The 126,605-nt window shown below is 39.4% G+C and overlaps 3 protein-coding genes and 1 long non-coding RNA gene across 9 annotated transcripts; 2 read left to right on the top strand and 2 right to left on the bottom strand.

The window, feature by feature from the left end:
* Window positions 1–9,126: 9,126 nt before the first annotated feature.
* Window positions 9,127–44,916, bottom strand: CNOT10 (CCR4-NOT transcription complex subunit 10). Of its 2 annotated transcripts, XM_075053220.1 has the most exons (19): window positions 44,616–44,915; window positions 39,060–39,151; window positions 36,116–36,277; window positions 35,439–35,589; window positions 34,293–34,438; window positions 33,304–33,390; window positions 32,501–32,584; window positions 31,364–31,481; window positions 29,430–29,579; window positions 28,062–28,264; window positions 23,866–23,987; window positions 23,039–23,215; window positions 20,349–20,429; window positions 15,210–15,323; window positions 13,248–13,378; window positions 12,450–12,485; window positions 12,239–12,366; window positions 10,880–10,955; window positions 9,127–9,443 (listed from the first exon to the last, which is right to left on the bottom strand). In XM_075053220.1, the coding sequence occupies exons 1-19, from the start codon at window positions 44,635–44,637 to the stop codon at window positions 9,289–9,291; spliced, it is 2,235 nt and encodes a 744-aa protein (XP_074909321.1). In that variant the 5' UTR covers window positions 44,638–44,915; the 3' UTR covers window positions 9,127–9,288. The 2 variants fall into 2 exon arrangements, with proteins under 2 accessions (XP_074909321.1, XP_074909332.1); XM_075053231.1 differs by lacking the exon at window positions 29,430–29,579 and having other exon boundaries at window positions 44,616–44,916.
* Window positions 44,917–46,334: 1,418 nt separating this feature from the next.
* On the bottom strand, window positions 46,335–71,806 carry LOC142042829 (uncharacterized). 2 transcript variants are annotated; one of them, XR_012653872.1, is made up of 4 exons: window positions 71,425–71,806; window positions 57,125–57,205; window positions 50,194–50,330; window positions 46,335–46,450 (listed from the first exon to the last, which is right to left on the bottom strand). It is a non-coding gene; the product is annotated as an uncharacterized LOC142042829 (long non-coding RNA). The 2 variants fall into 2 exon arrangements; XR_012653873.1 differs by lacking the exon at window positions 57,125–57,205.
* Window positions 71,807–71,851: 45 nt separating this feature from the next.
* Window positions 71,852–99,791, top strand: DYNC1LI1 (dynein cytoplasmic 1 light intermediate chain 1). Of its 3 annotated transcripts, XR_012653868.1 has the most exons (14): window positions 71,852–72,095; window positions 72,405–72,478; window positions 84,098–84,214; window positions 86,365–86,595; window positions 89,930–90,099; window positions 91,271–91,364; window positions 92,999–93,134; window positions 93,513–93,624; window positions 94,968–95,027; window positions 95,153–95,197; window positions 96,186–96,306; window positions 96,477–96,635; window positions 97,210–97,277; window positions 98,849–99,791. XR_012653868.1 is itself a non-coding variant. In XM_075053162.1 (13 exons), exons 1-13 carry the CDS (start codon window positions 71,932–71,934, stop codon window positions 98,959–98,961), a joined length of 1,596 nt encoding a protein of 531 aa, XP_074909263.1. In that variant the 5' UTR covers window positions 71,852–71,931; the 3' UTR covers window positions 98,962–99,791. The 3 variants fall into 3 exon arrangements, 2 of the variants coding, with proteins under 2 accessions (XP_074909263.1, XP_074909273.1); XM_075053162.1 differs by lacking the exon at window positions 97,210–97,277; XM_075053172.1 differs by lacking the exons at window positions 71,852–72,095; window positions 72,405–72,478; window positions 97,210–97,277 and adding an exon at window positions 75,078–76,321.
* A 5,720-nt stretch (window positions 99,792–105,511) lies between these two features.
* Window positions 105,512–118,959, top strand: CMTM6 (CKLF like MARVEL transmembrane domain containing 6). 2 transcript variants are annotated; one of them, XR_012653871.1, is made up of 5 exons: window positions 105,512–105,817; window positions 111,680–111,856; window positions 112,759–112,857; window positions 114,334–114,544; window positions 115,443–118,959. XR_012653871.1 is itself a non-coding variant. In XM_075053185.1 (4 exons), exons 1-4 carry the CDS (start codon window positions 105,701–105,703, stop codon window positions 114,481–114,483), a joined length of 543 nt encoding a protein of 180 aa, XP_074909286.1. In that variant the 5' UTR covers window positions 105,513–105,700; the 3' UTR covers window positions 114,484–118,959. The 2 variants fall into 2 exon arrangements, 1 of the variants encoding a protein (XP_074909286.1); XM_075053185.1 differs by having other exon boundaries at window positions 105,513–105,817; window positions 114,334–118,959.
* The last annotated feature ends 7,646 nt before the right edge of the window (window positions 118,960–126,605 follow it).

Below are 126,605 nucleotides of genomic sequence, written 5' to 3'. Positions count from 1 at the left end.
TTTGCATCTTTTTGGCATTTCTGTGTATTTTTTTCTGAAACACAGTAATCCAACAGCACAAAGTGAAGCTGATGAAAATGCACAAAAATTGTTTAAGTTTAAACCAAATTGTTCATTTTAGTGGCTTAGTGCAGTTGTTGTAAAGTTTAGGTAGAAAGCAAGGCTTCCTTTAATGTATCCTGTCATTGAGTATTTCTTTTTACCCTTTTTACCTGAAAGCTAAATTAGTTTTAAAAAGTTACTGTTTCTTTTATCAATGCACCTCATCTGGATAACAGAAGAGATTACAAGGAGCATTGAAACAGGGAAAATCAAACCCTTTTGATTTACTTTCTTGCGAAATGACTAGCTTTTTTTGCCCCTCCCCATAGAGAGACTTTAAGGGAATAATGATTGATGGATTTGTTAGACCAGAAGTGGTACCTTTTTCCAAAAGTAAGAAATAAGCACAGCTTTGGAGATTCAGGGTGTGTTTTGGAGAAGTCAACAGTTTTTTTGTGTTTAAAGAGGATTGCAATAACTCTATCGGTAACAAAAATATATTTTTTTCATCTTCTGGCTTCCCCAAAGAGCTGGACTGAAAAATTCAGGAAGGTCTACTCTAGTTTTTAGGGTGGGGTGGGCCTGTAGCTCTATGTATCTCTTGCTACAGATCCAAGTGAAAAGTTACCAATACCAGCATAAGGCAAACTGCATCAAGATGAAACTTTGCTGCTTTTTTCCAGGGCAGTACCAAAGAATTCTGTGTAAAATAAATGTATATGATCCTTAAAAGCTTGGAGTCAGGGGGAAGTTAGCCCTTTCAGGGATAAAAATAAACAGCTTTTCTGAGAAGCAGAAACTCGTTGGGAGAATAGGTGTGCTATCTCTTTAGCAAAATGTGACTTTGAGTCGCTGGAAGTATTTGGTCTTATTCTTCAATTTCTTGCATTCCAGTTTAGCTGTTAATGCAGATATGGTCTCTACAGAGCTGTTTCTTCACCCTTTGGATAGGGCCTTTGGTGGCAAATAGGAATGGTTAAAGTAGGGAACGGAGTGCTTCTCTGCCTCTCTGCAATGGAAAAATTAATGTATCAGTCCTCTTAGGCTTGGAAATGCCATGGTATTTACCTTACTGTTTGCAAGAGAAGATCTCTGAAACATAAACATGGTCGTTATCAGAAAGTCTGAAGAGCCTTAACCATCCTCCAAGGAAAGGGTTCATCTCTCTGCCAGCCACCATGCACAAAAGTGACCTGAGATTGAAAGGCTCTTCACAAGTTTGTGATAAATCACAAGGTGCACTTTCCTTCTTGCTGCTTTTCCCCCTCCAAGGTGTGTTAACTTTCTGGGTTTTGTAGACATCCTGATGATGTGTGCAGACAGATAGCTGCCACTTTCGAGGAGGCTTAAACTGAAGGACCAGAAAGAGACAGACAGATTCATGAGATGGCAACACCTTTCGAAAGAAGGGTGAGAAAAAACACCTAAATTAAATGGGATAAAATAACTGTGCTGCCTTTCAGCCAAAGCCTCAATGAAGCAAACTCTTCAAAGCAGTGTGTTTCAGTCAGGCTTAATCTTAGGATAGCATGGTTTAAAAATAGTCTTTAAAGGATAATCTTTTATACAGATGTCTGTCATTAAATTTCTGTGGCCACTCAAAATATAGGTATGAGAGAAAGCTAGTTTACCTTCAACTTTTTCAAGTTCTTGTGTACATGCCTCCCTTCATGGGGGTGGCCTACAGTTGTGACAGATGTCCATGTTTGTCTTGTATTATTCAGTCCAAGAATTATTTGCAACTTGGGCTGTGAAAACTAATAGCCTGCAAGATCTAGATACCAAAGAAAACTGGTTTAAAAAGCTTTAATGTTTGGTTTGCAGTGTCCTTGCATTTATCCTATCATGTCTTAATAAAAATGCCAGGTCTCTTACTACCTTGACCAGAGTGGCTGCTGACAGTATTGGAGTATGCTAGAAATGCTCTTGTGCTTTAATGCCTGTTGGGTTCCCCCATTCTCTGGGACTAGAAGGGAGTTGTTTTTCAGGCATTAAAAAAAAGTTAAGCATGCATTCAGGATTGTGTTGAACTGCAGAAACCTTTTTGTCCCTCTCCAGCCTGCACCGCATAGAAGGTGACAGACACTGAAGTTGCCCTTTGCTATTTTGTGTGGAGCCATTGCACAAACCCCCAGTTCAGCTCTGTCAGAAAGAGGAATGACTTTAACTCTTTCTAAGTTGTTGTCTATTTAATTCGGTGGGATTTGCTTACAAACCAAACCTCAAGTGTTTGACCTCATGTGTTGGGGAGCTTTTTTCGTTTTAAAAACACTGCTATTTAGCTACCCAAAATAATTCCTTATCTTTGTCATAGTGCTAAGCACACTTGGTCTCATTGAGAAGTCGTAGTGTAGCTTATAAAATGGAGTGGTTTATATGCAATGAAAGTAAGTAGTGGTAATATACGATGCCAACGTCAGATACCCCATAGGGGCTTTTAAAAAATTAATACTTAAATGAGATTCAAACCTTGCTCTGTTTTCTCCATGCGTATTCTCAGGCTATGTGTGTTCTCAGGTTAGTGCCCCAGTATCATAATATACATAGTGCAGAGAGAAAAAGCAAGGCTTTGAAGTTGGATTGCAAACTGAACAAGCATTCAGAGTAATCTTCTGAACTAGTGGAAATGGCCTGGAGAAGGGTGAGGTGAGCTTGTGCCTCTTTCTCTTAGCTCTGACATTGGGGAACAACAAATATGGGTGACAGACCTGTCTACTAGAACTCCCAAAGGAATTTCACTATGTCAGGTTAAACAAGTGGCTCTCGGTAAACTTTTTGCTTGACAAAATGTTATCAGCAGTCAGTATGGCTGTTTTGTCTTCAGCCTCTGAAGCAATCTTGTCCTTTCTCAGAACTATTTAAGCAGGAACTTCAGTAGCAAACTGAAGCAGACTCAGTACTTGATAATGCAGGTCCTCCAGATAATTCACTCCTTTTTATTTAGTACCTTTTGAATATAATTTATTTAAAGAAGCCCATAAACCTTAAACTTGTAAAGAAAGCAAGGGAAGGATGGCAACACCTGAAAACTAATGCATATTGGGGCCAGATGTAAGCAAGTTTGGGAGAAAGAAGAACAAGGCACTTGGATGTGGCATTGCCTTGGAATTGCAGTAAAATGGGCCCAGTTTGTTATGTTGCAGTTAAACCAAAATTAATTTCTGAAGAGAGCAGATTTATAGGCTTATCTTGCCATAACTTTGATAATAAGATTTCTTTGTTCATTTCTGGTTTAAAAAAAAAAATGTGCCAAAGTGTTTTGTTGGGGTTTTGTTTGTTTGTTTTTTTGCAGTTTGTGGGGTTTCTTGTTTTTTTGTTTTTTTTTTAAAGGAGTGTAAGCCAAATGGTGCCAAAAGGTAATAGGGTATTTAAAGATAGAGATATTTAGACAAACAGTTTGGAGCTGTATAAAAAATGAACACTGGTACTTGCGTTAGGCAAATGTTGTACCTTTGGTCTTTGAGTCCTTGGGAGTTTGAAACCCAGTTTGCTGTGGTACAAAATGCACAACTAGAGATGCCACTATCTTTTTCTTCAAGTTCTACCTCACTTTGCAGAAGTAAATCATCTACCTCTATTTAGCATCAGACATGTTTGAGAAATATTTGAGAATCTGCCTGGGGGAAGGATTCATCCTGCCTGTTGGACAAGCATTTTAATTGAAACAGAGATACTAAGTGTGTACAATGTGGTGACTTCTTGCTTTTGTTTGCTTTTGGTATTTTGCTGTCTGCCCATGGAAATATTAAGCTGCCCTTGCTAGAGGATCTGTAAATAAAACCAAATGTTCAGGCAAACTGGACTGAGATACCTGAAATGCTTTTGAGTTTGTTCTGTTTTCACTACGAAGTATGGAAATGTAAACTTTTTTCAGTATTATGACACTACTAGCTGACATGACATACTTCATGTTCATTTGCAGTGTTCTTATGTCCGTAAGACCCTTAGGTCTTCTCTCTACAAGAGAAAAACTTTTATGCATGCCTACAAATATGTCCTGTTGGAAAGACTAATGTTACGATTGCTGTAAACACAACGTTATACCAAATGCTTGAAGGGAATAAGATCCTGATTTTTTTTTGACTTGGTGATTGTATTAGTAGCTTTCTTGACTCAATGGGATTTTTTCCACCATGACAAAGCAACCAAGTTCCTATTCCTGGAGGGCAGTTTTGGTTCTGACATTCTTGGGAGAGGCAGTTTAAAATCAGTATGTTGGGGTTTTATGCAACTTTAATAGTGACATGCAACATGCCCCTTGTTTTACCTGTGGAGTAAAGTTGCAGAAGCACATTTTCAGATTACTATATTGAAAAATTCTTTTTTTGTCCCCTGCTCATATTGGGGGGTGACAGAAGTGGGTACAGGAGACCCCTAATAACGATAGGCTGTGTTGGGTTTGGTAAATGTTATGGTGGAAAATGTACATTGATGTCTCTAAGTGATCTTACGGGTTAACAAGCCAGACTGGCATCTTTTTCCATCATTGTTTAACCAATAATGGTTCTAAAACTGCTTTGTGTACCTGCATGGTCTTAGACCTTCTATTAATGATTGTATCAACTTACAAACTCAGGTAGATAATTTTTTAAGCTCTTTTCATAGAGCCTTACTGACTGAATGTTAAGTGTCTGTGTAGCGACGTAGTTAAGTAACTTCCTTTTGAACTACCAGACTAGTTTAAAAAAAAAAATTCCTTTTATAGGTTTGTAGAGTACTTTTCAGACAATGTAGTAGTTTTTCCTTCAGAGGGAGAGATGTCTGTTTCTGGGTTTTGTTTTTAGTTTCTTTTCTAAAATGACTAAAAAGTTTTTAACTAGTTTGTAAGGTGTGCTTAGTCACCTGAGTTGGTGGGGGTTTCTTATTGTATGTGACTCTTGTTTGTACTGTGCATTACCTGTCATGTGCTCCTTGGTTCGTGCACAATTCATTGGAGTAGTGAGGGTGTTGAACACATGCCTGCAATTTAAGTCAAGTAGAAATTGAAGCCTTGAACAAAATGGAGGTCATCCACGTGAAACCAATGTCACAAACGTGCATTTTTCTCCCCTCATCTAATTGACTGTAGTTGTATTGCCCATCTTACAAAATTTCATTACCAGTGTGTAAGTAGAGTTGCCTTGGTGCAGGTTTGCATTGGGTTCCAGAATGATTTTGTCAGTCCTTGGATGTTGGGCATCTTGAGTTGATTTGGTTTTGTAGTTTCCTCTTCTGTTGCAGTTGTTTCTTTTCTACTTTAGTGGTTAATCATGCTGCTTTCCTAATAATAATACAAATGTCTCAGCAGGACAGACAGTGCTCTGCTTTTAATGAGCTGCTCCAAGCTTTTATATCTTATTATATCTATTATATCTTTTATATCTAATTGATAATGAGACAGGCTGTGACAAGAACTTCTATGCTCCAAAAAAGGGCATCACATTTCTACTTGGACAAAATGTGACATAATTTTTAGATGTCAGATGAGTACTGCAGAGAAGAAAGCATGACAGGTTATGTGCAAACTTTTATGTAGAATAAGTGAGCAAAAAAGTGTAGAACCCTTGTGTTAATGGAGGCTTCTGAATGTATCTTTGTGGTCCATAGGGAAGGCTGAAGGATGTAGCAAGGAGATGATGTATCAGCTACTGGCAGCCTTAAAACAAAGTCAGTGTCTCTCTGGACTTTAAAATGTTCCTATGCAGTTTATTTTATTTTTGTTTAATCAAATAAATGTGAGGAGTTTTTTTTTCATGGCAAATCTGTGTATGTGTGTTTCTGTATTACTCAGCCAAAGCTGCCTTTTCTGTCAGGATGGAGGGAAAAAAAAAAAAAAAAGCTCTTGCCTGAATTTGAACCTGGCTGCTTCCAGGTGATGACTACTGAAAACTTTAACCAGAGGCACCTGTTTTGAAAGGAGAGAGGAGAAATGTGTGTTTAAAACAAAAACAACAAACGAAAAACTTTGATGCAGTGTCAAACTCTTAGTTGTCTGGTCTATTTAAAAACAACAGCCTCACTCGTTTTGATACTGGACTCACCACCTGTACTCCTTGCAGTTTTTCCAGTGTTTTGCCAGAAAGTTCCTGGTTTAACCTTGTTAGGTCCATTTCTAGGTTTCCATTTCTTCACCTTTGCAACTGTGAAGTAATGCATTTTCTGAGTGGTAGTGTAAAGCAAAGCCACCAGAACATTTAATAATGTATCTGGCATCTTGCAGAGCAGACTGCCAACAAAGTGCAGAAAAGGTGCTCTTTTTCCTTACTATTTTGTAAAAGGTTTGAAAAGAAATGGTGAGCATGGGAAGATGCTCTTCAAGGAGGGTTTGAGAATTAAGACCACTGACAGAATTCCCAGCATGAGTAGCAGTGGAGGTGGACTGCAGTCTCTGAAAGTGCTGACTGCAGTAGCTCTTAAAAGCTGAGATGCTTTCTAGCCCCAGCTGTGTACAATGGTAGGACAGCTCAGCACCATGCTGTGCTCTATCCATCAAAATCCTTGACCAGACCATTGCTTGCTCTTCCTGCTGGAGCAGCTGGTGACATAGCAGTACAGAGATCACTTCAAGTTGAAAGAAGGGAGGGAGAAGACCCTGTCAAGGAGGGGGAAAAGGCTGCTCAGGTGCGTTTCAAGACTACCACCTTGGCCAGCTTGGTGTGGTACTGCCTGTATTCCCTTGACATCTTTGTGCTCTCTCTCTGAAGACAACTGGAACCTGGAAGCTCACTGAGCACCATGAGGTGGCTCTGGATGCTGCTGAACAAGCTCTGCACAGTTCTTGTGCCATGGCCATGGCACGTGTTGTCCACTTCGTTGCCAAAACCTTTAGCTCTAAGCCTGTGCCAGCATGTGGGCAAGGGGGCTGAGATGATGGCAACAGGGGTTATGGTGCTTGGAGGGGGGAAAGGGAGTGCAAGCCCTTTCTCTTGCTGTGGGGATGAGTCCGTGCATGGCTGCAAGGCTGAGATTGTGGAGGCAAGGGGAGGGCAGGAGGAGAGAGGGACAGGCAGGCTTTCCTTCGGGAAGTGGCCCAAACGAAAATAATAAACATTATTGACTTTACTAACTTAACACACAGCCCCTCTCTTCAAGTAGCAATGCTACAGCCGGGAGGGGGGGGAATCCCAGAGCTGCTCTGGTCAATGCAGCTGCCTTAGGGCAGAAGAGCAGTCATTGTTAGGGGAAAGCTGGGGTTGAATGCTTCTGCTCACATGCAAATGCAGCTGTGATAAGATGCGTGGTATCTGGGGAACTACAACTGCATCCTTCTTCGAGGAGAGCGTTGGGTGCCTCCGGGTGGAGCTGGGCACTGCTGAAGCCAGGCATTAGCATCTTTTGCATGTGAATGCCCCGCATTCCTCGGGGGGGGGGCAGGGAAGGGCAGAGAAGAATCTTCTCTATTCAGGGCCAGGGACCACACAGGGAGCATCTTTCTTGAACATTTTTGTCTTTAATAGTCAAACTACTTCGACTTGAGGGATGTATCAGCTCCCTTTCTCCCTTCTTTCAGAAATGTGATCTCTACCCACTTTTTCCCACTTGTAAACTGCTTGGCCCTACCTGAGGATGGAACCGGTACCACCTCCTACAGCGCTGGAAAAGTTATTGAAAGAGTCAGCTACTTGGCCATTGGTCTGAAAGCCCTGAAAAGTAGCAAAGAAGCCAGTTAGATAACGGAGGAGGGACAGTAGCAGGTTTCAAGCTTTCTGCTGTGCTGCTTCATGATGGCTAGCTTCCTGCTGAAGGGACACACACTTGTGCTTGTTCTACAACTTGCACATGCTTTAATAAACTTACTAGTCGCCTTCTGTCAGTTGTGCCTTGTTTGTTCAAGATCTTGGCAAACCCACGACTGTCCTGCTGGCTCCCTCTTCTATGCATATCTGTATTGCCTAATCCTCAAGTTACTGAGAGCAGAACTTGCAGGCCCTGCACCCCAGGTGGCCACTTGGAAAAGTGACCTTCCTGGTGGTAGCTGGAGGCAAAGTACAATGCCAGCAGCACAGGGAGATAAGGTGTTATCCCAGCTCTACTCTGGAGATTATCTGGGCAAAGTCTTGGAATAGCTGAAATATGGCACAAAACAGCCAGGGAGGGGAAGTGAGGAGAGATGCTACACTCTGTGCTGGGCTCTGATTATCTTATTGCCTGGATTAAGTCCCAAGGCAGGATGGCTCATCTCTTCTATGTTCACAATAAGTAACCAGGGGGGTCCTTGCTTATGCTGCTATCTTACAGCCTCTTGATTTCTGCCTTTTGTTCAAAGTTTTTTGCAACACAGAGGTAATACTCTAAAGTGGAAATTGCATTTAAAAAAAAAAAAAACAAACCACCCACAGCACAGACTGGCTTTTTGCAAGGGCTTGTACTGACTAATGACAGTTAAAGTCACTACTGCTTAGGAGCAGTGCAACGTTGAGGGCTGTCAACAGTGTTCATATACCACAACCTCTTTGATTCCTGTGACCTGCTAATGCTTTCAGGCCAGCAGCACAGCTGCTAGTTTTAAGAACAATAGACAGAAAGATTATTTGAAAGACACTGCTAACACAGGGTGCTAGAGCCTTGCATCGTTAATACTGGAGCTGTGCTATTTGCACTTAAAATAATGAGGTAACCATAGGAATCTTGGGGGGGGGTGGGGGGGGGTGGAACAGAGGTGGCACAAACCTCTTCCACCCTTGGCTATGACCTGCAGAAAAAAGCTCCTTTCCTTGCCACTAAGGCTATTTACCTGCATATACCCATGCACAGACACACAGGCACCTGTCCCCATGCCTGAAGGGGCAGCTTCAACTACAGCAAGGCACAAACTCCCAGCTGCTGCAGAGTAGTGGACTGTAGTTATATCAACCTAGCAAAGTGGGGCAAAAGCCTCTTCTTCGAGGAATACAAAACCATACCTCATTGCACAGTAGCCAACACAACAGCTCAGCTGCTATTTCAGCAGGACTTTAGTTCAGATAAATGATACTTTCCTTCCCATATACTCTCTTCAAAAAAAGAGCAGAATTACACATTTGATGATTAACCATTTCTTTTCTGTAAACTGCCACTCACATTTGAAGCATATACCAACCTCTCTTCCTTTATGAAATAACCTTTACAAACACCTCCAAGCATGCCTTTTTGTTTACATGTTTTATTAAAAATTTACATAAATGAACACACTCCAGCAACTGGGGTATGCAGTTGTCCTAGGTTAAAAAACAATATACAAAATCCCAAGCCCTTATGGGCAGGGCAGCAGCAGGTTGAAGCAGGACATCACTTCCTTTGAACAGTGGTGAAAGCTGGCATCTGAATGGGCTGGATTGAGTGGACTGGCTGAAACACAGGCTTCTTCCGCATGTCGGAGAGTGTTTTGACAGAAGGGAGAAGCTGGTTTCTCTTGATGATCTGCAGGGCCAGCTGCGTGTTACCTACAAGACAACTTTCAATTAAAAAAAAAGTACCTTTGTATGACTGACTTACAAATGTTCTCAGAACACAGCTGACAAGCCAGCCTTGGGCCCAGGCCACAGACAGGAGCGATCTTCCTATTCAGTGAAATGCTGACATGGACATGAAAAGTATTAGACAAAAGTAAATGTGAAACAACATTATTGCTTGATTCTACCTGTTGTTAGCTGAAGACATCAAGCTTTAAGCTCAGATCTTGAAGATGTCAGAGCACCTGAAGGACAGCTCTTCTCTGTCCCATCCACATAGTGAGACTCTAGATCTCACATGAAACACCCTCACAATGTGACATTACAGACAGTAATGCAAATGTCAAGGGTGTATATAAAACATGTTTTTAAAACAAGAAATCTGATTTTCAACTGTATGCATGACTCCACCAAATAAATACCAATATAAATGGAAAAATTATTCTTTGTTAAAAATTAAACCTATAAAATTGTAGGAGAAAACCTGCTAAGTTCTGAAAAGAACATTGCTCCTTCTTATCAAATACTTTTCTTCCACTAAAGTTTTAGTTTCAGAAGACATGTATCATTTTGCCACTTACAGAACAAAAAATGTCTTCAGCTCCTTTTGGTTATATACTTAGAAGGGGATGAGATATGTAAATCCCACTTTCTACTCTCTTCTGCTCTGTACTTTGTTGCAGAAAGAAAGGTTTCCAAAATTCCAACTTGGAAACATCTTTATAAGAAAAACTTTGTAGCTCAATTCTGAACAAAAAATGCTCAAGTCCTCTGCCTGCCTGCAATGCAAGACAACTGAAGGGGAACAAGCACACTGAACATTTCACAACACTAGGATATTAAGCCCCAAGGGGCACAGGTCTGCAACCACAACAGCTTCAATGATGCAGCTGCACCAGTCTGTTCACACTGCAGAATTCAAGTGCAATCTTTCCAGTTTCCCATTATGTGCAGTTTTCTTCCCATGCAAAAAACAGTGAACCTTCAAAAGGAAGGATTTTGGAAGAGTCATCAATATTACAAGCTTTGTTGCAGTACTTGCTACATAGGCCTTGACATGGCTTCTTTGGGAAACTTGGATTGCAGTTGTCTTTTAATGAAAAGTCTTTCAAGCCCTCCTTATAGTATAAACCTCATCAAGGGTTTTACTGAGCCTATCCAAGACTCCTGATTTCTGCACAAAGTACAGAAGATTTCAGCTCAGAAGATGAATGTTTAGGAAGTCTAGAGTGTGTAAGAACAGGATGGCAATAAACTATGCAAATGAAGGTGTGGATACATGGATCCATAGCAGTGTAAAATGGAGACAAGGCCTAAAGAATATCATTCAAAATACTGGCACAACTCTATAAAGACTAGGAATGACGACTACCGCCCTCCTCCCCTTGTATCCCAAATCTACATCAACAGAACATTTCAAAACCTACCGTTCTGTAATTCAAGATATACAGCCAGCAGAATAGCCTCTGGAGGGATCTCTTTGGGGTGGATCAGTGAAGCAGCCTTGTTGAAAAAGAAGAGGGTGGGGAGAAAAAAGTGCTTAAGAGAAACATTCAGCTCAGAGAAAGTGCCCCTTGACAAGATTGTTACCACCATCTTAGCTAACAAAAACAAATAACAATTCATAAACTATGATAAGATTTTTTTCAAACTAATACACTCCATCAGGTTTATGCATGCAAGGAGAGACTGAAAGATTATCTGCATTGCAAGATTGTTTCACACTAATTAGGAGGACCATCTGCTGTATGCTTATGTTAATATGAATCTGTAATTCTTGGGCCAATCTACTGTGGTTTCCTCATGAGAAGACAGGTGAAGAAGGTAACCTTCACTGCTCCAAAGTTCAGAATACAAAGTTAACAAGGATCGTTCATTAGCTTTCCATAAACAAATATTTTTCAGCTATGAAGTCAATGAATTTATTGTAGATGCAGAGACCTACTATACTTTACATCCACAGATGGCCCTACACATGTGCTACAGAGCCCAAGCACACACACCTGCCCAATCCTAAGAAGCCTCGGGAGGAAAAAGAGCAAGACAACTGCCTTAAGTGTTGAGAATCTCACAGAATTTGAAGCTGTTCACCTACACAACTACTATGAATTATTTTGGAAGACTGCTGTTTCAGTTTGCAGCTCAACAATGCAGACAGGAATGGCTGCAAAAAGAGACAAACATCATCACTGAAAGAGATGAGTCCCAGCCATAAGAAAGACCAAATGACACAGGCTAAGTGAGGACAGAGTTTCAAAAGCAGTACTTGAGAATTCTTGGGAAAAGAGGCAGGCATAGAACATACCTCTAGCAGAACTGCAGTTTGTTCTCACAGCCCTAAAGTTAATAGCTTAGATGGTGAGTTATTAACTGATTAGAAAGAAGAAAACCCAAGGCCCTCAAGAACTTTCTCCTCTGAAATACAACAATTACTATTGGACCATTAAAAAAACCAAACCAAAACAAAACCAAAAAACCCAAAACAAACTTGGTGAAAAAAAAAGTGAAAAGGCTTCCTACTCACATTCCACTGTTTTGATACGATCTAGAAAAAACCCGTGCTTCCCATAGTGTTAATGAACTATTTACACATGAAAGAAATTTGGAATACTTCATTTTATGTTACTAATAGAGATTTGTTCATAAAGACAGAAGAAAGCCACCATATCAGCAAAGTCCACAAATAAACCTGGGCTGTGAAGTCACCAGGATTTGCTGTGATCTAAATGTCACTTTGAAGGAAGTGCATTTGTCCCTAAAGCTGTCTTGAGATTTGTTTTTCATACCTGATGAAGACACTTTCGAGCTTTGTCATATTCACTCCTCAAACAGTAAGCACTTCCGAGGTTAAACAACATCATTGTTCGCGCAGATGTGACCGAACTGGGGTAACACTGTGGGGTCTGCTTGCCAGCTGCAATTAAAAAAAAAAAAATTTTTTTTTTCTTAAACTTCTATTCCAAACTGGCCAAGTAAGTTCCTGTGGCTGGTACTTACAAGATTCCATTGCCTCATTCTCTCCTTTGTCAGACCCTGCAAAGAAAAAAAACCCACAAAAACCATCATGTTCCACGAGCTTTTTTAAAGCTTATTACAAAAATAATACAAAGATACAAATTTGCTTCTTTCTTCAAGAGGGAAAACATATCAGTTTGCTCAAAAGTTTACGTCACTTAAGACTTCCTATCTTTAATGGTTTGCTTTTAAATTTGCAGATGAGTACAGTGAAGTTCAAACTGCAGACATGTCACTGAAATCAGAGCTGCTGTAGACTTAACTATACAGATGGGCTCTGAAGTATTTTTGTTACAGAATAACACACTCCTAACTGGAAGCACTGCAAGAAGATTAAAGATGCAGATTAACTACATTCTCTCCACTCCTATCTCTCACTGAACAGTGGTCTTCACTGGTAGTCCAAAGCCTGGTTTAGAGACTAAAAGCTGAAAGAGAAGGTATGAAGCCCAAACTTAACCATAATTGCACATTTAACAAAAGCAGCTTTCAAAAGTTACTTTAAACAAGGCAGAACATTACAATATACATTTCTGTTTATGTTACAGAATTAGCCACTTCAAAGGAATGACAAACATGCAAAAGACAAACCAAACACAAAGTAGGAACTAAAGCCAGGAAAACAAAAACACAACAACAAAAACACAAACAAAACACCCCCAAACAACCTACAGTCTTAAAACAAGATGTCTTAATCATCATTATATTTGTGTATAGAAAGTTACAGCAGGAAGCCAGCTGAAAGCATAACCAGTTCTAATGAAGTGTGGATTCATTAACCTTGGTCCTGCTCATTTGAAGAGATCCCGAGGGAAACATCAGTGACGTTCTCGGGGTTCAAGTGAGTGATGGCATCAGATATTCTGTCTAGAGAGATGAGAGCTTCTGCTGCATACAAATGCCCAAGAAACCTACAATAGCAAATGGTTAGGTACAAATGTCAGTGTAACAACCCCCACAATTTGTTATGTAAGACAAACTGAATGCAGTTTTTAACGTGAGCACATGAAAACTATTAATTGAAACACTTGCATGGAAGTTAGCTTGCTTTTAAAGTATTAACATGATACCCAGTTCTGCCATTTGTGAAAAAATCTGCTCCTGAGTAATGACAATTCATTCATGCACAGGAATAGCCATTCCAGAAAGACAGTACCTTGGCATGGCTTTATCTCAGAGAATTAAAAAACAGAAACCTTACAAAAATACCCCAGGTTATAGATACATCTATAATTTGAGGTGTTAAGTGACTTTACATTCAGTAAATATCAAACTAATTCTGTAAGATAGCTGCATTTCTAAGGACAGCAACTATACAGGCCTGTCCATGGGGCACAAACACCTTTCCAACTGCAGGTTTTGCATAAAAATTAAGCAAGTCTGACGTTTGACACTTGTAGTTCAGCTCAGCTAATCAGCAGCTTTCCTTTACAACTTTGGAACAGAAGGAAACCTGTCGATCAAGAGCACAGTTAGTTTGCAAATATTTAATCTGAAACACAAGTTGAGCAAAAGAGTTCACACTTGTTCTATGCAGCTGTACACTTCAAACTGGCTGTACAGTGGGTTGTAATGAATTACAAAACATCAGGTAAAGTATCAGTCAATCATCCAAAATAAATTCTGCAATTTAGATCTGATACAGCAAACGTAACTTTCTACATGCAATTTATTTCACTTAAGAAAACAGGAACAGTTCAATATTCCCAATCTGCACAAAAGCCTCGTTTCCTGGAACCAAGATACATGGCTCTCTGTCTTTCCAAAAAACTGTCATCTAGCATTTCTTGCATTACATAATGGTAACACTGCCTTCACAAAATTATGTGTTACCTTGCAAACTCTAAAATCTTGCTTATACAATGACTGTGCAAAAAGATGAGCTTCTGCAGTACTCTGAAGCATGGGAGCCAAAGAATTTAATTGGCATGGACCATTTTAGAGTATGCTGCTAGCATATAAAAATAAGCACAAGTTACCTTGCTTTCCGCAAGTACACTACCAGTTTTGAAAAATATTACTACCATAAAAACCTCTGCTATATTTTATCTGTGTATGACAGAGGAATTAAATGCACAAATAAGGTCAGAAGGATAGAGCTAAAGCTGCCTTTTTTTGAATTTGCAGAAATGTATGAGAACTGGTGGGTAGAAACAGAATGAGCTTTGAATATCACTCCAAAAAAATACAGTGCCAGATGAGAACTGAAAAAGAGAAACTAAAGAATGGAACCTATATAAGCAACAGTAGCAGGTGAAGTGACAGTCTTGCACACCCAAGATCTGGTACCCTGCTGACTGAGCAAACCTTCCCCTCCAAGGCTGTAGTTTCATAAGTGAACTTTCAGCAGCATGCTGGTTTGGGCTGATGTTTTCTACCCCCAGCTGCTCATTCCTGCCCCTTGTGCTGTGCCAACAGGAGCACATGCCGCCACACAGTGAATCAGGACAGAAATCTGACGGTCCTGCCACTGCATGGGACCCATAGCTGGAGACTAACAAATTGCAACAAAAGCAGCGATAGATTCTGAATTACATGGAATTCGTACACAAAGGAGGGGACTCACGTTCCTGCGTGTCAATGAACATTTAGTCAGGGCTTCAACAAGAACAGGAGCGGGCCAAGCAATTCTTTGCATCAGATACAGAATAGGAAAGCAGCTACAGACATTGGAAGCTTCAACTCAGAACTCTCCAGCAAAAAGCAGGGCTGAGAAAGAAGAAACGATCACATCAGACTTACTTAAGAGACCCTGACAGCTTTGGTTGCTGAAGAAGTTTATCTGCATGATTCAATGCCATAAGGTTATCACCCAAAGCCAGAGCCACGTAAGCACTACACGCAAGTATTGAGCACCTGGAGGGAGAAAAGAAAAAAAAAAAAAAAAAAAAAAAAGAGGGGGGGGAAAGCCAATATGTTAAATGAAGAATTCTGTGATTCCAAATGTAGCTGTTAAGTTTCTTTCTTGTTAAGTACTGAAGAAATAAATCATAAACTTTCAATATATGTCTTTGCGTGAAACTATGAAGTAAAGGAGCTAGTGTTCCGTTATCTGTGGCCTCAATTGCATTCTCTGAATTAGGAGACATATACATTGTGTTCTACCAGTATAAACCAAGGACCATCATGGTATGCTCAGAATGATTTTGCAATTTTGACCATAAATAACAGATTAAAAAAAAAAAAAAAAATGGATCTCATCACATGTCATTTTTCTTATGGACAGTTTCACTTTTGCACCCTCTTTTTAGTCATTTTGCCTTGGACTCTCATCTGTACTTCCCTGCCATCCCTTTCTGCTGCAGCAAAGGGTAGCAGATTTGTAGATTTCTATAATATACAATCTACAGACACATAGTAGCAATCAAGTAAGTTGTACCATATTTCTCTCTTGTGAAATATGTGTTTGCACACAGGGAGACAATAAACGCTGGAGAATTTGGCATTTCCAGTTTTGTCTTCAATTGAGAGCTGAAACCCGCTGGCAAGACTGACTGAATCTGTGGGATTTTGTTGCTGTCACAGACTTTCTTATCTTTCCAAAACCACAAGATCTCTGACAGTTCCTGTAACGAAATCTGAACTACTCGCATTTTCCATCTTCAAACAATAACCCACATCAGGATGCCATCATTAGGCCAAGCTTCACACTTTGTAATAAGACCCCCCCCTTCCCTAAACACAGCACTTGGGGATATTTTCCACTTCATAAGACATCATTCAGTGCAAGCTGCCTTGTCCTCTGGGCACAAGCCTCTGCCCGTGACGCCTTGCTGTGAGCACGGACTCTGTCCTTCTCCAGGGTGGAAGAGTGGATCCTCTTAGTGGGGTCTCACATTGGGAGCAATGGGAGAAGAGCCTTCGACTCTGCAGCCAGTAGGTGGGCTATTACCGCATCAACCTTCTGGCAACTGTCAAGCCCACTTTCGGTCCAGCAGTAAGTCATGTAATTCGTGGCAGGACCTGGGGTGCCTTTATTCCCCTTTCCCAGGAGGCATGCTCCTTAATTATGCACAAGCTGGATAAGAAACTTCTCCAGTGTTTCTCCCTACCCCCCACTTCCTCTCCACCATGCCCAGATGTCACATCAAATCTGAACACATACAAAAGCTTGAGAGAGGGAGAGGAAAGCTTCACCAGCTCAAGTCCCAAACCTAAAATATTTCTGAAAGGTTGCGACTGGGGAGGGGGAGAAAATGGGGGGGTGGAATCTCTGTAATAACAGCCTGCTTCTAACTAGCCTCTTTTCATCTCTGCCTCAAGGAAGCACAGCTTTTAAACAAGCAGAGGTACTAAGCATCACCAGCTAAATACCCTTAGACACAAGTCAAGGCATGCAGAGGTGGTTGCTACTGCCCTTCACAGCAATGCGTCTTCTATTTCCCTCAGCTTTTTTAAAGCCTACTTTTATTTCTGAAAGCGTAAGTTCAAATACAGGACGCACTCCAATCACAATAGGTAAGTCCAGCAAAACTGAAACCTACTCCTCTGCTCTAAGGACTCGTCACTGTTTAAGCTATGTAAGAGCTGGCAAGATTTTTTTAGCAACAGCTATCTAAAGAACAGGAAAATATTCAGGTTTTCTTCCCTGCAGTACTGTTCTTGCACACTTGGATCCATTGTTGAGCCGGCTAAACCAAACACTCAGGAGACCTGACAGCTAACCGGAGCAGAAGAATTGCACCACAAGGGAAAAGACAAACTAGTTTTTCACCCCGGTCAGGATTCTGACAAAACTCCACAGGTTGCCTTTGAGCACGGCAGACTTCCAGCATCACTGAGCCCCTGCATGCCCTAAAAAAACCTGCCTTTGCACTAGGAAAAAGAAAAATGTTTTTTTAAACTGCCAGATTATGTCAAACAGCCTCTTGGGTAGGTCTAGGCAACAAGATTTGTCAGCCCACACTGACTGCAAGTTTACAGAACCCAAACTCCACATCTGACTTGGCTTATTTCTCAGGCAAAGGGTGAGCCAGAGCAAATCCAGTTCTTCAAAACTTACTACGAAGGCACCAAAAATAGCACTTCTAAACCATTTAGAGAACAACACTAACCTGAAGTAATTTCAAATAGCTAACTAAGCACAACAGTGGATATAAACTATCTACTTTTTACATTTCAACGTAGGCAAACCAATCCAAAATATTAAGAAATACAGAATGCAGATGGTGCTTACTCAATGGGGAAATTCAGCACCAGCAAAGGGGAAATGGGGGAGAACTACACAGTGGCTGAGAGTGAGGAAGAAGAGTGTGAAACAGCTATGGGTGATAATCATTGTAAGCTTCCAGTATTGTGACAGGGGGGGCAAACAGACTACTGCAACCTTTAAGTGGATAAATGAGACAAAACTGGGTAGGTGTGGAGAAGAGACAAGGTATATTGGTGGGCAGTGGTGGTCCTTACAGTCTTACCTGTGAAATTATTCGCAATGTCAGTGATGCTCCTGGAATACCACATACAATGCTAGGGTATGCACACTTCAAAAATATACAAGCAAGTACAATAAATAAGGCATAATGATGGACTGGAGATGGCCAACAGCAAAGTCGAAAAAAAGGAAAAAAAGGGTAAAATTGGATCACATGCCTTATTATAGCAAGGACTTGCAGTTCAAATCTGTTTAGGACAAAGCGGGTGATCCTTTAGCTACTTTGAAGGGGAAAAATTAACACTCTCACACAAAGTTGTTCAATCTAGAGAGAAAAAGGCTACAACAAGGTCTGTTGCTATCCATCTCAACTTTTACAATAAAACCCACAAAATTTTCCAAATGTAGCACCGTGGTCTACCAGAACTTTACTCCTGATGTATCCTAACAGTGTTGGGTTCTTCTGGCCCGCCGAAACATACCACAGGCTGAGAGCAGAACAGGGGAATTGGCTTCTTGGAGGATGAGAAGTAGCAAGGAGCAGAATTGTTTAGAAGAAACTCAGAAGAAAAATCTGGAGTTTCTACTTCCTATGCATAAATCCTTAGCAGTGTTTGGTGTCCTCAGGCTTCTGCCTGTTGCTTTTAAAACATTGCAATTGAATTACTGCTTATTATCAGAAGTCTGCTCAACTAATTTGTGCACAACTACAAAACAATATATATGACACATAAGCCTTCTCTAGATGGTATTGTTAATTTTTAAGAACTATTTAGGGATAAAGTCAGACAGTCATTTTAAACTCTTATTAGGATGTGCAACTGTACAAAGTCATGCAAAAAAAGCATTTCAGTTCTAGAAGCAATAGCGGTTTTTCAATCCAGTGATTTTACAGGGAAAAACTGAACTGAATAGACACCTATTACTCAGGATAATGCTTGCCAACATTCAGAATTTTTTTTTTTTTTCTTAATTTTCCCTGACTAGACAAGAATTTTAATTTTCTTACTTAGCTCCTTAGTGAGCAGGACTGAGGGAATATACTAACATTTGTGTAACGTATTTTAGTTTTCACAGCTATCTGCAGAAACTTAGAAAGAGTTTTAACAGAATCACTCTCTAGGGATGTCTAGTCCTCTGGATTTAACCACCAAAGCAAGTATTGCAAAAAAAATAAATCAATGCTTTTCCTTTCCTTATATGATGTTCTTTACAAGAAGCAGTGTAATTCTTGCTAAACTTCTAAGTTTTCCCTGACATGTTGTCATCTACTGATGAAACCTGACAACAGCTGATTGTGAAAGAAAAGACTATGTATTAAAAAAAAGAAATATCACAATGTGACACCATGTAATTTTGACATGTGGCAACATTTTCAACAGTCAGGAAAAAACAAACAAACAAACCCCCAAAAACCCCAAACCACAATGAACCCACATCACTGTTTTTAATCCAGCACTTTCAATTTCAAGTAGCATACTCTTGTACCACTTCAGAATAAATAAAGTCTCAGCAACGTCTCCTCACAGATTCCTGCTATATTGCTTTTAAATCAATACAAGTAGATTTGCTACACATAGTGAATCAAAGTTAAGGTTAAGCTGGTCATTATAAAACACAGGTTACCTGCAGTTAGACTGGAACAGTGTTTACCCAAGAGTTTAAGTGGGAAATTACTGTATGCTTTGTCCACAATGGAAACTTAAAACAGATTTCTTTTTTCTAAACAGGTGCAAGCTTTATAGTAAGAGTGATTTTCAACAGACTGGCAGCCACCTGAAATAATTAACATTGCCAGCAAATTATAATCTTGTTGGGGAAAAGTAAAGAGATTCTAGATAACATACTTAGGCACATGGAAGTTACTCTGTTTGGAGAGCACTCACACTGCTGAATAAATAGTTTAAGGATCTTTGAGAACATGAAAAAAAATCTACAGTCAAATTTTACCTATGTTCTTCCATGGTGAGGAAGTCAAATGCCTGGACAGAGGCAATTTTTATTTCTATTTTATGCAAACGACAGATTTACTCCTGAAAGGAGCACCGTTCTCATCTGAAAGCAGCATAGCTGCTTTTACCACTTCCTTTTTTTTTTTTTTCCATCCAACAAGCATATAATGTTGTGGGGGCTGAATTCCAAACTAGCCTTATCAATGCCTTAAAGGGAAAAGGTACCATACAATAATTTCCACTCCTTCCACCAATCACAACAGCCATTGTCAGTTTTAGCTTTGGTGTTTATGGGACTTGCTTTTTTTTTAGTTTTGCCCAATATATAATGCCAAACCTATAACAGTGGGATCAGACAGACTGATCTGCCTTCTGAACTGAAGTCTGCATGGTTTCTATTTGTTCGGATTCAAAGCCCAGAAGAAAGGAAGCACATGCATTTGAAAAAAAGGCATTCTTAGATTAACGACTACAATTCAATGTTGCAAATGTCTGGAAAAAAAAAGCTAGGAATGACTCCAGAATCATAGTGGTAAATATTTTATATTATTTACTTGCCTTAAATTTTCTAATTCCTGTTTCTTCAAAGGCGAAGATGGTGGAGCTGCAATGAATTTATCCCCTTCATGACTTTTATTGCTAGAATGAAGACAGATTAGTTATAAGGAGTGACTGTAAATAATTAAAAAAAATCTCAGTGTAATAGGCATTTATATTTATTCACTCCATTTAAAAGGCCATCAAAAATTCGATAGCCTAAAGAACAGGGAAATGAAGCTATGCAGAAATTGAGGCACATGCTCTTATCCTAACTGTTCTATTTGAGAAGGAAGAAGGGGGACATTTGCTGGGAAGGATTTGACTGACAGTCCAAACAACCCCCACCATTCTCCACAGCCTTGAGCTATTTTTGAGTTCAGCGTAGGACAAGAACTTTAAACTGGAGAGACACAGAACACGCTGCATTTGTAGCCTCTGTTCTTTTAGCCTGTAAGAAAAGCAGTAAACTAGTTCTCTCCCTAGATATCCTACAACCTAATTATGCAAATATTCAAGAAGATAACCCACAAAGTGCTACAGCTTCCTTTAGACTTCTAGCTGCCCTTAGCTTTTATTATTATTTCAAAATGTCTTTTTTTTTTTTTTTTTACCCCCTGAATAAAATTCCACTTTCTTAAAATTACACTTGGCTCACTCTGTTTAAAAGGTATGCAACTTTGCTTTCCGATAAGCTGAAAGCACCTCCTTCTGCAATGAGAACTGAAGAGAACACTAACAGCTGCACCTTGGCAGAGAGAGACACTAAGGTTTCGAAACAAATTTAAAAAAAAAAAAAATCTGAATTGAAACCGAGTCTGTCCACTTAACAAGAACTTTTTAATTGATAGTTTCACATCTGTTTATTGCAAACAGGTAAGATAACTCCACCTTAGCCCTTCAAAACAGATAGCAACAGATTCCAAGGAAACCGGTACTCAATACTGTTGTATTGTACATACTTCATGCCTTTGTAAAAAATTAGATTAAAAAAATACCCTTAACCATTGAAAGTATTCACTGTTTTCTTGTGAATAAGAGAAGAATCTGCCTCAGAATCAGCTTGCTCAATTAGTGGGATTTGCTTCAAAACCATCCTGTTCAATTAGTGTGATTTTCTTCAAATGTCTTATATGTTTTACTGTTCTCTCACAGAGGGTCCCTTGTCAGAAGGAACAAATCCTTAGAGAACCTTTCAGAATGTGACACACAAATTCAAGAACAGCCTGCTTTGCTGCTGGATATTTTGAAATTGACAATGACCACTGGGAGATAAGAGGCAGTCTTTTGTAAAATTGTTTTTTTAAGCTGAAGAAGCATCTGATTTTTCCTTTCCTCACTCCTACAAGAACAAACCAACACCCCACCTACCCTCCCCCAACAAAACAAAAAAGGTGGTCTTGTCTGAGTAAGGGCCACCAGTTTGTTTTTATCACTGCCCCTCCATGGGCCCCATAAGCTTAAAATTGAAGTTTCATTTAAGCCAGAGAACCTTCATCTCAATGGGCTGCATACAGCTCACCAGGAGAAGTTAGTTCATAACCTCCAGCCTTGGTAAGGAAAAAAAAAAAACCCAACAAAAAAACCACCCCACACACCATGACCCCACCCCCCAGATTTTTAGAATTCATTTGGTCACTTGACAGAAAAGATTGTCATTGGGAAAAAAACAGTTACACTGAACAGCCTTCAAATATTGCTGTAGCAGTAACAGCCACCAACCGCCAGCCCTAGTCTATCCCCAGGCAACCTCAGAATATATGAGGATGCACCTTGTGCCTGTGCAACACAGCATATGTGCAGTAAATCCTGCCATGTGACAAATGGATCTTATCTTCTTAAAATTTATCTGTACTTGGGTCTGACAAAAACATTGTGGTTTTTCATTACTCTCTAAGTAGTTCAAGTTCTGATATAGCCACTTTTTCCAGATTAGTTCTTGTCACTCTTCCCTTCTCAAAATGGTCATTAATAAAGGTACAGGCTATGGTCAACAAAGTTACTCTTCAAAAGGAAGTTTGGAATGTTATCAGGATCAACACAAAATATTAAAACACCTTCCTGCTATTTAACATTTGACATACATTGTCTACGAGCTAATTTTTCTGAAGCTTAGAGAAGAAAAGAGATATTTTTCTTAAACTCTTTTTTGTAAAATGCAATTTATTAAGCAATAGCTCCATGCTGCTTTCCTACTTATCTTCTAAATCTAGTTTCCCATTTCTAGTCTAAAACAAACATAAAGCATACTAAGGCTGATGAATGTCAAATCTTACCATGGGGAATTGTTTACAACTGAGTCGCTAGACATTTATATATTGAATCAAGTACATGGTGCACGTGCACACACACACACACAAAATCACTGTAACATGTGAAACTTCACTTACAATTAGAGAAATACCAATATGCACAGCAGGAGGGTGTGGGAAAACACAGCACAGAAAAAAAGATGGCCAGTGAAAAAAAGAACTTCAGTATCTAATTCATTAAAGCTGTTAGGAATGGTAGGAATCAACTCAGTATTTTGTTCTTAAATTAGCATACCAGCAATTAAAACAACGAGCAGCCAAACAATTTCCTTGGATATCCCAACACTACTAAGAGAATTTACAAATACGTTATTTTTTTTCTGCTGGCCAAAGAGACAAAGACTGTCAGCCCAGAGTTACTGTGGACAAAAAGAAAGGTTTGTATGCAATTTTGTTTACCTGCATGCTTCACTGCTTTCACTGTTTTCTGTATTTCCCCCCAGCTGATTACTAGTTTTAGATCCATTTTCCTGCTTTGGCTCCTGCTGATCTTCCGGCAGTAGCAGCAAGGCATTTCTTAGACAAATCGCTGCAAATTCCATACTGGCTACAGGTATTGCTGAGGACTGCCCATCACTTAAAAGAAACAGACACAGAAGTTAGCCAGTGAGTAGCGACCCTACTAAATTAAAAAATAAAAGCAGAGCTCCAGAAAGATCTGAATGCAGAGAAAACTTTCTCCTAAAAAAGTTAAATCCTGTTTTAATATAACACATTTAATTTATGAAGACATATCTATCTTGCTATTCTTATATATGGGAAGTACACCGTGATGCCCAAATAGAGTGAGCAGATCCAACCACAGAATTACAGGAAGTTCTCTTGTTTTTCTTGACTTCACTTCCTCGAGTTTTATGACAGAGCAACTAGATTCTTCCCACAATTTTCTAACGCAGATTACTGAAAAAAAATATTTAAGTGAGAAAATGAGGACAGCCTTACCTAACTGGAAACATAAATTTCAGATAAATAAATTTTAAGCTTTAATGCCCTTCTTAGTTACAATTAATACACAGTTAAGCCCTCTGCTGGCCATCATAGAAGAGGCATCCAAATGATGTTTAAGCAGGACTCATCAAGCATTTCAGCATGCCTCTCTCTTCACTACATTAATAATTCAAAAATGAACAGTTATTCCATGACAGTTTTAAAAACTCCTAATAAACAGATACATATCCTTAAAAGCTATGATAACAAAATAAATAGCCCATGGAAAACATACTTACTTATAAACAACATTCTGTATTGACTGGGATGCTAGGACTATCTTACGGTGGTAGCCTTGACCTACTATAGATTGCACAATTCCCTTTTTGCTGGGAAGGCCTTTAGTCTCTTGTTCTGATGTCTAAAAGGAAGGAAAAAAAAAAAGGACTAAAATATCAAGGTATCAAGGCTGTTGAATGAGAGCTTGACAAAATAAGTGAAAGCTGGAAGAAGACTTTGAACCTTGCTAAAATGTAAGAATTAATAGTTTATATGGGTACAGTTTTAAATCTTAAGTACCATGAATGATCAGGCACCTTCTATTGTCTTTGTGTTGCACAGGGATTTTACTGCACACAGTGTAACCACAGATTAGTTCTGACAGCTTGTCTGATAGCCTACTGACCTAGTTTCTCCTCTGTTTTGAAAGCAAAAGAACAATGAACCAAGTTGTATTAAAAAAACTCCTAGGATATCTAAAAAGAAATCATATGATCAGACAAATAATATTCAGAACTAGCACTGTAACACTTGCCATCTTCTCCCCTGCTTATACAGCATTCAAAATGCTCTCTGAAAAAGCTGCTCTCAAACTGTTCCATGGGGAGCATGAAGCTGAACTGCAACATATGCAAAGTCACATTAAATTAACTTGTTTAACAGATTTTTGAGTATGCAGATATTCTGGGGGTCAAATGAACTTAAAGCATCCTAATTGTAAGTCCCAAGAATTATCTCTACACCACATTTACTAGGGCTTGTTTGTTTTGTTAAGTAAGGTTAGTGATGAAAAGTCACAGTTGTAAGGAAAAACTTACCCTAAATCTGTGTTTTAAATAGCTATCACTTTTCAGAAAATTTATCAGAATCTATTCTGAAAAAGAATATTGACATTATAATGGCATTTACCATCAAATAAAAAGAATACATACGAGTTTGGATATGAAGCACATATTTCAGAAAAGGTGTTAAAAAAAGGCAGAATAACCTTCCATCTATATTTTATAAACTAAAATACTAAAGTGGGTGAAAGTTCACTTCAGTAAAATTACTTTTCTGTATGCTGTTCAGAGAATAAATATGAATTCATACTTAGATATCACGGAATATTACTGCAAATTGAGTTACAAGTTCAAATTAAACACACTATTGATTTTAGTGCCTTACTTGTCATGTTGCAAATCTATCTTATAATTTAAAGACAATTCCCCTTTGCCTTTAATATTAACAGCATCCAAAGTTAATTTTTTCCTATAAGATTCCAAATTCAGGAAACAGCAAGCTGGTTTTGTGACCCAAATTCAAGCTCCCTGGTATATGACAGAACATCACAACTGTAGGAGGAATAAAGCTAGGCTTCAGGAGCCTGGCATGATCTACTGCTTTGGCTAGTCTGTAGTAAATGAAGTGCACCATGAGGGTCTGTCTTTCCTTTTTCCAGACTGCTAAACACTGTCCTTCTAAACAGAATCCTAGCTTTGTTTTTTGCCACAAAACCTATGCTAATCCCCTACCCAGCTTTCCATTAGAGATGATCAGCTGTGCCTTCTTTATCTATGTGTGATTTGTAACCAGTAGAAGACACACAGAAAACTGCAGAAATCAGAAAGCTGTGCACACTCACTGTGCTTTATAAAACTCAGAACTATCTGACAACAGCTAGCACATACACGAAGTCAGTGCGTTTTTGACCCAACACTCTTGAAACTTCAATGCTGTGCCTGTGAAGTAGTGATATAAGCAAACCTCATCTATAAAGCTATAAAGCTGTGAATATATTTCTTAAATTTTCTGAAATAGACACCAAAATAATGAGCACCATTGAAATTCCCAAGGGAAAATTTATGGATTTTGTATTTGGAAGAATTCAGATAGTGTGCAGTAAAAAACAGGCACGGAGGCCACTCTAAGAGGAAAACAGAGAGAATTCAGGATCAGAAGGAAGAATAATAGAGTGAATATAGCCATTTGTTCAATTAATCCCACCCATCCTGTGCACCAAGTGAAATGGACATACTGTGGAGATAGCTGCATGGGATCATGTAATTATAGATTACATCATCCCACCCACACACCAGAAGGGTCAGTTACAGTTAAAACAGGGAATCAAGTATGGCATCTCTTAATTTCACAGATGTACTATTTTGGTGCAACCTTCTGTTCAAAAGAACAAAGGATCCTGTCCCCACCCCCCTGAATTAACATACGGGCTTATCCTAAACAGACATGGATCAACAGGTTGAAACCAAAATGCCCCAGAGGACATGCAATACATCTGCTGTCAGCAGGTTTCCACAAACTGCCAGCAGAGGAACAAGTCTCAGCAGTCAGGGACTCAGTTCCCCGGTCGGTGGCTGTGATCGTGACAGCTTCAGGATGGAGAAGGCTGACCTCGGCTTCCTCAGCCTATGCCACTTTTAGGCTAGCCACATTACAGTCTCATCCCTCTCAACCTCTAGTGGCAATTGAGTGAGGAAATAATGAATCTTTAGAAGAGTTTTGGCTGCATGAAGAGAAGGAAGATCACATGCAAAGATTTCAGTGGAAATCAGAGCACATCTTATTATCTCCATCCAGTTTAGACCTACAAAATGAGGCCATGTCTGAATTTGGATAATGTATTTACAGTAGACAGAATTAAAAAAAAGGAGTTTATATTACTTGTACATCAGGAAAACTGTAATTAATTAACACCACCCCAGGAAGGAAGCTTCTCTTTAACCAAATACTTTTAGTAGTCCTCTACAAGAGTCTTTGCATCTTCCAATAGTTCTAGGACACAGCGCTATATTTTGTTTTTAAAGAAGATTATTCACCAGTCTGATCCAATAACCATATTCATTAAAACATAAAAAACCCTAACCTTACTGTCTGCTAAAACAGTAGCAACATACTTTCAGTCATATCTTTTACACCATAGTATCTAGCCTTAAAGTAGAGACAAAGGATCTCTACTGGATAGATATGTTTTCTCCTACTACTCCAACTAAAATTTAAGATAGAACCTCATCATTTCAAACGTGGTAAAGCAATTCCTAGAGTCTAAACATAAAAATCTAAGATGTTTCTGTCAAAAATTTTCAAAAAAAAAAAATTAACAACCCTTCCACCTCAAAGTATCAGCAACAAAAGTTATCAGATTTGTTTCTTTGCATCAAGCCTCAAAGTGAATATAAAACCTTCAAGAACAGCCCCAAAAAATTTTCCTTCCTTAGACACTACAAATGGTCACCGACTCCAATCTCACCTCACTCCAACCTGCTATCCAGGAACAGAAATCCTTGGAAGTACAGGGAGTACAGAGAAAAGATCCTGAGCAAGTTTAATTCTTCCATTTACACAAAAAAAGACAGAATTACTTGCGATGTGACCAAATTACTTGTGAGGTTGTTTTGTTGTTTTTGTTGTTGTTTGTTTTCAATATATACCATGTATTATTTTATATGGGTTTTACGTATATATAAATATAGATAAACCCCAAGATTTTTCAACCAATGTGAAATGCGTGTGGAAAGCTGAGGCATCCCAAAGTATCCATAAATAGTAATTCAAACTATTAATGTTGACACCTACATTTTAAGTAGAGAGCATTCACTACAGAAAGAACATACTGTTTCCTGTTATAAAGTGATGCCTCATTAGAGAATAATACAAGTTTCTTTCCAAATAATATCTTTATGTTTATTTCTAAAATTGTTTCAAGACAAATTAAGGTAAACCATCAGATGACTTGGAGAAATCTAACATGCTTCAAACGAATTCAGGATTACCCATTCAGATTATGAGTTGGAATGCCAAAGGGGTGTGACAGTAAATTGCCAAAACAAAATGATGCTTAACCAGTCTCTCCAGAAAAAAAAACAACTTGTAACTTTGTAAAGAGCAGCTCTAACAGCCACTTACGTGCTTTTGTTTCATCTCATGCCAATCTTTTGAATAGCCTACTCTAATTGTTCTGATCTTAGAAAAGTCAATTAAACACTGGGTATCAAGACACTGTTTCTATGGCAGTTTTCCTCCACCTGTTGCAGCTTCAGATTAAACACGCAAACACACATATACAGAAAATTAATTAATCTGGACTTACACAGAGGTGTTGCAACATTAGGCCTTTAAAATGCATAGTTCAACTCAAGATATTATTTCTTCCTTTCTGTGATCCCATGTATTTATTTCATAACTACAATCAAAATAAGGAATTTGCAAATCTACTTACCCCTTTATTGGCAGCAATGCAGCATTCTGCTATTCTCAGCCAAAGACGAGGGTTTGAGTGATAAACCTGGACTGCCTCAATCAGGCATTCAAAGGCAGCTAAGGGCCTCCCAATATGCAAGAGCTGAATTCCACAATTGTAGAGCAACTCATACCGTTTGTTAGTCAGTAGTGTACACATGGGTCTCCCTGAAAATTTTTTACCTGCAGAAAAGGATTACATCATATTGGATGTGCAGCTCAGGAGAGCAGAAAACATAACTCTGGGACAAGGAGGGAAGCTGTGAAAAATACCCAAAAACTACCAAAAACCCCTTTCATCACAGAAATTCACTAGCCTCCCTCTGTAAATAAATTCCTTCCACATCAAAGCTGATATCAAAGACAAATTAATTGTAGTCTTAATAAAGGTTGAAGTACATTAAATGCTAACCACTTAAGCTCCTTGTCACTCAAGCCAAATGTTATATAATAACATTGAATCCCATATTTGTGAGAATACACATCTTTATTACTCATATAAATTCCAGAAGAAAACCACTTTGCTGTTAACAAGCATAAAACATTTTCTGTCTTCACACTGGTACCTAAGACTGCACTTAGGTACAGGGCCAGGGGAGGAATAGGAAAATCAATAAACTGTGTGATAGTAACTAGATTTTAAAGAAAACAAGAAAGGAAAAAATTATCACTTCATCATGAAATCATTTACTTGGAAGAGAAAAAAAAAAGTATTATTAATCAAAGCAAGAAAACTTATTATAATGTTTATTTTCTTGTCTTTTGTATACTTACAACAAAAGTAGACAGATAAAACTATACATAAAACTAAACAATAGAAGAACATTTCTCATACATTTCTCAGAAATTGTTCAGTAAGAACGTTTGAGAAATACACCGTCTTCCAAATGTTAATTTAACAGTATTGCACTCCATGTTTTCTATATGTTCCAAGTTAAAACAAAATAAAAAAAACCCCACACATCCTTCAAATCCTGATGAGTCTATCTACTGTCAGCAGGACTATAAATAACATCTTTAATGATGCATAATAGGTCACAGAAACTTTATTTTGTCATATCTCCCTGACTGATGGCCAAGGACTACGAGAGAGGAGTAATTGCCCCAGCCCCATGGCACATCAAAGAAAACAGCAAAAAAGGAACATATTTTATCATCACCTATTCCTGGCAACAGCAACTATACTCTGAAATCAAGTTACAATCAAAATTCTTACCCTCCTTATCTTATGCTCTGCAAAAAGATGAAATAGGAATTTTGCTGATAATTACTGAAAGCTTCTATCCTCCATTTCCTTGATTCACCCACCCCTCTTCCACCATCTATTTTCATCTCTTAAAAGTCCTACCTGGATCTGAGCTGCCCGTTCCTAGCTGTGCACACGCATTATCATTTTCTTGCAAGGCTTTTTTAAAGTAAAAAATTCCTAAATTGTGCTTTCCCATTGCAAAGTGGATGCAGCCAAGATTGTTCCAGAACATACACCTTAAGCATTCACCTGAGAGAACAGAAAAGACCATCTTTGTAAACTGAAAAATATCACTGAGCCCATAAAATGCTCCCACCGCTCTCTCATGGGTCAGCATATTATGGTAGTCTATTAAAGATGTTCTTCAGCAAGATGCTCACGGATTATGCAGTTACTCCCTGCCTCACAAGCATTTTAATAACCTACATTGCTGTACACCATTCTAGTTCTTTTGGACGGTTGTCCTGAAATGACCTATGTATAAGCAGCCACAGATTTCCAGATCTTGTGCACCATATTCTAAGAGAGCCAGGTATAAAGCAAATGTGACAGATTGCAAATTCAAGTTCACCTAGAGGTTTTCATAGAACTTAGCATGCAAACACTTCAAGTTTTGTAACAGACAGCTCTTGTAAAAAGAAAATTCTCAAATGATGTTACCTTCCTAAGTTTTATAAAATAAACAAATATGTCAACCTAACCATACAAGCAGGAAATGCACCCTCTTTCCTAAATATATAATGTTCAGGTAATACTGTAAAGAAGTTCCTTCTAAATAATAAAGAACAGAAAATTAAACTTTTGACTTATCTACTGGTAACTGCAGCTCTACAGGGTTACCACTGATAAAAAAGAAAAAAACCACACTACCACTCTAAAAATCCAAACAACCAAGAAAAAGACCAGTAACAAAATAACCAGACATTATTTTATTGTAACCTAGGAAGACTATTAAGTGAACATTCTACTGTGCAAAAAAGCTAGTGCAAAAGAGTTATATGAAAATAAAACTTCCCAGAAATTTTTAAGTTATAAAGAGAACTCTAAGCATAAAAACGGTCAGAAAGATAAGTTACAGTAAATTCTAAAAGAAGTGTCAAAATATGCCAGAATAGGCATTATGGCAAATATTTTGAATGTTTTCTATGAAACTTATCTGTAAATACAGAAGTTTAAAAAATTTACTCAGAGGGCTAACTCTGTGACTTCTATCATCTAATTGCAATCTATGCAACAATATCTACTAGATAAAAGATCTTACAGCACAAGAAATTAAAAGTACTATCACAAAACCAGCATTGAACAAAGTAGTAAAGAAACTCAGTAGTTTTAGAGTACAAGTATTTTTTGAAATCCTAACTCTCTACTGACACAAGACACAACTTTCTCTCCATATTTTTCAATTGATATTTTAAACAGCCAACTAAAATTTCAAATATATTTAAATAATACCATATACAGTGAGGGTATATATACACAGCATATATATTTATAGTATATAAATAACTTTTATATCTAAAACATTATACAAATTTATGTGTTGTTACATTTCTGTGCATGTCTACACATATACACTTTCTAGATATAAAAGTAACTTAAAATGGCATACAGCAGAAGTCAAACCTTAACACTTCATGAAACATTCACATTTCCCCCCACAATCTTCATTATAACTGCTATAGTCTCCTCTCTGAGTACAATCTGAAATCTGAAATCTAGATCTAGTATGTTGCCTTTTGTTTCATGTCTTGATTTAGAGACCCAAATATGAGCCTTGCAAATTCTACATTTACACCTTCACAAATCCATTTTCATAGAAAATCACTACATTGACTAGAAAAATGTTCAATAAAAACACAACAGTGTTACGTGAAGGAGCACAAGAAAGATGAAAACATATCCAGCATATAAACCTATGAAATTCAGAGCCTACTCCCTTAAGTAATCATTAATATGCTTACAATTAATATCAACAAGTAGTCCTATTATAGTACACATTTAAGTACTTGCAGGATGAAGGTTTTCTATTTTACCTGTTTTCATGAAGCCTGGATGTTCAGCAATGTTTGCACTGTTTAAAAGTTTGACGGCTTTACGATAATTGCCCCTCAAATATTCAAAATTGCTCTTAAGAAAGAGAGAAGGAGCTGACTGTGAAGGAGAAAACAATAGTTAATTATCTTGTTTTAGGATTTCTACTGCTAGTGTTAAATCACTCCACAAACAGCTTGGCTCTGCTGTCATTTAAAAAAACCATGCGCTTAGGCCCTAATACTTTCAAGAAGTAGCATTTCTTTGTTGAGCACCTGATTAACACTCACCTCCTCTGAACTACAAAACTATGCATACTCTTTGTTACAGCTCTAAACCCCAACATTATTCTAGAGAATTCTGTCATGGCAATGACTAAGTGCAGAGGATCTCTTTTTTTTTTTTTTTGAGTATCTTTCTCCAACCTGTCTTCTAGCACACTCCTCCCTATGCTTCCCTCCCTGCAGAGAGTTCAACAACTTCCTCCTGGGCTGTCATCTTCCTGGTCTGCCAACAGAGACCTCATGATCCAGAATGATTTCTGTCAAACTAGCAGCTGTTGAGACTGGCAACAAATGGGAAGTGCTCTCCTCCCATTCCTTGCTCCTCAGTTAATGTAGAACTTATCTGGGATGGTGGACGTAATTCTGAGTTGAGAATTCCTATATAAAAAAAGAAACTGCTTTCTAGCAAGAGGTAAGCCTCCAAAAATTTTCAACAAAAAGAAAAAACCCAAAACCCTGCATATCCCCAAATTAATCTTTTATGAACTGGTTTAAACCACCAATGACATCAGAAGTTTGTAATACCCATAACATTTATAGTAAACTAAAACTTATTTTGCATTGCTTAAATTATAAAGCTAACTAAACATCTTTATTATACAGTGTTTCACTGTTATTTTGGTATTGTTAGCAATAAAGTGCATTTTTCTGAGCAACTGAAAACAGAACAAATAAGAAAATTCTACATTAATTACACTTGCAGAAAAGAGATTACAACCCCAACTGACTACATAAAGTGTTATTTCAGACATCCATCCTCAATAAGACTTTTCTTTGTAAAGAAAGTTAGCAAATACAGTTTTAAGATAGAAAACAGATCTAGATTAGAAAAACAATAGTCTTAAGAATACTTACATTCCCAGCTGTATTCATAACAGACTTGATCTCCCTTTTGCATGCTTTTAGTGACTTCATCTGGATATAGGCTCTCACCTTATACTGTTAAAAAAATTAAGATTAAATTTGTTAAATAAAAACCAACAACTTGTGCAGGTCTACAAGTTGAACCATATCAACAGAGATTTAGTACAGAGTATTCTATACAGAGCTTAAAAATAGGTAGTAAAAAGCTGTTCAAAAAGCCTTCCTAAAAAATAAATTCTGTTCAGACTTTCAACAACAAATTTATAGGCTTCGTATTTACAGTAAGCAGATGTACACTTTGTTCAATGGTCAACGGCTACTCTATATTCAAACACAGATACAAGCACTTAAAATGACAAACTAATTAAAATAATCTAACCTCTTAATTCCAGACATTTATCTACTAAACTGAAAACACTAATAAGTGAATGCCGATAGAGAAGCATTTTGCTTCTTCACATATTTTTCCACAGAACAGTACAGTGAAATAAAACCTCAGCTTTAGACTGTTGGAGACCTAACAGTTATAAAGTCAGTACAGCTAACTGCAGTTTAAAAAAATTATGATAAACTGCAGGGACTGGAATAGGGTTTTTTTCTGTGTTAGGTCAGTTTTTCCTCTACATGGATCTTACAAAGAGGAAGAGTTAGATAAATTCATTCTTTTGTTTTACAACATGAAATTCAAGGAGAGACAGTATCACAATTCATGCTGAACTAGATTTGAAGCAGATGGCACTGTTTCAAGAAAACTTGAACCGATGTTCTTATATAAATAATATGCAGACACTTACCTGATGTATCTTAGATTTAGCAACTTCTATTAAAGCTCCACTTTCAGCTTTTTGATTCGAAGAATCTTTATTTGTATTATTACCTGACTGTCAAACAAATAAAAGGAAGTGTTACTATTGGTCACCTTTTAAATTCAGTTTACAGATTCTTTCATAGGCTATTTTTATCACTCTCACATGAAGAAGAAAAACAAGTATTTAATAGTCAAAAAATACACATCCCACCAAGTACTGTAACTTGAGCTTAACAATCAAAATCCACGAACAACCACACCAGCCTGTGAAGAGCAGAATTATATATTAACATTAGTGTTACCCTATGCTGCTCTGTGGCTGAGGTTATTTGAAGAATTCTCTTACCCAGAAGGATGATATGCACATTCTAGAGTCTCTCTAATATTTTCTTCAGCAGAATTACTATAAACTTAAAGATAAAATGTTTTATCTTAAGTGTGACATTCCATCAACAGGAAAAGACTGAAGAGTTCTGGTTTCACTTCCAAACCACTACCCATTCTACTGATTTTTCCAAAAGACACATACAAAAGACTTCATTTAGGAGTATGCCTCATACTTTCAGATGCTATGTAAAAAAGATGCTTGATTTCCCATACTATGGTATGCAATTGCAATTCCTCTCTGACGCTGACTTCCCCTTTGAAACTTAGGGTCTCATATGGTCATAATCCAAGACAAGCAAGAAAAACTATGTATGTTTGACCCTGAAGACAACTGTCCTTCCAATGCAAGTCTCTGACTTAAGAAACACTTCTTAGCTCCCTGGGAATAAGAGAAAAGGGTAAAAGGGAGGGAATAAACAGCTGCTGTATACAATTAACTCAGTTACTAACATGTATAAGTTGCTGTCTGAAGTTACAAGTAGTCTAACAGTTTTATTATTCAAAAGTATTTTCAAAGAGTAATTTTGGATTGAGTTAAAGCATACTTCTGATAAAGACGTAGTGGCATTCATATGATTTTAAGCTTACCTCATTTTTTCCATTCTTGCTGTTATTGTTTCCCTGTGAAATCATTTTTTCCAGAACAGCGAGGAGATGCAAGGCTTTCTCAGCTTGGTAAGTTAGCAGGTATAAGTCTACAAGCAAGAAGCACACAGCCTGGGCAAACTTCTCTTCTGTATAAAGCAAAGAAGTAAAAATGATTTTACACCTCTAATACCAATCCTGCCAAACATGACCAAAGAAAAAAAATTAACTATGAAGTGGATCTATGTAACACAATGAGAAAAATCAATACATTATGTAAGAAAAAAAATGCAGACATCAACACAATACAGAGAAGTACACATACTGGAAAAAAAAAGGTAATTCATTCAAACGGCATCAGCATAAAAGCATAGACTAAAGACAGCTTAACATGTATTTCATGTTTCTAAATTTTGAGGATTGGTCTAAGCAGATCAGCACCAAAGATCCAGCATCTAAACAGACAGATGGAGCCATATACACATGTAGAATCCCACAGAACTTGAAAGGATTCCGTACAAACACATCTCTGCTTGGCTGGCCTCACAGAGTAAGTCCCAGATAGGCATATTGAAAACTGGGAAGAACTGAAGAATAATGGTAGCATTTACTTAATTTATTGAGACACACACATATACATCCTTCTGCCTTGTCACCTCTAAAATTCAACGAGAATTATGAAATTACTTCATACAAGTATGGCAATTCCACTATACAGTGTGCCATAGCTCATAAAACCTGGAGACTTTATATTCAGATATGAGCACATACAATTATGTATGACTTAATGCAGGTATTTAAAACTGCGAGTGCCCTGACAAATACACACCCGCCCATGAAGTTGTATGTTGACTCAAAATACTAGATTTTCAATAATTAGTTTGTACATTTTACATAAATACATTTTAAAGCTGTCAAAAAATCCACTTCAGTTTCATTATACTTGCCTGCTAAATGTCTCTGAAATACATTCCCCCCCAAATCAATTGTTGTCCTTCATATAAGTAAAACATATTCTTTATTCTGAAGCCTACCTACTTTTTAGAGCCATATTAGGCAAATTACAAATCACTTGTCTGATAGTGAGAAAGACTGAATGATCTTCCTGTAGTTATTGCATGAACAAAACTCTTCTTTCTGTCTACATACCGAAAGGCTCTATAAACTGGTACAGCTTCTCCCCAACTGATATAGCTTCAGTATACTGACGCAGATGATACAAAATAACAGCTTGATTGTAGTACAGCATACTATTTTCAACATCATCTAAACCATCCATTTCTTCAACAACAGAGTGAACCTGGAAAAAAACCCACTTGTTTCATTTAACTTTCAATACCTACAACTTTAAAAAATGTCAAATATTTAAAATAATAATCCTAAGGTATTAATCTGTCTGAAGATAGGTCAGTAAGAATTATAAGCTAATAAAATGTATTGTTGTTCCACATAAATCCAGCAAAAAATTTACAATGAAATAGAAAGCTGTTAATTGAGTAGCAAAGTAACATTTTCACTTCTTTATTATTTCACAAACTATTTCAGGTTAAGGAAATTTCTATTGAAAAAACATAGCAGATCTTTCTAGGGCTATAACCTCTGAAACATTTCAGCTTCAGATCAATTTCAACAATAAGTAAAAACTTAACTATAAAAAGTGTCCTAAATGATTAAACAGACTCAGAGTTTAAAAGTAATGTTACTATCTTATTTCTTTATTAAATCTAGAAGACAAGGGGCAGAAGTTTTATTCCTATTTCACTGGAAGATCTCACCACCATTAACAGTACTCAAAATCAAGTACCATATCAATATCTTTGCGTTACCTGGTTCTTCAGCTGGTTAAGGGTTTGTCTCAAATTGTCTGTTGTAGTCTGGTTACTTTTACAGAACTCTGCAACTGCAGTATTCAAAGTTATTTTGTAGTCATCTTTGTTTATGTCTTGAAGGGTATTTAGGTGTTGTAAACAAGCATCATAGTTTCCAGCCTGGAAATTGCAAACATACCAGAAACATGCATTAGAAGATACAAAGTTTAAACTAGCAGGCTACTAAGTTTTAATGAAAGTATCCTCTGTAAGTTTAGAAGGCAAAGTAGTATTTCCTTTTATCAACAGCAAGTGAAGTGAACCAAACCTCTACACACGTACTTCATTATTTATGCAGATTAATATGTATGAGAAGAAAGTCTAAAAGTTGAGGTCATGTCCAAACTTCAAAAGAATTTTGTGGAGGAAGGACAAATGGAGTAGCCGATTATTATAAACATGTTTCCATGAAAAGTATTCTGATTTCTCTTTGTTGCATTATTTTAAGTTTCAAGATTCTTTATTTCCTCAGTTTTCATGGTCTTTCCCCATCACATGCATATTGAGCAGCTTCAGTTGCTTACTTAAGTCCCATCCTATCATTTTATGTTTATTCCTCACTTAATCTGGAGAGACTGTGAGTTACAATTTAGTCTGTGGAAGTCAGCTTAAGATGGGTTGGAAAAAGAAGGCGTCACTTTCCCAGTAAAGGTCTAAATAATATTTTACAAGTTTTAGCTGTTGAATTAAGTATTCAATCATCTAGGTATGTCTAAACAGAAACTAGGATCCAAGCATGATGCTCCTCTGAGGTGTGATTATAATCAAGAAACCCCTTTCTCGGACTTCAGGAATAAGCAAGGACTTCAGAATGGCTCATTTCTTTCTGCTTTCAGTTTTAGTCTTTTCTGTGTTTGTGCAGAAGGAATTTAGTGGCATCGAGGAATGAAAGAGAACTCCAGACTGTTTCAACTACGTTAAGCCTAAATGATCCTTTACTCTCTACTGTTCAGTTCCTATCCAGGAATCATCACCTTCCCCTCTTCCATATCAGAGTTACTTCCAATCTGGTCAGTCAGAAAAGCAGATTCATTTCTATCTCTGTCAATGCTTCACAATCAAAAGCTATGCTCCTGGGTACCACAACCACTCTCCACTTCCTTTTTAACTGCTATTCCATAGAGCTTCTCCTGGGCTCCTGCCTAACCTCCTCTATTAAGGGAAGAATTACAACAGAGAAAGGCTCTGTGGTCCATCTGCTCTTCCCAAGAAAGTTGCCATTCTGCAGCTACTTTCAACAGAGCCATCCCAGTTCCTTCAGTCTCCTGTGAAAGCAGTTATACAATTTACAGAGAGAGGTAGCAGGACCTTAACACACAGTATTTCCACACAACTTCAAGTATCAACAGCATGGATTACCTAGTGATCATGTGCATGAACACAGGGACTTGCAACTCAACTGCTGGCATGCTCTTTAATTAAGACAGTTCATCACCCAATGATTTTCTTCACATGTTCACACTCAGAGCTTCTCTTCAACAGGAGTAGCTTTCAGATCACAGCAACAAGGATTCTAACCATGGTTGGACTAAAAACTTTGAACCCTTAAATGCTCAACCTATTTTGTGATGTTTTCCACAGCTAACAGTCCTTTACTGCACTCTACTAGACAGGTTCTAGAATATACTATACAATTCTATAGTAATTCTATTGAGACTGAAATCGGAAGCACAATACGATAAAGCAGCACACAAGGCAGTCCACAAAGCTATTTACAGCAACTTGGTAGCAAGCAAAACTGGCAAACAAGGCACCAGATTAATTCTGCTCAGATCTGTCACCACCTCACAACTCCATGAAATTAGGGAGTTCTTAAAGCAAGAAAAAAGTCATGAGATAAACAAGATACAGTGGACCAGTATAAAACCAAAGATGAAGTCATCAACAGACCAAAATATTTTAGCACATAGATTTGTGGGCAAGGTGGAAAAGAGACAACCCTTTCATGTGCCTTCAGTTCTCAGGATCAAATGCCAATGAGCAAAAAGTTACTGAAAAAGAATAATTGAGCTAGAAAGCACTCAAGACATCAGTGAACAATATCAGCTGTAGTCAGCTTAAGGACCAACTACATGCACTTCATGTCACAACATTCCAGACAAAATGAAAGTAATGAGTGAAATATACAAGCAGGAATCTCAAAAGACAGTATTTAAATTCTTCCCCTGATCTATTTAACACATCCAAAACTGAATTATGCAAGGCATTGTGATAATAAGAGCACAACAATTGAAAGGAAAAGCAATTATACTTCCTCTCACTTACTACACTAAATAAAATTAGAAGACAAAGAAGTAAACTGAAACATGTGGTACATGGTACATGGTGAATTTTAACACACACATAAAATCTTCCAAGAAACACAAAACAGGTAGTAAATACTGCCTATAGGTGTTAAGTGTTGAAGAATATGTTTTAATGTAAAGTGACAGGATAGTATACAATGCTTTTTGTGAAGGAATACAGCAAAATGCTAAAATGAAAAAGGTTTGTTTGGTTGCTGTTTTTTAAATACATGTGGTTCCTTTAAACCCTTTAACACAACAATTTTAGCCTGAAGCAATTAATTCTTCAGAGAGATCATGCATTTCCAACACTGATACAGAATAGCAGCCTGCTGCTTCTAATTAACTCATTATACAGCTTTTAAGGCTACTGAGTTTTGAGAATCAAGATTAAACGTGCTCTTGTACACTTTGTTCAAGTACCCCCTTCAGTCTTCTCACATCATAGCAGACAGAAAATGCATGTGCTGACTTTATAACACTACTAGTGCTACTTCTGATATAATATCTCATTAACACATTTGCAACCATGCTAAGAAAACAGGAAAAATAATTATATAGGCCCACTTAGCAGTTATGTGGTAAATTAGAAGTCTCAGAGTTTGGCTTTGTCTTACCAGAAAAGCTTGTAATGCACTGCTTGACAGTTCCTTTTCCTGATCAGTAATCCCAGAGGTACCTGCTCCTTCATGTTTCTCAGTACTTTGATCTGTAAAGTGGACAGAAGATTACAAGAAAGTTTGCAAATGTGATGACAGCTATTCAGTTTAAAAATTTTGTTTCTTCCAGTTCTTAAGATCCTCCTGCCAGTACAAGTAACTTCCCAGGTAAATGCAGCACTGAATCGCTACTACACTAAAATATCTCAAGTTATCCTACACTCCTAGTGAATTCCTCTCCAAAAAATGTAAATGTAATAATCCTAGCTAAGTTACCGTGCTCAATCAATAAGCAAAGTCCTACAAGTTAACTGACAATGCATACACTTTAGATTTCTCTTTAAAGCTGCAACCGTACACTAGGATTGTCTTTATTTGCACAAAAATTAGCTGTGAAGGCCACACATCATAGAATAAGTACCACCCTGGGCTAGATGAAAAACCCATGCATCTTGTGTGCTGCTTCCTAAACAGCAAGAGATACTTTAAGGAACAACACAAAAAACAGAGCAAACACCAGAACTTACACCCACCTCCCTGCTTTGGAAGAATAAGTCTCCCTAAATAAGAGGCTGCAATCAAACCATCATTAAAAATAACCACTGACAGACTTGATATATCTTTTTTTAAAACTCTCTATACTTTCGTACTCTTTAGTATACTCCATCAAATGTTATCTAGTGATTATACTGCACGACATGAGCAAATGCTGCCTATTCACTTTCTCAGCCTCACTCCTGATCTTGCAGATCTTTCTTTGAATCATCTTTCTTCCAAGGTGAGCAGGCACAGTTTATTCTGCATCTTCTCCACTTTTTCCCCAGAATCTTCTCTAGTTCTACTATATCCTTTTCCAGGTTAAGACAACAAGAACAGCATGTAGCAATTATGATGGTGGCCCCTTTGAGCATTTATATTCCAATATAATAAGGTTTTAATTGTCTTCAATTTCTTTTACATAGAATTCCTAATGTTTTACCTTTCAGTCACTACTGAGCATATTTTTCAGAAAGGAGTCTACTGAACCCTTCTGTCATCACACAATTAAGAATTTAGTAAAGTTGCATTAAAAATCACAGCACAGGCATTCCATGTCAAAGAAGCTGGAAAAAACGCCACCAAACCCTTCCTTGTACTGAACGCAAACTACTGCAGGAAAAAAACCAATGCAAAACACGACACAACCACCACACCAGACAGCTTATTTCTAGAAGCATTAACTCGTGGTACAACATACAAAAATAATTTAATGTTTTCAAAACAAAGACTTTATAAACCAGCAATGGTTTCCACTCTTGCAGAAAATTATTTCTTGAATTTCACAGTGGAAGCTTTGTTCTAACCTACCTTTTGCTATCTTAATAGGCTAGGTAGGCTTTGTAAATTCAATGTCTTCTTTCTCTTCCTCAGAATTCACAGATGTAATGCAAACTCTGCTAATTTTGTTTTCACTTTGAACAAATGAAAACACTTATCTGTGAGTTCCACTGCAAAATCCATTCCCCATCACCACCAATATATCTGGATCATCTGCTACTGACTATGAAAATTTACAAATATAAGACAAACAACAACAGTAAGGGCAACCAAACCTCAGAAGATTCATCAATTAACATCCACAGTAGGAATAAACCAGACTTAGTAATCTATTTATAGTTTGTGCTTGTTGCTGGGAAGATAGCGAGATCCCTTCCATTGCCCTAGGCAATAACACATTTGAGCAAGGACTGGAAATATTTGGTTGTGATTTTCATCCTGCATCAAGATGCCAACAAGGTTCAGATTTTAAAATCTCAACAATCTTCCATGTGCAAGTTACAAAGTAATCCACTGTGATTTAGACAAAACTCAGGATTCAGCAATTTTAGTACTCCAGAGGGATGGATCCTCAGGGGGCTACAGAACTGCATGCACCTGCTATAAAATCTGACCATGCATAAGGCATGATCAACACCACTTGCACTGCCTTTTCTTTGAAAGGGAAAGGTGGGAGAAAAAATTAATATAAAAAAGCTCAGAAAATTTTTGACGTGCCAAGGTTTTCTGCCGCAAAAGAGGAAAGGAACCAGCAGCACTTCTCCTTCAAGCTAAATATAGACTAGATCTGATTCCTGCTCTAAATCTTGTGGTTGCACAGCTGAACAGAAGAACAGCAAATAAGCAAATGCATCTTCCCTCAAACTTCCATGCTAACAGTTACATTATCTGCTTTACTTGCTCAGCACACCTTTTAGATTATGCTAGTAAAAGTAACAATAGTGCAGAGACTTGAGACTCTAAGACTTCTGAAGTTGATAATGCTTGGTCTGGTCAAGAGTTTCCTCACACGAAGGTTTACATAGCAGAGTGCCATCAACTACCGAGTGCATTACTCATTACTGCCATTGTATGCAAGCTCGTAAAAACAAGCATCTCAAACGAAGGTGGGCTTATGGAAGTCCAAATCCCGAAGTAAAATGTCTTCAGTTAAGTGAAAGATAAACCAAAGAGACTGTTGTCTAAGTTGTGTAATAAAAGCACCACTTACATAGCTGTTCGATGTATTTCCTAGGGAAAAATCAGGATAGGTCTACAAATTTCACTGTGTCTCTAAGTCTGCTGGTACATTAAAAAAAAACCAAATTAAACTGGGGAGTACTTTAAGCAAAAACAGAGCTGTCCCTTCTCCTGTAAAGTCAATTTTATGGCTGTAATCCGATCAACTGGACCTACCTCGACTCAGTAAACAAAGCAGGTTTGTGAAACCTGAACTAGAAGCTTATCAAGAAAGAATAAAACTAAAGTCCTGCTGACATGGTTCACAGCATAGCTCTTTCCTTTGGAAAAAAAACAAAACAAAACAAAAAACCAACCAAAAACAAAAACAACAAAACCACTTTGGCTACTCTCTATCCTTTTTGCCCAGACACACTTGAAACATGTTAAAGAGCTAAAGGTCCTTCTAATCTACTGTAATCCTGCCGCTCTTGTTTAGACCAGGATCTACTGCTTCAGCTGATCTTTATTATCAAGAGATCTCACAGACAGGAGTCACCTAAAAGCTGGCTGGCTCAAGATACTGAAAAGAACCCTCCAATTCCACCTAAATGGGGGGAGAAAAAAAGTACTCCTGCTCTCTCAGCTGCAAATGGCAATCAAGTGCAAGACCACAGCAAGTTAAAACTATTATTTCCACATTTCTTGAGGCATTTGAAAATGAAACAGGTAGAGGCATTGTTCCCTGTCAAAACATAGAGCATGTCACTTGCTCACTCAGATCTAGTGATCTTCAGCATTCTTGCAGAAGCATGTGGTGTGGGTAACACAGGGCACACCAGTCACTACCAACATGCTCCTATCCATAAAGTAGCTACAACTATCAGCTGAAACATCTGAAATGGTGCAGAATCTCTGCTTTACAAATGACAGGACTCAATTTATCTCTGTAAATGGTATTTACACATGGACCTGTTAGTTTAACTTTTCATTTTGTCCAACTTTCAAAAGTACAGAGCAACTCTAAAACTAATACACATCAGGCTAGTGATGAGGGGCAAAAGGGGCAAACTGGAAAAGGTTGTAAAAATCAACTGCTCAGATTTTGATCTGGAGGAAGCTGCTGCACTGAGTTTGAAGTTAAAGAAGCAAGTGAGGAAATTATCTTCCTAGTTAGCAATCCTGGGGCTGAGCAGCAGAAATGTCATGGAGGTTTGTTTGCTTTCCACAAGCAGGCAGTTGTTCCTACTGGAGAAGTTACATCACAGTGGACAGCAGAACCAGAACTGGCTCTACAAGAGGAGAACAAGGAAAAGCATGAGACTGCCAACTCAAAAGGGAGATTGCTCTCCTCATTGGCTTGCTGCCACATCATTTAAGCAACAAGAAGCCCATCTCCCACATACACATACCCGAAGACACCTGGAGAGTGACTGCAATCATTATCCTTCTCATACCTGTTCTCTGTATCTCCAAGCACTGCTATTCCTGAGCTCTCTTGTTCCTAGGCCCTGTAAATTATGCATGAAGAGTGCTGTTGGATACCAGAGCACCTCTAGAATTATCTTTTATTTCCAAACTCTACAAGCAGGGGGATAATCTCTTCCTTGGAAGGGGAGGAATCTATCATCCGACCCTTGCTCCAAAAGCATTTTGAAGGGTATGAAGACCAGCCAGAGCGTTCAGCCCTTATAAGATGACAATTTGTGGCACCAAGACTACAGTTTTCTATGAGACACTGTACTACTAGTATAAATGTAATAGACTTCAATATTGTATGATAAAAAGCAAACACTTCTCAATGGAAAGTTATTTGTAACTCACTGCTATGAACAAGTATAGTACGTAGAATATCTTGCCATAGCTCACATCTTTGATTCATTTGGGCACATACTTTCTTTTAAGGAAGTACAACTGAAAAGTTCCTTCAACTCTTCCAAGAGCAACAACAACAAAAATATAAAACTTAATGCCATTTTTTTTCTTGTATTTTAGGAGACACAGTGCTTATAAACAAACACAGGATAGTTTAGTACACATCACTCAGTACAGTACACTAATTTTTCCCACAATCTTTTTCCAATACTGAGGAGTTTCATATTTGGCATCCAGAAAAAAAAATGCCTAAGGCAACTTTAAATAAAGCTCCCAGCCACGTAAAACCAACTGAAAAAACCCAAAGAACACCGGTAGATCCCTTTGGGTTTCCTCCGCATCGCCCTCTTCTCCATCCCCACTGAGTTGCCATCTGAGGGAAGGACCTTTCCTGCAGAGGATTTTTTTGCATGAAGGGTAGTCCTATGGGAGGTGGACAAGCAGTAGCTTATCAATGCTAATGAGTTACACAGCATCTGTACTTGAGATTTATTTCGGGTGTTTACCAGAAGATGATTTATTTTTTATCTCAGTGATTTCTCTCCACAGTGTCTTTTCCAGCCCGAGCTTAGGAAAGACCCACACATCCCCTGAAACCAAAGCGGCAACTCAGAGGGAATCAGACCGAACTCCAGAGATTAAGTAGCAACACGAAGCGTTCAAATCTCGCCAGCACCTTCCGAACGCCCGAGTTTAACACATTAACCCAGAAGATCAACTTCTGCCGCTGTTGTTCAGCTCAGGGAGACACCCACCCCCGCCATACGTCTATAACGCCCTCCCCGCTCAGCCCTTCCAGGCCAGGAGGCTGCAGCTGCTCAGCCCCCCTCACCGAGGGCACTGGGGGCCCCGTCCCCACACGCCCCGTCCGGTGACCCGCCAGGACAGGCGCCCACAGGCGGCAGGCCTCGCCGGCACCTCACACCGGGCACTTCACGCCGGCCACCTCGGCCGCCGGCGGCGGCCCGCAGTCCCGCCTCCGCGGGGGCACTACTTCCTCGGCGGAAGGAAACAGCACCGAGCGAGCCAGGTACTCGTTTCTCCTTCCGCCTGGGACGTTCCGGCACTCACCGCCCCCCGCGCGGGAGCGTATCCCTCCGCGCCAGGCGGCGCAGGCCCGAGGCGGCCACGGCGGGCGGCGGCGACGGCTTCCCTCACACTCACCCGCAGCCTTGTCCGCCGCCATCTCCCCGGCCGCGCAGTGCGGTCGCCCGGTCCGAGCGCGCCGATAGGGCCGAGGCTCCCCGCGCTGCGCCCAGAGCCCGCCGCACCACCGCCAAACGGCCGCTGCCTCCCGGGACTACTTTGCTGCCGCCCTCCGCGCGCGCCGAGCCCGCCCCGCTGACTGCGCCACTCGCTCCTATTCGCCCGCCGCTTCCGGGTTCCTGGCGGCCTCGCGACGTCCGGCCGTTGCCGGGGGACCGCGCGTCTGATGTCAGGACGCTGCAGCGCTGCCCGCCGGGGGGGGGGGAGGGTGGCGAGGCGCATGCGCGTCGCACCCCCCCGCCGCCCCGGGGGCCGTCGGGGCGGGGGCGCCCTGTTGGCTGCCGGATGGCCGTGTGAGGGCTGGGAGCGCGGGAGCGGCCGGGGGAAGGGCGCGGGCCGTTTCTGTGTAGACGCTTCCGCGGCACCGAAGCGATTGGCAAGTGTCGGCCGCTGCCTCGAACGTATTTTGTCTTTTCTGCCCGGTTCAGACGTGCCGGGATCCCCTCCGGGGCAGCCAGCGCCGGCAGCGGTGACCCGGGGGCTTCCTTCAGGTGTCACTAGCTGGTGGCGAGGAAGCCTTCAGAATGTTAACTAGTTCATGCGGTTTTATGTGGATTATCAGCCTGACTGTCTTAAGTGTTGTTAAGGTGCTCATCACCATAGTAATTAATGCCGACAAGGTGGCCTCCTGTCTGCATCCTGAATTCCTTCCTAAGTGGATGTCGGAACACCCGTTCAGTCCCGCCGGCAAACCCGAGGAAGCCCAGTTTCACACCGTGAGTTTGGAGTGTCCTTGGAATTCAGTGTGCTGAGGGGCAAAGTAACCTTCATCAGACTGAAGACTCCAGTTAGCATTTGTTATTGTTGTCATTATCTTTGTCAATAAAGTACCAGACATGGGATAAATGACATTGGCAGAGTCATAAATATTCAAGATTCTTAAATGTTTATAGTGACTTGGATATACTATATATAGTATTAAAGCGCTCACCTTTGCTAAGAGGTATCTTTGTAGGCTGGGCAGCCGTGTATTGTTCTGACTCTTGGGTAGGGACTGTGGATGAGTCCAGAGTCCACCTTCTCTCCTGAACCCCCCTTATTATATACAATGGGAGGTGGGATGAGGTTAGGAGAAGGGGCCCCAGGGGGGTCCCGTCTTGGGCACCATAAGGCTCCCTGTGTTTCCGTCCCTTGGATTCAAGCTCCTGAGACACAGGGACAGTTACCCTTCATTGCCATTCTGTGAATGTGGGCTTTCATCATCGTGCCCTCTGTGTCACAGTGGAGATCCTGTAAGATGCTGCTTCCATAATTTTGTCATCTGTTAATACGGGAACACTTTCTTGTATTATTTCTCCAGATGCAGTTCTCCAAGACTTCCCCCCTTCCTCATTTATTCCTGTCAAACATCAACTTGTTTTTCTACTTTTGACAGTAAGCGTGGATACACCTGCTTCTGATGAACAGATTCTGCATTACATGATTTTGACCTTGTTGCCAGGTGGACAACATGTGTCAGGAAAGACCAGATCTGAGGACAAAATTTGTCCTGGGGGAAGTCAATGGCAAAAGTGATTTAGTGGAAGCAGGGTTTCTTCTTATTAGTCTTCTGGCAGGCCTCCAGCTATGATCTTTTCCCTAACTTCACTTCCAGGCACCTCAGAGAGGTAACGTTTGTAAGGAAGGGTGATACTTTATTTAACAGAGGGATACAGTTGGAAAGAAAGAAACGCAGTTTAGACACACCAGCTCTGAACACCTTTAAACCATCACAGCTTTTAATGAGCCAGGCCCTGTAAAATGAAAGATTTTGAAAACATTATTTAAGGAATTTCAAGAGCAGGATGATTCTTTTTATTTTGTAATTGAAATTCTGAATATTCCGGATTATGTTTAATGACTCTATTAATCACCACTCCTCCAATTCCTCTTCACTAAACTCTGATCTTCAGATTTTCTTTTAGACATACATGTATGAGAGAATCCTGCAATCCTTATTCATAAGTATCTTATTCCAAGTCTCTGAAGTTGTTGTATCTTCTTTCGTAAGAAACAGCTGCTGGCCCAGATCATTAGGTTCTATCTGTATTATAGAATATCTGCCAATAAAGTTGTAATAGCAAGTCTCCCTAATGTGTATATATTTACCAATGTAATTATTTGTTTATGCTGGCATTTTATTTATATGTGTATTTATATACACATACATATATACATATATATGTGTAAAAACCATAACTGGTTTTGCTGTTTTGGTAAGCAATAGAACCTATAAAAACAAAAGCACTGTACAACTAGTGTAACTGCATATCTCTCGGACTTTTATCAAAACAAGAAAGTCACCAAAAATCCACCCTGAGTGATGGAGCAAGAATATCTAATGTGGACCTGATGTGAATGTACGTCTCCCTCTCTCACAGGCTTGGTATGGTGCTTATCGCCAGTATCTAAGCAGTAGTCTGCTTGTTCCAGAGCATGCTGCATCGAGATGGGCACCACAATGAATTTACTATTCCCTACTGTACCTTTTCTTTAACAATCTTGTCAAAGCTCATTCAGCTTCAAGTATGGCAGCCCTGGTATCCAGCTTCTCATCTCTTCATCATGACATCTAGAGGACAGTCGTGAGAGTTTGCTTTATCCATCTGTGGTGGTGCATTTCTTTCCCCCTCTCCAGGCTGATTTCTGAACTCAGGAAGGCTCACTAGGCCTTAGCATAAGTGTAATGAGTTGGGCAGTTAAGCAACCCTTGACTGTGCCAGGAACTCTTACACAGCTAAGACAGGGAGTTATGCTGTGCGTCTCAAGGACTCCTGCTGTCCAGCAGAGGCGAGGGGGCGGGAGTAGAGATAGCCAGTTCTTATAACAACCTACCGCCAGTTCTCTCTTATAACAACCTTGAGACATTATAATCCTCTCCTGACACTCTTGGAGCATCCCGTACCTATGTTTTAAGTTATTCTCAGACAGTCTTGGAATTTTCCAGCACAGCTGGGATTCTAGCAATTTGTTGATGACAAAAGTCAATCATCTCCCAAACCTATAAACAGCGGTACTAAGTGAGGCCCTTTGAGCTCTCCTGGACCGCAGCAGGCTGTGACCAGCATCTCCTGAGTGGGATGCCTCTTTGCACAAATCACAAGAAATTAATTTTGTAACATTCCTTTTTACCGTATTACATTTTCAGTCCCTTATATGTAAGTTTAGTTTGATTCTAACTTAATTTTCCTGTGTGCATTTCATCCATGTACTAAGTAATAGAGTGAACCTTGCCATCAAATTCTGTGAAGTCGTGCTTTTATACAAGTGTCTATTAAATCATTTTTCTATTGCTAATACAATTGGAGGTGATTCTTTAAGCGATCTGACCTCCCCTCCCCCCTTTAAATCCCCCCCACGGCACCATCATGCTATGGTTTTACTGCAGGGCTTGTTTACCTGAGGGATACTTAGAGCAATCTTTGGTATATCTTTCAGCATCATTTTGCCATGTTTGTGGCTTGTGCTTTCAAAATATTTTTTTTTTTCCGTTTCTAAGGAACAGACAAAGCAATTTTTGTCAGCTGGCCTTTTTTTTTTCAGTATAGATGATTTTAAAAAGGAACTTAACACAAATAAAATCGGGTTTCCCTCTCCACCCTTCTTATTAATAATCAAATCTTAATTGCTTATGTTTGTGGATGGTACTGAAGGAGGGGAAGAGACACCTGCCCTTTATCACAGTTCAAGCATACAGTCATGCAATTGAAAATATTGTGATAGCATCACTACCTTCCTGTCAGGACAGGGGAGAGAGGTTCTTGACTGCGTGTATGTATAATTTGCATTCTGCCTGAGATATAATAGATCTTGCCAAGTGAGCAGATCACAGAAAGTGTCTCTGGTCTTAGTGAGGCAGGTATGCCATCTGCTGTGGAAGATACGGAATAAAATCAAATACCATTTGAGAGAATAAAAATAGTGTGTGGAAAAAAACACTTCTAAAATATTACCTCTCCTGGAGTTTTGGTTTTTCACGAAAGAAATGACCACAACTCAGGCTTCTAGCCCAAAACTCAGTTTGAAAAAACAAACACGGTACACAGATGGGCAGATTTTTCTAGGTTTCTTTTGCCCATTTCTAGGCTAAATCAAAAGAAGCCAAAAGGAGCCAACAGCAATTTGTCATATGCGGGGGACAGGGAAGTTTCAGGAGGAATAAAGCGTATCTGCTCACAGACAGTAGTCCCAGCATCTCTTTCCTCCCTTGTACAGTACCTTTCTTCAGTAGACTAGATCAAGTAGAAGTAGGCCAGGGTTTCCTCTCTGATTTTGGCCTCACACAGCAAATTTTTCAAGGCTCTGTTTTAAGTTCTTGCAGACTCAAAACCAGCAAGACAGCAATCTCCTACCCAACTTTGCAGCAGTAGGTGTAGGTAACCTCTCCACTGATCATATAAGCAAGACCTGGCTAGTAAAGGAGAAAATCAGGATTTGCGACACCCCCAATCACTGCCAAGCTATGGAAGAGGGAAAGTGTATGGCCAGCTCCAAAGGGAACTGTGAAGGTTACAATTCTTCTGCCAGATACAACAGTATGGAAATCTCGGCAGCACTTTGTTAGCCTAGTAAATTCCAAAATACAAATGATTTAATGTAAGAAATTCTCTGCTATGAATAGGGCTTCCTATCCTTTGCCACCCTAAAGTTTAAAAGCTTTTAAGCCCTAGGTGGCACTATACAATAGTGTGAGGCATGTTGAAGTACTATTTTCCCCCTACAGATGGAGTTCTTATTTAAAATGTAAACTAGCATAAATTTGAGTATGTTGAATGCAGCTATTAGTCTCAGCTTGGTAATCCTCTTTTTCTGGGTCTGTCTCTCAAAGTGAATAAAATATACTGCTGTGAATCTCATTTAAATACAGTATTTTTGTTTCAGAGTGCTGTGGAATATATTTTCCTGGAAAATTATGGTACATCACAATCTATGACAGTTTTTGTTCTGTCTGTGAGCAGTGAATAAACCAGCATAGGCTGTGTTTACTTTAGCAATTCACTTGGAGCAGCAGGAGTAGATTGACAGCTGTAAACAGCTGGTGCTGAGGTTCCTCACATCTCCAGTATATTCTCACACAGATGTTTTGCATCGGGTGGGAACTGGCCCAGCACCACACATCTCCACTACGCATTTTGAAACTTCCTGAAGTAAAGCTATCTCACAAAACTTCCTCAACCAGGGGACTTCTAGGAAGCAGCAAGTTCCCCTTCACCTGTCTCATGCAGATGTTTCACACCAGCCTCCACTGCCTACATAAAAACTTCACAGGCGGAAGGAAGCCCTCTAATTTTTCTCACTCCTGCAGTTTCTGAGTGACACTGTTTCACTTGTTTCGAATCCTGCTCTTCACATGCATTGCTTGGTGCTGCAGGGGAGTAACACTAGCCTTCACCCTGCAACCACAGTAGCAGTGCCAGGAAAATACCTTAAGGAAGGCCTTCTTACACCTTGCTTTCACAGACAAAAATAGGCAGAATATCTTTCTGACAGTGCTTACCACTGTGACAGCTTTGCTCACAATCAAATAGAGATGCTGAGCCTGGGAGACAAGCTTAGGCAGACAGGAGCTCATCAGCATTGGGATGTGGAAAGAGAGCAAGCGGGTCCAAAACTTCTGAGAGCAGGGGGGTGCCACTGAGAAACATAGAGAACAAAGGAGCATAAGGGATTTTGAGGAATGATGCCACAATATTCTCAATAAATTTCTATGATTCCTCTTTTGAAAAGAGGTGCTCATCTTTTCCTCACATTATAGTACCTGATAAATAACTCCTTCACGGCCTCACTTACCTCCCCCTTCCCTCCTTCTAGACCTGCTCTGATTTGCTTGATATACAGTATTGTTATGTATTTTCCCTCCATTTGGCTCTCATAATAGCACTGTTACGTTTTTCTGTTAATGGGTTTAAGTCCAGGGATCACCCCAACTGTGCCATGCAAGGCTTTCCTAGGATAAGAAACAAAAAATGGTTTTATATCATCTTTGTAATTTTTCCCTTATGGTGTTATCCAGAAGAAATTTGCACACCCGATTACAATTACTCTGGAAATCAAGGTGGTTGTGGAAGGAAAACTATACATATATCACCATATATTTTGTGTTGTTTACTTTCCTGTAGAGAAGGCTAGCCTAAAGCTTATGGAACTTTGGTTTCCACTTAAACACTCAAATTGACAGAAAAGCCTTTATTTCAACATAAGTATACTAAGGCCCAGTCCTTAATTTGCAGAGGGGCAAAATTTCCAGTGTTACACAGTTAAGAGCAAAAAGATCAGGTCTCTAAAACATTCTGTGATTACATCAGTGCCTTTTAGCACAAGCAGGAATTGATTTATTCATAACAGTAGGATGTCCGCATGACATATGTGTTTATGTCCAACATGTCAAGCACTACTTTATGCCCTTCTACACTGCAGAGCGCTTTGACACTTTCTGAGATGCAGAAATAGAAAGCAAATGTACCTGTGTCAAATCAAAGGCTTTGAGTAAACGTTGGTTCTTTCAGCCCAGTCTTAAGAATTCTTCCAGTGCCAGCCTAAGCTGATACATACACTTTGTAGGGAAGTCTAACTCTTGATGTCTTTGGTATTGCAACAGTTAGGAAGCTGGAGTTTATTGAGAAATTATGTCTCCAGGCAGTAATAATCTATAGACCAGAAAAGTAAATTCTTACTAATTACTTGTTTATGGTAGTTATTATTCTCAGCACTTCTCCAGACATTCAGAAAGAGATGGTTTCTCTCTTGAGAAGCATAAAGCAATTCTTTTTTCACTAAAGATACAAGTGAAGTATTTCACTGATAAAGCCTATAGGAGATGTTGCAAAAGCCAAAGAATGTGTTCAATAGTTTTTCTACCTTCACACAGTGCAGTAGAATCTTTGTGTATGTTCTCATTATGCTTCCTTTTTTTTTAAAGTTATTACAGGCATTTAAGTAAGTTTAAAGTATTTTTTCCTCCAAAACTTCTAGGAACTTAAGAACATAAGATTGAGTGTATTTTATATGTCATACAATTTGCTGAAAGATGCTAAGACTATTCTGATGAAGTTGGTTTTTTAAGAGATAGGAGGTTTGTTTATCTATTATTTGCCTAAAATAGTAGGCCTCTGTAAAACTTGCATCTAAATGCTTTCATACTGCGCATCTGAAGATTGTATGAAGATATCCAATTTTTTTGTTTGTTTGTTGTGAAAACCAACAGGAAATACCCTGTTGGCAGCTACCATTGTTCTCTGCGTGAGACTGTAAGGTTCTGAGTCAGGTGGTCTCCAGTTCAAGTTGAAACCTCAGTATTTAATGATACATGATTAATTACAAAGGTATTCTCTTTTTTGAGGCATTAAATTTTAACTTGCTGTATTACATACCAGAAATAAAATATTGTATATGATCCTAGATGAATCCAGGACAAAAACCCCAATCCATAAAATGTTCTCTTTACTTATAAAGATCAATATAGATTTTATTTTGTTTCAATAGGTCACGTTGGCACTTCAAGTTCCAAATGTATTTGACTGCAATAGTAATCTCTGAAAGCTATTTTAGCTTCTTTCTATCAGTCCTTTCTGCCTAATCTAAATCAGTTGTTAATGCATGTGGCTTCAAAGGAAAGAGAAAAAAAGCATAACGAAAATAGTCACATGTTGCAAAATGTTAAAAAGATGGAAAGCTATTTAAAGAACAAAACATGTCTCAGGAGCTAGAGAATCACCGTGGACTGACATATGGTAATCGTATGTCAGCATATGCCTGTGCTGCATCTACAGCATATATCCATTTGCTAAATTCTATTTGTGTCCAAAATTGTAACAAGAAGATTAAGTTTCAGTGCAGTTAGAAAAAGGTAGAAGCATGATGATATGTTTAATTTTTAGTTTTCTGTAGAAGCAATCTTGCACATTTTTCATTCTTTCCTTGCTCCTTTCCCTGACCTCAGAGACGATCCTGACAGTTAAAATAAACTTAACCATCTCACCCCCTGTTAAATTCTCAGTGTCAGGGAAGATGGGACCAACACTAAGATTAACTAGAAAACAGGCACTACAGACTTTCTGAAGTTTTTACTTTTTTTGGCCTCTATGCGAGAACAAAACTGACTGCAATCTCTTCAAGTTGCAGGGAAAGGGGAAACAGTTTCAGCTCCCTACTCTGAATCTAATAATTTAATAACCGAACCACTGAGTCATTGTGTGTATTTGTTTCTGATTTCTAGACCAGAAATCCCATTCCAAACATGAGAAATCTCCCTTTGGAAAATTTTGCTGAACTTAATATAATTTTGGTTTCAATGAAATAGAAAAATTAGAAAAGTGCTGGGAAATTTCCAACACTAGTCAGCTGCAAACTAGCTGCCAGATATGAGCTAACCCCAATTCTCATATTGTTTCCCCAAAAAATATTCCTTCCTCCATCCCAAAGTTGAGGATAGCTGTTTGTTCCAGTTTCAGGGCCCGTATTAGAGCTGATAAACTATGTGTTTGACTATTCTGGCAACTAGAAAAGTAGGTTATTATGAGCTGCAAAAACCATCGACAATTAACAGTAATAATAGTGAATATTGTGTAATACCTGATGGGTCTAAAATTTCTTCCATTACTCAAGTGTAAATGGAAAGTGAGCATTTTACTTGAGGGTACTGCATGATTGTGAAATAGGTTTGAGTGAGAAAAGAGACAAAGCTGTAGAACTTCCAAGTGTAATACAGTATTGTTTGAGTTACACAGATAAAGTAAATGGAGTATGTATTTCCCTTCTATGCAGAAACATGCAGTGAAGAACTTATATTTCTAGTCAGAAGGCCAGGGAATGGATTCTCCTCTCAAGATAAATCCAAAATAATTTTGCCAAAGGAGCATCACTAGATTGACACTGCTATACTTGAGGTGAGAAATTCACCCACATTTTTGCGTCCCAAGCATGAATGAATGCAGCAGACCAGTGAAGCAATCATTTAGGCGTTTGGTTTCATTAAATGGGACATAGGATAACTACATGTGTCAAGAGCTAGAAAAAGGAATGCTACTTTTAACATACATAAGTCCCGGGATTAGGCAATCACCAGGATTTCTGCCCAAGGATTGTTGTACTGAAATGTGTTGAAGGTTATTGTCATAACCAAACATGGAGGTGGTGGTTGAGGAGAGGCTGTGTGATGTTAACTGCGGTTTCTGCTTCACTGCATTACCTTGTAATGACATTAGCACATATTTTACATTCTGTGAGGGGAATGTTTTCCTCCTCCTCCCTGCCACTTAGAAACAGTGAAGAGATGAGATCTGACACTTGAAAATGCTGTAATGCTCTGACCTTGTCAGGGTATAAGATGGTCTTAGTAGATGCAGAAAATTCAGCTGCCCGGAGTATTTTTGCTTTGTCCAGCTGGTGTCCTACCATCTCCAGTACGATCTAAAATACAAAGCTGCCTCCAGACAGCATTACTTTGTTATTCACTTGACTTTACTAGCCTTGTCAGAGTTAATTGGATTTGTGACATGGTCATATGTTTCTTTCTTGATTCTGTTGTCCCTTGCCTTACAGGACACATATGCCAGGGGAAACTACAGTACATCTAGCAAATACTAAAAATATGAAGATGTACATGGACGTGCTATCAAAATTTTTAGGAACTAAATTTTAAGTAGATGTGTGCTTAAAATATATTTTTTTTAATTCTAATATATGCCAATATTGTCACTTAGTTCCTAATTTATCAAGATAATTAAGGCACTTACAAGTCTTTTTATTTAAATATATCCATAGCTCTCTAGACAGTCTAATATCACACTTACTAGTTTGGTCAGGCATAAATGCCCAACTAAATCTTACTGCAGATGAATGCTGTTTTGGGGAAGAACGCACATAAATCACAGAAATATGAGGTTATACTTGTGGTAAAATTTCTTAGTTTATTAAATATTAGAAAAATCTATACTGTTTATTAAAGCAGTAATTACAGCCATAGTTTTATTATATTTTCCTTTGTGTAATAACGTTTATGTTTTGTATACGAGATGACAGTCTCAGGCTATAAAACAGCTCTTATGCAATTCACTTTCTAAATATTTGCTACTATTACTACTGTAATATTATGCTGTAAACATTTTTAAATACAATGAAAAACAAGTATCAATAACTGTGATAAACATTTAAGTGATTCAAATCAAAAGCCACAAAAGAAGAGGACTTCATTTACATCTACTGTAAAAAGCATGAGTTTGGGAGCAGATTCACTAGAAAGGATTTATTCTGAAATGCAGTCTATCTAATTACAGAAGTTTTGGTTAGACAAGAGGCCCGTACATTGCCTTTGATAATAGATACACACACACACACGCTTACGCCCAGAGTGCACACACACACACTTACACCCAGAGCATACCACTATGGAGTCACAGTGGATAGTCTTTTCTTTGGGCTTGGAACAAGAGTAAATCAACCATGGGTTTGGGTACAAAGAACATATAGAAATAGCTGAACATTCATTTGTATGTCAGCATGAGTGTCATGGTTTAACCCCAGCCAGCAACTAAGCACCACGCAGCCGCTCACTCACTCCCCCCCCCCCCCATCCAGTGGGATGGGGGAGAAAATCGGGAAAAGAAGCAAAACCCATGGCTGAGATAAGAACGGTTTAGTAGAACAGAAAAGAAGAAACTAATAATGATAATGATAACACTAATAAAGTGACAACAGCAATAATGAAAGGATTGGAATGTACAAATGATGCGCAGTGCAATTGCTCACCACCCACCGACCGACACCCAGCTAGTCCCCAAGTGGTGATTCCCCGCCCCCCCCTCCCCAGTTCCTATACTAGATGGGACGCCACATGGTATGGAATACCCTGTTGGCCAGTTTGGGTCAGGTGTCCTGGCTGTGTCCTGTGCCAACTTCTTGTGCCCCTCCAGCTTCCTCACTGGCTGGGCATGAGAAGCTGAAAAATCCTTGACTATAGTCTAAACACTACTTAGCAACAACTGAAAACATCAGTGTGTTATCAACATTCTTCGCATACTGAACTCAAAACATAGCACTGTATCAGCTACTAGGAAGACAGTTAACTCTATCCCAGCTGAAACCAGGACAATGAGCTAAATTTCATAGATTTTATATGATATTAAGAGCAACGAGAGAGAGAGAGAGACAGATTGACAAAGCAGTTAAGCATGGGCTTAACTTTTAAGTTTACATCTAAATCCTCATGAAGTCAACAGCTATGCAGTTGGAGCTATGTCAGTATGCAGCTGAAGACATGACCATCATAGTCTGTTGCTTTATACAAGCATGTTATTAAGTTTGTAAGCAGTAATGGAGTTAGGCAACTACTTTTAATCTGTAAATGTTGTGAAAAACATGCTAGCAAAATTTTTATATTGACTGGTGCAAAAGAATAATAAAATCAAAGAGAAACTACTTGTCATCAATTTCAACAAGAAACAGTGTATATGATTTATCTCTATTTCATTCTAATTTCATTATTAGCATAGCTCCAATGCTTTCAATACACATAGAGCTGGAGTAGCACAGAGGCTAATCAATTGAGCTTGGTTTCATTTTGGACAGCTCATTGGAAGCATCTGCTAAATGCACAAGGCCAACTTTCTCCACCCTTGGGGATACAATATATATTGTATTAGCTGAGAAACAGGAAAGGAGTATTTATTTTATTTTTTTAATTATAATGCTTCCATCCTTCACACTGATTTTGATGAGCCATTGGTCCAGTCAAAGAAGGCAATGTTTGGTTCTTCAGTTCTTGCACTGCTAGATAACACTGTATAAGCAAAAACATTATCCACCTAGATTCTGAAACCATTATTCTACCTGACTAGGAACTTCAGGAATGAACTTACCAACTTTAGTGGGTCAAGGTATGAAGTAAAGTTACTAAGTAAACTTGCTGAAAAAGTTACAAAGCTGGAGAAAATCTATCAGAATGTCATCTTTATAGTATCATTGTTTCTGTTTGACAAATTAATGATAAGAAGCATTAATTATCTTATGCTCTAGTGTATTTTGTTAATTAAAAATTCTTCATTAAATTTCCTTGAGGGTAATTAGTAAAAAAAATTATCATCTCCAGGCAACAGTCTATGAAATATTTGGTGTATGACAGTTGCTTCATTACATTAACATGTCTCATTTAATATAATTTAACTTCAGTAAAATAGAGATTTATTTACTTATATGGCACATAGTAGCAATCTACAAGCAGTGGCTGGAGCAGAAAAAGTTGTTCTTCTCCAACCATGCCTACTACTGTGGAATTGATTTATTTTTGGAGCGGAGGTCTGTTAGGAAAGGTAGGTTTTCTAACAAGCTATTTAAAATGTAGTGAACTATTAAAGAATAATCAGAAAAAGAAAGCAGAATTGCTTTGTGTGCTTTTATTTTATTAACCTGTTTGAGTAATGGTTAGCACTTACTTTTATACAAACATGAAGAGTTACAATCTCCAAAACTTCACTAGCATTGCTCTGTGCTATTAAATTTTACTGTTCTCGGCACTAAAAAGATAGGAGAAAAACTGTTAAGGTCAACAACAATTTACGCATCAACACAAAGCTTATCAGCTTTTACTTATTATTACAGTCCTTCCACAATACATTATTAATACCAAAGGTGTATTAACTACCATGAATATCCGAGTAAAAAATTGCATGTTAGTCCACAAGATATTGCTGAAGTCTGGTTGAATCTAAAGTAAGATTGGATATTTGTAGGAGAAACAAGAATGTCTGTTAAGATAAAAAGAAAACCCAAAACCCCAACAAAACCTAACCTCTGTCAGAAGCCAAATTTCAGCTTAAAAAGCAACATCCCTCTAGACACGCTGATTGCATTTTGTGTCATTTCTACCTGAACTGTGGAAGCAGGACTGCTACAAAGTAATGTGTTAAATGCACACATCCATCTTTTCAGATACAATGTCTTCCTTAGTCACAGGAATAGGATGCCCACTTACAAAACAATTTCTTAGAAAACTACTAAAAGCTGGCACAAGATAAAACATCTCCAGACCTGAAAGTTTCTTAGCCTACCTCCCAGCCTGCTGGGAGGCTGTCTGCGCGGCACATCACCCCACGATGATGGAGTCCCTTTGGGTGGTACCTCAGAGGAAGTCTATCTGGCCACCCGCTCCAGAGCCTGTGGCCCTGGAAGTGCTGCCATCCTTGACGCAGAGGCAGCCGCAGCTTTTGGAAGGCTGGGCAACCTGCCAAGTGGATGGGTAGATGAGCTGGCAGGGAACCAGCAAGTTTCTGGCAAAAATCTGATAAGCTTGGGTTCCACAAGATTTCTTATTTAAAACATAAGAATGCTCGCTTCTGTTCATACCAAAGTACTGGATAGTTTATATTAGAAAGTGCATTTTGTAAAAGTCCATTTCCTCCCTCCAAAATACACACTGAGTAAAATTTAACCTGACAGTTTTTCATCAAGTTCAGATAAAAACACACATTAAGCAATATATGCCTAATTAGAAAAATTAGCATTGAAGTAAGTAGAATCATATAATCTACCTGCTAAGTCATGTCATCGATTGCCTGCACAGTGCCATACAGTGCATTGTAGAAATTCTGCAACCAGTTCCAAGACACATTGCTGAAATATCACTAGCAATGTGTCTGCTTAACCATGGCACTTCCTCAGGTAGGCATGGGCAGACATTGACTATAAAAATGGTTTAAAACATTATCACTCTCCCAAGTTTTTGTTGGCTTCCATTAGCTAGAACTAGTAAAAAGGATAATGTGATCTCCTGATTTCGCTCAGTATGAAATTGCCACAGCACAAACTTTAATCAATCTCCAAAAGTATTTCAGACATCAAGTAGCACATATTTATGTTAATGGAGTTATATTGCTTATTGCTTCCAAGCTAGAACCTTCAGCTTGGATTGTGCAGAGTTTGCTTATTTATTTAGAAGACCAGAAAAATCTACAGCCCTTGCATTGCCAAACAGTATAATAATTAAGTAATTAAGTAACAACTACTTAGCTCTTGGAGTAGTTAAACTCTAAAGAAGTTTAGCAGCCTTTCTTTGTAAAACATTATTTTGGGACTGAAGGTTGAATCCATGCTGATGAATCCAATTTTCCTTCTGCACTTGTGTCAATGCTTTACACTCTGACCAGGTGGCTGGCAAGCCATGACCCAAGTACATATTGCTTTACAGCCAGGAGTTCCTTATAAGGAATGCTGACAGCATTGCCCCCTGTGAGTACCTACATCTCACTGCATTTGGTTTTCAATATTCCTCCTTCATCAACTCAGAACAAATGCAGGATTCATGCATCCATCAAGTATTATTTAGCCTGAGGCCTATCACTTGGGAGCAAAGTAGCTTTATGCCATGTTATGTTCCTTCAGCTCTTAAAACTGCTAGAACCAATTTCGGCTGTTATGTACACTCTAAGTTCTGCTTTTTTGCAGAAACCTAAAGAATCTGTTAGGGAAGGTAGGAATCACTGTAGCAAAGAAGGATCCACATCAGGTATTCTGTCCATTGCCAACAAGAAAATACAGGCATGTATGACACCCTTTTGCAACCTGGAATTTCTGTTGTACCGGTACAAGTCTTCAGAAAGAAAATATCTGGTAAAACACAATGAAAAGTGAAAAGGCTTGTCTCAAAGTTTCCATTTTATATATTCCACAATTTAACTTCTTTGACAAGGAAGGTGGGGGCCAACTCTTCTTTCCTGATAGCCAGCAGGAATAATAGAGCATAGAGGTAGTCAGTACACATTTTAATTTCTCATGCATTCTCTGGAGCACCAAAAGAAACTGTGCATTCCTATAAGGCTTCTACTATAGGTGAACCTCATCTGTTTGTCTCCCTTCCTAATATCTAGCAGCATCCAGCATACACACTCATACTGTATTAGAATATAACAATAATTCTGTAAATGTGGAAAATATTCGCATTTTCTGAAGTGAATGACTGCAGCTCACAAAAGCCATACCATACATAAAGGACTACACTGCAGGAGCTGGTCAGACCACCTTGTGTAAGTCATGGCCTTTTGCTACAGAGAAGGATACCTTTATTTCATGCATTGGTATTAAGCTGAATTTCTTCTTGCACCTTATATGTCCTTGGTCACTGGCATTTTTCATGAGACAAAGTAAATGCCGATTCTCTATGGGCTGTAAGGGAAAACAGCTGCTAGTTATAATGGGGGTTTCAAGAGCACTTGGTCAACCTGAATCTTCATAGAAGGCTTAAGTACCTCCAGACTGTATTACATCTGTCAGAGCAGCAGCAAATACAACATAAAATGTAGAGTAGGTCCAATTTTTAGTGTGTCAGTAGAATCAGCCTGCAGTTATTTTTAACTGCCTTGGAAAGCTTAGCAGGCAGATACAGTTAATCCTTTAAAGGATTTGCAGGTATTCATAGCTTAATAAGTAAGCATACTGGATTAAACCAATAGAAGATTGTAGACAAAGACAACCTTTACATGCTAACATTCAAAAAAAAAAAGAACAGTTTCTTTTATATACTTTTTCCTGACAATCACTCTCAATTGTCGGTATGTGCCAGAATCCCATACTCTGATGAAATAAAAATGTTAATTAGAGCCATTAAACTCAACGTGTGATAATTAAATCATCAAATAGCAGTGAATTTCTGTTGTCTTGTTTTCCCATTATCCTACAAATTCTTTGAAAAGCAGAACTACATGGTGAAAATGAATTAAAAATGCATCTACTTATGCAATAAATAAATAATGGAACTAAAGTGGTAAAAATTTGTTTTAGGAAGAAGAAAAAAAGGATGAGTGATTTTTATAGGTCAGATTTTGTACTGCTTGTATTCTTTTCTTCATAAAGAAATATTCACACTGAGAAACTATCAGGATTCACTGACATAGGCTCAACTGAGAGATCTGGGCCCTTCAATATATTCATAAATAATGTGGAAATATACACACATAATAAGACAAAGAAAAAAATCAGATTACACAAAACTATTAGGCTGAGGAAATCTAAAGCTGGCTATGAAAAGCTTCAGAGGATGGCTCAATACTGAATGGGTGACAAAATGCCAGAGGCTATTCGATGTCAGTAAGTGTAATGCACATCAAGAGAGGAAGGGAAAATACATATATACATGGGGTGTTAGTCAGTATCACCAGGAAAGCTGAAAACATCTGGTGCTTAAAGAAGCAAACAGAAACTTAGGAATTATTTAAAAATTAACAGAGAACAAACACAAAAAGTCTGCCCTGTATGCTTTCATGCCACAGACATATTATGAATACTATATGCAGTCATTCCATTATCAAAAAGGTTATGGTAGAATTAGAAAAATATCTGAAGAAGGATATGGTAGAAGTGTTTAAGTCATTAATTTTATGAAAAAGGTGAGCTGGGAAAAGTTATTCACTAGTATTCTTAATACAAATATTGGAAGGCATGCACATTTTTTGGTAATAATAAACTAAACTCATTTTCATTAGATATTGCAAGGCCCAAACTATACATGGATCAAAAAAATCATGACTTCATGAATTCAGCAGTTCTATTCAGTAGGTCAGCAGTAACTATTTAACAAAAGAGTCTCCTAGCCACTGAAGGGTAGAAGAGCATGATGGAAAAATCACAGTAAGCATGACTGCCTCCGTACAGTTTTTCCATAAGTATCTTCTTACTAAGACAGGATACTAGGTTAGGTGGACTTCTCATCTTGCTGAATTCAGCAGTTCTCAAGCCCTCATGACTAGAATGACTGAAATCACGATGTAAAATATTGCATATTTTTACAAGAAATTTGAACAGGACCTGCCTGGTTCAATCACTGTTATTTAAAAAGAATCAAGATTAAAGAAAATTGTTTCATTAACCATACAACTGAAGAAGCCTAATTCCTAAATATTTTTAAGGTTATATACTCTGACTACCAGAGAATCCGTTCCTTTCACCCCTCAATTCTGTTAACTGAAATATATATATACAATAGTTGAAATATATGTACAAAGATAAGAGCAGATTATTACTCCACACAGTTATAATTAGGACCCTGCTCTTCCCAGCTTATTCAACAGTGGAATTTTTTTGTTGACTCTGCCACTTGAACAGAATTGTGAGACATAGGAGCATAGGACTAGAAGGTAACTCTTACACTTGCAGTTGTAACACTTAATCCCTTCCAGAAACTGACCAAATCCCCTTTTATAACTACTTGATCAGCTGGCAGCCCCAAAGTGCCTCTGCCCTGGCAGAAAATTCTTTTTGATTTTTAGACTCAACGTATTCCTAGTCAGTCAATGACTTATGCTCTTCTACTTAAACAGAGCTTTACCTCTCTGGTGGTATATTCAAAGAAAGAAATTGTATCTTCTGTTAATACTCATTTTGCCTCGCTAATCAAGTCAAGCTCTTTTACAGCACATCTATCTTACAACATGGTATGCAATGCGAAGAGGTTCAAGTCAAGTGGGACACCATGCCAGTCAGTGCAGCACAGTGTGGACACTCTTTACCCGCATGCCCCTGATTCTAAGAGCTGTATAGAAATGTTAGCACATTCCTTTCAAGCCAATGTGCCATGTCCCCAAGACAGCCAGTCTTCCTGACCATGTATTCAATGCCAAACTAATGTGGTTGTACTGATTCACTTCCAGAAATAGTTTAGTGGTGGTTAGATTAATTATTTCTATACCATACTTCACTGTGTAGTGTAATTAGGCTTCTTAATCTCACACTGTACACTTCTAATCCCATGGATCACCATACTCTTCCTCCTCACTGAGTCTGTACTGATTTGCCTTTCTGGAACACAGAATTTCCATGGAACAGACTCTAATTTCTTCCATACATATCAAAGCCTATGATAATCTTTGACATGCAAACTGAAAAGATTTTCAGAGTTTGCATTGACAGCTTTGCTGGAATGCTTAGCCTTACGAGTCACCACAATGACTCTAAAGTTTAGTGACAACTCTATTATGAGCATGACATCAATTCTTATCATTTTGGAAGAAACATCTCCTTAATATAGTAGTGGCAGATAACTGGTATCATCACCAGGTTCCTAAGAGAAGCCCAAGAAGGGAAAAAATGCAGTTAAAACAGTAAGAAATTAAGATTGACAGAACACTTGACAATGGTTCTGCACCTTTTTTTGCTTTTTTAAGAACAGTCTATCTTAATTTCTCACATATTCCAATCTTTCCCCTATACAAGCCAATTTGCTTAGCTAGCCTGGACATCTTTCATTCTTCGTGGTTTCTCTGGCTCTGTTCCACACTGCAGATTTGTTACTGCGAGTCAGTCTTACTCGCAGACACTGCACAGAGAATGCAGTTTCAGTAAGTCTACCACTTATCTGACTGAATGCTTCACTGTCATATTAGTTAGCACTTCTTTTGAATTGAGGAAGGGCAGGGGTCTATGAGTGGGAATGCGAGCAATTGCTTGGACAGTGGACTCTATCCTGGCACAAGCATGAAACGAAGACTGGCACAAAGATCAACATAAATCTTAAAAATGGATTTGAAGGCAGAAAAGGGCTCTAAAACACAGGGATGTAGGAAGAGCTTTATCACAAAGCAAAGAAAACATGAGAAGCTCCAGGACCCTAATGGCCCAGAGTGACTTGGTAGATGAGAGGATGAGGGGCATTCATGTTTTATAGATGAATTAGAAATGGTGAGATGAAAAGGGCTGTGAAAGACACAGTGGAATAGGAGAAAGGACATACTGAAAAACATTTTTAAAAAATATCAATTTTTAAAATGTGTGGCCTTCTGCACAAATTTAAATTTAGTTATTGAATATAACAACATAACAATAATAGCTGTATATACATATTTTTTTCTTATGAAAGCAAGGCAAAATGTTACTAAAGTCGAATATGCAGACTATATGTATTTACCACAACATGAAACCACAAAATGTTTATTTTAAAGTAATTGATAATGGTTACAAATTGCAGGCTTTAACATGTATTTTGGAAATCTATAAAACATATCTGAAATCAGACTATGTAATTAGAGAACGAGCTGTATTTGCTTAGTAGAGGAAGCAGGGCAGTGGTACTTCCTCATTACCCTTCTGCCATCATGGTAGATGTCCTATTGGCACTGCACCTGGTTTCTGTGTTCCTCACATGTTGAAGCAATGAATGAATAAGAGGAAACAGCCTGCAGAAAGTCTCTGTGCTTGACTATCCTTTCCACGCTCATTTTGTATTGCTGCAATAGCTCTGGCTTAAGCAAGGTTTCACTTGATTTAGTTCAAGTCAAGAGAAGAATCAGCCCCGCGATGTACCTCACCACCACTGAATCCCTATACCTATGCAACAAACCCTTAATGTTCCTGACTAGCATTTTGAACGTCTGTCCAAAGGCAAAACAAAGCAATCAGAGAGTTCAGATGCAATCTGAATGTAATATGATATGAACCAGACAAATTCTTCAACTGAAGTGCCACTGTTAATCTTCTTCCAAAACACTGTACATTGCATTAATAAACATCGATACTCATTTCAAAGTCTTCAGAATACCTAGCTAAAATACTTTTACTCTATCGCTAACAGTCAAGGGTGAGCAAGTTTCCTCCATAAATCATCACCTCAAAGACAGATGCCAAATTGGCAGTTTGCAAAGAATTTGGAGAAAAAAATTCAACCAAACCCAGCAACCCCCACTGAGAAACGGAATGCTGGACAACTATCAATAAACACTTTTTTGACAAAAAAATCTGAATTTCTTATAAAATATGCCATGTTGAATAAAACAAGAATCTTTCCTTTTTCTCTGATACTTCTACTTACTCAGGTATTCTTGCGGTGAATCAGTTTCATAGCACAGTACTTCCCTGAAGTAAGATTTAGTCCTTTTTCTTTACACTAGCAAGATTCTTACCAAAGTAATGAGAAATTGTTATTATTAGTCATGAGGTGCAAGATTTATTCCTTTATTGTGAATAAATAAATCTACAAAATATTCTGGGTTTTTTAATTTATTATTTTATTTTTATATAAAAGCCTGAATCACATATTTTTAAATGTGGATAAAATTAACATTATTTTAAAAGACCAGTTAATCCTCAGCTACATCCATAGACCTGCTCCCACCATATAGGGATTAAGAATTAAACAGAGGCCTTTCACTTGAGCGTAGCTTCACCGAGTGAAGGGCAGGGACAAGAACCTGGGAGGGTGCTGTGAAAGGGACAAGAGCAGAGCATCTGTTCCTGTGTAGATTTTTCTGTCCTCCCACACACTAAACAGAGAGAAGCATATGAAGTGTGTACAGTGTTTATTTTTAGCCAGTCAGGCAAAGGGCCATCACATGGCCCTGTCCCATTACCCCATTTATCTCAAGGACAGCTACAAATGCCTGGTGCTGAGATCTGATTTTCTCCACTCATGACTTGATTCTGCCCTCTGTCCCTTACTTTTTAGATGTTGTCTTATATGTTAAAAATGTGCCTGGACAATACATCTTCTTGGCACTCTGGATGCAGTTCTGCTAATTGTTTTTGTGTATAACATCTCTTAATACAACATAAGGATAGATTTCTTCAGGACTTAAATAAAAGCCAAAACCCCCCAAAACAACCAGACCTCCTTCCACTCTAAAGCACCTTTATAATTCTGTTTACTGGACATATTATTTCTTTAATGTTTGCTTTCAAGTGAGAACTCTTACTGCCTGCATCTCCCTTCTCATCATATCAATAACTTTTTTTAAAAAAAAACAACTATCCTAAGACACTGTGAGGCTATTCTAAGGCAATTCTTCATATTGCCAATTTTTGTTTATTTTCTATTTGGGCTACATTTTACTATCAATTCACAGACAGTAGAGTACAGGTTATTCTTACATTCATAACTTGATTATACCAACCAAAGTCATCCATGTATGCAGTTCTGAGGATGAGGATGATTTTAACAGGCAGTTTTATTGAAAAGGACATCAACCTTATCAGAGATATTATTCACAATTCACAGATATAAAAATATGGAAAATAATATCTTCCTCCAACATATGAAACAACATATCACTTAGTTAAAATAGCAATTTCTAACCCAGTAGTTTAAGGAAGTGTGTATATCTATATTTATTTATTTATTTATTTCTGAACTCTGTAGATCTTCGGTGACTAGACTTTTAAAGGGAAAAATGGAAAGAATTACAGTGGTTTGTGTAAATAAATAAAACAAATTCCAAAGTTTTTGCTTTTTAACATATGGCAGACTAAAAATAGAGATGTCTTTTGGCAAGTAACAAAACCTGTAACAAAACTTCTAACAAAACAAGTAACCTCTCCTGTGCAGAGGCAGGATAAAATGGGAGTAGGTCTCAAGATCATTAAGCCACTCAGATGATGAAAACCTAAACCCAATATATTTAATACAATACTCACATAACTAGACTATTTCTTTCCAAGCTAAGCACCCTAGAATGCTTACTTAGGTGGCAGCTAAAAATACTCAGTGTCTTCACTTCTTCTCCAAATTTTTAAACAGTAGCCCCTTTTAGGGTTTTTATAAATAGTTTTGGAAATATCACCCAAGGACTGGGCCAGAGGGAAATGACCAATTAGAAACCAAGTGCTGTAGATAAGAGATTCTCAGACCACACAACAGAGCAGTTAGGTGACAGTTTGGCAATCCCTGCTTAGAAGAGCACATTTACATAAATTATTGCAAGGTGGCCTGAGTACAGGTTTACACTTTTTTAGCTACTCTGCAGTAATTGTCTCTAAGAACACTCTTTATTTTGCAGTAAATGGAAGATATCTTACCTTATTCCTACTGAAGACAGAGCAACTACAAATTTCTTCACAGATACCTTCAGACAACATCCATGAAATAGCTACCACACTACAAACACACATCCTTCCTTTTTTTATGGTAACCTGTCCAAGTAGCCATGCCATCTGACAACCAAAAAGCCAGTATAAAGCAAACCAGCTACTCAAGAAGCAGTCACTCAGCTCCCTGAGGTAAAGAAGTGACTAAAGGAGCAGAATTGTAGATAATGCACAAGGAAATGCCTGCTGCTGACTGTCTCTACAGTAATCGGAGAAATTATTCATTTGTGTACATTTTTTCTGAATAACTGGTATTGCATCAAAAAAAAAAAGTAACTAAGACATATCTCTGAAGAAATGATGCTGCCCAGGCCAAAGGAACAATCATACTTATATTGTGTGGCCCTGAAAGAGCTGAATGTGCCTTGAGAGGGAATATACCTGGTCTCCTGATGGAAAGTCAGGGCATGCAGCTCTTGGCTGATCAGATCCTGCATAGTTACCTTCTATAAATGCATAGCAAGTGTATATTTTTAATCATCAGCCAGAGATGTAAAACATATTTTAAATCCCATTGATTCCAAGCAATTTTAAGGGTGTACTTAAAGAGCACCTTAAGGTGCTCTGCTGCATCTGCTGCAGAATGGTAACAAATTTAGATTAAAGAAATAAAACATTGTCTCTGTGAAATGAAACAGTCTTTGTCTCCTTTGCAGCAGGCCATAGTACTCTGCTTCATAAAATTAGTTAGCCCTGCACATTCTTGAAAATTTACAGTGCAGTATGTAGAAAATAAATTTAGAAGTAAGCACTACATTGCTGGATGGGCTGCAGAGCTTATATTACCAACCAGCAAAAAACATCATTGGATGAATAACAAGACTTATACTTGGTCAAGCGAAAACCAGAAATGTGATACACAAAACTGGTCATAATCTAATATTTCTTATGGATTCATCCCATTAAGTCTCCTGAGATGTCTTTGTTATTCCTAAGTATTATCCATATAGTTTATGTTAACAAATTTTAGCATACAGATTGAAATATTAATTCTGTGTTGATGTTATCCATTTGCAATTTGTGCTATTGTCAACTATTCAGCTAAGTCATACAGTATTTTTTAATTTCCTAACAGAATAACTTAAGCATTGTAAACAAGAAAATAATCAATAATTCACTTTCAGGATTAAGTTTCAGATGACTAGCTGTTAATACTACAAAAAAGGCAGTTTCAAAAATCATTACCACCTTCATGAATGCTTTCTGAATATTAAATGCACACAAATCAACAAATAATGGCAAATCACACGTGTCTTTCTCTTTTTAAGGTTTAGGTTTGTGCTGTTTAATAAACTACAGCCAAAGGCAACAAAACATCTTGTTGGAAATTCTATGTATTCTGCTTCTTCATTGCTGCCTTTTCAAAGAGATGCTTTCTGCACAGTGAACTACTAGTATGTATTGAGCACTGTGACCTTTATGATTTTGGTTTCAACAACAAGGTCAACATTGCTAAGAAGCCAGTTTTGCCTTAAAGGCAAAATCTCTCTAACAACCCAAAATGAACCTTTTAAATGTAATTGAACTATAACAATTCATTTTCATAGGCTTATGAAAAAAATGCCTTCTAAATTTGCAACCAATTTTATAGTATTTGGCCACTGACAATACATGCAGACAGAGAAGCTGGCCAATTACTTTTTAGATTTCATACAATGCCAACTCAGACAAAAGTTTTTATGTGAAGAGAGACAGCCAACAAGGACCCATATGTTAGGAACAAGCAGTGGGGTACAGAATAATCAAAGCACATCAGAAACTGAATAGGTACAGAATATGAGAGAAACCAAGACTCCATTCCTGCGATCGCTAACCAGCTGTGCGCAGGAGGTGTGTTTCCCTGTTGGTCCCTCCTTGGTCAGCATGGCATAGCTAGCTCACAGCTACACAACTGACCCCCTCTCAGGGTCTGCACTTTGGCATCGCCCCAGGGCAGCTCACAGAGAGATGCAGAGCATGCCTCTATTAGGAAATGACGTTAATTTGCCAATGAGATGTTGTCATAGTTTGCCCTTACGTATTCATGTAGTTTAGCCACTGGCAATGCTTTTTCAAGTTAAAACTGTTGCTAACAATCAAAAGCTGAAACAATGTTATTTCTTATTGCAGCTGATGGACCTGATTCTTCGTTATCTTTGTATATCTTGTACAGTCATACCTACGTCTGCAAGTGTAATAGTGACTGGGTATAAGATACTGTCAAATCAGAATGGTTTAAAACTTACAATTTGATAGTCAGGGAAAACCTTACATTCACAACTTATGTGCCTGGATAAATAGCTACAGGTTCAGTGAGGTAGGAGAAAATGAGGCTTTTATGTTTGCCGTGCATCATTAACATCAGTTCCTCTTCACAGTTACCTTTCGGAAAATGCTGGATGGAATGGTTGTTCCCAAGCATTCACAAGATCATTTTGCCAGACAGAAACTTATTTTACAGTGGAGGAAAGGAAATAATGTCTTATTGATTCCCCCCCCTCCCCGCTTTCCTACGGTTGCTCCATCTTCATCACAGGCTTTTCCTAAATTTCCTCTTGCTATCATGCTGCACAGCTAACTTTATGAATAATTTAATTGAGAAACCGTATCAGCATACTGCACAGTTGATGAAGACTTGATTCTCTCAACATTTTTGTTTCCATCTTGATATTTTTTTTAACCTAATCTGAGAGTCTGATGACCAAGCATTTCCATTTTCACCTTCTCTGCAGCTCCCGAGAGACAAATAAAATGGAGAGGAGGCAGAATAGGAGGGAGGCATTACTTCTGGTAAAGGTAGCAAATATACCACACAACCATCATTAGAACTGTCAGGTCTGAAAATCTGTTAAGTGAATCCTCAGAGAATTTTGATTGTACACATCTCTTTCAAAGGCACACAGCAAAATCCTCCATTACAAGAGGATGAGACAGTGAAAGCCACCTTAAAAAGACTCCAGAGTGAATGGATGTCAGGGGAAGAAGGAGGGAAGAAAGAAAAGAGGTGGTCTCTCTTTCACTGCAAATAATCTTTGGTAGATTTACAATCACGAGAATTATTTTTTTTTCCAGCTAGCAACATTAGCCTCTATAAAAGCAGAAGAGCAGGAAAATTGTACTGTCTTTTCTCAACATCAATATGTTCCCTACTCAGCACAAAGCAATATGCTCTTACCATAATTCTTCCATGTAGCCTTTTATTTTCTACTACTTTCTCATATTTAAATATTACTCCCTGTCATACACATAATGGTTTCAAAAAAGTCCTAGGGGAATATCATTTACATACCTCAGTTTAATATAGTTCACATGCAAACTATATGATATGGAACATCATTTAAAATAATACGATATAGAGCATCATTTAAAATAATGAGCAACATGAAGTAGCTTAAAACTCTCATTATTTTCAGTGCCATTGTGAGTGAGGTGTTATAAGCTAATTAATTGAATTTTAGAGATTTTCCACATTTTAGTAAAGCTTTGTAAAAATCTCAAGACCATACACCCAGATAAATAGCAATCTATTTGTCAAATTGTGTTAAAACCAACGTTATCCCTTTTGATTGAAGCTGCTGAAGTTGAAGACTTTTGGAAATTGTTTCAGTTAGGAAACATATTATAGAATATGTTGGGGTTTTTTGTTCGTTTTTTTCCTTTCTCTTAGAACTGCAACTTGACCTGCAGCTGAGCCGACCTAACTGTTAACTGTCACTGAAAGGGCATGCCCATCCCACTGCTTTCCAAATTCAAACTCCTTCTTCCTTCTGCTCTTCCCTCTCTCCTCACTCTCTGGTCAGTTCTGTTCCCCACCCTTTGTTCTGGCTCTGCCACTCATCAAACCTTTTCCACAAGCTGCTTCAACTCACTAAATTGGAAGAGTTCTTCCGCCATTCTCGTAATCAATTTTCTGCTATTTTAGTGATTTAAATCAGTTGACCCAACAGTGATGAAAACCAGAGATAAAAGAGATATGAAAGGAATTCATAGCAGACCACAAAGAGGCCTTGTAGGGTCATGTAGCAAGTGTTTTATCTTGGTGGCTTTTCAGCAGCATTTCTCTATTTAGCGGTCACTGTTTACTGGATGACACATCTCCACCAAAACTTTGTCAGTTTTCTGCATCTGCATTCTGTCCACAACAAACTACTTCTGACCAATAACTGTGCACCTGTTATGACAAGTACATGTAATTCAGTATATAGTTGCCATCATTTCACCTATTTTATACCTAAAGGACCTTACTGAAATTTACTTTCATGAATGGTGACCTGCAAGTTCCAACACCTGATCTCTACCAAAACAATACATGAAAGGAATGTCCATAGTTTGGGTTGCAAAGCAACAAAAAGCCACTGAGAGAACCACATGGATTAAAAAAAAAAGAAGGGATAATTTTCTTCCTGTTTTAAAATAGTACTTAAAAAGTAGTCTTTTCTCAGGAAAAAAAAAAATTAAACACAGCAGCAAGAAAAAAACTTAAGGTCAAACTGTTGGCATATGTAAGTTGCTAATGCAGCCACTACTCTTCTGTATATCCAGAGGCTCTGGGAGCATGCATCCTTGGTTGGAAAGAGAGGTACACAGGGAAACATCCCGTGTTAGGTTTTCCCTGAAGCGAAGGGACAAAATTCACCTGTAAAAATTTACAGAATTTAAAGCCCTTCATGTGTTACCCTAGCAAACATGTTACCTCTGTAAATTGAGGTTAAAGAGTTTACATGCTTGCTTGCTTGCTTCTTCTGGGACTTTTAGCAAGAGTCGAGTTGTGAAAATGATGGTGATTTGACCCATCTTTTACCAACTCTAAGGCGACACTTGTGAGAGAAGAACAAGTAACAGGTAGGCCTCTTTGAGAAGGTAAGACCACCCTGTCCTCCCCAAAAGGCATACCTTATCCCCTAGCCGCACTTACTTTTCTTGGATGCAAGGTGCTTCCTTCAGGGCTGGGGCTGCCTAGGGAGCAAACGGCACTCTGCACGCAGCAGCAGCTCCCGGCCCCACAGCAACACCTCACAGCAGTAACCGGCCCAAAGGCAGACGACGGCCGCGTCACCTCACTCCACCAGAGTGGCCTTGCCTGCGGGGCTGCGACCTGCACTGGAGACAGTCCCAACGAAGGAGCCCCCCCCGGCCTTCCCTCTCCCCTCCCGGGGCGGCTGACCTGGGAGGACGGCGGGAGCCCCGGCACCCCCGGGCCCTCGCTGTGGGGAGGGGGAGGCAGGCGCGACGCCCTCAGGAGGAGCGGCCGAGGGGGAAACGCTCGCGCGCGGGACCCCAGCGGCTGCCTCCGCGCGCCCGCGCCCCCGCCCCGGGCCCCGCCCCCCCGACCTCCCAACATCCGGGTTCCTGTCAGCCGCCGCGGCGCCGCCGCCCGCTCCGTGTCTCAGGGAGGTGGCGGGGCAGGGAGGAGGCAGCGAAGATGGCGGCGACGGTGGGAAGAGCCGGTTCCTTCGGCTCCTCTTCGTCCGGGCTCGGTTCGGCTGCCGGCTTTTCTTCTCCTTCGTCCGCCGGGACGGCCACGACCAACAACAACAACGCGGAGCTGCGGGCAGGCGGTGATGAGGACGATGGGCAGAACCTCTGGTAACCGCCCGCCCCGCCCCGCGGCTGGGGGCCCGGGCGCGCGCGCTGACCGTTGCCGCCCTCGCAGCGACTCCTTGCCCTGCGGGGGAGGCGGAGGGGGGAGGGCTGGTTAATCCCCCCCTCCTGGCGCTCAGTCCCCCTCAGTCAGGGAGCCGAGGGGGTGGGGGGCTCCTCCCCTTGGCGGTGGCAGCTCCTGCCCTGCCCCCCGTCCCCCATGCCTTCCCCCCCCCCCCCGCGGTGGATGGCGAGGGTGGGGGGCTGGGAGGAAGCGGGAGCCCCCTCCTAAGCGTTGTCGTCTCTCCGCGCCAGGTCCTGCATCCTCAGTGAGGTGTCCACGCGCTCCCGCTCTAAGCTACCTTCGGGGAAGAACGTGCTTCTGCTGGGTGAGAAAAGCATCCTGATCCCTTTCCCTTCCCTGCCGCACACAGGCTTCCTCCTTAACCCTCTCTTGGGCGTCTGGAGGTTCTCTTGTTTAGGGCCCGAAGGGGGAGGGGATGGGGGGGGATGAGGGTGGCAAGGTGCTGGCTTAACCCTCTCCCTTCTTCCCTTGCATGTTTTTGCCTCGTTTTGGATATCCAATATCCAGAGATGCTTTAGATATCCTCCTCGTCGTAGGTACCTCGCCATGATACCCTCACTATCCTTTCCCCACCCTAGTTCCTTGGGTAGAGATGGCTTGGAAGGGTGGGTTTTTATTGTCTTTCTACCCCGATTGAGTGTTGACTTCGGGGTATGTGCGGGTCCTTCAACCTTTTCTGAAACCTCTCCCGTTCGTGCAACCAGTGCTGCTTGCTGGTCCTTGGTGTGTCATACAAACACAAAAATTGCTTCCGTGGCCCGAACGGTATCAATGACGGCTGCACCCAGTTGGCCGGAGGGCGGGGTAGGCTGTATGGGCGTGTTGGTTGTGTCCTGCCCACATGCACCGAGCCTGTCAGCAGCAATATCATCAGCAAGTTGTGCAGCAGCAGCGGCATCGTTCACTGCTGCTGGCTTTCATTGTGTTCAGTTATCTCCACCCAGAGCATTAGTCCAACCTTGCGTCTGGCAAGAATTAGAAGTTACAGAATGGGACTTTGATAGGGCGATAATGAGAGACCCAGCTATTATTCAGTGTTGAGGGAAAGAAGAAAAATAATATGCCAAGCAAAATTTAAAACTTCATGGGGGAGGGGGAGAAATGGATGCTCTCAAATGTGTGTGTGTGTATATATATATTATTGCTGTTGTTATTATTGGGGGGTGGGGGGAGGTTGGCTGAAAGACTAGTAAATACTACTGCCAGTAGAAAATTTAATGAATTCCAGAGGATAGATTTGTTAAGTAGCTTCTGCTTCTCTCCTTTGCCAACCTCCCTGTCCTCAGAAAGAACTGTGTGTTAGTATTTGGAGACATGGTTAAAACCCAGTAAAGGTATTCATGTGGACTCTATGCACACTATGATTCTATGTAGTCTTGTGGTTTGTACTCTCTTGAGGTTTTTGAAGTTAGGTTTTTTTCCCCCCCTAATCCTAAAGTAATCACTGTGACCCTTTTCTTCCTGTTTTCATAAGCTGAGTGGTGACTTAAAACTGACTATGAAGGAGAAAACTGCGCAAGGATGATGGGATGGTCTAGTGAACCTGTTACAAGACTACTACCCTTTAATTTGTTGCTTTTTATGTTATGTAATTAAGTAGGATATTGAGATCAGACGTTCTAGTGATATTAAAGAAAGGAAAGATTTCATAATGATTGACAGCTTTTTATGTGATATTTTGAAACTAAATTGGATGATTGTCCTTGTTGAAGTTGGAAGGTTCTTCAAGCTGTGATCCTTGTCAAGAAGATTACTCTTGTTTTTCCTGTCTCTTCATAGTCGGGCAATCCTTAGTACTCAATAACTGAAGACTGCTTCCTTCAGAACTAGAGGGAGCACCACAGAATGTTTCCAAATACTCATTTAGTTTGTGCTGTTTAATCTGTTGTATAGAAACTTTTTTTTTTTACCCATTTAGGTAGAGCTTATAGAATGACTTAATGTAATACTTTCTTTTTTTTTCCTCCTTTTTTTGACAGAGGCATTTTTTAAAATGTCTGCAGATTTGTAGAAGAAATTCTATTTCTTTCTTAAGAATTGCATTTTCTAGAAGGCTGTGGTCCAAGGGAAGAAAAAGTTTGGCATGTGTTTAGGAAAAAGAGCATCAGATCTGAGGAATGGCCAATGAGGACCGTGGTCATGTTCTTTGTGAGAATACCTAATATATGTATTACACTTTGCTGTTCACTTGCAAGTCATGATACTGCTTCTGAAGCACGCTAACATAGGAAAACAAGAGGTCTTATGTATTCTGTATTGCATGGATTCAGTATGTGAAGTTCTGTCTCTTCAGGTTCTTGAGCTGTGTGTTTGCAATTTCTCCACTATCTCGCATTTCCTCTATTTTTAAGCTTTATTCTTTTAAATAGTTTTGTACTAGCTTTTGTTGTTAATACAGATTGCTTCTTGCCCTGTCTATTTTCAGTTTCATCATTCTTTGAATAATTTTAAGCAGGAATTGTAAAGCTGACCAGGGTCTTGATGGTATTCACTCATTTTGTGGTAGGCAAATTTGCAGTATAAACAATTACATTGGTAAAACCTTCCCAGCTGAAACATGATATATAGTGACAATGCTTATTTTCAATACAAACTGCATTAAAACAAACAAACAAAAAAACCCAACCCCTAAGCCTCCAACATACCCCCTGCCCCCTACCACACCACCACCACACCCCGCCCCGGAAAAACCAACCAGAAAACCCCACCACTTAGTGTTCTTTTGTTTGCTAGGACAAGTTTTCTAATTTGCCTACAGCATTTATATTTTTTCAAACCCTGCGTATACTTGTATATCTAGTTGTTCTGGGAACCTGGCTATGTCTGGCATGCTAATTCTGCTATTTCAGTATTTATTTTTAGCTATGTTAACACCTCATTTTTAAGAACCTGGAAAGCAGTTCAAGACAACACAGAAATAACTAAAGGAAACTGGAATGCCAAATGTTAATCTCTAGATATGGCACATAGTTTTGTAAAGTGAAGGTTAACATATAATACTGGTAATTCTCTGCTCAAAATCAGCCCCCCCAAATTAATTAACTTATTGGCTTACTTCTCCAAAATCATTCACTTTTTTTTCAAGAACTAATTTTCTGTGAAGACTTAAAACTTTGATTGGGACTGCATGTAGCATAAAAGCATTTTTGTGTTCTTGTATGAACAGATAATAAAAATGCAAACTTTCCTAAACTTTTCTGTAAGGCAAGTATGCTCTCCTTCCTAAGCAGTTCTGTCACAGTGACCATAGCTACCTCATTTAGCAAAGTATACCACTAGAAAATGTAAGATGTCCTGCTTTTTTAAGGAAATTGGGTGCTCTCAGTGGCATTTCTAGGTACTTTTTGCAGATAGCCAAAGGAGTGTGTTTTTGTTGTTGTTGCTGGTCTTTTTTTTTTTCTTTCTTTTTTTTTTTTTCTCCTGGACTGTCTCTTCTGCTCACTTGGGTAATAAAGGTAGCTGATCAGAGGAGATACATTTTGTTGAGTGTGATGAGAAAACTGATGCTTATAACTGGGAGCTCTCTTGTTCGTTCTCTTCCTGGTATATCTGAACCAGCAAGTGGAATAGAGGGAGCAGCTACGAAGTCAGTCACCATTGCAGGTTATGGGTGGAATCCATAGTGCTACAGAATGTGTGACAGCTTGGATTCAGAGACCCGAACTAGCCATTTATCCAATAAAATGCAGCATGTGTTCAAGCAGTAATGCTCTAAGTCATTCCAGGATGCACAAGAAAACAGGCTCCCAGCTTGCAAGTGAACTGAATAGTTGCTTTCTATCTGGCTTTGTATTTCATACATTCCTCTGTCTCTGAAGCATAGTAGATTCTCTGCCCGCAATTCTCATGATGTCAAACCATTCAGTGACGCATGTACACCTGACTTAAGGTCTGTTGCACACTTACGCTTTTACTGAATCACTAGCATTTTGGTTGTCGTTATGCATTTTACCCCACTTGATGATAAAGGCTTTGAGTTTAGTGGGCAGTGAGTGTTCAAATGCTTTGTGTCCACATTTTCTCTTTACCCTAGACATCTCACTTTTCAGGGCCAGGCCTGTTTGTTTGAATCTTTGAGCTCTGCTCCTGTCCAGTGGCTGTCAGGATGCTTGAGAAGAAGCTTCCACAGTCTACAGCTAATTTACAGGTACACTTTTCTGCGTGTACATGTATTGGGAATGGCTGTCATTGTAGAAAATGGTACACCTTGAAGAGCAGTTTTAGCTTGCCACTTTCTTCTAGTGGACCCATGGAATGTAGTGAACTTCAAAATTAAGTTCTGATACAGCAAATTGTCATGAGAGTATATAAAATCAGTATAAAATTTGCTTACTTAAATTTGTACTCAACACTATAAAAATTACTTTTCCAGTTGTTTTTTTTATTCAAATAGCTGAAAGTTTCACTGTGATCATTTTGTCATTACAGCTGATGAAATACTGCTTGTTGATACAGTCCATATTGTTCATCTCAAATGTTTCTTAATTCTCTAGTACTGCAGAAGTTGTCAGCTTCTTTTCCTCCTCTTATTGCAACTTCTTTGCCTTCTACAGGCGATTAAAGCCTTCCAAATGTAGCCAAGTTTTGTTTCAATCAGCAGTGTTATACTTCTAAAGTGTCAATTGTTTTGATGGGGCATTGACCTAGATAAAATTCTAATTGCTTATTTTGCAGCTACATTTTTTTAGAACTAAGTAGTACTTCTTCATAGTGTCCTTCCTGCTATAATCCCTTTCCAAGAAGCCAGAATTATGTGGATGCTGTGTAGTAAAACAACACAGGAAGTTCTGAAATTCTTGAATTGCATTTGTTTTAATTTGTCTCTGCTTTACCAGAGGTGCTGCTGATTACTGGATCTATCTCTGAAATAGCTCTGAACGTGAGGAACAGTGAAAGTGCTTCTGTGTTCTCCAGGCAGGTTAGTGGCAGGAGTACCAATAAAGGTGTCCTTTTGATAGTAACACGGGATTATTCTATATACACTAGGTGACTTGCTGCTGTGTTAAAGGAGAAGGCTTGCATTAGAGATGTATGCTGTTCATATTCACTATAGAATTGTCTGCAATATTTGGCTTTCTCTGACTGTGGCTTTCTCCAAGCATAAGTAACACTATTACTGCTGTACCTGTTTCCACAGTCGGGCCATGTATTCTTGTGCAGTACTTGACAAAAGGCATGCTGGAGCAGTTGTCTACAATCTGCTTTCTATCATGGTGTAACGCAGAAGTGGAATTAAGGTGGTCCTCAGAAAAGTTATTTAATTTTTCAGTGCCACAAAGAAACCAAATGAATCATATGTGAGGGGGGAAAACTTAGCTGGTAGAGTAAAACTTAGAGGAGAAGTTTTTTGTCCAATGAGTAAATCATAATTTAGTGCCAAGTTATTTGAAGACTTGATATGACCTACTTACTGTGAACTTCCGTGTTGTTTTGAAGGATTCTAGAGAAGGATCTCATCAGCATAATTAATTTTGTTCTTCAGTTCCCTGAAAGCAAACTAAATTTGGCTTACTCTGATTATTTTGGTCTTGTTCTGCAAAAGGGATTCTTCAATTAGTGTAAACAAGTCTCTTTCACTAATAGGCGGCTGTGGAAAAGGCAGTTATTAGCTTGTGAGAAGTATTTTATCTTGAAAATAGCTATAGTACACATGTGCTTGGTGCTAGCAGGAAGAAGACTGTTATGCCTCTACTCCACTGTGTTAGGATTCAGACATTCCACATGATGTAGAATAGAGATCGCTCTGTGATTCTGGGAAGGCATCCTTGCCCTGTTTGATAACTAAGGTTTGGGTTTGATGACTTTGTTTTATTATAATTTAAGTAAGGTGGGTTTTTTCTATTAATAAAAATAGTCAATATTTTATGTTAGAAATATTAGATGTTGTGAATTGTTCTATACAGAAGCTGTCTTTTGTTTTGTAAAAAGTATAAAGCTAGCTCACAAAAACATGCCTTTTGGTGGGTGGAAGGGCTTAATTAGGACCATTATTTCTAGTTTTGCTTGGCCTTGGTTGAACATTTTTTTTTTAGAGAGGAGTTGTATAATTCCCATATCAAGCTGAATTTTAATTGATGGTTTTAAAAAGCAAGAAAAAAAAACTCCATCAAGGAGCCAGTAGGATTATAAATTACACACAATTAAGTGCTTTTCCAGAGCTTTTCAAAGAGCTGTTGGGGGAAAAAAAAAAAAAAAAATTCAGAGCCCTGGATGGAAGCGGGGCAGACCAACAATACTGATTACACAAAAGAAACATTCACTTCTTGCTTCTTTGCCTTGCCATATTTTAAACACACTTAACACTTTACAGTGGAGAAACAATTTAAATAAAAAGTCAAAACTCATGTCTGTCCTGGAGACAATACACTGATTGCTCTTCCATGTACAGACTTCTGTGAGAAGTAAGAAATTTCTTGTTTTAAGACAAGTGAAAATCTAGTCCTGTTTTCATTTTCTAAACTGAAATAAATGTGGAAATAGCATGAGTAGTAAATATTCTCCATTTTAAAATGTTTAATTGAAAGTTTAGAGAAGTTCTGTAATAGAGAGCCTAAGTTCTCTCTAATGTGGTAGTTTATGGTTGAAGAGTTTAAGTAGCAGTTCATAGATAGGTGCCAGCTTGTCTGCATTCACAGGTGATTCATTCACCTCATTGCCCATCCTTCCCATTTATGGGTGACCGTTCTGCTAAATTCTGTATTGTAGGAGAACATTTAGTGATACTCCATTTTCTGCTCAGTAAACATGCTTTTTATCTGGAGTAGTGAGAAGGGAGGAGGCTGGGCAGGGTTTTGTATTATGGCTTCCTGTACCTTTGAGGGCAGCGACAAGAAGGATGTCGTCAAACTGTCTTGTAGACAGAGTAGCACCTTGGACAGAGAAGCTTTGACAGGCACAACCCCAAACTTGAGCTTGTCAGAGGAGTGAAGTGTAGCAGTGTGGGGATAAAAATGAAACAGCTTTTGTTTAGCTGAGTATAAGACATCCCATTTTGTTAACAAGATGGTGAAATACTGTGTGTAAGCAGATTGGTTTGGCTTTGTTTCAACTGCTTCCTAGCCTGACTCTTCTGCAAAATTAAATCTGTTGTCCCTCTTTAACTTGGGTTCAACTTTGGTGTATAGCACTGCTTGCTAGAAGCATCATTTCTGTTTCCTCACTGTAGTATTAATGTATAAGTGCAGTTTGATGTAATGGAGAATTTTAGTTCTTTAGGATTTACTCTGGAGAAGGAGGACCTTTTATGTTACTTGCAAAAGAAGGATGCAAAGTCTTAAATTTGCAACGATCTACTTGTTTTTTGGGGTTTTTTTACCTTGTGTTGTGGTTTAACCTCAGCCAGCAACTAAGCACCACGCAGCTGCTCACTCACTCGCTCCCCCCCATCCAGTGGGATGGGGGAGAAAATCGGGAAAAGAAGTAAAACTCATGGGTTGAGATAAGAACGGTTTAATAGAACAGAAAAGAAGAAACTAATAACGATAACACTAATAAAGTGACAACAGCAATAATGAAAGGATTGGAATGTACAAATGATGCGCAGTGCAATTGCTCACCACCCACCGACCGACACCCAGCTAGTCCCCGAGCGGCGATTCCCCGCCCCCCCTCCCCAGTTCCTATACTAGATGGGACGCCACATGGTATGGAATACCCTGTTGGCCAGTTTGGGTCAGGTGCCCTGGCTGTGTCCTGTGCCAACTTCTTGTGCCCCTCCAGCTTTCTCACTGGCTGGGCATGAGAAGCTGAAAAATCCTTGACTTTAGTCTAAACACTACTTAGCAACAACTGAAAACATCAGTGTGTTATCAACATTCTTCACATACTGAACTCAAAACATAGCACTGTACCAGCTACTAGGAAGACAGTTAACTCTATCCCAGCTGAAACCAGGACACCTTGCAATTATATATCAAGAATTGTGTGTCAGAAATGCTTTGCTCTAAGCTTATGTACAGAAGTGAATTGTTAATTTGATTATCACACAGTTAGTAATAAAGAAGCTAAAGGATTTTCCATCTCAAAATTTTAGAGGGAAAAGGAGGAGGATGATGACTCTTTTTGAAGGTGCATGAGGCTCTGTCTTATATATTGCTTAGTAGTGCTTTAAAAGAAGTCTTTTTCATAATATTAATATGCAAAGGTGTTTAAGTCTGAGGAATATGAAACTTCCCTTTTGTCTGGAACTAAGGAGCATTACTTTTTCATATACTTTAGAGATATCCAGAGACAACAAAAAAATAAATACACTTAAATGTCTTCAGGTTTGCAGTTTCAAATGCCATATAGTGTGCGTGTGTGTATATATGTATTCTTAGAGAAATTATTTTTTTTAAAAGCATATGTAGTTTTATGTATGTCCCTGGTAGTACTTAACACTAATAGCATTACTATGCTGTACGTTATCCATCAAATCTAAAATAGCTAATAGACTTTAATTTCCTCACAAATATTTACCCTCTCTTCTGGTGGAGAGCAGCTTCTGTACGTACTAAAGGCATTACAAGAAAATGTTAGAGTTTTGAGAAGTCTTAAAAGCTAGTATTGTATGTGCTTAGAATTAATTTGCTAATGAGATTTGTGATAACTATTCAGGAGTTTTAGATAAACACTGGTTTAAGATTGATTTGTATTTTGATATTCTTGCTGAAGAGTAACCACATAGCAAAATTATACTGCTACTCTCTCCCAGCATAACTCAATATATTCAGAGTGTGTTGACTTTTCAGGTGTTTTATACTGAAGACTTTAGGTTGGAAAAAAAAAAGTAATAACAAGGATACAAATACATTTGCAGCTGTCACAGTTTTAAAAGGTATATGCAACATACTAAAAATAGAAAGTAGAGGTAGATGGAACCTCAAGTCTTAGCATGTTCTCTTGGCCAAGGCAGTCATCTTCACCTAATTTTTATGATGAATTGTGTGGGCAAAAAGGAGGAAGTCCTTATGTCATATGCAATGGTCCTGGTTTTACTTTCTGACGGCTTTTTCCATAATATTGACTCTAATTTGTCTTAAATCTGTTGAGAACTCTGGATCTCCTGTGGAATAGGGCGCATTTGGCTAGGTAGCTATCTTGCAGCCTTGTGAGTCATCCTATTTGTAGACTAGTTGGTTTATGCATTGCTCACTTGTTTTGGACCACTTGTCAGTATTGCTTTTAACCCTTTTCTCTACAGATCTTTTAGTTTCTCTTGTATCATTTGCAAACTGTACTATTCTCTTCATTTACCTGAATAATTAATGAAAGTAGTACCAATACCTTCAAACTTCACTGATGCATCATTCTGGCTTTCTAATGAATGATAAGCATTGCTCTCTGCATGCAGTAACTTGTATGATACAGTTATGTATGTCAGTGATCCACCTACCTGATCTTGCTGTTTTGAAATGGGTGGGTATTTGCTAAGGAGAAGGGAGTAGAGAATCTTCTTCACAGGACATGTTAAGTAATTCTGTGATGGAAGGCTGAAATGACTGCTGTGTGTGCCTATGTGTCCAAAGGCACTAATTTTACATCAAGTCAAATTGTCTTATGCTGTACTTGATAAATTTTCTTTCTGTGTAGGGTCTGAATATAATTACTGCAAAAACTCAAGGAGGGAAAATAAAATTCCAGCTCTTATTTTGCCGTAAGATATTAACTTAATGGTATCAAACTTCAGTTTACTTCAGGCATTTGGAAATACAGGGGTGGGGAGGAAATCACACAACACACAGCTGTGATAAGTAAGGGGTTTGTGGGATGTATATTTCAAGTTTGCCTGTATTGTTTAGTATGAGCACTTTCAAACAATAAAGTTGCATAGATATTAGCATTTGCATAAGTATGTTTTAGTTTAGACTGCTTAAGTGTATCTTTCATCACATTTAGAACTTTTCATAACCACAGAAGTTTCTTAGACTTAAGTTGCAGCCACTTTTGTTAAGAACTGGCAGATGTACTTTGCAGAAGATGCTAGACTTTCCCAATGCAAACAAGTTGTAATCTTTATTGCCACGTATGTGAAACAAATTAGTATGCAAGAGAGCTTAGCTAGAGGTCAGCTGTTCTGAGAAACTATGAAAGCTGTTAAGTGCAACCTCTCTTTAAAATGAATAATAAATTTTGTTTTGTCTTACCTTTTGAGCCTTCTGCTGGCACAAATTAATTGAAGCTGCCTGTTCAAAAAGGTAGAATAACAGAATGAATCATACAGAAATTGTTGGCAAAAGCGACTTCAGCAGCATAACATGTCAGTGCAGCAGCTCTTAGTAAAGTCTCTCTCGTTATTTGTAGATGACAAATTTAAGAAGCTTGGATAAGTACTTGGGTGAGGGCAGAGGAGGAATTGTAATTGATGTCTGGTGATGAAGCTTGAACTCTTCACTTCTTGGGCAGAATTTTTATTTAAAAGAATATTTTCATAAGAGGAGGAAAAGCTTGATGTATGAATAGAAAATAGCTGTACTTTCCAATGTTTATTTTAAACTAGCTATAACTGTTTTCTTAGGTGCATCTTTAATATAGTTAAGGAACTAGTAAACAAACTCTTAAATGTTGAAAATGTTGAACTGATAAAAGTTCATTTTTCACTTAACTTCTCTATACTTAAGACCAGAACTGTGCCTTTTCATTTCATTGACTGTAATCCCCTGGGCTACTTAAACAGTCGAAACAGTCTTGTGCTTTCTGGTAGCTTCTAGACTATTAGTGAAATCCGAACGTAAAGCTGAACTCTAAAGACTTTATGCAGTAATCTTGGGAATGATAAATGGAGTAAATTCACAATCAGTCTGTCAAAGTATGATTTTTCTGCTCTTTTCTGTGGTTATATCTGTAGTCTTTTTAATGTAGCCGTAATATTGTCTGTAAGATCATTGTCAGTTCCCTTTAAAAGGAAAACTTCATTAGGTTTAGCAGTGAAAATTCCTGTCCTTGAACTCTTCTCTTTGTTATGTAGTTGAATATGTATGAATATCTCTCCCTGTATAGGAGACACTTGGAAAAATATGTTCTGTTTGGCATAAAACTGATAAGGTACTACTTAGGAACCTGGTTTTAATCTTAATTTTATAACCTGTGAGTTGAATTCCAAGAATTTTCTGATGTCTAACTGTTACGTACCCATTGTACTGCCAAATTGGAGTGGCAAAACCCAGCTTTGTGTCCAGATTCAGCTTGGTTACTCTTTCAAACTGGAAGAACTGCAGGTGAAGTTTTCCAGCTCTGGGACATATGGTTAGAAATAGAAGAGTCCCTGGCAGTAGCTGAGGTGTTTACACTGTGCTTATGTTGTAAGGTTCACTGGTTATCAGAGCTACCGTTGGAGAGGAGAGAATAGGAATGAATGGATCTGGATTGCAGGCTTTTCACTGTATGTGTACCCAAATACACATGTATTGTAAGGTAATGGGCTTACTGTTTGTCACCACCTTTTTAAGGTTTCTTTAGACCTGTAACAGAGAAAAGATTCAAAGAAACCAACCCATAAAAGCTAAGGAAACAGATTTGCCTTATTCAGCCTGGTGGTCTGTGCTGTTTGACATGAAAGAGTTCTAAATTGTATTCTTCTGATTGTAAGATGAGCTTACTGTGACTTGAACTCTACTTTAGAAAGACTTTGTTAATGTTTTGGTTGCAGTTGAAAGACCAAAATTGTTAACTAGTCCTTAAGGTATCTTTTTGAACATATGTATAAAAACCTATTTCAGATAGGGTAGTTAGTGGCATAATTGCATTTATCAATAATTAGAAATAAGATTTGAAGCTGAGGCATGCACTTTGAACAGATGGATGAGTTGGGCAACGCCCGCTATATTTCAAAACTTTAATAAGCTCAGTCACCCTGTTAGTATATGGGTTTCCTTCTTGCCCCAGGTAGGTTTTAATATGTAACTGTGATTAAAGATTGAGCAGTATTTAACTTCTGTCTCTCCAGGTGAAGATGGAGCTGGTAAAACTAGCTTAATAGGAAAAATTCAAGGAATAGAGGAATACAAAAAAGGAAGAGGAATGGAGTATTTGTATTTAAATGTGCATGATGAAGATCGAGATGGTAAGTTTGTATTTCTAATAATACCTTAAGTCAATTTGAAAGCAGTGGTTCAGTAGTATGAAATTTTGAATGATTGTGAGATATTTTTCTTTCTTTATAATTTGCAGGACTCCAGCTTAGGCCGTGAGTGATTTGTATTATGAGGAAGTTTCTCAGTGTAATTCATTTAGTAGGTACCATGAGTGACTGCTTAAGTGGTAGAGGAGGAGAGGAACCAGTCAAAAGAAAAGGCTGAAAAGACCAGGGAAGCAGTCTTAGCTGCAACATTTTGAATGGATGTGCATTCCTCAGGCCTAGAGGAAAAGGTGCCTAGGCTCTTGCCTTGCATCTCAATTATTGTAGCAAGTACTAATCTTTTTGAACATACAGAGAAATCTTTGTCTTGGTGGTATCAGAATCTGCAAGACTACGTATCATGTATTGATGGGTAGGAAAATGTGCATAATACTAAAGGAGATTTTTAAAAACAAACAACAACAACAAAAAACCCCAAACCACCAACTGAAAAATTTGGAGGAAGAAATAATTGGGAGCGGTGTTTCAACTGGCTTGAGTTGGCTTATGGCTAGAAGGTAAAAAAGATGTTTAAGATCCTGACCCCAAATACCTGCAGTTATAGAATGGATAATTGATGCTTATGTATGGGGAAACAAGGGAAGGAGTATGACCAGGAACTGTGGAAGTGTGATGAATTACCTAGAGGCAATACTTGGAGACAGTGGAGTGTGAATAAGGACATACTGGGAGCTGTGGGGGGAAAATGAGTACTCTTGTCTATACTATAAGAACAAATATAGATAGAAGGAGAACCAGAATTTGGTCCCTTTTGTTTTTCTGAAATCACCTGCTTTCCTGACTTCAGTGTTTGGCTATTGGTCTCGAAGATGACTTGACCAGGGTTAAGAGGATTGGGAGTTTGATCTAAATGTCTTCCTCAGAACTTCTGTAACAAGTAATAAAAACTTACCTGAAAGCAAAATGTTATTAAGCTATCTAATTTTGAATCAACAGCTCTTCATTTACACTGCAGAAGTGTCTATGAATATTGGAGTACGGTGTTTTGGGGGGAAAAAAAGCAGTGGGATGGTCTATTTGTATGGTGATTGTCCCTTTGCAAATCTGAAGAATAGATGGTCTGTTAAGTCCATCTAAGTCATTAAAAAATTGCAGTTCTGTTTCAGTTTTCTGAAGGGTCAAGGTACATTCAGTACTTTTTAGAGTTATATAGGCATATCACGTTGGAGTTTTGAAGGGGAGATGGCGGTCCTCAAGAGATGAGCAGACCAAGGGCTGAGAAGGGATGGCTGAATTCACCAAATTCCTTCCTTTTAAGTTGCATCTTGAAGAAAACATTTTCCCTCTCTAAAACGGTCAACATTAATTGGAAATGTTGAATGCTACATCTGGATTCTCACTTTCAGATAATATATTTAAAATCTTCAGTTATCAGCTATAGGGAACTTAGTTATTGGGCCTAAAAGTAGCTCATGGTCACAAGAGCATTCCAGACACCTTTAGAAGGCCTTGAACAGAATAAACAAGAAGATAGAAAAAGGAAGATCCCAATTAGAAAAACACAGGTGCACATTCCACGATAAAGGGAACTTGGCACAAACAACCTCAATTCAGGGGCTTATCTCGACCAATTGGACTAAGACAAGTCTTGCATGCTCTAATTAATATGGCCAGTTATATCCTGTGTTTATGCACGTGTACAGAGCGGGTATAACTAACTTTATCTTACGTTTGTGCGCGTGGACAGTACCGATGTAACCAATCACCGTTTATGTTTGTGCGCATGGACACCAAATGCTTGCATGCAGCAACCAATCAGAGTTTCTAAACAACTTAGAGAATTGTATAAAAATTATCAGCTAAGCTCAATAAATGGGCGACTTTAATCATCATATTGGTGGTCTATCGTCCGGGCCCCGCAGAAATAAAACCTAAACCCTACAATCAGCCATTAAACATCAGGGTTGGAAGAGGAGGAGCTTGTGTCCATAAGCTGCAGTTTGCTGTGTTATGTATGTTCAATTGACTGGTCAAACATGTCATTTGCTTTCTTCCTTGTATTTACATGTCTAAAGAAGTCATTTAATAACTGTTTCAAGTAAGTCTCGTAAAATGTTTTTCCTTTTTTTTTGTAGATCAAACAAGATGTAATGTATGGATTTTGGATGGTGACCTGTATCACAAAGGTCTTCTTAAATTTGCGATGGAGGCAAGCTCTCTAAAGGACACTCTAATTATGTTGGCAGTAGACATGTCTAGGCCTTGGACTGCACTGGATTCTTTACAAAAATGGGCAAGTGTTGTAAGAGAACATATTGACAAGTTAAAAATTCCTCCTGAAGAAATGAAAGAAATGGAACAGAAGTGTGAGTATTCTGCAAATATGTAGGAATCCATTTAAATCAAATATGCTTAATGCTTTCTGCACCATTTAATCTTGCCATTGCAGTCTCTTTCATTCTTTGGAAATGTTACTTAAATTTAGGAGTTATCAAGCGAGTCAAGCTTCAGATAAGTCTCAAGTATCTATATGGAAAAATACTAGTATTTCTTTCTAACAGACGTACCTTAATTGAGCAAGAGGTGCTTTCAGAATGAGCACAGCTGGGTTGAATTTACAATCTGGCTTCTTACAGATTTTTCTATATAAGATTCTCCCAAGTGAAAAAATTTCTTAGCTTCCAATTTTTTGTTTTATTTATTTATTTTAAAGGCAAAACACTGCATCAGCTTCTTAACTGTTCCTGTAATTGGTCAGTCTAGAGAATCTGGGACCTGTTCTCTGCCTACTAACAGTGTAAATGCTGAAAGGATTCATGACAGCATAGTAATATCTGGGCCCTTTCTACTTGAAGGGTTTTATTATAATTATTATTGACACTAATGCAGCTATATGTTTGCTTTGGCATGGATATGATATAGCTCTCTGTCTTTAGTTTTGAACATGCAGAACACAAAGATTTTGAAGGATTCGTTAAACTATCTGACTGAACTCATTAACATCATAGCTCTGTATTACTTTTGGGCAGTCATTGTATTTCCCTTGGGGTACTAAAACATGAGTCTCTCCCATTCATCTCTCAGTGAATTACTACAAGGAAGAGCATTTGAGAAAGCTGTGTGTTAAGATCAAATAGCATGATTAAACTTTGTTTATAAGTCTGATGTTGCTCTCTAGAACTGGTACATTCTTAAGCAAGAGACTGCCAGATTGCCGAATAGCTTTTTCAGAAATGCAGGTTGTAGCCATGCTGTGATAAAGTAGCCCGAAAGGTGACAGTTGTAGGTACTCCGGAATGGGGGGGGGAAGTGGTTGTTTTGTTATTCTTTTAAGAGAGATTCATCTAAGGGAAGCATAATCCTTGAATATCTTCCACAAGAAGAATGTATTTAGGAGGGAGGAGCTGAGCTCTTTTGGGTGTGGTTTTTTGGTTTGTTTTGGTTTTGGCAGGGGGGGTGTCTGTGTGTGTATTAAACACCCCCAGACAGTTTAAGGATGGGATTTTACTGGATGAAAGTAGTAAAGACACAATATCTCTGTTACCAAAATTTGTAGGCTGATACTTTTGCTTCTTTACTGACTGAGTGAACAGAACAGTAAAACTCGAAGTGATGAAGTGAGTCCAAGAAAAACAGCTACTCATTAGAAGTTTTATCTGCACTCTTGTTCTTTTATCATCTGGTCTAATTCTTATAGGTACTGATGGCCTGTGTGTTGGGTATAATAGAAGCCCTAGACACAATCCAGATATGACTGGAAGCTGTTTTTGTTTTAAACCTCCTGTGATGTGGCTTCATGCATTGCTAGGTGGGCAGCAGCTTGACATTGCCAAAAGAAGGAGGGAGGAATCTTGCTTGCCTGACTTCTGGCTACATGGTCCTACTTCATTCTTGTGTCAGGCTCCATGCTCCTGAGAGGCTCCTGTGAACCGATTTAACTTGCTAACAGGACTGAAATCTACTGAGGGTTTGTGTGTGTCGTTTTCTGGAGGTGTGCTGTTGTGTTTGTCTTCCAGTTCTAGCAACTTAACTCCACTCAAAGACAGACCCTGTGAGGACTAAAACTGGTATGGGAAAGCATTACATGATACATAGCAGCTGTGTGTGAAGGGTTGGAATAGCTCTTCCTGTTACTGGATTAATCTGTGTATAATGAAGACTTGTGGCCTGGTCATTTTAACTGTGTCTCTAAGGGAGACCTGAGACTGTATTTCACATTCTTTGAGCTGTGATATACTACGTCAGTCCTCCTTTTTACTGTTTTATATACTTGTATAAAGATTAGTGTGTTATGATCGCACAATGGGAATTTTAGGAATCCACTGGAGGACTTCTAGCACTAGAGTAGTGTGATTTTTATTTTAGCATACAATTATTCCAGAACAGACAGGATACTATGTAGGAAAGACTCCCTTGAGTGGCAGGCATATCTTGGTGAGAACTATGGGTTTAAAACACAGTCAATTTGGGAGGCTCTCGGAAGCTCTCAGACCAGACTGAAGTAGTAGCATTCCATGAGTAAGAGCCTGAGTTGACTGTTAAGTAAAGATGATAATCTGTGTATGTGCTTTTTGTTACTGTGAACTGCAGGATCTGTAGAAAAGTTGAATAATCTTGGCCTAATACATCTTTTTCTCTAGGGTGTTGAAATAAGTCTTGCTCTGTTAGTTCAACTAAAGCTTTTCTAGGTATGAACTCGGAGGGCTTCAGTCAGTTTAGTGAAGGTAGTGGTGAATTAATGTAAATCAGGACAAAGTAGTGAGAATGTACTGGAGTAGTTAGCTGCCTGTGTGCATGATGCAGCTGAATTGTCTTGCTATCTGATGTTTTTTGGCCTAATCAGGATGTGCTACTCATGGAAGAGTAATCAGTGGTGGGGTTTGGTAGTATCCTGTTTCTGCTCTGTGAAACAGGACATGTGATGTGAAAGGTACAGACATTTATGCCTAATATTGCATCCCTGACAGTCAGAATAGTAAGTGACCATGTAATTAGAGGCTTGGGTATATACATCAGAACCTGACAAGAGAGTTACACTTGAAACTTTGTCTTTTATTTCTAATCCTTGTTATATACTGATTTACCCTCCTTGCTAAATTTTAAAGTAGTATCTGATCTACTGTAAAAGCATACCAAATATTCAATATGCTATTAACTAATTATAAAGCTAGTTAATAACTAATGTTTGTGTATTCTATTTTTGCACATTACTACTGTAGATTCACTGTACAAAGAAAGAAGTGTGGACAAAGGGGTTTTAGGTAAAACCTGGTATATGGTAGCAGCTAAGCAATACGTGTAAGGCTTAACTCTGTTTATTCTAACAAACCGTTCCATTAATTTTACCAAGAATGCAAGGAAACTTAAGTCCTTTAGGAAACATATCAAGCAATAATAGTTAATAGCAACTGCCTAGTGTTTCCACAATGATAAAATAAAAATGGTTTAATGTTGTCCCTATGGACAGTTTTATCTGGTCATGTTCTTCTGGCTGCTGATCAAGCAGATCTCAGACTTACTAGTTCTCTCTTGTGCTGTATAGAGCAAGCAAATAGTTGGCTCTTGGTGCATGCTCAATTTTTTCAACGTAAAGAAGCAGAAATACTATACAATCAACGGTGCTAGAGATCAATGGCAGTGGAAATCATTGTTGAAATAATAAAGTAGCTGATTTTTTAATATAACTTTTTTTACTTTCAGTGGTAAGAGACTTCCAGGAATATATAGAACCAGGCGAGGATTTTCCAGCTTCTCCACAGAGAAGAAATACTTCATTACAGGAAGACAAAGATGACAGTGTGATTTTACCCCTGGGTGCAGATACACTAACATGTAACTTAGGCATTCCAGTAGTAGTAGTTTGTACAAAGGTTTGTTTTACATTTTAGGTTTTTTGCATATTTTATTTAAGCAACTCTGTCAATTATGGATTTGGGGTGGGAAGCCCATGGTTATTAAGTCATTCTGAATACCTTGCATAAGAATTCTTTAAAAATGTTTAATGTTGAAGGTTGATTATCTGCTGGAAGCCCTCATTGCATGTTATTTTGGGATTAGTTTTTCCTTTAGTTCTACCAGTTTTCAAGGAATTGAGGAATACCTCAGACCTGGTGTTGCTCACAGAAGTGAGCTAGTCAGTAAGCAACTAGAATTACCCTTGATCTCCACAGTCCTCCTTATTCCGCAAATAGTGTTTTGGTAGGTTTTTTAATATTTCTGATCTTTTTCTGAAGATGAATAGAGGGTTCTAGTTAGTAAAGTGCTGCTCTATTGACCTTCCTTAGTTCTTAGGGTGTTTCTGTGATCTGTTTTGGTTTCTGTTAGATATGTAATCATATTCTTAGTCTAAAGAAAAAATGGTGTGGTTCTCTTGTGGCTGGTTTTTTTTTTTTGTTTTGGTGTTCCCCCTAGCCCCCCGACTCTTCAGTTCTCATTAGCATTAAGCATACTGCATCTGCAGCCTCTGCTGGCCCACAGTGAAAGAATAAAACTTTTGATGCATATGCTGTTCCTTCACTGGAAGGCTAACCCTCTCATTTGAAAAGCACCTTTCTTCCTCACCTGCTAGCTCTCTTGTTATTCTTCTCACCCCACCCCCACCCCTTCTTTTTCCCCTGCTTCCACATTTCTTGCTTTTGCCTCCCTTTGCAAAGGGCTAGTTAGTAACTGGATAAAAAACACTATGTCTTATAATACCACAGTGTGTAAAAATAAATTGGGAAGAAAATTGTGGTGTCATTCACTGGGTCAGTCTTCAGCAGAGACTTTGAGTTATTGCATTGGAGGGGGATTGAATGAAAAATGGCAATCACTAACTCCCAAGTTAGTCCTGACCACAGTACATGCACATCAAGTTATATATTATTAAAAAAAAAAAAGGTTCAGTTGTGCTTTTGAATTATTTTAGCAGGTTTTTTGTTTTTCTCTGCACCACCCACCCCACTCCATCCCCCTTGCCCAGTTGTGAACTGGATATGTAGCAGCACTGCTATTTCAACAGATAACTGAAAGTGGTATATTAATTTTATATTTATTTTACAGTGTGATGCTATCAGCGTTCTAGAAAAAGAGCATGACTACAGAGATGAACACTTTGACTTCATTCAGTCACATATCAGACGGTTTTGCTTACAATGTATCCTTTAACATGTCATAAAGATGATAATGACTCAATTAAATGTTTGCATTAATTATGACAAGCTTAAAAGAATATTTGCATCTCTGCCAAAGTAGGATGCCACTCCTTTACTGCAGCTGGCAGTCTGCTTCAGCTACCCCTACAGGCATTGTTGAATTAAACTTTTATTTTATTTTACTTTTTTGGAGCTGCCAGAGTCTAGCATGTCCCCTTACCATGAATTTGTTTACATGCCTTCTTTTCCATATTTAGGAGTCACTTTGCAAATTAGCACATCTTAGCTGACAAGCTCCCTAAAATAATAAGGAGATAACTCATTTAAGTATGATCCTGCTTCAGATGCACATAAGGCATGTTATTCTTTTTGACCCAAATATGCAGTCTCTTCAGTGTTCAGTAATTCTGCAGGATGAGGTGATGAGGGAAGGAAAGAAGTGTGAATTGCTGTAGGAAAGATCCACTGGCTTCTCTTGTGTTGGTAGAGACAATGCACATAAGCTGTTGATGTAGTATTATTATTATTTTTAAACTTCATTTTTTTAAGTGTATAAAATACTGTTTAGTGTTGTTTAGTCATCTAGACATGCTGAGATCCAGATTTTAGGTGCCAGTAACATGCCTATGTTGTGTTGTCATCATTTGTGCTGTGGTAAAGGGAAGTTTAAATACTGTTGGAGAGACAGCAGTTAACAGATGGAAAAACTAGTTCAAGAACTTGAGACCTCAGTTGAGTACCAAGATGGTACTCCCTTCAAAGGGCTTCCAAGACCTAATTTTTCAAAATGGAATTATGGGTAATTGTAGTAAGTCTTGTGGATGGAGTAAGACTACAAAATATTGGTAGGAATTAGTCTCTGTATGTATGCCATGTACAACTTGGAATTCTATTCTAAACTTCGCTGAATGGGAATCGGATCCCATTATATAACTTTCTTCTAGAATTTGAATTACATGCATGTAGAAATAAATTACGGGGTGTTACTTTGGAATTACAAAAATGCCAAAATTACTCAAAAGTTCCATGGCTGCTTTTATTAGTCCTGTGCATAAGCTGTTTTAATTTGATACTGAACCATGCTGGAATACTAAGCACTCTCTTGGTCTTTGAGTCACTGATACAGCACAATTAATTTGCCTTAATTTTGTTCAAAAGCAGGTCACTGTATAATGTAAGAGCTTGCTCCCCTGATTTAAAAACCCAGGTGCGGGAGTGGAAGATCTTTGGCATTTTTGAAGCTACTAGTGTTAATGCTGTAGTGTCTATGTTGCAGGATGGGATAATGACAAGGTATAAGAATATGGCATGAAAGCTTTTGTTCATTAAAAGCAAAAGACAGCTTTGAAGGCATCATAGTGAAACTGTTGGTATTGTGGGCTTTGAAAGTGAGAAGAGCCTGTACTTTACTCTAAAAACAATAGCTGAGTTGGTGTAAAACAAATGCAGAAAGAAAGATTTAAATTACTAAATAGCTTATTTCAAAAATTAAGTGTTGGAAGTTGTTTGAAATATTTGATTTTGTATTCCCCCTCTAAATTCTACAAAGTAGATAACGTTCAAACTAACAAAAAAGGGTCACTTTACTATCTCTTACTAGCCACAAAACTGAGTTTTCTTTAACAAGTCTATTCAGATGGGGCAGCACTTATTTACACTTCAGTAAAGGAGAACAAAAACATTGATTTAGTGTATAAATATATAGTCCAGAAGTTGTATGGATTTCCTTTCAATGTACCAGCTGTTGTTGTGGAAAAAGATGCAGTATTTATGTAAGTTATCTGCATTATGATATGTGTATGACTACAAAACATACTTGTGCAAAACCCTAAGCTGCATATAGAGCCTTTTTTGTTTATGCTTTTTGAAGTTCCATTTAACATTCTTGTGAGTTGGAGTTTAGTGAGTGCCAGTGGATTGAGATTACAAATACTTGCTGCTCCAAAGAGAAATGTTAAACCCAGAGGTTTTGCTCTTCTCTGCTATGGTGAACCAATCTCTAACTAGTTGTATTAATCAATAACTAGCCCGTATGGGAGAACGGGAGCTGTGACAACTTTCCTGGCTTTCAGTTCTGTGCAGTTCAAGACTGCATACAAAAATAACCTGAAATAACAATAGAATTTAAAGCCAAATAATCCTTTATCTAGTCCTGCAGGTTGGGATAATGACAAGAAGATAGGAATATTGCATGAGAACTTTCAGACACTAAAAGCAGAAGATAGTTTTGAAGATATCATAACAAAACCACCAGTCAGAAAGGTAAATTGAGATGTTTTGGCATTCAACTTCTTATCTATTTATTTACCTGTCAGTTTTTTGACTGTTTCTCTTTCTTTGAGACTTTGCTTCCAGTTTATCATGACAATGTGATAAACCATCTGGAGTTTCTCCTTTTTGTCTTTTTATTTTGGTCTTAAAAGTTTTTCTTTAGTTATCAAAAAAATCATTATGTTTTTCTGTTCTGTGTAGCTCTTCTCCAGCTTACACTGGTTTTTTTTTTCTGCCACTGTTACATCGTATTTTTTAAGAACACTCCATTTTGCTCCAAGTTGCTCGTAACTTTATAATGCTTTCTGTTTCTCCTGGAGTATTTAAAATAAGAAAGCTTGAGACAGTGTAAAATCAAAAATAAACACATGAAAACAGGTTTTACATATATTCAGTATATTTTCTCTCTCATACTATTCAACAAAAGGCTTTGACAGAACTACCTGAAAACATATGTGAGGTTGTTGAACAAAATGCCAGCAGCAGTGGACCCCATGCATACAGAAGTTATTGAAAGCAAATATTTCTATGGCTTTTTCTACCAAAGCTAAGAATTTGGGACTCATCGTATTTCCAAGTGTGAATTATTTCATCTGAGAAAAGTAATACTATGTCCTTTCTGCCATCTTCAGGGGAAAAAAATCAAGACACATGTAGTAGTGTGTTAAATACAAGCAATATATAACTGACAAATTTTTTTGCATGCTTATAAACTTCAGGCCTGGATTATAAACTTTGATATTGGTATTTGCCATGCTTGTTTTGGCAAAGTTTTTGTGGTGAGCTTATTTGGAGGCAGAGTGCTTGCAATTTGATGCATAGAACTGGGATTTGAGATGTCTTTGTCCAGTTCATATACCAGTCTAATGCAATGCAGGTGAAGAGTCACTTTTGCCATAGTTATATATAAAATAATACCAAGATGGGGCCTTGATCAGTTAACAGAGACATGAGCATGCTGCAGAGTGTGTGCATCTGTGAATGTTTCTTAGTGATCCTGAGACCCCAGAATGTGCCTTCTAACCATTTACTTCATTCCTCTTTTATTGAACACTTTAATGAACTTTTTGATGGGTCTTTCTACAAGTACATTTAGAGACTTATGCCTGCCAGGTCAAAGGAGTTAATGATGCTTTTGTTTCACTTCTAATTAACTTAGCTTAAATGGAATCATGAGGTAGCAGTCCTAAATATAGAAAATGTGGTCTGCAGTAACATAGTATTTTACACATTTACTTCATTATTGAATGCCTTGGTCATATTCACCAGGAGGTATAAAAGGAAATACATTTCTTTCTTTTAGTCAAAATGATATTAATGTTTTTCTATTGCAGTTTGTTCATGAAAAAGAAATTGTAGCAGAAGATGACCAAGTATTTCTTATGAAGCAGCAGGTAATTTTCTGTCTATAAAACAAGCAGCCAGTGTTTCATTTAACAACATTCTCCATACAAATTTGAGGTTGTATTCTTAGTCACTGTAATATCTAACACTACATGGGTTTGTTTGTTTTTTGCAGTCACAGTTGGCGAAACAACCACCTACAGCTGCAGGAAGGCCAGTGGTTAGTAGTAAAAATTTTAAATATCCACATGAAAATTATTCACTTTCATATATTGAGAGGGTTCCTTGTTTTAGTTGCATTATCAAATATTCTTTGATCTAATTTTTTTAAACTACATAGTATTTAAAGTCTGCATCGTATACTGCCCTAAAATTATGACACTTCTTCACAGCTAGTCACGGCAACTTGTATTGACAGCAAGGGCTAAATGTCATAGCTTTACTTTTCATATGTTAGAATGCATCTAAGCAGTTAGTTCACTCTCCTTTCTGTCCCAAGAGTATGCCAGGGGAGTGCACTATGTTGGCTGAATTGCCTTGGTGAATTTTATATCCTAAATTTGGCACTATCTCTCTAGGAATATTAAGACTCCGGCATAAAATTAAGGTCAAATGACAACTATGACATCTACATTTAAAATACAAATAAAATAACTAAAAAGTAACACCAGTTTAATGAGGAGCATGTGATCTTATAAAGGTTAGCTTTACCTCTTTAGATGAACTGCAAACATGACTTGTTACCCTTGAAGTAATGAATAATGCTTTTTCTCCTGGGTTTTGTTTACTCCTTTCCACAGTACTGGTGGTATGTGTTGTCTTTCCAAGAAATTTGGCGTAGTTCCTCTATGATTTAATCAGTGTAGTTTTCATTATGGTCAGAGGCACTATTGAGTAGCGTGGATTTTCAAGTTTCTCATTGGGATAAAATGAAAAGCTTCACTAGTGCTTTAGTTGCACTAAAGTTAGTATTTTACAGAATGTTACACAAGTTTTTTTCAAACTTGTACACAATCAGCAAAATCTAATCCTGTGTCGTTTCAGTTGCATGGGATACTACATTATTAAAAAAAAAAAGATTAGGAGCTGTGAGAAACAACAAAATGCTTCATTTCATGTACTCTTACACTGCATGATTTAATTCTGTAGAATATTGACTAGTTCAGCTTTGGATTTTTTTTTTTTTTTTTTTTTTTTTTTTTGCATAGGATGCCTCTCCAAGAGTTCCTGGTGGATCTCCTAGGACACCAAATAGATCTGTAACATCAAATGTTGCCAGTGTTACACCTATCCCTACTGGGTCAAAAAAAATTGATCCCAATATGAAAGGTACCTTTTCTTACAAGGGCACAAATGCAGTTGGGGAAGTAAAATAGCTGCTTTGCCTGCTTTCTTTAATATGCTTATTTAGATTAACACACTAAATCAATATTTACTTAGAAAAACTGTTTTGTTTTGATTTTGTGGTGTTGTGGTTTTTTTCCTCCCTCCCCTTGTAGCTGGAGCTACCAGTGAAGGAGTCCTGGCTAACTTCTTCAATAGTCTCTTGAGCAAGAAAACTGGTTCCCCTGGTGGCCCTGGTGGTGTTGGTGGCAGTCCAGGAGGAGGTGGCACTGGAGGTGCTGGCAGCAACCTACCACCATCAGCAAAAAAGTCAGGTATGATTAATGATAAAAGATCAACTCAATCTAAATTAAGTGGTGGATCATTCCTATTAGTATTGTTTATCAGAAGTATGAACGCTACTATATTTAACTGAGTGTTTTATTGGATATGGTTTTTGCTTTTGTTTTCACAGCAGTTGAGTATTGCCTTTTCATGGCTCTCAGAGGATCAAAGAAGAACTTTTCATGTAGCTGTTTAAGCATGAATTGTGTCCACATGAGTTCTTCATTTTTTTCCTGTGTTCCCCACCATCATAATAAAATGGCTTATGCTATAAGTCACTTTTAATACTATTCAGTTATACTGGGACTTAATTTCAGGTTGATTTTTTTTTTTAGCAGTACCGTCAGTGTTAAAATAATTTTAAATTTTGTTTTGCTAGTGATCTAGCTCTGATGTGATGAAGGCTTTGATTGAGTTTGGTGACAGCCTGTAAAAATACTGTATTTTCTGTTGATAGCCTTTTTTATATGATGTGATTAATAATTAGTATTAATCTAAAAATGTCTAATAGTGACTGCTCTAAAGCTAGACACAAGATTACTCTGGTGCTTCTTGCTATTCCAGATTAAAATGTTTCTGTATTACTTAAGAACATACCTATACAGACATCTTCCCTCCCCACTTCCCCAGAGGTTAGTAATGCTGCACTTGAGTGAGAATGCTGGTGTTTCATTGGTACTTGACATTAGTGTTTACTTTTATGTAGTAAGAGAAAAGAACACACTTCACACTAACATTTTGTGTAGACTGACCCTGAAAATTTTTTTACATGTGTGCACTTCCCTCTTTTAAATGCAAAGCTCAGTTGGTTAAGCAAAGTTTATGAGTACTTCCTAATCTGCTGTAGGACAAGTCAGCAGTGCTAGTTTGAACAGCATATGGAGATTGTTCAAACAAATGCAGCTGATGCAATATGTGGTGCAGAGAGCACCCACTGAAAATCCTACGGGGAGTGGCCGGCAGCAGGTTTGGGTGATGCCAAGCAGATGGAGGCAGCGCTGCAGAAAAGTGTTGTGTCCAGGGCCATGGCAGAAAATTCAAGAACAGAATTAAACTACTAAGGAGCAAAAATGTTCTCGGAAATTTCCTAATATGCAACAAAAGAAGAGTTAGGATGTAGCCAGTTTAATGTTGTGAAGGACAAGGTTTTCAAGGAATTACCATAAATACCAATAACTTTGGCTTAGAGGTGGCCTCTTCACGTTCCCCAGTATTTGCTGTCTTGTGTTTAGTGTTATCTATGACGCTCACTCTACAAATCTGAAAATTGGCTGTTAAGACAGTAGTTTGGGATTAGAGAATTACTTTTCCCCTCAGCAGCTATGGGAGATTACTCTGCTTATTAGTTGGAATATTAGCTACTTGGATTCTGATATAGTATTAGCTTTTGTTAAATGATTTGAAGAACAGCATAGTACATCTGGCAAAAATTAGCTTTGCGGATAGTTCCTGTTAATTTGCATCTTCAGAAACGATGCTGGGGCGCTGCTAAAACTACATGTGTGTCAGTTTTCCTTTACAGCCTGAGATACTATGTACACTTTTCATGGTGTTAGACTCTAAGCTGCCTTTTCCCATACTGTCTCCTCCATTCTTGTGATAGAACATGGCAGGATAGAAACCTAGACTGGGGAGTAAGAGTAAAATGGTGGGGGGAAAAAAATGGTGTATTTTAAGCTTGGATCAGGTCTAAGTGTGACTATACAAATGTTTGTGCCATTCCAAGGTAGGGAGGAGGTAAGCGGGGGAGGGGAGAGAGGGATTTGCCATCAGCAGGTCTGTGCACACCCATGAGCAGCGGTGCCAGTTTTATGCTGACCAAATATGTAGAACTGCTGTCACTGGTCTGTGGTGAAATCCCTGATTTACATTCAGAATTACTTAAAATACATATGATGCAGAAGTATTCATAACTGCTAGCCTTAATAGACTTTTCTGTATTTTATACTTTACATAACTCTTCATATACTGACAATTAATATATAATTATGGAAGCTTCTTTGAGGAATTGGAAATATAGAAGGATGTGACTTTCTTTCTACTGTTTCCTTTCTGTTTCTTTTGAGTTTTGGCCTTAGGCCTTTACTCTGCATGCAAAGTGTGCAGTAACAATTTTTAGGATTTGTCTGATTTGAGAATTAAAGATAGGCTTTCCCAGAACTGTTTCACAAACATGACTGAATGATACACATTTATTTTGTAGGTCAGAAGCCAGTTTTAACAGATGTTCAGGCAGAATTGGACAGAATTTCACGAAAACCTGAAATGGTCTCTCCTACAACACCTACATCTCCTACAGAAGGTGAAGCATCTTGAAGACACCAAATAAAACCAATTGTTCAGTTTTCTGGGATAATTCAAACTTGCCTCTGCCTCTTCCTTCATTGACTGGAACTAAAGAACTGAAATATCTTTCAGAACACAAACAGTTGATGTCTGTCTGTCTTTCATATGTGTTGCCCAACTTTACAAAAGGGAGCTGTACAGTTGGAAAACCGTTATCACATCATGTAGGAGTACAGTTCACCGTGCAAGAATAGTAAAATAATTTTGTTCTGGGTTTTGTTGAAAAGTCAGTGTAATTCTGTAAAACTGCAAGTATGTCCACTTAAGTGATAGGGGTTGCTTAGAGCAGGAAAACTGATACACACCACAGGCACTTAATTTATATTGATTTCCCAACCTGTTAGGCAAGTTTAATACTATCTTAAATAGATTAACCTCTACAGGAGAGAACAACTACTAGTATTTTGGAAGAGAAAATTAATTGCACAAAGCTGTAACAACAACAAACTCCAATTATACTTGAATGCTTCATTTGGAGTATGGTTAAAAAAATGTTTGATCTCCACTGAGATTTACACTGCATTCAAAAACCCATGCAAAAATTCATTCCAGATATAAGACTAAATTAGTGGCCAGTTTTTTGGTTTTTCTCTTTGATTAATTTCAGACACTGAATAAAAGATGTATAAAGAAAAAGCAGAGGTGAAATGTACAGATTATCAGTATCCAGATTTGTCTATATATATATGGCTCAGCCTTAATGGTCCCCCATTATGTTTCCCACATTAGTTACGGTTTAAAATTGGTCATCAAAACTGTAATCAGTTAATAAAGTATTCTCTGCATTCAAATTTCAATAACTTTCATTGAAGTCATTGAAGCCATCGTGTTCTTTTTTTGTTTACAGTTAAATCTAAGGATGTGGTATAAAATGTCTTAAAACATGCTTTTATATTTTACTCCTCAGTGAATAATATTGCTGGTAGGTATTTAAACTTCCTTAAAACATTGTTTCTGGAAGGAAGTGGGCAAGTCTGCAGTGTTTGTTCCTAGGAGTAAAACTAGCTTATCTGACTTGGGCAGTTTCTGCGGTAATGTGTTTTAAAAGCACACTAGTTACACTAAGAATCCTGCTGATGACTCCAGTATATTGTCTAAGAAGTAGTTGAGGGACGATAGGACTTAAGCTTTCAATACACAAATGTCAAGCATCACTGTACTGTTCTGTGTGAAGTCTGTGGTCACTTTCTACTGATAGCCAAAGAATAGGAAGTGTAAAAAGTATATACTGATCAAATGATTGCCAGGAGACTTCTTCAATGAGTTCAGGTTTTCTAGGATTTTTTAATCAACAAGTCTTAGGTTAATTTCTCTGATTATTTGGAAAACTTCTGAAACACTGAAGAGGAGAGGATAAACCCTCTTTGTTTTGAACATGATGGTACTCTTCTCCTCCAATTTCTGCATTCTGTAGTGGTTCTAGTGAATTACCTCTGTATTTTCAAAATACCTAAATTTACTTAACATACGTTCTGTTGAGTGTTGAACTCCCTGAAGTTAAGCATACTTGTTAAAATTGACTCAAGAATATTGAATTGTGGGCTGACAAGTTTCAGTAGAGAATCTTAACTATGGATGAATTGTTCAAACTGGAGTCCTTAAAATTTTGCTTATGGCAGTGATTCAGTAAAGGTGGCACATGGGGAAATGCATGAGCTGCTGATGAACAACTGTATAGAATAAATTATGTCTTGAAGAAAAAAAATTAAGCTTCCAATCATGGGTGCATGGCATGCATCAGTATCAGGAGAGTTATCTGGATTCTGTATGTAAACTTCTTGAAACAGAATTTGAAATGTGGTATGAGAGAATGCAGAATACAACTGCAGTGGTATGTGTTGGTGGGGTGAAACTTTGGATTTTAGGGCAACATCTTAAACTAGTTGGTACTGTCCAGGTGTTTGAAAGAAAACTTTAGTTCCTGCAGTCTTTCAGTTCGTTTGAGCATCTGTCAAAACACAGCACCCTTTCCGAAGCTGGAAAACTAGACGTGTAATATATTAAGAGCAGTTGCACTAGGTGCCCTTTTGTGGAGGCTGGGACAGGGGAAAACCTTCTAATGACTCATTATAATTTCACTTCTTAAAACAGTTGGCAGAATGTCACTTCTGTATATTTAAAGCTTCTAAATGGATTTCTTCCCTAAACCCTGATAGCTCTTTGGGTTTGTTTGGTTTTTTGTAGTATGATTATTATTATTATTTACAAAATATTATTTACAAATTATTATTTACAAAAAGGCTGTCTCCCTGCTGTGCCTTTTGATTCTACAGGACTGAAGTAGCCTGCTTCCCTCCTTAAAGTTCAAATTCTCTTAATGCTGCTGTCACTACCTCTACAGCCTGCTCATACTGTTTGGGGGGGGCAGGAGACTTTTAAGGTATCTTTACCACATAAGGAAAACATCTGAGAATGTGCTTCTGTGTAACCTGATGGCTTTGGCTTCTCGTTTCCCTCTGATGAGACCAAGACTACTGGGCCGGTTGCTTTGTCCTCTTGAGTTGCAATCCCCCTGACTACTGCTTTGATGAGAGTAGACCATTAAGGTGGGATTTACCAGAACTATCCCTGTTCTCCTTCCTTCACCATCAAGTCAGGCACCAAAACCAAGAAAGAAATTGGGTAAAACAGTGAAGCTAATTTGGCAATGATACTTCTGCATAATCCTTTATTGTGCTTTCATGCCCTAAACTGTAGATGGGTTAGGTTTGTAATGACTCCAATTTTGAAAATAATAATAGCATGAATAACTTTAATTTTGCTTCTAATGACTCTTGTGTGCCTTTAATTCTTTAGTATATAGTTCATTTGGTACAAAGTTTTAGTCTAGCACACAAGATGCAGAAAGCAAAGAAGTAATACAATGATTTTTCATAAAGAACAATTAATACTTTTTAAATGCTTTGCAGTATGAATAGTGCAAACCCACTACGAAACAAATAAACCAAATAAACTCCTTTAGACTTTCAGTGCTAGTTCTGTGTAGACAAGGAGCTGATTAACTTCAAACTAAACTGTTCGGGGGGATTTTACAAATTTTCTCTTCTTCCTCCTCTCTACCATGTTCCTCTATCAGTTCTTTGAGTATACTGGTAATAAAGCTGTTCTGCAGATTTTAAGCTTGAAAATTTTGACTAAATGGCCACTTTATTTCCAGACACTTCATATTTTTTGGCTGAAAATGGCAGTCTCTGAAACGTGCATGTGACTTTTAGGTTATAGGGACTGGCTACCATACTATACTAACCTTAAATTTCTAGTGATGCAGCTGAAATCCAAGTACCAGCCTGTTGGGCTGCAGTCTCTTGGGGAGCAAATTTAATTTGCAGGACAATTGTCTATCGAATACCTCGTGGCTGGATGTTTCTCTGTGCCATGCAGACACATGCAGAAAACCACTGACAGAGTTGGCCTAACCCTGCATTTGGGAAATATGAAGAGTTATGGGGTTTTCTCTTCTCTTGTGCCATAAGGGATACTCAGAAATAGCTGTTTAAAATGCTAGTTCTTCAGCTGTTTAAAAATCACACATTCTAGCATGTTAGTATGGTGATGGGGGGTTGTGAAGTTCAGTTGCAATACTGAGCCCAAAAATAGAGCCTCAAGAGCTGAAGAAGCTTCAGCAGATGCAACACGTTCAAGTCTTTTCTGAGCTCTTTGTCACAGTACTTGGAACGTTCCATTTGCTAGCTAGTCATCCTGTATTTACTTCATGTAATACATAGGGCTAGAGTCGTGAACAAAAGCTGTTGAGATCCTTGTGTGGGAACACCAGGACTGAGATCAGGGAGAAAGCCATGCCTCTGACTGGCTGACTTTAGTGGAGCTCCCCAAATTGTGCCGTAGCAATAAACCACACCACCCTTCAAATGAAAACGAGTCTGGCTCCTTCAGTGGTTTGGACTTTTAAGTTGTCTTCCCATTCCTCTACTTCCTTCTCCCTCACCTTCTGAGAATAAAAGCAAAAAAACCCCACAACTGCATTTATGAACATGGGAAAAGGAGAATATTAATTCCTGAGGTCAGTGGAGCCCTGTTGCCAATTCTGAGTGTGAGGGACTTGGGCTTTAGCGTTGTACTGTAACACAGCACAAAGCTAGTGCCAAAGAGCCACCGGGGCGTCACTTTATGAAAACAGTGGTGCAGCTCTGGCCTGTATCCACCTTATTCCAGCAGTTCGCGTTTATTCAACTGCTTCAAGGAGCTCCAGTCGCATTTTTTTGTAAATTATTTCAACATCAGTGGCAAGGAGTGGTAACTGTCATACAGCTATACTGTGTACAGTGTATGTAATCTTCCCCTAATGAGGTGGCTTTCTCAACTTAATTGGTATTACTTTTTGGTCACTATGGTGGGTGTCTTTGGAGATGTAATGAGGGAGAAAACTAGGTCACTCATCACTAATGTGCTTCCATGGATCTCTCCCACTCTCTGCCTGCCTGACTGGAGATGTTACCGTAGTTCAGGATCTAACTCCAGGGCTGCCTCTCTGCCATCATGTCCTGCCTTTAGGTCTGGTCCTGCCATTCCAGTAGAGGCTGTGGAGGTGTAGGAAAGACTTCTCTTTTTGGAAAACTCTTGTCAGGTATAGCACATAAACAGAAGGAAATGAACAGATGTACATCTGGAATGAGATTTCCATTACATTACAGCCAGCTAATTACAGTTATTTGCATTAAACAGGCTTGTTATTTATCGTAACTGTTGTTTTGATTTGCATTCCCTCTTTAAAGGAGAGATACTGTACTTGAAAGACAGTGCTGATGAAAAGGGTGAAGAACACCTGCTGTTTGTGTGAATAGCAGCATTTGTATGTTTTAACATAATGCTTGAAGTATTTTTAAGCTATCAGGTCCTATGCTGTTGTCCAGTTTTCATTCCTTCTCTGTCACATGATCTTACAGTCCCTGTAGCTTTGCTGTTGTTTTGCTTTTCCTGCACCTCCCTATAAATAAATAAATAAAGTGGCCTAAATAAGTTAGGCTTTAAATGGCAAGCTAGCCTTTATAATTCATGCATCATTGACATGTATTTCCTGGAGAAGGCCTGAACAGGAAAAACTCGTAAAGACAGCAGTAGCTAGGAAAAGGTTGCTGTATATTTTATCTTTTGTAGGGTTGTCTTGTGTTTCTGTGACTCCTTGAAAAACAGTCTTTCCTCAAGACAGTTGTCATCAATACTAACATCTGTGTTCATAATCTAGCAATGCTGCATCAAGCCACTGGTAAAGATTCAAAAGGGAACAACTACAAAATAGCCTTAGATGCCTCCGAACACCTGAAGAGAACGGACACTTGCTTCTACCTCTGTTAAGTCCTGTCTCCCTCAGACCACAGCACAGCCTAGTCACACACTTTGTGGCTTTCAAATTATTCAGCCAGTTTTGAGATATTATCAAGGAAGAAAACAAAACAAAAAGGGAATTTCCTTCAGAAGAGAGATGCCAGCCTCTGTAATGTGATCTTATTTATAATGTACATATTTTAAAAAAAGGTAACGAAGGCACTGGGGACTCATAAGTGGTAACAGTAAATGTTACTGACTACACCTACCTGCTCAGTCCTGCAGTCTGGGATTGTGCCAGCAGAGCTACATCAGACTCATCCCAACCCCAGGCAGAAGCTAGGGCACACCCATGGCAATACCTTACTTATTTTAGTGGAAACTCCCATACCTTGGGAATTGCGGGACTTGCCCTGCTCATTTGCCTCTCAAGCCAATTCCTGCAGCTGAACATAATTTATGGCACGGACAAGTCTGTATCATCCTGCCTGGTGACCCTGCATGTTCCCCTGGCTTGTGTTGTCTTACTGGGAGGTCAGGTGTACGGCCTGCTGGTACGCATTCAGCACAGAGTGTGGCCCAACTGCTTTTATCTGGCCCACACTACTCCATCTGTCCAGCTAACGGTGGCCCTTGGCGGAGTTAAAAATAGCACCTACCTCATGGGTCACTGTAGCACACATCCTTCCACTTCCCTGTGAGGTTCTGAAGACAGGCAGCATCTGAACAGCCTGCTCTGTTCCGTAGGCACGTATGAAGCAAATTGCCAACTTTTCTATCAGTAGACTGTATTTGACTGAATTCAAGTGAGTGAAGTATATCCGAACTTGACTATGAAGGACCATAATAGTTCTGTGGATTACACATTAACAATATAGAAGTGAATGTAACACACCTTTGCTTACATACAATGGGCTTGATCTACTCTTACATAGGCACCAAAAGCTGTTTAAAAGTCGATCTGGGCAAAGGTATGGAAGTGTATTAGTAGAGACTCCCCAGGGATACTAGTGTTTTCTCTCACTGACAACAAGGAATGTAAGCAGGGAAAGCTTTGGCTTAAAAAATCCTTCTGATGTCGTCATCTCGTGTGACAACAGGCAAGTAAATAATCGTGTAAACTCCTCCTAATAAGCGCCCGTTACCAAACTGAGAACAGCCCCAGGCCTGAGGCGACCCCTGCCCGAGTGCCCCGCGGCCCCTCCGCTCCCGCGGCCCGCCGTCCCCCTCCCGCCGCCCTCGGCAGCCGCGGCCGCCGGCCGGGGGCGATGGCGCTCGCTGCAGGAAGCGCCTTTGTCCCGCCGGGGCCTAGGCGGGCCTCCGCCGCCGCCTTCCCCTTCCCTTTCTCCTTCCCCTTCCCCTCCTCCGGCCCCGCCGCCCTTTTGCTTTCGCTTTCCCCCAGCTGGCGGCCGCCGGCGGCGCGGCCATGGACAACGTCTACAACGACACCACCGAGCCGCAGGCCAAGCCGTCCCGCCGCCCCCTGGGCTGCACCCTGCGGCACCTGCGCGGATGGCGGCTGCCGACCAAAGCGCTCCAAGCGGTGAGTCCCCTCCTCGCCTCCCCTCGGCCCCGCCGGGCAAGCGGCGGGCGCGTCCGGCGGTGAGTCCCCTCCTCGGCCCCGCCGGGAAGCGGCGGGCGCGGCCGGCGGCGAGCCAAGGCGGGGGAGCGGGGCCAGGGCGGCCGTTCGCTGACTGACTGACGGACTGACTGACCGACCGACCGCCCGCCCGCGCACCTCGCAGGCAGCGGCCGTTCTCGCTCCCCCCCGCGCCGTGGCCGGGGACGCGCCGGGCCTTGCGCGGAGCGAGCAGCCCCTGGCAGAACGGCTGCCCGGCGGAGCGGGGAGAGGCCGAAAGTCTCCCCGAGGTGGTCGCGCCCGGGTGCGCGGGGCTGGGACCGGCCGGGCGGGCGAGCAGCTGCTACCGCGCCGCCGGCTGTCGCCCGCGTCCTTTATAGATGTCCCCGCTTGCCGAAAGCGCAACTTTGGTACAGAAATGGCCGTGTTATCATGACCTCCGGCTTTGGGGCAATCCTAAAAACCCGTCTCTTAAAAAAACCCCTAAACTCTTCAGTGGCAAAGCGCAGGCTGAGGGCGACGGCCGTACGCAGGCTTCAGGGGAGTCGTTTCTGTCGGTCGGGAAGGGGCTCGCTCCACCCGAAAGCCTGACTTCAGAGGTACCACAGGCAGAGCCGGCCTCTGCTCTTCGTCGCTAAAGCTGCGCAGACTTGTAACGCAGCTGGAAAGCTGGCGTGGTGTCTTATAATACCATCGTCTGCACAGGTTCAGATTATTTTATGGTGGGGAAGTAACAGCCGTGTTCCTTTTTCGTGTTCCAGCTCCGGGAGCAGGTGCTGACATCTGATGGTTGCATGCGTCATGCGACCAAGGTTTGGTGCTGCAGCCTGTGTGGTTCACCTGCCTGCTGTCATTAAGGTTAAAAATCAGAGGGAAGCCTCACAGGAAACTTAGTATTTTCTTCTGAGGGCCACGTTGGATGAGAACAGGAGGTAGAAGCCTTTGGTTGAACCTCAGGGTAGGGCAGTAGAACTGGGAAGGGCTTGCTGGGTCATGAGATCCGACCTCCCTCTTCTGCTGCCCCTGCAGCCCGTTTGTAAGTTTATGACGCTGCACTGCCTGTGCTAAAGTCGGAGCGCTCATTTCTTCCGTGATTCATGGTACAAAATGGCACAAGAAATGTGCAGTGTTGATGGTGGCCTGTTGCGTGAGACATCGCAGTGCATCACTTCGTGTTGGGCAGTCCTGTGCCCACCAGGAAATAGAAGGCTTATATTCTGCTTCCGTTTTGCTATGTGTAACGTTATTCCCGAACGCATTCAGCAGTTGAGTGCGTGATTCAGACTCCCATTTGTTCTACGCTCCGCGATGGGCTCTTCCAAAATGTGCCAGTGTGATAAGGATGGGAGGAGCATCATTCTTAAGTACTGGCAGGGAGGTAGTGAAACTGACAGTGGGAAAGGGCAGCTGACTGTAAATGTGTATCAGGGTATGTTTTCCAGCCAACAAAGTGGCTTTTTAGTCAGATGTCTCATGCTCATGGGAATTGTAGGTGATTTCCAACCCTTTCTCATTATTTCATCATTGCAGAAAAGACAATGTTTGTTTTTTAACCTTTGTTTCGCACACAGTAAAAACCCTCAACCAGAAACATTCTAAGATTCTTGAGAGGTGGTAAAGGTAACAGTAGCGCTGCCAAAAATAATGTTTTCTAAGAGTGTTTAAAAATAAATCACACCCAAGAAGGCTTTAAATAGATAAGTATAGTAGGACATAAACTTTTACTTCATCTACTGGAAATTAATAAAGTAGGATCTGCTGGCTGTTGCTCCCAGACAAGCAGATCATTTATAGAAGTAGGTTCACCAACTAAAATAAACCATTACATAGGCAAATTTACTGGTGTACCAAAGTCTTAAACTGTTTACCTGAACAGAGGCATTATTTAAAAAGCTTTCTAGGTAGGAAAAAGGAAAATTATGATTATCCTAAACAGGATGGGTAGCTGCTTGATATGCTTCTAAAGAATTAGCAGTTTATGGTCTGTACCTGTCCTTCAATGAGAGGAAAAAGAAAATGGAGTTACCGTCGTTCACCTTCCTAATTTCCAACATTTTTCCTTCCCCTTTTATATCCCTTTATCAAAATGCACAGATCTTGGAGTTCTTTGTCAAAACACTTTGAACGAGCCCCAGAAGTTCCTCAAGGTGGAAGCCTCAGTATCTGCAGGAAGAAAAATGTTCCTGTTTCGGGAAAGTGTTGATTTTTGGAAGTGCCAGTGATGGTGATGGTCATTATCATCTATCAGCCTTGTGTTACAGTAGTGGTTGTTATTGGAATTATGCACTGATAAGCACTGGTGTGGACTGCTAAACAGGGTCTTGCACTCAGAAAATCAGCTGTCTTCATTATAGAAGTGATCAAGTGTTTCACAAAATACTGTGACGACCTGACCTGCAAAAAACTGGTTTCTAGACCTTAGAAATGCTTTTCTTCCAATTAATAATGCCATACATTGTAATCTTAGTCTGTTTTTTAAAGCTTTTTGGGCAAATGAAATAAGGAAAATGTAACTGCCAAAAGGATGCTGGGAGGCATGCTTATTGCGTGGGTTTCTAGACTCTTTGTTGGGTTTTTTTAATATATAGGTGGAATGTTTTTGTTAGTCTATGACTGGTTCAGATTCTGCACAAAGGTAAATGGCACAGCGCATATTGTGCCAAGACTGAGATAGAAATGAATTTTTATCTAAACCAGAAATACCTGTCATCAACTATTGTTTCACTCTTACAATTTTCCTTTCCAGTTAGGGCATTTTGGTTATTCAGTCTTAAACATCTGCTCTTTTTCTGAGCTGTTCACTTCCTATATTAGCCCTGATTGATGAGAGCTACAGAATTAATATGAGCACCCATCTCAATTAGAAGATTTTGCACTAGAAACTGCTGAGCATTTTCACAGGCCTGTTGGAAAGTTCATTGATCTGCTTTTTTTTCGTAGCATTCTTTCGTAGCCTTTCAGTTATTAAATCTACTTTAGAAACTTGACACTTGTGTAGAAACTTCCAACAGTAATGTCGGTAGTAATGAATAACTTCTTGCTGGTAAGACACAGATGAAGATGTTTAATTTCTGGTGTACATATGGACAGTTAGGACTACTAATTTTTAAAAAGATGTTAAAAACTGCATCTCCAACGATGCTTTTCCCTTTACAGCAAGCAGTGCATGCATATGGCGAGGTGTGGATTTTCCTGCAGGAACCAGCAAGCCTGGTGCCAGGCTGTCTGTGTCCCTGCGCACCCCTCTGCAGCCCTTGCTTGCTCCGATCTGTGCCCTGACCTACCTGCCAGGTAGTCTCTGCCTGCCCACTAACACTGGCACTGCATCCACAGCAGTGCAGGGCTCTGGGCAAGAGGGAAGGAAGGTGGCGGCTGCCTGCTTTTGTCTTCAGGCGTTGCCCTGGGCTTCAGGGTGAAAGAAGCTCTGCCCAGAAGGTTTAGCTGTCCAGAAAATGAGGAACTACTGAGCTGCCCCTCTTCACTTGTTATTGACAGCTCAGACAAAAGCAGTAGTGATATTCTGGGCATCAGCTGCTAGGGATTCTCCATGGGATTGGTGTGGAGAAGGCAGATATAAAAAACAAAACAGAAGGAGCGTTGGCTGCTTCATGTAAGCCTGTAGAGGTCTGCGCTCATCCCAGGACTAATGCTGGCAGATCAAGTTGGATCTCCAGCAGAACAGTTCTTGGGAAACTGAATGAAATGTGGAATCTCCTGGCTTGTTTTATATTTATGCTGTATCTAATAGCAGGATGTTACTAAAATGCAGATGAATAATAGAGACGATAATCTTCTGGCTAATACTAGTAAAAACTTCTTGCTATGTTATACAGCTGTAACTATATAAGCTGAAATTAGGAGCTACTCTTTTAGTGGTATTTAAAAGTATTCTTTTTTTTTGTAGTAGGACAACAGAGTAATCCCTTTTGTTTCCCAGAGTGATATCAAGAAGCAAGTTAAGAAATCCAAGCAGAACTCTCTGGCAGCTTGTAAATGTGCTGTTGATACACTACTTTGATTAAAGTTCTTCAAGCCAAAGCTTTTTTAATGATGTACTCTATTTTGTTATTCAGCTTATTAATAAAAAATTGAATATTGACTTGGACAAGTCCCACATAGGACTCCACTTGGTAAATCTCACTTATTTGACACTGAACGCTTTATAGCTAAGCTACTCTTTGAGTGGGATTTTGTTCTACTTGTTTGTACACTCAGCAGAGAGGGTTTTTTTCAGTTATTTAGATCATATTATGGTTATCTGAGCTTATAAATTCTTTTAAGGACAGGTTTATTTCCTTTCTGTTCTGTTTCATCCCAGGTGAAAGTGATGGCATTCAGTTTTCAGTGCTGATAAAAAAAGCTAGAACTATGCATGAAAATGTATCTCACACTTTAGGTGACCTTGTGAAAAATGTGAAATTGAGAGTCATTGGATGCAGCTGTGAGCAAATCTTTTGAAATGCAAAAAAATACTTAAAAATTGGAAATTCAGAGTTCAAAACATTCTTCAGACAGCCATTGTAGTCACTGGTTTAGGTGCAAAGGCTGCTGAGAAGTTTGCCTTGCCAGCCGCTGCGGAAGAGAAGGGAAGTATGTGGAGGCCTGATAGTAATACTGCAGTTGCCCAGCTCCGGTTCTTTCCCTTTCTGAGATCCTGTTTACTTTATATGATTGCAGTGTTTTCAAAGCATGATGCTTTGAAGTACCCTTATGAGGTCTGGCTTAGCAGGGGGAATTTACAGTTCCCAGGTGCTAAATTATTGTTCTTATTTTTACTGTCAGAAAACTGAAACCAAAGGCTGGTGGTTGTTTTCCAAGAACAGTTCTGAATTTTAGAATTTGATTTTTTACTTTTTTAAAGAAGAACTGTCAACCTCATTATTGCCCATATACTCTTACTAAAAATATGATCATCATCCTTCTGTCAGTCTCAATTTTATGACTGCATCTGATTCCTACTAATGGTTTTGTTTTAATTTGGTGAACTCCTTAGTACAAGGATCTGTAATGCTGTGTCAAATTTATGGGGTGAAGGAAATTAGCAGGAAGTAGCCAAAATGAGAGAACATTTAAATAAAGCAGTATTCTTTCTTGTACAATAAAATAGAAAATCGAGCAGCAGGTTTATGGTGACTGTACAGGAATTAACTCACGTTCTTTCCTCAAAATATAATCTGGCAGGAAGGTGAACGTAAGCTTCTACATAGATTAAGCACTGTCCAACATAGTTAAATGTAGTCTAAAGTTTTGTTCCTACAAGTACAGCTGAGCTTCTGTCGTTACTGGGTCATAAGCACATGAGCTATTAGCTACATGCGCTTTCTCTGAAGTTTTATTAAGGGAGGTAACGTCAGCTGTAAACGTTCAGGGAGGTAGCTGACTGTGTCAATGCCATCCAATTTCCCCCTCTGCCCTGAACCCAAATGCATTTAAAATTAAGTGCAGTTGTAAGTAGTAAGCAATAGTATTTTTGCTCGTTCTGAGTGGGATGTGTGCTCTCCATGCTGTCTGCCCTGTCTGCTTCCAACTGGCAATTGCACAAAACCACGAATCAGGAATCTTGACTGCCTAATCAAGAAGCCTGTATTTGGCGGTGTGTGCTCAGCTTACCTGAGTGTAGTTTATTGACCAACTTTTAACAGCAAGTGTAAACCATGTCACTGTGATTATTTCTGCCTGTAAGAAAATAGTGCAAAATTTTACCGGGTTCTTTGTAGAATGAGGATTTTTCTTACAGCTGTCTTTATTAACGTTCATATCAGAGATGTCTATTTGCTGAAGATATTAAGAGACTTGATCCAACTCAAGCATGTTCTTTGTTTGCAGATTCTCTCTCTTCTGGCTGTTATTTGTGAAGAAATTGTGGAGGATTGTATCAAGTGTGGTGGACTTTACTTCTTTGAATTCACAAGCTGCAGTGCCTTTCTTTTGAGCCTTCTGATCCTGTGTGTGTATTGCACTGATGTATATGAAACATTTGGGGAAGATAAAGTACAGACAGTGGTAAAGATTTTTTTTTTTTTTTTAAACCATTTCTTGTAAGTGCTTAAAGACTACTGTGGAGTAAAAAGGCTACACAGAATGAATCTCCTTTATTTAAAGGGTAGATTAAAGTAGCTTATAGTTAAAAAATGAGTTAACTTTGAGAGTTCCTTTTATATTAACAACTTTTTCCAAAATTGTCATGTTGGTTACCTGCAGGATTTTAGAACTTGTGTGAAAGTCTTTCACACAGACTAATACTACTGCGTAGTCATTGCATATATGTATGTATACGGAACACAGTTTACTGCCAGCATGGTACTTGTAACTTGCCTGTTTACCCTATCTATTTTCCTACTGGGTGTAGCCTACCTCCTTTTTGGTAATAATCATACTCATTACAGTTTATGCTTTTATATTTCAGAAGATCCAGCAGTGGCACAAAGTTGCTCTGTAAAGTCAGTAAGAATATTACACTGTCTTATGAGTGTCCCTTCCTATTTGTCTTCAGAGCAAACAGTAGGTTTTTTACATGAAGGTACAGATAGGGGAGTGTAGTAAGAGATTTGAATGAACACATTTACTTACAGGTTTCTGATTTCCCATATGTTTTGCATAGGGAATAATGCTAGCGTGGTTGACCTGAGCTTGAATTTGATTGTGAAAAAAGTTAGGTGAAATGAATGAAATACTTAAAGACGACAAAAACAGGGGAGTATGTCATGCAGACTCTTTTAAATAGTTGATTATGTTGAATGTTGTTCGGAATATAGCTGTACAATATATTTTCTGAAGCTCCGACTATCGTCAAAGTTTCCAAGTATAAATTCACTGGCAGATTAACTCAGCTGCTGTTATGATGCTTGTTCTTTTTCAGGTAGTAGATCTACAATTCTATAACATTCATTTTTTTATATTTGCAGAATTTATGGACCATGCGAGCCATAGCTGTCTGTTTTCTGTTAGCATCAATAGTGCTTGCTGCGACCAGCTCTGGGTCTGCTGTTGAAAATGCTGCATGCGTAAGTCTTAAAATTGCATCATTTACTTTGTGTTTATCTTGTATGTGAATTTCTCTGCCCTCTAAACCTCACTGAATTTGCAGGGAAGAAACTGGGTAGGGAACAGAATTCAGTGCATTGTGATGTTTCAGGAGGAATTAGCTATTTTTAAGACCTTCCAGAAACTTAACCGCAGGAAATCCAAAGAGCAGGCATTCCTCAGGATTGCTGGAAAGCTCTGCATGCACTTGCAGCTCCCCAGTGTTTGTGGCTTGCTTCTGGGTTCCTCAGACTTCACTGCCTTGGCTCTGTATTATTCCCCGTCTGTCACTGTTTTGATGCTTCCATCTCTCACAGCTTCCCCAGTTCTCTGATATCTGAAATGCCTACTTTTTTCCTCAATTGTCCTTTCATAATGCTACCTCCTCACAAAGTCAGCAAGAAACCATGCCTTTTACCAGGCATTATAAAGCATATGTGAAGAATGCTGACTTGCAAAGGCTTCAGTAAGAGCAGCAGTTTCCTCAGTGACAGAAATAGAAGCGCAACAGGGCATGCATCTCCCGGGGGACACTGAAGAGGCTTTGGGATGCTGTGGATCTCATAATTCCTCACTCATTTGGCACTTCTTTTGAATAACCTTGGAATTGTGAATATGTGAGTTTAAAAGATAAAATTTTTATTTTATTCTTGGATGAGAAAAAATGAGTTAGGAAAGAAAGCAAAATAATTCTGTTCCACAGGCAGCACAAGCTATTAGAGATACACACTTTTGTATAGTCATCTTCTGTGATGATATATTCAAACCTAATGGTTTGAGTATAAAGTCTTTCAAGTTTTTTTTCCTGGAGTTGGAAAAAAACCCCAACTATTGTGATTTAAGACTTACTAGTGTCAAATTGCTTTGGCCCAAACCAGTTGTGTGAAATTTATGTAAAAGTTAGAATAAGGCATGTATGTGTATCCTTGTTTGATAGAAGCTGCTAAAAACAACCTTCTCCTTACCACTATCTTGCTATGACTAATAATGAAATGTCATTAACAAAATGTCATTTCATCCCCCCTTGCTGACCCAGTAAGAACTTGCTTAGGCTCTGTGGATCTTATCTCCTTTCACCTTCCACATGTTACTCTTATTCACTTAGTCCTTTTAATCAGCAGCCATCTCTCGGATAAATATTCTGCTATACCACCAATGCCATGCTTCTTTAATAACTAAGTTTTGCAATAAAATGAATATACTTTTACTATTAAGGGCTCTTTAGAACATATTGTATGGTTCACACTTGATTAAGAGAATGAGAACTGTAAAAACTTTTGCATTACATGTGCTAGAATTATGATTTCTGATCTGTTTCTAATTTAAATTGAACTACCGATTTAAGGAGGACTGGAAACTTTATATATAAGCGTTATTAATGTATGTAAATTGTCCAGCAAATCTCTCCAAACAGTGTTTATACATTTAAAAATTATATATTCCTTTCACTTTCACAGGTGTTTGGATTTCTTGCAAGTGGTGCATTTTCAGCTGAAATTATTATAGAGTGTTTTCATAGTCAGAAACAAAATGTCAACGGATCCTCTGAAAATCCTGGCAATGCTCAGAGTTACACAGAAAATCAGCCACTGAATAAACAAAGCTAACTTTCTGGAATTATGTCATTCTTTTTGAATGGAGCAAACTAAAATGAACCTTCAGTGCGCTGTAGGTAACATCTTCTGTCTCCCTTCTAACCAATTTTGTACGCATTGCTCATCACAAATTTTTATAGGTCCTTAGGTCAAGTAATGGCATCTTGAGCATCATTTTCTAAGGTAACTGGTTCTGCTTAATAACTGGTCCTGCTACCCCTCCAGGTGACACACACTAAAAAGACTTGTCTAAGTAGAATAACTTAAGGACAACAGAGTGCTGATTTGATTTTGACAGAGGTGACTAATAAAGATTAATGTGTGATGCATAAATTCTGAGCTATAACCTAAAGATACTTTCTGTATAAATGGACCAGATAATTCTGTTATGAGTTATAGATTAGTACAGCAGAATTCATTCTTGTACTTACTGGTCAAACTGTGAATATAAAAGGGATACCTAATTGGAGCCTAACAGAAATGCTTATCCTTACATAAGGGGTTTTGTTTTGGGTTTACTATTCATGTGTCTCAGTTCTGTCTGTGGAGATCAGTTTAATGGATTAGTGAGTGTAGGGTTTTTATGGGGGGGCTAATGTAATGGTATATTAAGGAGACAGTTTGCACCCCATGATCATCAAAGTTTGCACCTCTGCGCCAGAATCTTCTTTCAGATTGTTTTGAAAGCTATAAAAGTTGCAGGAAGAAACTTGAAAAGCCAGCTGTGAGAGGAAAAAGATGAAGAATAAATATTTTCACAAAGTAACCCAAAAAGTGGCAATCTGAACATCAATGGGAAAAATGTTACAGCGCGTTGGTACTATCCTGGTGAATATTACTTGCAGGGTTAATACTATCCTGGTGAATATTACTTGCAGGGTTAATACCATATGCAGCTTGTTTATGCATAGTTAATGGTAAGTATTGCCGGAATGGTTATGGACCCCACCATTTTCTTTGTTTATAAATAGGGCACTAGCTTGAGACTTCTTGCTACTAAGGCAGCTGGTAAACAGGTAAATTAGCACTTGTACCCTTGATGTGTCTTAAAAGCGACAGGCTGTATGACTGCAAGAAACACTACTGATGCAACACATAGCAGACAAGTGACGGACATATCGGACCAGATGTTGATGGCTGTAAAAGAAATGGAGTGGTGAAAAGGCATTTTTCAAATGTCTGAGGTAGAAGCAAGACTGCTAGACCTCACTGAAGAGGAGAGCCTTCAAAAGTAAAGCAAATTGCTGTAAGCCAGGAGATGTCCAAAATACCAAAGCAAATGAGAAAAAGCTGATTATGCAAAAACAATTCTTGTTTGAGTGCTCATGACATTTGCTGTGTCTTCCAGGCATTAACTCCCATTTCATCAATACCCTAGTCTGACAAATTTATAGTCCTGTAACCTGTTGTGGCAGCACTGAGACTAAGCCCTCCAGAAATTGGCTGAGAAAGCTGCATTTGGAAAAGGATGAGGAAGCTGTTGTAAGACAAAGGACTGTAAAAGAAGGTCAGAGTTTTTTTTCCAGTGCTGCCACTTTCTGATGAATTTGAGTTTGTGATGTACTCTCTCTAAGCTCTGAGACTTAAGCCTAACACTACACTTTGCTTGGAGGATGTAAAATTTTGACAGGTGGTGTGAAGCATCAAGTTTAAGCTGTAGCTTGGTTTCAGAGCCATGCATAAAAGACATACTTTGCTTCATAGCATTTCCTGCTTTGCAAAGAAGAAATGCTTTTTGGACTGGCTTTTTTTTTTTTTCCCTTTGTATTTATTAGTGTCCATTTGCACTAAAACCTGATCTCAGTCTGGGTGTACCGAGCTTGCTGTAGCTGTCTCCGAAAACTGGGTAGATTAGAGATGTTTTGTTTACAAGCAGTGTTCCTGGTGATATGAAGCTTGCCATAACAAAAAATCTCTGTGCTATGATTTGCAATGTCTTACTTTGGGGATCATGTCCATATCTATGATTAATATTCTAAGAGGTTTTTTCTTTTTTTTTTTTATTGCCTAGGATTCTACTGAATTTGTTTTCACATCAAAACGTCTATAGTCTCTAAATCTTGATCTATAATTAAAAGCAGTAAATATAGTGTAAGAGTAACACTGCTGCTGGTATTTATTAAGCAATGCAGCACCATGACAAGACTTTTATTGTAAGGTAATTTTTCTTGTAATTTTTCTCAGCTTGAAAATATGTGAATAGAGTTCTGGGTTTTGGTTGCTTTTTCTATAGACTTTTCTCCCCCTAAGTGCTTTGTTATTGGTGTCCATTCCTGAATTGGAAATGGTACCGACAGGGATCTGTAAAGTCATCTCTGCCTCAGCCTCCCTATCTATGGTACCTACTGTTGACACTTCAGAGAGAAACTGAAATACAGAGCAAGTTACCTTTATGAAAAAGTGCCACAAGGAGTTGGTGTTAGAAGAAGTGACTTTGAGATCTCCTGACTCCCATGATCTGACTATTAGGCCTTTTGAAGCATACTGCCAACCTTTGCAGAGCAGTTTGATGGATTCTCTTACTACATACATGCTGGCATCCCTGGCATGTTTTTGGGTTGTTAGAGTGAGGGTGTTTTGGCATGTTTTTAATTTTCATTTTAGCTGTTCCAAGTAGGTAGTTTATACCCATTCTTTCACCAACTGAACGATCCATGCATAGATTGGAGGATCAGATTCCATCTCTGACTGAAAGGGATGCAAGCGTTGCCAGCAGCTAATGAAAACAACCAACAGTAGTCTTTGGGAAACTGGTTAGTTGTTTTCCTGTATATCACAGGAGCTTACTAATAGGAAGAGTCCTGCTATTCTTTACAATACATATTGCTCCACTCCAGATGCTGTTTAGCTGGCATTAATCTGTCACATAGTAGTATAATACTACAAGCAAGTCACATATTGGTTATAGGTTCAAGGCAATTGCTAAATAGTTGCTTCCAAACCAGTTGTTGGCTAACAAAGCAGTTTCTGCATGGTGGTACTATTAATCCTAGGCTTATTAAGTATGAGGTGTTCTTTTTGTTATGTTTTAAAATAGTTGAGAAGCAGGTTTGCTAGTGTGTATGCTGTTCTCCGCTTCTGTGGGGTCATTTCTTTAACTGCTGTATCAGCTTCCTAAGGTAAAGGGGCAGGTGTGTGTGTGTGTGTCCCTCCTGGCTCTTCTGCCCTCACAGGCTAGATAGGGGACAGACTTCCTTGCTGCAGTGGCTGAGCAGACTGGTCTCCTGCAGTCTTAATGTGCCCCCTTTGATGCTTCTGGTGTCAGATCCAGGCTTTGAGTGTCTGTCTTTTAATTAGATTGATCCCAGAGAATGGCATTGGAGCTGGATTAAACATCTGGTTTTGCAGGAGCTCTGCATGTGTGGCTGGATGTCTCTTACCCCTCCCGTGCTCTGTCAGCAAAGCAGACTGCTTGTTTCCCAGCCTGCTTCTGATGAAATCAGCCTATTTAAACCAGCTATTTAAATTGCTTAAATTAAGGTGGCTGATTTTGACTCAAGTGGTTTAGGGATTGTTCAGGAGAGTGGTGAGAGCTCTGGCAGAAGTGCTGTTACAAGCAACTGCCTTAAATTTCTTCTTCTGTTTGCAAAGTAACCATCTCTCTACAATCTTAACTGGCAGTAAAACCTGTGAAAAGAAGCTACTGGCCCAGTACGTCTACCTGGGGATTGTCTTCTCCCTTCTTCACCATGGTGCTTGGCAGTGGTGTTGCGAGCCTGCTCAGACACATTAAAAGCTTTCGTCTTTTCCAGTTGAGCCCATCCAAAAATATTTAAAGGCTCTGCACCCACTTTCAGGCTTTGTTTACAGCGCCTTGAGAATCAGTGCAGAGGATTCTCCAGGACATGTGAGGACTTGTTGTTAAGTGGCTGGACTGTGAGTTTCTTCTCTGAAAATCTGCACGTGTGTTGTGTAGATTGTGAATGTTCATTTTTGTGTTTGGTGTTTAGCCCACATTAAAATCACAATGCTACCAGTGCCCTTTGTGTTCTAAATATGTGAAGAAATTGTGCCTTCTTGCTTGCACTCTGTGCTTAAAAATAGTGGGGAAGGCTTGTGGTCTGTTACAGTTGAGTTCTACATTTGCATCCTCCAACTTGAAAAAGCAGTGAGTTATCTCACACAATTCTGAGCTCTGCACAAGATGTTTTTGCATAATGGCTGTCACGGTGATCCTTGTTCAAATTTGTGCAATAAAAATACCAAGCTTTCTACACTGAAGGGAAATACATACTTGGTGAAATGTTTGAAAAGTTATATATAAAATTGTAACAAATCAAGATGCTGGTAGTGCCTTTAAGATGGAAATTCATCTTTGTTTTAGTCTATTGCTGTAAACATAAGCAGTTCTCTAGACAGTAAACTATGCTGTTCAGAACTATATCACTTTTAATACCTTTGAGAATTTAAGTGACTTTTAATGATTATTAAATCAGGATAATAATACAGTGGGTTTATATATATAAAATAAAAATTTTATACAGTCTTGTTGCCAGTGTTGCCTTGAATTTCCATTTAAATAATTTGGAAATGCCTAAATATTTTTCCATTTTAAACCTGTGGTCTTTTTTTAATGTACTATGCTTTTTTGGTCTTAAGAACTTTCTAACATATTTTGTAACCATTTTTTAAAATAAAATATTAGTAAATAACTTAAGCGTTTTTCATTTCTGCTGCTATGATTTGGTGTCACTGTGTAGTTCTCCTTGAGCCAACCATAGGAAATAACATCATTCTTTGTTCTTAGTTTGGAGGAAAGAGCTTGCATTGTGTTTGCGTGTTACTGGGGAAGAGGGTCCAGCTTGCAAAGCTGGATATTGTCACTGCAGGTTTCCAGGGGGGAGGTCTGATAAGGTCAGTATTGCCTCTTACCATAGGGTCCCACCAAATTAGTCTGCAACAGCCTTTACACCTACCATGGTCTGTAGGTTACTGTGACAAGCATAATTCAAGTGCTGCTTTCCTACTGTCTTGATTACTTGGAGCTAGAAAAAAAATAGAGTGGCAGACTTTGTTGAAGGAAGGAGCACAAACTAGCAAAAAGCGTTAAGAGCAAAGAGCTTCTTCTGGTGTAGAAAAATGCAGGTGACAGTTACTTGGTTGAGGGGGAGCCACCAGATCCTTTAAAAATGTTTGTCTGATTGTCAGTGGTAGGGGGTGAGGAAAAGGAAATAAACCTGCATGCTTTCTGGCAGGGTAGCTTTTTTGTTTCATAATCCTACAGATTGCTTATTACCTTGTGGTCATCTTGTAAACAGGAGGAGAATGGCACTTTCTTCATTGCCAGCACTGAAATTGGAAAGCCACAGTATATTTTTCTTTATATCATAACGTTAAAAGTGGAATTGTCTCTTTGATGAAGTTGCCAGAGATGAGTGTAACCATAAGGATTCATAAGGGAAAAAGGTCTTTAATGCTTTTAATTACATTTGAAAACTAGATGCAAGAAAACAATTGAGGCAAAATGTTGTATTAAAAGGGTACGTCAGTGGTGGATTTACACAGCACGAGAAAACTCAGAAGTCCTAAGAAAGATGAACAAAGATTTAATAATTTGGAGCATGACCACACAGTTTAAGTCATGTTATTGCTAGAATCATGACGGCTCCTTTCTCAGGAGCATAATCCAAGTTAGTTTACTGTACATTGTGAGAATAGCGCAGCAGGGCAGACTATAGGCTGGTAGCCTGTGGCTTTCCTGGTCACTGCTGCCTGCATGTCCGTTGTTCAAGGCACATAGATGTTTCCTTGCTTTCAGGTGGGCTTTCTCCTTATAGCAAGGAGCACGACCGGCCACCTGCTTTATCACACAGCCTCCTTCGTGCTGTCGTGCAGGAACTAAGCAAGGTTAACTACTTGGCTGGGTTTGGGGTTTGATTTCTCTTTGCATTCAGAATAGCTATTCTTTGCCTGCTAAAGGGAGCACAAGGAAGGCCAGCAATGCTTTTGCATCCTGTTCGTGGCGTCTGCACGGTGCAGTTGTCTGCACAGGGATCTGCTGAGAAGCTGCAAGAGAGAAGTTTGCCCACAAGAGGGCAAAGGCGATCCTGTGATTGAAATTATTTGGTCTGGAGGACTTCGCCCTCTTCCCACCTGTATTTTCAGTGGAGTTGAAGCCCCCTTGCCCTCTTCTTTTGTCAGTGTGGCTATAAATTGAACAGTGCGTTTTAGTGATACTGTTTCCAACCATTTGGTTATTTCTCAAAATGTAGCCTGAAGGTTTTTTGATAATACAATCAGAGCAGTATTTTCTCAAGGAGATCCTTTAGCTAAGCGGTTTGAAAGGGTTTTACTTATATTCCCTTTGTTTTGTTACCTGTCAAGAGATGTTTTTAGAAATTCCTTTTTATTACAAAGTCAAGCTTCAGCTGCATGTCTACATCTGCACCTATAACACTGTACAGTGGCTTTGAAGATTTTTGTGGTCTGTACTATGCTGTGGTTTTCAATGAAAGGTCTGTGGATCATGGGTGGGAGAACAAAGGAATGGGGAGTATCTGAGCATTTCCTGGACTCTCGAGAAGTTAAGTGAGAGAAGCTTATTATCCAAAAATGCAAATTATGCACGCTGGAAAAAAAATGAGGGTCCACAAACAGAAATGTAGGCACACATAGCTGTAAAGCATGCCAGACCGGGCCTCTTGCAATTCCAGTCCTCTCCAGGCACCCCAGCGACACTTGCTTTGACCAGCCTGCCTATCCTGATCACTCATTCAGTTTGTTTCTTATGACCTATTATCTCTTGGCTAAATATTAGAACAGGACTGGGAAAATAAAACAGTCTTGGCCGTTTTGAAGTTGGCAAGTCCTGAGGTGAGAGTCAGGGCTTCACAAGGAGGTGACAGCATAAGCACATTCTTCTGTAGCATGACTCATGGGCCAGATGAGGACAGCAAATATCCAGTCAGGTATCTGTTGCTAGATGTGCTGCATGAAAGCATGTACTATTCTGCAGTGCTAATTTTGGGGTGTACTTCAGAACTCTCTTTTTAGTCTTCACTTGGACTTACTGAAAGCATGCTATTGTAAGAAAAAAAGCATAACATTTTTTATTACCATATGTCCTACCCTTGCTCAGAGAATGGTGGAATGTTGCTCAAAATAATGCAACTCTGTCTGCACTACAGCCCTCCTTTTAACTACTTCCTTTGCACCAGCTGTCACTTTTCCAAAAATATCAGTGCAGATATGATTCTGAAATCCCTGTTCATGTTGAGCTTAGGTTAAGCAGGAACAGTTACTTAATTGTTCTGTGGTCTCCGCACACCACTAACCAAAGATGTGGAGCTGCTACCCTGGTGTGAGCAATTAGGCATCCTCAGAAAGGAGGACAGACTCTCACCACTTCTATTTTTATTGTTAACACAACACCCATTTTCACTCTTCTATGCCTGTCTGCTCTGTTTCAAAGGCTGCAGATCAGTGGTTATTGATACTCACATTGTTAAAGCCCTGCTTCCCATCCCTGTCCCTCAAATCAAAACTAAACTTTCCCTACCAGTGCAGTTCATAGCAACAAGAGCTTTGGCTAAAGCTCTGCCAGCTCGTTTCTCAAAACAGCTGGGACAAAGTGGCTATGGAGGTCTGTCTGAGGGGGGTACAATACAGCTTCAGAAACAACCGTCTTGTTAACGTAAGCCTGTCTGTTTTCTGTCTCATAGTCCTCTTGCTCAGAAAGGCTTGTTTTATGAATGAACAAATGTTGTCCTTGACTTGATACAGTTTTTTAATTGTAAATTCTTGTTTCTGGCAATTGTGCCTCTCATTTGAGGGTAACAAGGGCATAATTATTCAGCTCTCGTGCATCACAAACCGCTGAGCATGAGGTATTAATGGAGTGCTTTGCTGCCACCACAGCTTAATAGCTACAGCTGCAGCATTGTGCTCTTGTTTGGCAGGGGTTCATGAAAAAGGGGGATGCAGATCATTAGGTTTTATGTCAAGAGTGATTTACAGATGTAGAAATAACAGTAAACTGTGAGAGATGGACAAAGCACTTCTGATTTAAAAGGAGTTATTATACCAGCAGAGCTCTGATTCGTACTCGTGGTGGTATGAAGCCACCAGCACTGGTTCACCTCATACAATCCCCAATAATCTCAATAAAAGAAAGTTGTGTTAGTGTAATTGTGTGTGCTGGCAGGGCTGTACTGGGGGAGGAGGGGGGGAATCATGCCCTACCATCACAGCTGGCTAGCAGATGTAATACAAGGAAGCTGCAAATGGATGCTTTTGGCTAGCTATAGACTTTGAGGTGATATACAACTCCTAGCCAGGTCTCTACCCATCCACCCAGCTATCGCGTTAGCTCTGTTAAGTGCTGAGATGCAAGTGCTGGAATTAAGAGGTGGGTGTTGTCCCAACTCCACATGGGGAAGTAAAAGGGCTATCTCCTCAGTCCTACCCTGAGATGTTCCAGCTGGGAGGCCAAGCTCACCCCCCCACCCCCTCCTACCCCCAGCAGCTGATGCAGGAAGAGGCACGTCTAGGGGGTGAATGGGGGTGGTGGTGGTGGTGTAAGTCCTGCACTCTGAGTCACTGCTGCTGTGACTTTTGCTCTTCTCTTTCTTCATTGAATATGCAAGGGAGAATGGCTGGGTATCGAGGCTAGTCCCATGCAAACAGGCTCCAAAACACACTGTGCTTTTCCCTTGGAGAATAGTATTTACTCTCTTTGGGCTGTAAAAATAGGTGCAGGATGAGTGCTGTCTCTAATTTCCTAGTCTGTCCTTGTTTGCCTAAGGCTTAGGTGGCTCTAAGTCTACACCTGTGAGGTTTTTTTTTCCCAAGGTTTCTAGAGTCTTGCTACAATTCCTCCTATGCCGAGGGCTGCTTGTCTGCTGTTGCTCTTCCTGCACAAGTGCAAACATGTAAGAGAAGAACAAGTGGTTCAGACATACTTAATTTAGCAATGACTCTACCTTTGTGGCTTGGGGATATTCACCTCTGTGGGGAGAATTGCCCCACCGCTCTGCTTGACCTATCGCATCGTCCACACACACCCCAGCTCCACTTCAAAAGCTGCCATATTCTTGTCTTTCTGGTAGCCCCTTCATCAGCCACAGAAACATGCAGGTGTTTCCTTCACCACCACACATTACTTTTTTCTACACGTACCCACACATGCAAAGCACAAAGCACTCGGTCTCTTCCTTTTCTTCTCTGCTATTCCCTCTTTCCCCCAGGTGCTTGGTTTGCCGCGCAGCTGCCTGTCTACCTTTGCACAGTTCCAGCCTGCGGGCACAGCTCTCTGGGGTCACAGGTGAGAGGGGCTCTGAAGGTGATGTACATGGCAGTGCCTCTGCCCACCAGGCAGGGCTGAACTCATTTTAGGGCCAGAGTAACCCAGGGGTTTGTAGCACCGAGCGTTGGCACCGGGACGCCTGTGCCTTCCTGCGTTACTTCACACTGCTGGCTGAATTTCCTGTCACAGCGAGGAGGGTAGGACTGCTGCTCTTTCGCTAATGCTTTAGAGGTTGCAGTTTATTCCTTTCAAATGGTTGCTTTGTGCATTGCTGTTATTCTAGGTCTGTAAACATCTAAAGAGCAATATATGAAATCTACAACATCTTGGGCATTTTGAATTTAACTCGGTTCAAGCCAGGATCCACAAAAATGCATTTTAATTGAAGTCATTTTATCTATCTCCTAAGCCTTTCTCCTGCTTCAAAAGCTCTGGCCTTCATGGCTGGCTGGTGCTCTGAAGGACATGCTCTTCTCAAACACAAGTCTCACCCGAAAGCCAGTTAGCACTTACCCAAGTGACAAAACTGCTTTTGAAAATATTTATCTTATGCGCCTTTCTGTAAAGCTGTAGTTCAGCAACATGCAAAAACCAGGTGCTGCTGGAGGTCATATCGTGTTCAGGAAGCGATGTGAAAACATTAACCCAAGGAACAGCACTGTTCTGAGCTGCTCACTCAGGAAATGTCGCGTAGCACTGCTACTCTGCAGTGGCCCTTTGATTTTAGCTTCTTCAGCTGCACTTTCTTTTCCAGCTCCACCCTCCTTATTTCCACCCCCTCAAAATGCAAGGTGCCTCTCAGCCTCCTTGTTATCAGCCCTATCATACTACTCCCCCCCCTCCCCTTCCCTGCACATAACAAGCAGCCACAATATCATGCCTTTGGCTATTCAACACTGGTGTCTTAAAGCCAAGCTTTCGCAGCACTAAGCCAGAACAATGCCAAAGATTTTGGTATCTGAATTCTGCCTTCATGTAAAAGCGAAAGCTTGTCTTAGCAGCCACCTCGCTCTTGAGGCAGGAAACTCCTGTGATGTTGCAACTCTTCCCCCCCCCCCCTTTTTTCTTCCTTTTTTTTTTTCTAACTTTCAAGCTTCCTAACTGCGTGAACTGCGCTTCTGGGCATGGCCAGACAGCTTCAATTTCAGTGTCACTGCAGCTCAGACAGACATTTGGCAGAGGGCAAAAAGCAGACATATTTTTTTTTTGCCAACTGCCCCGAGGCAGAGGGGCTGGTCCAGGCAGGTGATGAGAGCTTGTCTGATACTTAATAAATGGGCAAGTCATTAACCCAGTAAACCAATGCAGATATGAAGCTACTTCATCAGTTGTTTATAAATATGTTGGTTTTTTTTTTTTTTTTTGGATGCAAGCTCCTCGATGGTGGGAACCCACTGTATACTGGTCAGTCCCTAGTAATCAACAACAGTGCATACTTACTATACTGGCCGTGAGAAACCAGTGCTGACCCAGGGGACTAGCCGAGTCTGACAGACTCTGGACTCAGGGACAGGTAGAATAGAAACAAACTCTGGAGTACCCAGCTGTGGGTAATCAGTGACCTCTAGAAGGGACGGGCGTAGGAAGGAGTAGCCAATAGCACTTACTGCTTTTCCTGTTTTCCAGCTGCCATTGTACTGGAGGAAAGTAATCCTCCTTCTCCAGGAGAGGAACATGACAAGCACCAGTGTGACTTTCCAACCCGCTTCCGTGTAGCAGGGTTAAACAAGCCCTGGGACCAGGGACCGAAACCAAGACCTGCCTGTTCCCAACAGGATGGCCTCACAAGCGTGCAGCCCTGTGCATCTGCAGAGGAGCGACAGTAAAGCCAAGGGCATGGCACCTGCACCTGTGCTCCAGTCTGAAAACTGAAACGGCCTAAGCAGGAGGGTTGCTTAAGAATACCCTAGAGCTTTTTGGTGAGGGCTCTCTCCTGACACCTGGGTGTAAATCTCTGCCGGCAAAAAGAACAGGACGTGGGCCTCCCACAGACCATTTCTCTGGTACCCACTTCTCCCCATCTCACACAACCAGCAGCACCTCCTGAATGTCAGCCCAGTGTCAGGCTCATCAGTAGGGCACAGGGATACGTAACTCACCTTTCCTTGGCTTTCAGGTGACACTCAGTCTAAAAGCAGGTCTGTACTTTTGCCTCTAACCAGAGGGATGGCCAAGGCCACTGGCCAGCACACAGCCTCTCATGCTCAGCAACAGCATTTTGCTCCGTGCTGTCTCTAAGAACAGTGGAGCCCTGAGCAATTATAAGTTAAAATAGGGCAGAACATGGGGCAATTTGATGCCATGTTCCGCAGCCTCTGGGTCAGGTTTAATGCATCATCCCGCAGCTTTAGCAGAACATGAAAATCCCAGACACAGGGTATGAAGTGTACATAGCAGGCAAGCAGAAGAGAGACTTTTCCATCACTCCAGGCAGGTCTGCCCTTTCAGTACTGACACAGCCAGAAACTGTTCGTATCTGCCAACATTTCTATTTGTGCATAATGTGCCCACATTAGTTCCTCCTCTCGTAAGCTTTCTACTGATTTTTTGTACTTGCTCTTCCTTGTCTCCTGCTCCTTTTTGTCCTAATAAGCTCCTAGTCCTCTTCCCTGGAGCATCACTCAACACCACTGCCTCCTCACCCCCTTCAATAAAAGTTATCATTACCCTAGTGTCCTGCTATCCCCCACATAGTGATTTGTTCCCAAAGTTTTTTAGCAGCAAAGAACCCATTCCTTCATAGTTCACACAATGCAAAGTACAACCATTTCAGAGCAACAGAAAAAGTGTGCAAGCTGTCACATAACTTGCAGTGTCTTCATCCAGTACTGTGGTCCTCAAGCTTTTGAAAGCCACCCTTCCTCTTTTTTTAAAAGTTTCATTTCCCCTT

The sequence above is a fragment of the Buteo buteo genome, chromosome 2, assembly GCF_964188355.1.
Source record: "Buteo buteo chromosome 2, bButBut1.hap1.1, whole genome shotgun sequence".
In the NCBI taxonomy this organism is placed as follows: domain Eukaryota; kingdom Metazoa; phylum Chordata; class Aves; order Accipitriformes; family Accipitridae; genus Buteo; species Buteo buteo.
Note: the sequence above shows the minus strand (reverse complement) of the source record. Positions and strands in the feature narration are given on the sequence as shown.

What these genes read in the sequence shown, in the direction of transcription:
- CNOT10 (XM_075053220.1), bottom strand. Translation starts at nt 44,637, where the DNA reads ATGGCGGCGGACAAGGCTGCGG. An exon ending in ATACAGAATGTTGTTTATAA is followed by an intron (nt 23,216 to 23,865) that starts GTAAGTATGTTT and finishes GTTTCTTTTAAG; the next exon opens with TGATGGGCAGTCCTCAGCAA. An exon ending in AAGCTGTCAGGGTCTCTTAA is followed by an intron (nt 13,379 to 15,209) that starts GTAAGTCTGATG and finishes TTGCTATTGTAG; the next exon opens with GTTTCTTGGGCATTTGTATG.
- CMTM6 (XM_075053185.1), top strand. Translation starts at nt 105,701, where the DNA reads ATGGACAACGTCTACAACGACACCACCGAGCCGCAGGCCAAGCCGTCC. An exon ending in CGACCAAAGCGCTCCAAGCG is followed by an intron (nt 105,818 to 111,679) that starts GTGAGTCCCCTC and finishes CTTTGTTTGCAG; the next exon opens with ATTCTCTCTCTTCTGGCTGT. An exon ending in CTGTTGAAAATGCTGCATGC is followed by an intron (nt 112,858 to 114,333) that starts GTAAGTCTTAAA and finishes TCACTTTCACAG; the next exon opens with GTGTTTGGATTTCTTGCAAG.
- DYNC1LI1 (XM_075053162.1), top strand. Translation starts at nt 71,932, where the DNA reads ATGGCGGCGACGGTGGGAAGAGCCGGTTCCTTCGGCTCCTCTTCGTCC. An exon ending in CAAAACCACCAGTCAGAAAG is followed by an intron (nt 93,625 to 94,967) that starts GTAAATTGAGAT and finishes TTTCTATTGCAG; the next exon opens with TTTGTTCATGAAAAAGAAAT. An exon ending in AATTGATCCCAATATGAAAG is followed by an intron (nt 96,307 to 96,476) that starts GTACCTTTTCTT and finishes CTCCCCTTGTAG; the next exon opens with CTGGAGCTACCAGTGAAGGA.